Source organism: Buteo buteo, chromosome 27, assembly GCF_964188355.1.
Source record: "Buteo buteo chromosome 27, bButBut1.hap1.1, whole genome shotgun sequence".
NCBI classification, from domain to species: domain Eukaryota; kingdom Metazoa; phylum Chordata; class Aves; order Accipitriformes; family Accipitridae; genus Buteo; species Buteo buteo.
Window position 1 is genome coordinate 13208707 of NC_134197.1, and position 144179 is coordinate 13352885.

A 144179-nucleotide genomic window follows, 5' to 3' on the forward strand; every position below is an offset into this window, starting at 1 on the left:
CGATACAATTACAATTTTTTCACTATTCTGATCACAAATTGATATTAATTGCCTGATTTTGACTGAAGTTCACATTCACAATTATGTGAAAAGAGTTCATGTAATATGACTGTGAACTTTACAAAAAACGTTTAATCAAAACTCCTTTCATAAACTATTTTTCTAACAAAGTGTTTACGAAGGGAAAGTATTTACTTTTAGTACATTCCTTGTGTTGTCAGACTTCTGTAATGGTGACACAGGCCATTTTGCACAAGAACGTTGTTCATTGCCAGGGAAGATGACAAGGACTGCTCTTGGTTAAAAATCTGTATTTACTAGTTAGAAAGGTCACACCTGGAAATGTCCATGTGCATTGTTTTTTGCCCTCAAAGACTTCATCCTCAGTTGCCTTATTGGAGAAGTTCCTTGTGATCCATGAAGGACCAAGGTGTACGTATTGTTTGAAAGAATTACTCCACTACATTAGTAGCCCTAAACCATATATATAAATGGGGTAGAGTGAAAGAAAGAATTACTCCACTACATTAGCAGCCATAAACCATATATAGAAATGGGGTAGAGTGAAAGAATATGATGGAAATAATCTATTTAATTTACTGTAAATGATTTTACTTATTTTTACTGTGATTTAGCATAATCACAAGTAAAAACTGGGATAAGATAAGCGCTGGAGAAGAAAACTGAAGTGATAGACTTTGCGTTACAATATTTCTTTATGTTCAGTTAGGAAGCTACAGCAAACTTGGATTCATGGCATTGTCTCTAGATATCCAATTTCGCTTGTAATAATAAATCAATAACTAAACCATTAAATGCTGACATTGAGCAGATTTTCTGTGTGCTGGGTTTCTTTAGCTGCAAGTGTCCCCAGATGAAAGGCTTGTTTGTTTATTTTTATGTATACAGTGCAGGTCATCAGGAAATAGCTCCTAGAAGCATTCAGCGATCAAACCTTCCTAATTCAATTCTTCTCCCAAATATGTTTTATAACATCTGTAACCCCAAAACACTAGAAATCTGGCACTGGCATTCAGAATGCTGTTTCTGAGGTACCAAAGAAGCCATGGCAGATGACTTCATTACCACCAGTAGTGTGTATTTTGTACCTTCAATATCAGTCTTCATGGTCTCAGACAAGCTGTAAGGCTTTTATTGCTGTCAAGCTATATAAAATCCTGGTGTCAGGTTCTTAACACTTGGAAAGTAATAACACTCCTTATCTTCTATTAAAAAAATATAGACACTCAGTTTGCTCTAAATAGATTTCCATAGATAAAATGCAGAACTTGTAGAGCTGAGGTACTGTTCTCACTAATAGTTGTATGTTTAACACCACCTTGCCATGAAACCTAAGTCAATTAATCTGTTTCTGTTCCCCGCAAGTGTAAAATAAGATAGCAGTTCACAACCCCATTCATAAAACTCTTCAGATTAAAAGCACCATGTGTATCTTTCCTGTAAAGGCTACATAAGAAATCTTCAATGGTTAATATCTTATTTTTAAATCATAAGCTTTTATTTCAGCAGGAGTTCATGCTTTCTGTATCTGAAAACGATGCACATAAGTTGCCACTACCAGTCAGGAATGTATACTGAAGTAAAATGAAAATAGTTATACAGCTTCCTGTGTATAGTTTTGGTACTCTAATAATTGTGGTGTATATAAATCTAGAATGTAAAATTAAAAAATAAATGTAGACCTTACAGCATCTTGGTAATAATAGACCAATTAAAATGTTCATAGAATCCTAGAATCATTTAGGTTGGAAAAGACCTTCAAGATCATCGAGTCCAACCTTCACCCATGCCCACTAAACCATGTTCTGGAGTACCTTGTCTACTCGCTTTTTGAATACCTCCAGGGATGGTGACTCAACCACTTCCCTGGGCAGCCTATTCATAAAGGTAGTGCCAATAAAATATATTATTGTGTTGCCTATTTCTGATAGATGTTGTTAAAATAAGAGGCACCTGCCCTTATGCTGTATAAAATGCTGTGAATACTGTAAAAGCCTAAGACAAATATTAGAAATAAGTCTCCTAGCAAACTGACAGCACAGCTGTCTCAGGCAATCCAGCTACCAGCTACAGACCATGAGGCCATTGTTTGAATTTACTCCCATTTAAGTCCACTAATGAGGACGCTGGCAGCTTGCCGGTTGTCCCTGGAGTCCCATCCTGTTAATTCTACCTCAGGCATCAATGGGCCGTGTGCTGTGAATGGAGCATGATCAGCAGTGAGCCCACAAACAGTAGTGAACTCAGTACCTGGGGATGACAAATCTACTTCTGCAGAGTTTGACAGCTTCCACCAAGTCCAGTGAACCTGTGGAAAGGACGTATCCCTCAGACATTAGGTCTGGAAGTACAGAACGTCTTCATATATATACAGCATGTGCATTGCAATTTATTTCCATTGTAACTAAAAGTTGGTATGAATTTATTGGGTCTCATTCATAATAAGTTGATGAATTGAAAGCTACCTGCTGGAGATGAGTTGTTTAATAGTGGGTGGTTGTCTCTGGGGACCTTCCTCAGTAAGTACTGATTTGAGCTGTTGTCTTCAAACCATCAAGCATCAGAAATTTCCTACGTAAATATCTGCTTGTCAAGTTTTGGCAGATATTTTAATTAGCTGTGGTACTTACAATCTTACTTATTGCTTGCTTATTAATGATAAGAATACGATAAGGCACAGAAAGTTATCTGAATGCGATTGAAGTTTGGTAGCCATGGTGGACCAAAGAAATAATTAGAGAGTCTATTCTCTTCAGACATGTACAAAATTAGTAATCTGTCACTGTGTTTGGTATTCTAGGATGTGATGTCCACGTTCTTCCAGTTTGGGGCTTCCATCCAGCAAGAAGCCATTGTCATGCTGAAGATCATGCAGGATTATGACTGGCACGTGTTCTCTCTGGTGACCACCACCTTCCCTGGATATCGAGACTTCATCAATGTCATTAAGACCACAGTAGAAAATAGTTTTGTGGGCTGGGACATGCAGAACGTCATCATACTTGATACTGCCTTTGGAGATGCCAAGACCCAAATTCAGCTGAAGAAAATTCATTCATCCGTCATCCTGCTATATTGTTCCAAGGATGAAGCTGTCTACATACTGGATGAGGCTCGTTCCCTGGGTCTTACTGGCTATGATTTCTTTTGGATAGTTCCCAGCCTGGTTAGTGGTAACACAGAAATCACTCCCAAGGAGTTTCCTTCAGGACTTATTTCAGCATCTTATGATGAATGGGACTACAGTTTAGAAGCTCGGGTACGGGATGGCCTTGGGATTATTGCCACTGCTGCATCAGCCATGCTGGAAAAATATTCCTTCATTCCTGAAGCGAAAACTAGCTGCTATGGACAGCTGGAAAAAAATGACCGGCCATCTCACACCTTGCACAAGTAAGGCTTATTGGTTTAAGTTTTTTTCCCTACATAACGTTGGTAATTTTCCATTCTATTGCCATTATGTTCCTTAAAGGAGAATATTGGTTTTTGTTAATCCCATCATGCCCTTTATAAAGCAATGATTTCAGATGTTCCAAGGGAACATGCAATAGGACTTGCTGCACTCCTAACTGTGCGTGTGGTAATGATGTTACGTGCTGTGGAGAATAAACACTGCTCTGGATCTGATGTAGAAGATGACAGAAATTGGTCTTAGAGGGTATGAAGCTGAGTTAATAAAATCATGCTGTTGTGTACTTTAACTATGAGGTAAAATTGCCAAAATGCTCTGGAGGCTGTGCCTGAATCACTTGCATCAGCAGGAACCTGGTAACATTTTAGAAGACAAGAGATGTGCGGTGTTAAAGAGGTGTCCCTGGAAATTATAGAAGTATTAGATTAGTTAGGCAGCTTTTATCACCTAATAACTGAAATCTGTCACTTCTGCTTCTGAGGATTTCATTTTTGTCACCTGTACTAGAATAACTGTAAAAATTAATCTGCATTAATCCAAGTTGATATGGATGTTTTCTCAAAACAGTTTGTCATATGGGAACTGCCAAGGTTTAAATCAGGATTCTTTGCTTCCTTTTTTTCTTTTTTCCTTTTAATTATCCCTTTTAGATGTGGAACTTATGATTACTTCTACCCAAAATGTTGCATAATACATGAATACGTGTCACACAGTAATATATTTCTTTATCTGGTTTGTGAGAGGAAGTAAAGAGAATCTTGCATATTTTTTAATAGCTCTTTACAATATCTCCTATGGAAGCTACTAAGCAGTATTTATGAAATTTATTCAGACCAAATATTGCAGATGAAGCTCTTTCTACAGAAAAGCAGTATGGAATTGGCACAAGAAGGAAAGTCAGTGCTGATTTCTTACAGGAGATTGTGGAACATTTTTAATCTTCTGAGATATACATGCATGTTTAGATTAGGAGTTGATTGCCATATGATGTCCTGGAACAGTTATTGTTTTCCATGAAAAGGGCATCTTTGTGCACAGCAGCTCTCTTAAAAGCCAAATACTGCCAAATAAAGGGAGTTTAACATTTCATACATGTATTTTATAAACAGTGTGACCAAAGTTCAGAAACTTGCACAGTTCTCCTTAGAGAGGACTTGCCTTCAGTGAGACACTTCCACTTTTCTTTGGTCTCCCCTTTCCTATTTCTAAGCTTCTGCCTCTAAAATTATACCAATTCACCAGAGGCATTACAGAAAATCAGCGATTCTTTTCCTGCTGCCCCAGTTGCCCCTGGGGAGGAACAGGAGGCAGCACTGGGGTGGCTCTCTGGTCCACCATGGCTCTGGGAAAGCCATTGCACACACTAGTGTCAGGGCAGAGCAGCTGGGAGGCACCGCTGGGATGACTGGTCTACCCGCACCCAGTGTGTGAGCCTCATATGGTTCTTCTTAATGCATGTACTGACAATGCCAGATAAAAGCAAAAGCTAATGGCATCCCATTAACCAAATTCTGTGCCTTAACAGTGGGTTCTGTACAAACAAAGAACTTCACTATTAATATTTGAACTCCAGTTTCTGTGAAAGTTAAATTGTATTCTGTCATCAGAAGTGTTGGTGTTTAAAATACGGTGGTTCAGTTGGAAGGGCCAGAAGAACTTGAACCTGTTTAGAAAAAGACTTCTACCCCATTGTTTTGGTAATACCCTAGTGTAGACTTGAATTAGATATTCAGTATTCAGCATAAGTTGTCTTTCTTCAAACAATCATTTTTTTCTCATTAAATCTGTATGACTACAAGCATAGGGTTTGTGAGTGTTAGGGCAGTGAGATTAGACTTCACCAGGAGATTCTGCAGTGTGCAGTGCATGATGCACACAGAAATTATTAATAGGAGAAGTTGTAACACAGTGCACTGTGGTTAATAAAGTCACTTCCCGATGTGAAACACTGAGCTATGAAGTGAGAATATAATTTCTGTACCGGAGATTCTTTGAGCTTCTCCAACACCACAAGAACAAGAAGCAGTCTGTTTTTAATTTAGAAATGTCAGAATTACACTAAAATGAATAAACTTTAAATAGTCCTTCTTATGTAATAAATCCCCAAGACTATTCTTGTCACATATAATCTGCAAGAAAAGCATGTGTATACAAGCATTTAGCAGTGCTAAGTAATCTCTGGGAGTTGACCAGTCTCTCCGTGCCAAGGTGAATTATGTAAATTCATTGTGCTTTCTTATCCTCATCACTAAATTGTAGGTTTCTTCCTGCTGTGGTTTAACCCCAGCCAGCAACTAAGCCCCACACAGCCACTGGCTCACTCCCCCCATGGTGGGATGGGGGAGAGAATCAGAAGGGTAAAGGTTAGAAAACTCGTGGGTTGAGACAAAGACAGTTTAATAGGTAAAGCAAAAGCCATGCATGCAAGGAAAGCAAAACAATTCATTCACTCCTTCCCATGGGCAGGCAGGTGTTCAGCCATCTCCAGGAAAGCCGGGCTCCATCACACCTAATGGTGACTTGGGAAGACAAACACCATCACTCTGAACGTCCCCACAGCTTCCTTCTTCTTCCCCAGCTTTATATGCTGAGCATGACGTCCTATGGTCTGGAATATCCCTTGGGTCAGTTGGGGTCAGCTGTCCCGGCTGTGTCCCCTCCAACTCCTTGTGCCCCCCCAGCCTCCTCGCTGGTGGGGTTTGGGGAGAAGCAGAAAAGGCCTTGGCTCTGTGTGAGCACTGCTCAGCAATAGCTAAAACATCCCTGTGTTATCAACACTGTTTTCAGCACAAATCCAAAACATAGCCCTATACTAGCTACTATGAAGATAATTGACTCTATCCCAGCCAAAACCAGCACACTTCCTTATATGACAAATCAATGTCTAAATTGGGGGGTTATTCTGAAATGTAATCTTCACAGTTTCAGGTCACAGATAGTGCTGCTTTGTATTTTAAACTACAAGATATATGTATTAAGGAGCTAACGTGAACAAAGGATTTTGGAGCACCCTCACAATGAAAAGGGCTGAAGTAGCTGTAAACACCTAATGGACCTGGGATCTGCTGTACTGTGCCTCCCTGTTCATGCTGGAAATCAATGCTGGAGAAGTAGGGTTGCACAAAGCAACACTGCTTGCGAGCTCAGGAGCAGAGAATTTAGTGGGCAGCAGGGAATAGGCTCTGTAAGGTGATGCTTGAGCAAAGCCAAGCTCAAGAATGGAGCAAAACCCCAGGATTTTTAGACTCCATCTATTATACAGACAGTCTATTTCAGCTTTAAACCCAGAATAGTATTCTAAGGCTGTGCCATAATATCTAATTTGCTTGTAAATGGAGGTTGGTAATGCTTTATGTGCAACTTCCCACATCTAGATAGCGATTTTCATCTCCATTTATAAAGAAATTCTATGTAAAGTAAGCCATGAAGTGAAAGCTCCTCCTCCCTCTTTCTCAAATCCTTTGAGTATTCAATTGGTTTGAAGATATATATGTTTGGAAACACACAATTTATCCTTCCCCTGTCACTGCAATTCTAAGATGCTTTTATTTGCTTTCTAGACCCAGAAAAAAAATCAGGTTTGCTTTAGTTTTTGGAATTATTTGATCAATGTTCATTTCTGATACACATGGGAAAACCAGTTTTTCCCTATGAATAAAGGATTTAAAATAAAATACAGGGATCATTTTCAATGCATTATATATATGTATTGATTCAGATAATCTTTTCCCATCTCTGTAAGACCCAGATTCTCCCAAGGCAGAAAAGTACTATTGTGTGAAATACTGGCACTAGGACAGCCGGGTAAATAGAATTAGCAGCTCATTACTGCAATGTGAGTTGAACAAATGCTTGCGCTCTCTCAAAAAAGGAAAACATGTAAGCAAACAAGCAGCAAAACAAAATAACCTTGCCAGTCATGGAAAATACTGCTGCTTTGTGAATAGAAATGCTTCTGCTTTGTCTAGAAGAGTACTCATGTTGCGTATAAAAGTCATAACCCTGGGAGATACATTTCACAACAACAACATTTCCAAGCACTCTGATCTGTACAGGGATGGATGGGGATGACAAAGCTGTTACTCTGTTGTCATTATCCTGAAAAGCAAAAAGACATGTCTATCCACAGGTAGTCAGGCATTTACCACATGGTGTTTACATTTAGTTACATTCAGTTTCCAAATACAACCAGATAATATGCAGGATTTAGACGCTCATCTTACTTTTGGTAGTGAAGGTGTAGGACTAGAAAGCTGTCCGAACTGCTCTGGGCAGTCATTTCATACCCTTCCCAAGCCCAGTTTCCTTTATTTGTCATCACCGAGCCAGGGAGCAGGAGCAATGTGAGGGCAAAGGGCCAGGTACAAATGCATTAGTTGGTCCTGCCCTCAGTCACCCTACTTTAAAAATTTGGGGACTCGGTGGGAACAGTATTTTGAAATGTGGTACCCAATGTTGCTGTCTTTCCATGGACAACTGCACAGTTCATTTTCTTGTCGCTGCTGTTCACTTACAGCATGGCTACAGGACAGAGTCTTCTTCAGAGGGTATATTGTCTTTCTAGTCCTGATAGCCATTCATCAAGTTTAATATTTTGATTCCAGCTTTTAGCAACAACAGATAATTTTTCCTCTTTTGAGCAAAATCAGGGATTAAATGGACACAATGGTTTGATGAATAATCCAGCAAATCTGTTTAATCTTTTCCTGCATACAGATCAACAGCCAATTTACAGAGGATTTGTTCATTTAAGTTCTGCCAAAAAACTTGGGAAAAATAAGTATCATTTGCTTTATTGTATGATTGGGGATGTATCATTATTTAACTAATTATATATGAAGCAAAGTGCTTTTTCACTAGTAGCATACTTGCTGTACAGAAAAACAAATGTTATTGACTTTCACCTAGGACTCTCCAGGTTATTTTGTTTGTCTTTCCAATTTCGTGATCCCACTGTGGTTTTACTGGAGCCACTGCGTGCTCAGAGGAGTGCACTGCATGCAGGGTGAAGATCTGAGACTGTAAACCAAGTTTCAGTAGTCACATACATTGCTTACTTGTTGTGGAGGAAAGCAGCTAATTTGAGTATATTTTCAATATTCAGTTTTTGGTAACTTTAAAGCTTGAAGAAGTTTCAGCTTCTGCATGCTGCTAGATTTGCTTATTCTTCTTCACTACTGTGAATGCTGCTCTACGGAAACAAATCCAAATGAGGATGATGCACCTAAATGGCTGAAGACACGAACAAAGCTGCAAGCCTTCATGGGGGGCTGAGGCCCCAGGGCTCCGCGGAGCAGCAGATTTCCAGGGAGGACAGAATATTTAGGCAAGCATCTGCAAATGAGGACCAAGCTGACAGTTCTAGATTTAATGTTAACTCCACCCAAAAGATCCCAGTGTGGTGCTGGTTTACTGATGAAGTGATTCAAGAAATTATAGAAAATCTGTATCAGAATTTTCTCCCAGGTTAGATCGGTTTAGGAAGCAGAAAGTACCAAACAGTTACCACGTTAGGGGCTTTTAGAACATTTTCCCCGTTTTTGTGATAATCAAAAAAATCTTAAAACAGGAGAACAAGCATGGCCTCTGTTCTGGAGCTGAGCAGAGCCAGCCTTCAGGGCTGAAAGCGGGCCCTGAAATTCAAAATGTAAGTGAAGGTTCTTGGAGACGGAGCTGCTGCAGACACCATCCCCTTGCAGGAAGCCAGACAGGCTTCACGGGCAAGAGTTTGGGATGCTTCTCAGGTGATGCAGCAAAATGTTAACTATATTAGTGCTTTTTATGAAATGTTATTGCTAATAATATTAACTCACCAAACCTTCCGGTGTTTCGTTACACTAACTTGTGGCACCCTCCCAGGGAGCGGGGCCCTTTCTAATTTTGCTCCCTCCCCTTGCCCCCCTTTCAGAAGGGCTCCCCAAGAGTTTTGTCGCTTGTCTGGCAGAATTGGGGCAAAGTGACTTTTCCAGACCTAGTGGCAACTAATGCTTTAAGGAGCAGCTGGCAGGAGGTACAAGTAGTTGGCATGCCATTCCTTTTTCACAGTCACTGAGCATATTGTTCCCAAAATTGTATTCATCCGTGCTGGCTCAAGGCCTAGGGAGATACAGCTCCAAAGCAGGGTATCGTCGCAGAGTTATATTCGGGAGAGCGAGGGCTGGGGGAAGTGGAGGAGGAGGACACACGAAGAGGAAGAAGAGGCTCTTTGCGTCACTGCAAAGGACTTGAATTTAGAAAAAAAAAATCCTACATAGCCTAAGATACAAAATTGTATTTTAAAAAAGCTTCACTAATTGAAAAATGCATTGCTACCTTGTTTAATAGTGATCTATTTCAGACCTATTTCTATATGTATTTCAGGCCACACATTATATATTCTACATTCAGCGTTTCCTGACTTAATTTTATAGATGTTTTTAGGAAATCTGTTTCTTAATGATAAACAATTTGTCTTGGGGTTTCTATTGATAAGTATCTTTCAAATTTCACAGTAGAATCATAGTAAGGAAGTTCAGCAGTTCAGAGCCTGAACAAGATAAAGAAGGAAAGACAAAATTTGGATTCACTCCTGCTTTTTTAGGTATGATGCTGGGTGAATGCCAAGCCCAGACAGGCTGGCTGTCTAGATTATTGAAATGGTTGGTTCATACTATTTGGAGGAAAGAGAAATATCACCAGACGACACCTTGGTTGTGAGGCATTTCATCCGCTTAAAATCTCAGTTTGGAAATTCCTTCTTTGGGAGAGGAGGGGAAGAGTTTCTTTTATGAAACCTCTATTTCCCTGAGTGTCTGCTGTTTCTCTTCATTGCCTGTGTTGTCACTGATTTTAAACACTGCCCCATGGTGAAGAAGGCACTAAATAAAAAATGATAGTCCCCAGTGATAGAACCTGAGGAATTTATCAAGTTTGATTATCTGGTCTGGGCTGCAGGATGAGGGCAGGAAACGTGGGTCTGAACTTGTGGCAGCGAGGAGTCCCATGGGCTTTCTGCTCCCTGCAGCTATCGGGCCGCGTGCTTTATTTTACAGATCTAGTAACTAAGTTATCTTCTTTGGAGGTAGCTTAGGAGTCGTATGTTTTCATTAATGCCTCTGCCTTACCCCTTATATTTTTCCCACCCAGTGATCTGTTTGGGAGCTGCATACTAGGTGAATTTCACACTAATTATAAACCAGCCTGTTATCACAGAGCTGAGTCTGTTCCTGAGCCCAACAAGTCTTGAATTTCTACTTTTAAAAGTCTGAATCTGTATAAAATTATAAAACAAAAAAGGAAGGAGCAAATATCAGAGCAACCAAAAGAAAGGGCATCTGAGACAGCCTGCACTTCCCGTCTCTGAACTTGCTTTTAAAACCATGGGACGTTGGCTGAGGGTGTTTGCACGACCCGTTTGGTTTCTAAAGGTGTAATTCCCGTATGGTGTGCAGCCCCCCCGGCCGGCTCTCCCCTGCACCCCGCTGCCCCTCCAGGGTGCCACTGGTGCTTTGCTGGGCTGGAGCTTGGAGCAGTTTCTCCCGTCATCAACCTCGCACGTGCCAGAGTGAAGGTTTTAAAGGTAACCCTGGGAATTCAACATGTCCGTCCCCCCCCCCCAAATCTTGCAATTTATTTATTGCTAGATGCTGTAATGTTATGAAAAGAGTTTAGTGAAGAAGAAGGCTTAAACCTTGGCAGGGGAGAAACCAAAAGACTTTTCTGTAGGAAAAGTAGCTGTTGTTACTAATTGTGTTCAGTTACACAACTTGATCCTAGCGCAGACAGTTTCACATTCATATTTCAGTGGATAGATGGAAAGAAAATAAATGTGAAATAGCGCAAAATGGAGAAAATGTCAAAAGAAAGTTTGGAGGGGAGAAGAGGGAATTTTTTTGCAGTATTAGCTTTGGTGAGAGCTTTTTTTCGTCATATGTATAATAATTATCACAACTACATTGTATGCATTTATTTTTAAGGGATCAATTAATTAAAAAATTTTCATTTATTACATTGCTCCAAGGACTTCCTGGGTCAGTGTATGTACACGCACGCGATTGCTAGCTTTTAAAATCCAGGTCTTTTCTAGAAGCCCTGAATTTTTACACATTTGTAAAAGTATTTTCTTATGCATGACATGTTTTTAATGCTGTGATCCTTCCATCTTTCTAGAAAAATATTTCAGTTTTAATTTAAGCATAAGTAGACCTGCCTGGCCTCAGGAAGCGCAGAGTGCTGCTGCTTCGATGCGTAGACTAGTTTTATCCTGTCTCTACAGCAGTGCTGCTTCCTGGCTGTGCGATGCTTTTGAGGGATGGTTCCAGATTGTATTCCTTATTTTTGACTTATTTCTAGCCCATGTATCTCAAAAATCCGCATTTCCCTTGCCTTCTGGCTAGGGGTTTCCCTCAGCTTGGCATACCCCTGGAGAGACCATTTGATTCAGGGACCAGTTCATACGCTGTTGCCCATGGCAAAAGTTAACCTGAGGAGAAACAAGGTGCTAAGTCTCTTGGCTCACTACTTTTAATGGGTGACCAGAAGTAAGCTCAGCTTTCTCTAAGGGAGAAATAAATTGTAAAGTAGTGCTGCAGGGTCTTCTGGGACACATGTAGGTGGGCATGAAAGTGCCCATCCTGAGGACATGAATATTTGGGAGGATGCTCCCTGTCTGGCATCCCAGAGATACAGCGTGTGGAGGGTGCTGCTGGGTGAGGACCTCCCTGAGCACCATCGCTGGTGAGGTTCCAGAGTCGACATCGCACCTACTTCGGTTTCGCAGGATTGCTCTCCTGTGCAGTGTTGCGCTTTCATTCTGTCGCTGTTTGTTTTCTCACTTCCCCCAAAGAAGTTTATGAAGCTGGGGCTAGGATTGATCTTTGTTTGAGACAAGGTGATCTCTATAATTTACATAGGTTTTTTTCCTTAAAATAATGCCCACCATAGAATCCACTAAACCTTCTTGCTTTTGCTCTCAAATCCTTGCATCTATTACAGGAACACCTGTGTATCTTGCATATATGTATATACATATATATGGTAAACATCAAAAGAAATCCCATAGCTTACAAACATGTTTCCTGTTGTATAACACAGAAGCAGAAAGTCTCAAAGATTCTGCTCCAGGAGTGGTCACGGCTTTGCTGGAGTTTCAGCTGTTTTCACACAGTATAGGAAATCCTTACCAAACACCTTATGGGCAAAGAAGCTCCATGTCTTCTGTAAGGACACTGGCCAGAAAGGTGCCTCTGTTTCAGCAATATTGTACCCTAGCAAATGGTCTTCTAAAAACTGAGGTCTGATCCTTTTGGCAAAATCTTCCCCATTTGTTAATGGAAATTAGAGTCAATGAAGTTGTTGATATAATATTTACAGCATAGGAAAACCCACTTTATTCAAATCTGTTCTGTCTTTCTGGGTAGAGTCAGAATTTTGACATGGGTAAATATTGCACAGTTTTGGCACTAATCTGAAGCTTTATCTGAATTACTTGATCTTTCTGAGTCTATAAAAATTAAGTTGGAAACCTTGGGAGTAGTTTGTAACCTTGGTGCTTCAAAGGCTTGCTGTAAATACAACAGGAACAGAGTTCTGCTGTGGTGTTTCAACACTTCTCTTTTCAGTTTTGTTGGGGAAGGTGACAAGCAAAAAAGAATTGTATAAATTGTATAATTGTATAGAAAGTGTTTTGAAATATATAGTACAGGCTTGGTTCTTTGCATGATAAAAACCTGTTTTGGATTCAGTGTGAGAATAGGTTAACTTGTTAACTTCTGCCCCCCCCCCCCCCCCCCATTTTTCATACACATATCACTTGGGGAATCTTAGTCACAAACTTAAGTTTGCAAAAGTTAATTAAGACTTTAGTGTCATAATACCATTACAAGGCCTCCTGCTATCATGTCTTTGCAAAGGTTATGGTGTTAATGAAGTATGAAAGCAGATTAACTACTAATCCAAGGTGTATGCTGCAAGCTCAAATAATCAACACCTCATTTACTTAAGAACAGGAATATGCAATTCCAAACCTACTTCAGAAATATATTTTGACCAATTCAGAAGCCAAAGACATGTTGCACAGAATTAATCTTGGGCAAACTTAAAACTCTGTAAGAATAAAATATAATATAAATATTTCTTTTCCTCACTCTTCTTCACCAGGAACAGAAAAGCACATGGTTGTTTTTTGTAGAGACAAGCAGTTTAGGATCTTGGCCAGTAAAAGCAGAGCAGGACTTCTGTCCTTTGTGGAAGAAAAATGACAATTCAAAAAGGAATGTAGATCGTAGGCATTGGTTTCTGAAGAACACAGGCAGCTGATGAATTCCATACAGAAGAGTGTGCTTGGGAAAACAAGAATCTCTTTGAAGTTCTTTTTTATTGCTGCAGTTTGAGAAACTGGGGTAGTTCAAACTGCGTCACTCACTGATACCTTTGTATATGAGTCAGACAATACAATTTTAAGAGAATTTACAGCTTAGGGACTTTTTTTTAACTTGCAAAATGTGTTTCACTACTAAATGGCTGGTAAATTCACGCAGTTTAAAGATACATACTGAGTTCAGTTTTTCAGTTTAGATTTGTAGTTCATCTTTCTTTCTGGAACACTTGAGCATCACTGCAGCTACAGTACTGCATCCTGTGATGGCCCTTGACTAGCTTCTGGGCTAGGGCGTTTACATATTAATTCCAAAATATGATGAGTGGTGTTTGAAATCTGGGGTAGTGATGCTACCAAACTACATAAAAGAAGGGTTCAACTGAAGTCGAGTCACCAACAGCTACATAATTAAAAACTCAACTGGGCACAAAAGCCTGATGTAGTACCCCATGCTTTATTTGTGGTCCAGCCCTTAAGAGGAGACAAAAAGCTTAGCTTTCAGTTTTATTGAAATGAGGTGATTTCTGCCCTGCCCCATAAGACGATGTGTTCATTGTGGGGGGCATTATTTCACGTGTATGAATTGAGAGGCAACCTTTGAAGGAGGGTGCAGAAATACGAATACAAGTAGTGCATGTTTTCACAGTATGTCATTGTTTTCCCCTTGCGGTGACTTCCTGGGTATTTTATTCCTTGGGTCACAATGCATTTGATTTTCAGCAGTGAGCGAACGTTATGCTGGTTTCTTACATGTATGCAAAAGCAAATTCTGTTTGGTGGTTTGCCACCTCCTCTCAAGGTGGCAAACAAGCTTTTTATTCCCAAGCAAGCTCTTTCAGTGCTGGATGAAAAATGTAATATACGAGAAATTAGTTCGACTAAAAAGCAAAGTTCTGCCAAGGGGAAAATTTTCATGCCGAAAGTCTGTCACAAAATATGAGTTATTACAATGGGTGAATTTACAAATTGCTGTCAAACTGGTGCTGAATGATGTTAATATGACTGTTTAGGGCAGTGCACATTTAATTATTAACAGTTATGATACAATGCCATTATTTCTTCTGGGTCTATATACTTTTATTTAGTGTGCTTCTGCTATTGAGATTTTCATGCAGTTATGTCAATACAAAGCCTTGTCCTTTGAGTATGAAGTAAAGAATTTTGTCTATGTCAGATTCACTGGGTGACCATGCCATTACTACTGCTACAAACCACCCCTCTTCACCCCCCCCCCCCAAAAAAAAACCCCAACCTCCCAAACAAACTTATAAACCGTTACCAGTTTCTTGTGGGTAAAACATTATAAAGCAATGTATGAAGAATAGTTAAAGTAACTTTAACACACTTCAAAACACATCTTCTGTGGGATGGAATGATATTGGTGTTGAGTTGAATTCCAGAAGAAGAGCACTTAGGTGAAAGGTTGGACTGAATTTCTTTCAATGAAATGCACTGAGATTCAGTGCAACTCAATGCAATTAACTTCAGACCATGGATATGGGGTGGAGGGCACATTATCTCCTGGAAGTGCCATGGGATCTCCAAGATTTTGAATTGCAGTTTTACCTCTCACCTGCGGGATAGCCCTGTCAGGCTCACGTTGACAGTCTGGAGTTTTGATTTTTTCAACATGACCAAAGAACACCAATGCCAATACAAGCCTTTTACTCTCTTCCTTTTCATCCCTGATTTTCTTAGGTGACGGAATTTCAGATAATGTATAAAATGATAGATTTTTTCAATATCATAGTCCAGGGAGCTTGACCTGTATACTGTGGTAGTTCAGACTCTTGGCAGTAAGTTCCCTGTATTTGCACTTTAAATAAAAACTGCAGTTTCTCATCACTCTTTCTGACCCTGGAGTAGTGGAAACAATCTGTTCTCACTGAGAAACACTGAAGCTATGTGTAACTGGAGCAAATATAAATATGGATTTATGTTATAAATCTGTGGAAAATTTTGAGAGAAAATTGTTTTTGAGTTGAGTTGAAAGTCAAGTTTGTTAGATGACCAGAATACCGTCATTTCTAAATCAACAAAAGGACAATGCTTTGGAAAAGAGGGTTCAACAGTGAATGGAAAGCAACAGTTAGAAATTAAAAACTATGTATACTAATTAGGAAATGGAAAAAGTAGGTAGACTATATTAGAATTGGTATAAACACAATAAGGAATTTAAGACCTTCGGGGCAGATCTATGGCTAGAAAAGCTATAGGACTCCGTAAAATTGAAGGATGTCTCTGAGGTGAATGAACAGAGCACCAAGATCCCTACCCCAGGGTAGATCAGGTCCACTGCAGTGTCTGGTTGCTGAGCACTTCAGGCGCATGGCTGGTGTTCACGGAGCCCCCTGCAGTGTTATTCACTGGAGTTCATAAATGTTCCTCAGTGGCACAGCCCAGGTCAGAGCAATGACTCGGTAGAGATGATGTAATCGTTGCTAATGACAGGATTGCTTATAAGATAGTAGTATTCTGTCCTTAGAACATGCAGGTTAGTGTGGCAAAACAGGAGAATGGAGAAAGCAAGCAGCAGTACTGTGGCACATCTTAGGAGAGGTACCTCTCGTAGCACTGAGTAATGTCCTTCTGTTGACATAAATTCATACAAATTCCTTTGTAGCTGAACAAAGACCCTGTGGTAAATAAACAATTTTATTGATTCAATGCCTGAACTGGTAAGTCTAAAGGCAGGAAATTTAGGATTGAACCAACATTTCCAACAGAATTTTAAAAATCCTTCTTCCTCCTGTATATTTTATTCTGATTCCCTCTAATTCTTTTTTCCATTTAAAGTGCTAATTAGCTTATGTAACTTTTGAACACCACTGAAAATTAATCTAAATACAAAAAAGTTTAAAACTTTTGAAATTACCGAACTGAAATATTATCAATCCCTTCAAAGTTTTCATGTCTGGTTTTGACTGAAGGCATTAGTGGAATTTATCCAAGTGTCACAGAGACACTGTGTATAGCTACAGTGTTGGGAAGGGCTGACAGGACTCTTGGAGGTCTAAACAGGTGAAGCCAGAGTAGATGCACTTACCTCTCAGTATCACTCTAGTGAGACAACAGTATAGTTTTACATACAGAGCTGTTGTAGACATGTTTAAAATGGTCCTGAAAACCTGGTCAGGTTGTGCAAAGTGCCAGAAAGATTATTCATGGAGTGTACATCTCATACATAATGGGGAAGCTGCTTTAAAGATCATGTCTGCATTTTAAAACTCTTATGTAAACAATATTTTGCTTTGTCTTCTGCTGTGGACTGCCTTGAAATGCTCAGAGTCCCCATGCTGCAAATGTAGCCTTTTTACAGCTTTAGCAGGATTTGGTGTATGTATTTCATCAGTGGTTCTGATGACTGAACTAGCTTGCTCATTAACTGCTGGACAGCTCATTAATTTTACAATGAACTTTTTTTTCCTTGCCTTCTAGGTTTATGATGAATGTGACTTGGGAAGGTAAAGATTTGTCCTTCACAGCAGATGGTTATCAGGCACACCCCAGGCTGGTGGTGATAGTACTGAACAACGATCGCGAATGGGAAAAGGTGAGCATTACCTCTGGGTAAAAGCCACGAGAGGAGGTAGGAGAGACTTGGTAGAACCCTATTAATGACAAGTAGACAGATAACGTCATGGATGTCAATGATGATATTCTGCTGTAGCTGGTTTGTCACAACAGTTCAGAAAAGATAATTTTACCGAGCAACATATCAGTGAAGATAAGCCACGTGGATTTCAGAAGATCTCTGTGAAACACGCCTTGCATTGCTGCTTACAATTTAGTAAAATAAAGTGGATAACTGAAAGATCTCCAGAAACTTGGGCCTTAACTACCTAAATTTGTATGGATTTGTATATCTTGACAACTCCAGTCCTTTTATTTGCTTCTGTTTTTATTCTTTGACAGATTTTAAAGTAAAAGTAAACTCTTTTATTTATTTATTTATTTAAAACTCTGAAATTCCTGTTGAATTGGAGGACAATCCCTATAACATTTTCCTAAAAAATTCAGACTCTTGACTTGTGTTCTCCTGGTAGGCAAGTGATCTCCATAAACCTCTATACAGACTAGAAGGAAAAGTGTCTTAATAACAGGGCTAATCATATATGCAAGTAATAAAAGAAAAAGTTTATCGTGAGTGTTTTTTCCTTAAACCTCCCACCTCAGGTCCCACCTCAGCCTGTGATTGTTTTGGCTCTGAGTTTTGCAGGTTATCTGTGGTCCCATGTTTCAAAACCAGGGGACCTTAGAAACTGTTTGCAATGTGAGACAAGGAAAAAATACACCTGTACCATCCACCAGTTTTATTTTAAATTCATAAAACATGATCCTGCATTATCTAAATTGCTGCTGTAATCTATGAACTCCTTTTCTTATAGTTTTAGGATCCCATAAAATCAACTTGAAACTCCAATTTGCAAGACTGCAAGACTCTTCGTTATGTTGAATAATAATGACAAAATAAGAATTACTGAAGGACATCTCAGTAAATATGCTAGTCATGCAAAACCACAGAGAGTAGTCCTAGATTATGCTATGTATTTATGTTCATTTGATGCAAATTTAATTCTCTGGATAAAGTTAATCCTATCCAAATGTGTCAATCTGAATCTTTGGAGGAATCTTTTGCTCAGTAACCATTATGAAAATTTCTTACCCTATTTTAAAATTCTTCAACAGTCTGCATGTCATATATAATATTCTGGAAGAAAATATTATACTACTTGGGGAATATTAGTATGGTGCACCAAAGGGACAAAATGGTTGAAGAGGCAGCCAACAATGCTTATGGTATAATAATTTCCTACACTTTGTACCTTGACACTTCTCTAAAGAGACCATTCAAAGGACAAGGGGAGACAGGTTTGATGTTTTTTAAAAATAAGCTAACAGCAGCAAAGAAATGCTAGATATATGAACTGATATTATTTCCAAGAAATAACTTGAGTCTGTTTTGACCTTCGTGTGACTCCCCTGTCAGAGAATGGAAGATTTGGTGCAGGTTTTGCTGTATCTAACTGCGCACGTTGTATGGCAGCAGTGCACGCTCCACCTGCTGCGCTGGGCTACAAGACTCTCTGTAAGCTGATGCTTACGTTGTCGGTGCACAATTTTCCATCTGATAAATCCCTTCCTGCTCATTGTTGTGTTTGAGGGGCTTCTAGGAGGAAGAAAAGAGTGCCTGAAGGGAGGCTCCTGCCCAGAAAAAAATTTATGCATCTGCTCCTAGCTGCCCCTTTGCTTTAGAGCCCTTTTGGTAGCCGGCCAGACGGGTCACTTCGGTAGAGACAGCCTGCCCCTAGCTGCAGCTTTCCTTTCTGCTTCCCTATCATAGGACTATGGGAAGGGAGCCAGGTTTAATTATGTCAGAGGGGAGAAGTGAAAGGCGGCCAAGAACGGGCTGTCACCACCAGAATTATTCTTCTGACCACAAGCTGATCCCTGCCTCTGTGGATGAAGACAAATAAACTGACTAATCAATTGTCCTGGCAAGCTGGATGTAGCTCTCAACTATCTCGGAGCACCCCGCATTTATATCAGCAGAGCGTCACGGAAATAATAGCATGGTTCCTCTGACTTAGAGACATGAGAAGGCCCTTGCCCACCCCCTGGTTTATTCAAACATCTCTCTAGTGTCGTCTTGACGTTCTTTCCAAGTTGCATTTCTCACCCCATATCTCTTAGCCGATTTCTTTCTCCTTGTTCCTTTCTCCTTGCACTGTTTTCCTCAGTTTCAAAACTGTCAAATTTACTCATCTGAGATCTAACATTTCCTGCTCTGAGTTTCCAGACAGGCGCATGCTTTTACTTCCAGTTACAGCATTGCAATGAGTATCACAGAACTGTTTTACTGAGTCTTATTAAATATCCTCAATCCTATGTGGAAAACATCAAGTCTTAGATTCTAATTAAATTATTTACTCATGAAAACCTGACAATTCAACAGCCTGCTAATCCTTGTAATGTAACTAAGGTACATAGAAATTGCGAGTAGCTACTTTATTATTTATGTAAGAAAGAGTAATTGTGATTTATGTGAAGATTTTTTTACCCAGTATTCTCCTGAAAATACAAGACTTAATATTAAACCTCAGTTTTCTTTGGTTTTAGTATAATAATAATCTGCTTTTACTTAAACACAGTTTTTCCTTGGTCTCAAAATTTATATACTTGACTCGAGGCTTGAGGTTATAGAAAATCCATTCAACCATAGCTGAAGACCATACGTCTTACCCCTAGGAAAATAAGTTCCTTTTCCTTTACAAATGACTCAGTATCAAAACTTTGAAGTGGTAACTTCACATGTAAATGGGGTTGAGTGAGGGATTTGTCAGATTATCAGATTCTGAAAAAAGCTGGTTGGATGGTAATAGTTTGAAGACTGAAAATCACTTTTGGGCATGTTCAGCAGGCATCCAGCAAGATATTTTGACAGATCCTAAAGCAGCTACTCAAACTTCTGACATCAACATTCATATTCTTGCTGCTAATCTTGACAGGCAAAGGGACTGCTGTTCTCAGGCAAGAGATTTTTAAGAAGACAAGCTTAATGTGCTTGTTTCAGTGAAACTTGGTAAATTTGCCAGAGTTAACAGTGTTGCCCAAATATCACCGAAGCGCTGCAGGAGCACTGTGCTAGTGCTAAAAAATCCTCAGAGGTCCAGCAGTACCAGCTGCAACTCCCCCATTAAGCTTATCTCAGTGGTGTGTGACCTGGGTGTCCCACGCAGCCCATTTACCTTCACTGAGTTGCAAACGTCACAGTCTGTTAGTTTTTCTTTTTTTTTTTTTTTAATGTAGAAATAAAACCAATCAATCCAGTATTAAAATCATATACTAGAATATAATTAGCAGGGCAAAATTAGGTGGTTTAATTAGCTGTGCATATCACATATGTTAAGTAAGGTAGGGAGGTCTGTTATAGCATTTAAAGACGAGTGTATTCCATGTGTAAAGGTGAGTTCCAGGATAAAAAAAATTTTACTGGTGCTCCCAGATAGATACAGATAAAATTACCATGGTGGTCTGTGTTCTGGGTGAATTTGTGAGATATAAGTGTCCTACACATTTGTGGCCAATGAATTTTCACAAGAAGCAAGAATAACAGGTACTACATGGAACATTGCTAGTTAAATGCCATTGCAAGAACCGTTACTTACATCCAGGTTTATTCTAAACATAACCAATCATCTTTAATTTTCTATTAATGCAGGATTTAATGTAGAACTTAACTTAATTTTGCTCTGATTAACTAGCATATGCCAGGTTTACAGGCTCCGTGTGAGGTTGTACACATTTGTATCTAAGTAGGAATGAGTGGGCAGAGGGTGCGTGATTCCTGCCTGGAATAAATGAACCAAGGTCTTCACAGAGAGCTCCATCTGGCTACTAACATCTACCGTCATGTAGCCGAGAAAAGACAGCTATCATATCTAATAGTATAGCTGAAACTTCACTGGACAAGAACTGAAAAACCTAACACTCAGTCAGATTTCTGACAGTTTTTTGTCAGAGTACTGTGATAATAACAAGTAACCAAGATAGTATAGGGTAGTTTCTTGAGAAATCTCAGTTGATTTCAGAGAAGGGGTAATGACAGCTGAAGGATCCTGATGCCTCATGGTAGACATTCCCTAAAAGTTGTGAAGAAATGCAGATATTTTAACTAGAAATTGCATGATCTAATAATCCATTTGCTGGTGTATCTTTTGTCAGTAGCTCTGTGGCCTAACATGATATATTATCTTGGCCCATAGCAGAAACAGCACGCTTTTTTAACATCTGTTGGGTTGTCACTTTCCTTGTTCCATCCTTCTTGCTTAGCTTATTTAGTTGTCCTGTAAATATGCCTATCCTGACACTGTCGAGCGAAAATTGCATATTGTTTCTGTATCAGTGAGCTTTTACTTAGCCTAAAGGCCTTTCCTTTGACCTTTACTGTACTGAATTGTTTGAATTGCACCAATTATTATGTAGCATTTCTTAAAACCCTTATTCCCAAGGAGGATGGTTCTCTCCTCTCTGCTGCTGTAAAGGAATCACAGCTAGCATGGAAAGTGGTGGTAAAATGTGCTTTGCTCCTGGTCTTTACAGCTAGTACTAGAGAGGAGATTAAAGGGTAGGAAGACTTTAGGGCAGCTCTTCCTCTCTAGAGCTAAAGGTATGGCTGTCTGAACATTTCTGGAGAGCTGAAGGATCTTCACTGAGTGCAGAGGAGACGAAAGGTCTTCCCTCACTGGGAGGTGGAGGAAGGGGCTGTCAATTTGTTTAGCTCTTTTCCTTTCTAATGACATAATCAACTCATAAAATGGCTTCTCTGGCATGAGTTTGAACTCTTGTGCTACATAGAGTTATTTGGGACATTTCCCAGTACCAAAACTATACCAACCACTGAGGATTTGGTGAGTGCTAATTACTAATTCTGTATTGAAAAATGAGGCTACAGGAGGTGGTAGCTTTTCTTTCTCCTCCTGTTTGTTTATAATCTGTCTGGGTACTGTGTTTTTCCTTTGAGCCCTGCTGGTTGCAGTATTGGTGCCTTCCTGTCAGCATAAGGAGCAGCCATGAGGGAAGAGTGGTACATTTGCATACCCCATATGGGATTTTGCAGCAAATTCTGAAAACTTCAAAGTCTTTAAATGGATGTCTTCAAACTACCCAGGACTGTAAAACACTCCCTATTAATAAGACATGAAAGCGCTCGTGTTGCATTTTGTCATTTAAATTTAGAGTGTCATTGTGAAATATGGACCTTCAGAAACACAAAGCGACACAAAGGTTAGCAGCAGAAGGTATACAACAGATGCTGTTTCTGGAGGAAGGATTTTGGTCTTGTGCTATGCTCTGCAGCAACCTGTTATAGCTAACCAACAAACTCAATTTATGCTTTCTAGTTATTGACTTAAAGCTTGCCAGAGTAGCTCTTCCTTGTAAGTGGAAAAGTGTGATGAAATAAAAGTAATAAATAGTTTTCTATAAAGCAAGATGAGTTAGCTTTTGCATTTGCTCAGCATTATTTTCTTCACTGAAGTGAGACAGCTTAAAAAGTATGTTTGCAGTATCATAGAATCATAAAATGGTTTGGGTTGGAAGGGACCTTAAAGATCATTTGGTTCCAACCCCCCTGCCATGGGCAGGGACACCTTCCACTAGACCAGGTTGCTCAGAGCCCCATCCAACCTGGCCTTGAACAATTCCAGGGGTATATGTGTGTGTTTAATGTAGAAAGAACAACCCTGAAAATTCTTGTCTTTTCAAAGGTCTAGTCAGGTAGTCCTGGCCATGCATTTAGTATCCATGTTGTCGTGTAACATTTTTTCTTACAAAAGGATGATGACTGTGTATTGCGTACAGTTCCCATCTGCTGGGAAGAGGGTGATAGGACTGAGTTATTTGTTTGTTTTCTGTGAGAAATGCCGGTGTGACAGACTTTCTTTTCGTGCCAGCATTGGCACTCAAGGGAGAACATACTCTGCTCTTTCCTCTCTCTGCTCAGGATCTGGCCTTGCTCTTTTTCTCTGATTCGATGGTCTCTGTGAGGGTGTGTGATTAGGATTATGTCAATCATCCTCATATTATTTAGAGACTGCTTTAGGGTGCAGCGGGAGGGGGATCTCCATGAGGTACAGCAGTGTGTAACTTTGCAACTTGTCTGTCTGTCTTAGGCTAGCTGTGTTTATCTAGCTGTTACACAGAAACACACCAAATACTTCTTTATCACCCTCCTTGGGTGCAATCTTCAAAAGAAAAATAGGCATGCATGAGGCAGTCAAACCATGTGTGTAATGCAGTGAACTTATCAGGTGCTTTAGACAACAGTGGATGAGACGAGGACCCTAAGATTGCTAATTCAGTCTGACATCAAACAAGCTCTTCTGTGCTCTCAGCTATTGCCTGCTTTCCTTCCTGTATCCCGTAGAGATTAAACCAAATCCTATAGCGGTTAAACCAAAGGGAGTATTCCAGACTGCATATGAAGATGGAGAAAACAGGAAAGAATATACCAGTTCAAAAGAAATACAATGGTGTATGTACCATTGCAAGTCTGTACTTGAAGCTGAGTTTTGCACCTACAATAGTGAATCAAGGGTTTGATTTGCTATTGAAATTTTATTTTTTATGAGTCCCAGCCTTTTGGCCATAAATGAGGATTTTTATAATTCGGGCCAGGATCTTTCCCCCAAATTATTCTGTTGCCCTTTTTTCAAGTGAGGGCCATCTTCTGTATTTCTCTGGGATCAAGGCCACATCATTATCAAACTAGGAATGAAAGAAATTTATCATAAATCTCTGGATATTTTGTGGCATTTCCACACGGTAGAGTAAAAGTATTTGCATGCAGTTTTTGACAGTTCCGAAATGGAGCTTGTCTGCAGTTTTTGAGTATTATCCTCAGCTTGAATTTTCTTTTTAAAAAAATGTTTATTTTACAAATACACACTACAGGATTTATTCCTTTAAAATCTTTCTTAACGCAGTTTCACCTTCCCCCTCCATTTTTGAATCTAGCAACACAGATATTCAATTCTCTGTTGAGAATAAGCTCATTTTCACTTTTAATTTCTCTAGTAATATTATTTGGATTCTTAGGAGGTCCAAGCAGGAGAGCTCTCTTTCTAGACACACTTTTCTGCTCTTTGCACTCTAAGCATGCTATTCTCTTCTCCATTGCTCAACTTGCTATAGACTGTAACTAAATGTAGTTAATTGGGTTTAAGGTTGGAGCATAAATCAAATTTTCAGACCTCTTTTTGAACTATTCAGTAGTTCATCTTTCAGGTTGCATAATCCAGAAGTCCAAACATTCCTCCTGTACTTTATTTAATGGTCTATTAAATGGCTGTCATTCTAAAAAAGTCATGTTACCTAAATGAAAAAGAGATTTTACAGCACACATTTTTCAAAAATAGCTATATTTTTCCCGTGTTCTGTGTGTGCCTAGAGGTGCTGAGGAAATGATTCCTCAGCACATGAGATTTTGAAACAGCAAATGGTTGCAGGTGAAGATGACTTCGTGTTACACCAAAATGGGAATTGATAGGGATCTTAAATATTCTTAATCTTCCAGGAAAGAGGAAAGGAATAGGTGAGGAAAGGAATGCAGGCAAGACTGAGCAAACTGCCCTGATTTATCTACAGCTACATTTCCTGTCATTAGGGATTGGCTACACCAAGTGTAAATGTTTTAGCTTATATTGCCTTGATTTTAAATTCAGGATGGCTGGGCCTGCCACACCATCTCAAATACGTGAGATTCTTCTTGATGCAGTTGGAATGTGTCTCTGGCTGCCTGCTATTAATGAGCTGTGCTTTCAGCTAAGTTCTCTGGGGCAGCAGTCTTGCTTCCATGAGCTAGGGGAAATGATTATCCTGACCAACACAAAGTTTTGAAATCTTAAAAATGTTTTCATTCTGTTTCAGAGAAAAAAAATTAAAATTTCAAATTCTATGAATCAGTAACCCAAACAAAACAATACAATAGATTGGAGTAGTTGAAATTCTTTCACCTCAAATTTATCTCTACATATTCTGATAAATTAGCATGTATTTCTAGCTAGCATATCCAGAACTATAAGTGCAATGTCTTTATTAAAACATCTTTATTTCTGTTTACAAGCTATTTCAAATGGTGCGTTTATGTTTTGAAGAGTAAAAAGCCCACTTTCTGAACTGTTTTCTTCCAAGAAATTAGGACAACAGAAATTACCTTCAGAAAAGTTCTCTTCTACCGATCTCCCACCCTATCAAAATGTAATTTTGGCAATCTGGCAGGCCTGTGCATTATTTTATCTCCCTGTTGTCCTCTGGGTGCCCTTTTCCAAGCAGTGATGGCTTGAAGACTGAGGAGGTAAGAAAAAGCTTCTGAATGGCAAAGAGTTCCCCTGAGATTGATCATGTATAAGGAGGAAGGTTTAGGCTGCAGAACGAAAAAATAAGGTAGTAAGTCTTCACTGCAGTGATAACATTTCCACAGCAGAGGCAGTGAGTTTCTATCCTACATGTGAGTTTACCACTATTTTATTTTTGTGGACCTGTTCGTCTTTGATAGACTGGCTATGAAAATTGTTTATGGTCTCTGCTAAGAGTATGTAAAGTTAGTTCACTGATGTTCCCTATTGGAGGTTTGTAGTTTCACCTGAAAATTAATGTGTTCTAGTGTTCAAATAATTTGTCATTAAAATTAAAAAATGTTTCATAAAGAATATCTGTATGAGGGATACCAGTATTAGTAGGTAAACATGCTAATTTAAACACAGACCCCTTCTACCTCAAATCTAGATGCTTGGACTTGGTCAGAGGATGCCACGTTTAGTTCATTTCATCTGTAGCTATAATGATCACAAAGCACACTGAAAATGAGTGCTGCAAAACACTGGAGGCAATTGAATTTTGAAGCTGTCCAGGTTGGTAAACTATTTCACTGTAAAATGGTTTGTTCAAATATCACCGTTGACTCCTACTGAGAGCAGCAACTGAACTTTTCATATTCTACTTTTCATATTTTATGTATGAACTTTTTCCTATTCTACAGCATTTATAATGACCTTCACAGGTGAAACCAGGACTTGGCATGCTTTTTTTAACTCAGACATTTTGCTTTGTTGTCATAGGTAAGCCACTTTAACAGTCAGTGTTGAATAAGGACTTAACATTTGGGTTTGCACGCAAATTCTTACACTTTATAAGCAGACCTCTCTATAATGTTCTGAAATACGATGAGCATGTGTAGTTGTTATAACCTGTTGGTTTTTTTCCCCAAAGCATTTGAAGGTTTTAAAGGCATTCGAAACAGATATTGACTGGATCTAATACTAGATCTGACTTTGATAAGTGACATAAATGCTGATCCTGCAGGACACCTACATATGGATGCAATTTCATAAATTCTCTTTATTTGACAGCTTTTCTGTGTCATTTCAACCCTTCACCCTGTAAAAAAGGGATGCTATCAATTGCACAAGGATGTTAAAAGAATTAAATAATATATGAAGATACAAAACATTGTGTAAATAATTAATACCATTCATATTCTTAATAATGATCTTATAATTAGTTCTGCACAAACTAAAAGGCTTCTAATACAAATATAAAAATCCTCCATATTTTGACTACGTTTTAATTGTATAAAACTAAATTCTTATCCTCCACTTAAATGAAAAAGTGTTTTGATCATTCAAAACTGTAGCAGAATGATAGAAGTGTAACATGTAATTCTCAACAGTATAGCTATTTTAAAATCAAAATACCAGATAAAAATCGAAACAGCTCACTTGTGAGGCCAGCATCAGCAGCAGAGCAAATCCTGTGCCTGTGCTAACCATTTATTAATTAGAACAAACGAATCCAACAGAAACATTTCCCAAACAAAAGGACTGGCCTACAGGCTCTTTCTAATTATTACCCTTCCTCATTTGCCATTGTTAGCCCCCCAGCAAGGATTTTCAGAACTTTTCTGCCTTTTGCTTTTCTACTGTTCTTCATGACATTGATATCTTTCTCTTGTACTTTTTTTTCATTGTGCTTTCTGACACTGTGGGTTACTCATTGTACTGGCGGTAGCAGGGTGACCTGCATTGGACATGCTATTTGTGCACCATATAAAGACCAGATGAAGTCACTGTGACACCCTGGGACTGCAGCAGTACACCTCTTTGGACAGAGAAGTAGGGATGCCCCTAAGGCCCAAGGCAAGGTCTTAACTGTTAATTATTTTTTAAAAATAAGGTTACAAGGAGTGAATATTGAGATAAATCCATGGAATGCAACAGATAAAAAGTTTTGGAACTAACTTTAGAGATTCGCTCAACACATATCCCTGCCATACAGATACAACTGTCAAAAGAAATTAGCATTTCCCCAAATTCAGCTGTTTCAAAATATGTGCTTCAGGATTAGGCAGATCTGCCTTCTCCCAGAATCCTGTATCGAGTGATTTAGAAAGGCAGGTGCTGTCACTGCTATAGTCCTGACCACACAAATGCAACTGAGCCTCAGCCATGTTTCGTTTCTTCTTGCTGGTTGGAATAGGCAGAAGGTCAGGCACATTTTCCACTTCTGAAATTCATCGTATAACTTGGCACGTTTCCTGTTTGACTGAACTACTGAGCTGGCTGGAAATCTCCCCATTCCAGATGGCCAACTTCATGGCGTACGTAGGACATAGATATGAACGACACCGTGTAAGCTAACATAAACCAGCACAGGCTCTGCTGTGAATGCAATTATACACCATAACTTGACAATTAAACTATTTTTGCAATATAGCTGCCTCATACAGAGCTGAATAGATTTATTTCCCTGTATATGAAATAGTTTGTCTCACAAAGGCTTCATCCAGTGTGTTTTGGTTAAATTTCATACTAGAACTGTACGTATATATCCTGTGCCCAGTTCCCATTGATTTAGGCGTGAATTCTTAATTCCTTAAGATATTTCAAATTTCCTAATTTAAGTGTATAGAGATTTGGCATTTCTGCCTCCTACATTAAAGTTCAGCAAAACATCTTGACTTATAAACAGGATGGAAAGGAAACTGCAAAGGGCATGTGCTTATAGGCTTCCCTAAATAGGAATGGATATAAATCTTGTTCTTTGGGAGTTTTTGTGATTCATTTTAAAGTCTTTAGAAGACAGAAAGTAGGTGACAAGTTTTTTGCAGTTCTTTTTAGGACCCGAGTGTCTCATTGTACTGTTAATTCCCACCATTTTCCTTGCAAAACAAATATTCTAGCAGTCTCATGATTATGTTATAATTTGTTTAGCTTAAGCGACTGAAGAATTATTAAAATTCATTAGGTTATAAATTTTGTGGATTGCTAGCTCATTTATATTATCTGTCATCGCTACTCGGATAACAGATGCAATTAGATTTATGGATACAAAGTAGTTAAACACAACCTGAGGAAGAAAATGCTAGAGTTTTCAAAATATTTAAATCATATGCCTGTTTCTGGTGTTCTGGAGGTAGAAAGAAATGTAGCTTAATTTAGAAGGGATATTTTATAATAGTAAATAAATAGACAATTTTAATGTAAAGTGGGGTATGCTTTCTTAAACTGCCCCAACAGTTGGCATTAACTAAAGCAGAATAAAATACATTATTTCTAATAAGAGCTAAATCATGCACAATTGAACATGTGTTTGCTAAAAACATGGTTTGGCCTCACCCAGGTGCGATAGAACCCTAGGTAAAGGCTTTCACAATGGCTTTTCAAACTATAACAATAGGAGAGTCTTCTCTTTTGAGAAGATACTGAAATGATATTATTTTTGTTATCAGTCTGATGTGTATGTGTGGGTTAGTTTTCTTTTGCTTTTTTTTTTCACGAACTGTTTTCTTATTACTGCAGATTGGTCCTGATAGCAAATCTGGTTGCTGTTCTGGCTCAAATGGAAATGATGAATGTCAAATGTCACTGCAGCTGTAGCCAGGTGGTAGATAGTGTTAACTGATGTCATCCAGTCTTTATAAAAACTGTTATCTCTTAAAATAACGTTACCTCGTTTGTCTTTACCACAGTGCATTCTCTCACTTCATGCAATTACTAAAAAGTTCTAAAGTAACTTTGATAACAAAAACCCAAGACAGCTGTCTTTGCGATGTAATTAATTTCCTGTACCTGTATCCCAGCACATTTAATATTAGATGTCATTTGTCAGAAACAAGCAAGCATATATCAGCAGCCTGTGTGTCTTGGCATTTCAGGTGGGGAAATGGGAGAACAACTCACTGAGCCTGAAGTACTCTGTCTGGCCGAGGTACAGCTCTTTTGCAGACAGTGACCCAGATGATAATCATTTGAGTATTGTCACCCTGGAGGAGGCTCCCTTTGTCGTTGTTGAGGATGTGGATCCTTTGATGGAAAGTTGCCAAAAAAACACTGTGCCATGTCGTAAATTTGTCAAAATTAAGTAAGTAAATACACAGCATTCCTTTCTTTTTTTCTTTTTATTGAGTGCAAAATATATTCTCCTATTTTCTCATTCTTTCCTTTTTTTTCTTTCATTGTATAATTGTTTTCAGATACTTTGCTGTTCTTTTCCTCTTGCTTCCTGTCTCTGCCTTTCCTTCTGTATTTCATTTCCTCTTTATTTTTACCTTTCCCACATAGTATGCTCTTGTTTGCACATCTTCCTTTTTAGTAAGTTGAAAGGTTCTGGTTATATATATGTAAGTCACATTGAATTAACAACAAGGTAGTAAGCTTATAGTAAATTCAGTCAACTAGAATTAGCCGTTTGCAGTCACATGAAAGAAGATTGCATTCTAAAATAAGATTGTTTTAATGAGTTCTCTTTGAATTGTTTCCAGTTATGTTGAAATATGCCTGTTTAAATTAGTCTTTAACAATTTGAGAATGTCTTCTATTGAAAATGTATGTTTGTGCTGAAATTTGGTACAGCATAAACTACTCCAGCAAAAAATACCATTGTGACATACCATCTAGAGAAAAGCCCTCTACTTTGATTGCTCTATAACTTTGGAGCAGTTGTTAGAAATCAGTGGAAAATTTCTCATTGTGCATTTATCAGTGCTGTTTCATTCTGTGCTTCAGTCTACATATTTATGAACTGAATATAACAACAACATTTTTTTACTGAGCAGATGTTAGGGAATGTAATGCATGTTTCTGAAGATTTCCAGAGACTGCTAAATGGTTGTGCACATGCTTCCTGAAGTCCAGAGAAACATGGTTTTTGACATAACTGTACTTAGTCAAGTTCCAAACTAGTTTTATTTTAATTTTTAATTCTTTCAAAGGCTGTAAAATATTGCCTTGGCTTCTGAAGATGCTTATACTAAAAAGTTCTAGAGGTCATGCAATGAACATTTCAGAAAAAAAAAAAAAAAAGGAAAGCCCTCATCTTTGCACTGAAAGGGGGCCTGAAATTCACCTTCTCAAAGTGCAGAAAAAGGTGCGGCATCCATTTTCAGTATGGTGAACTGCTGTGCCTTTGTATACCTTACGTGTTGGGAAGTTCTCTAATAACTAAATGACATGTAGTCTTATGTCTTGAGAGTAAAAGTAATAAATGTTTAATCTAAGCCTAAAAGAAAGATTAGTAAGAGGAGCCTGTATGTCTTGATGGAGAAGTGAAGTGCAGTAGGCTGGATACTGCAGCAGAAAGCATGTCATACAAGGTCTACCATTATCTTCTATTTATCTCTCATCAAGCAACTGCATTATGATTAGTAAGAGCTACAAACATCATATAAAGCATACTGTGGATTATTTCTCCATCAATTCAGAAAAACATGGTCACTCACAAGTATGACAAGATGTTGTTTCACAGTATGCTGAATCTTGCTGTTGTGGTTCTTCTGTTTTTTCCAGTAGAAATGTTTATGTCTGTCTTCTCTGTTGACAGCAACACAACTAATGAGGGAACTAACGTAAAGAAGTGCTGCAAAGGATTCTGCATTGATATCCTGAAGAAGTTGTCTAAAACCGTCAAGTTCACATATGACCTGTATTTGGTGACTAATGGGAAACATGGCAAAAAAGTCAATAATGTGTGGAATGGAATGATTGGTGAAGTAAGTTCTGTTAGGTAAAAGAGCTCTTAAGTAAGAACTTAGCAATGTTTGGTTTTAATTCTTTTGGAGAATTGAGGTATTCTCTACTGAGTAATATTGGTGGTGTCTTCTCTTTGTGGATCAGGTGGTATATCATCGTGCAGTTATGGCTGTGGGGTCTCTCACTATTAATGAAGAGCGCTCTGAAGTGGTTGACTTTTCAGTGCCATTTGTTGAGACTGGGATTAGTGTCATGGTGTCACGGAGCAATGGCACAGTTTCACCATCTGCTTTTCTAGGTATGATTCTCCAATCCATCCAGATCATTTAATTGCATTTCTGTAGAGTTGGGTAGGTTTCGCTGTTCATTAAGCTATATAGTGCATTGACGTGCTTCTCTCAAGTTTTGAATTTTACATTAGGAAGTTTGTGCCATGTTGATGTGCCGATTAACATGGTTATTAGCACATGAAGATAGTGCTGTTGGTTTCAGATGCAGTGAGTGAAAACCAATGATAGTGATTTCAGTATGAAAAAGAATCCCCTCAAATCTTCAGTTCAGAAAATTACTTCCTCAAAAATGCTTCTTTACAAAGTAATTTATGCTTGTTTAGCCCATTATAAATGATTTCATATCTTTTAAACATTCACATTCACAAAATAATTAAAAAACCCTTGTAGAATAGCTAAGAAAAAGAGACTTCCTTATGCTTAGAAGAGATCTGACAGCTAATTTGATAACAGTTACCTCTGGCTTCTGAACACCATTCTACTGCACTAGAGAGCTTCTGAGTGTTTTCTCCATTCATGCAATTGAACAGTGGAGTTGTGATGATGCAGTTGAACAGTGGAGATATAGCAAAGAAATGAAAGGCTGGGCAGAAAGGAGCTGGGTTATAAAGAAACAGACTTTGGTCTTCTTTCCTTGTGTGCTTCTTGTTTCAATTATTCATTTCTCCTTTCATTATTTCCCTCTCCTTCTTTTTTAGTAGTTATTGTTTACTTCTGTATTGGGTGGTTAGCCTGGATTTACCTGAAGCTGAAAAGAGAATGAGCCATGAGTTGGATCAAAAGTGCCCAGAATGCTGTTATGTTCCTCATAGTGTATTCGGGCCCAGTATTTTTTAAAGACATTTTGCACAGGAAAATAGTGCAAGGGACACCAAAATCATTTCAACAAACAAACAAACAAACAATCATTATTTTCCAGGTATTTTACAGAACAGTTTAGTATGTTCAAGTCCATTGGGTGATCAGTGATGCCATTTTTGCATCACTGATTGTATGGTTTCTTTTTAGATTGCTAAAAAGTGTAAGTTCTTCACTTCCACTGAAATTGCTTGTAGCTAACGAGTAGTAGATTGTTGTTGTAGTATCAGCTACAAGTGGGCAAATAATTGGGTTTTCTTGCTCAAGAATCATCATTTAGACACAGCTTATTTCTCGTACCTGTTCCATAAAGGCATATTACAGAGATGATGCAAATAAATATAACACAGTAAGTAATCAAATAACTTCCCAAACACAGTGGTACCTAAGCATATTTTGTTGGTGGTTAATATTTTTGTTTAATGAATGAAAGACTTTTTAATGAAATTATAAGAGGCTGTACTTTTAATGAAATATTCAGATAGCGTCTTTTAATTTTTATAAGTCATTGACTTGTAAAGTTAATTCATTTTTAAAACTGCAGTTGCAGCATGTTGAAAGTATCATTTGAAATGTAAGTATTGGAGTGTTTTCTAAATGTGCTGCAAGTGCAGTTGATTTTTACTATGGACTCTACTTACCTCTTAAAAACCTGCTTACAGCTACCATCAAAAGAGAGGCTGGTTTTGCATTTTGCGCAATAACATAGTTATTAGATTTCTAAAATGCATTTAATTTTATTGGTTTGGTTGGACATATATATAATTCAAAAAGCAAAAATAACCTCTTCTTATAAAGCTCTATAGAATAGCATTCCTTTTGAAGAAATCTGATTTACTGCACCAATAAATCAAGTCTGCGCTCTCAGAACTATGTTCTGGTTTTTTAGATGCAGATGAAACTGCCACTTTACTGGAATTGACTGTGTATTTCAATAAGGTGTGCATAGTAGTAAAATGCTTTGCCATGTAAAGTACCGTCAGGCAGATAACTGAATTTATTCACAGACTGATGTTTCAGTTAAACTGAATGTCTAAGAATAAAGTCATCTTACATAATTTTTTGAAAAGACTTTTAAAAAAATCTGTCAAATACAATATTATTTTTTAAAACAGCACTTGATTACAGTTTATGAAATATCTGCTTTTGTGATTTGTTACTTGAATGTAGACAAGTACAGGATTTTGCCTAAGCTAGATTTTCCATTCAGTGGTTGTGTCCAGTAGATCTAAGTAACTGATGGGCTGACAGCCTCTTCCTCATTATCTGCTGTGTTCTGATTCTGATGTGTGTGTCTCCTTCAAATGAGAATTTTGTCCACATTAAAACACTATCATATCATACTAAAATTAAATTTATATATGCTAGATCCACAAATAGATTTTTTTAAAGATTCTGTGAAGAATTGATTCAACTTTATTTAAACAAACAGAATAAGGGAAACCTCAAATCCAAATTTCTATATTTTTAAGAGTGAAAAAGTTCATAGGTGAGGTCAGTTTTCTTTTCTAGAGGCATTGATGCAATAGGAAATCTATGCCCCTATTTATTTTATGTATTGTTTAAGTATTGGTTTTGGTGGTGGGAGGTAAAACTCCAAGTTAGTGGAGTAAGACATCTTTTTCATTGCTCAATATTCTCCATTGCCAGTCATTTGAAACATACACTGGCAAGTCATATATTAATATTTTTCTGCCATATCACAGCTTTACTGAAAATTCTTATAAAACCTGCTGCTTGCCTGAGGGAAGTTCTCTTTCTGTCCTTTGAGAATAAAGAACAGTGCTGAATGTGTAATTTGATCTCTAATATGACAGGAAGATTGACTTTGTTATTCAATTGATTTTGTACTTGTTCAATCTTACCGCTTGCTATTCTAAATAGCTTTTTAGTTTCCTATTGCTTCTTTTAATCCTCCACCTCATTACCAGACTACTTAAATTATTAAAGAGCATTCTGCTTAAACTATTGTTTATAGCTCACTTTTTCACATCAGCTTGTTTTGCCCTTTGCCTTATTTAGATTTTGTCAAATTACCATTGCTATTTCTACACTGTTGCTTTTGATGAGAGCTTTATCAGCCTTGCTTTCTTCTATGAGAATGCTGTCAAAATTGTATGTTAGTTTTATGTGAATTCCAATTTAATTCAGTTAATATGTGAATTCATAGAATATTTGTTATTAACTGTATTTGGCCACATTAATGTCCTTCACCTGCCTGCACCAGAACAAATCTTTCTCTGCCTTTTAAGAATTCTGTTATTTTGCTAACTTACGATTCTCGTCCAAACAAGTAATTATAGTAATTGAGACAACTTCATAACCTCTCTTAAAAATGAAATAATTAAAAAAAATAAAATACTGTTCCTTAACCTTATCTTAAAATCAGAAAGAGAACAGTTTGGCTTACAATTTCCCTGCCTTACCTTTTTAGTTCACATCCAAAATCACCAGTGGGGCTATTTGGAATTTGGTCTTTTTTTGGTTCCAAATTTCTGAAAAAAATGTAGCAAAGGCAAATGATCTCATGAGATTTCCATGCTTGGGCTGAAATGATTACATTTCATTCTAGTTCTGGGTGAATCGTTCCTGCTAACTCAGGCAAGGTTCAGATTGGGCTATTGGGCTCAGCACACCTCAACTCTCACTCATAGTCATTTCATGCAATAATGGAAGAATTTTCAGTGGTTCAAATTTTAATTTAAATTCAAAGAATGAAAAAGTTAGGATGGAGGAACCTCTTGGGCTTTCAAAAAAAGGCAAAGCATTGAAACACACTAATTTCTTGTCATTTCAAGTGCTTCTTGATTCTGTCTTAATTTGAAATAGTATACTAAGGTTTTTTTCTCACACTTCAGAGCATACTCACACTTGCATTATCTACCAAAATTAGGATACAAAATGTCCCCGAATAAGCTGACCTGATAAAGAGATATTACTTTGCTATACAAAACCTTTCTTACATATATCCTTATACCATGACAGCTACTACATGGACTCCTGAAATGATAGAGAATTTGTGATTGGGCAAGATGATATGTAAGAATTTTTTTTGTTATCACATACTATTACCATATCCAATCCTTTCAAAAAGTTGGTGCTTAGTCTGGTATTTGAAACTGCTTCTAGTTTTCTGTTCCAACCTACTTCTTTTACTTAATCACAGTTTTTCTGTCTTTCAAACTGACATTCAGTTTTCCATAAAAACCTTTTGATTTCAGAAATTTGCTCCCAGATGAGAATGAGACTTTCAAAAGGATGTGTTTGCAATTGGTAAAAACAACATCTTCATTGCAGACAGATGAAAGTAAACACAGAGAGAAAAAAATTCCGAAACAAAAAAATTTAGTTTGAATGCAAGTATTTAGCTTTTTTCCCTAACACTTTTTGTTGGATAGAAAAAGAGAGAGAAGTCTACTTCACTGAATTACCAAATGTATTAAACATATGCTTAATTGCTTTTGCTCTGCAGAAACACAGTCATAATGGTTGGACCATTCTGTTGATAAATGCATATAACATAGGATAAATAGAAATGGGCTACCTGATTGTAGACTGAATAAGCAGCGAGTCAAACCAATTATTTGCCACTCAGTGTCAGTGAAGGCTTTGTTGAAGAAAAGTGTGCAGCCTTTGGTTTCGAATTGTGACTTACATTTAAGATTTTGACTTAGGAATTTTGCATATATAAACTAACAGCAGTTCTTTATATATTGCTACTTAGTTACTTGCTAGCACTTTGGTTGGTAAATGCTAATCTAAAGAAAACTGCTGGGCTTGACTAGCTGAAGACATTAGAATTCTTGTGCTCAAATTGGATTAATGAACTGTGTTTCTGTTTCTCTTGTCTGTTTTGCTGCAGAGCCTTTTAGTGCTTCTGTCTGGGTGATGATGTTTGTGATGCTACTCATTGTGTCTGCCATGGCTGTCTTTATATTTGAGTACTTTAGTCCTGTAGGATATAACAGGAACTTAGCACAAGGAAGAGGTAAGCTTTGCATTTTACACAACCCTAAAGCTATAAAAAAATAATGTATTTCCCATCCCTTGCCCTCCATCTTTGAAAATAAATTTAACATAGGAATAAAACAGTAAAAGCAGCTATGAAACTATGTTTGCTCTTCATTTAAAATATGATTTCTTGAGGGCTTATATGTTCATGTTTGTATTCTAATTCATTGGAATAAAGACATATAGAAAGGTAAGTGATATCAGAGAGTTGTATTCAGGCAGTGTTTGGTTAGTATGCTGCATCATTTGTAGAGTGTCAGCTTAAAAAAGCATTGGAATAACTTCTACAGACTCCTGACTCCTATGAATTCACAGTTAGTTCAGAGAAAATGATCTAAACTGGTGTGGTTTGGTGGATAATCTGGAAAAATAGCACTTTACATTGTATGTAGTTTTATATAGTCCCTATAAAAAGTCTGATGAACTCAGCCTTGAAATAAGGCCAGTGGCAGAAGGGCATTGCTTCTTTCTGTGTAGCATCCACGGTTATAGAAACTTCATTTTCAAAATATACCAGCACAACAAATGTAATACCGAGTTTGCCTTTCTCAGTGAAAGCTGCAGTTTGTATATTATTAGCACTTTGACCTGAGAATGAGCATTCCATGTATTGTGGTGCCCTCATCCTTCCCTTTCTTTACTTACAGTTGAGAGTGTAGCCTGTTTTTAATTTCTAAATCATACTTGCCTCATTTTATTACAAGAGATCTTCCAGCTTGGTGAACACAGTTCTGGAGACTATTACAAACTAATGGTTTCTTTTAGATTATGAATGGCTTGGTCCCTGAAAAAGGGGATTATTGTAATGTTCAGATGATGTTATCATTTCAATGAGATGGTTAATGTGTAACCTCTGTCCAAAATAAGCACTGTGATTAGGAAGGGGATATCAAAGGTGAATATAGACACTGGGGATCTAGGGACTAGGCTGTTCTTTTCTGTGCCACCTTGTGTGCTGGAATTGATTATTTAGCATACTTACGGCTAGAAAGGCATATTATGGCACTAGACCATCCTAACTTAGCTCTAGAGCCTTGCCATGAATCCAGCTGCTGTTCATTTGAAACATGGGAAGCTTAAAATAATCAGGAATCTTTTATGTAGATTACTCCTTTCCCTAGGCCTTTTTGGCAGGATGAAGCTCAATGGTAATACAATCTCCAGTAGCATAAACAGAACTTTAGATTGCTTTCTTGGCATATACTTTCCTTATCATTGTTCCTCAGAAAATACATATTATCTGTGTACCAGCTCAATCTTAAATGGCTCTAGAAGGTAGTTTCATAAACCAAAAGTCAGCTCCATTGTGTTTATTTTACTGCACTCTATCCTCTTAGCATTGGTGCAGAATAGAAAGAGGATAAACTAATGTTGTGCTTGATTGCATTGTGAAAAATATGTACTGTATCAGAGAGCATTTCTACTGAAATGAGAACATGCACTGAGTATACCCAATTTGGGTTTTATTCTTTTAATAATAAATTATTATTAAAATAAATTATAATTAAATTAATAACTAAATCTGAGTTTGTAATGTGCATCCCCTTGGATAAAGGGACAGGGCAGGGAAGGAGGTAATATGACAGATGTCTGCATCAGAGCTTATTGTCTGAATTGCTATTTAATTGAAAAATAGATGCTTACAAAAAAGTCAAATAAGTCACAGTCAGGGGAGGCCTGTTTCTCTCCATTGAGGATAAAGGGCATCTAGATGACGAGCAGTATGTGATGACTGCACTCTACTTACCTAGAGCTGGGTAAGAGCAAACTTCCCTTTATTCTCATAGGGCTCTACAAATAAGGCCTTTGAAGTGGATAATAGCATTGCTAATCCACTTCTGCCGCTCTGAGGGCATGAGGGCATCACGCTGACCACTTCTATTTGAAGCCAGAGAACTGGCTCTGAACACGTGAGGTAGCCATACTGTGGTTTGCTCTAAGTTACGTATCTATACAGGTAGCTCTTTTGTGTTGACTTACTGATTTATCCTCTGAGTGCAAAGTTGCTTAAAAGTAGGTGACATATTCCCACATTTTGATCTTCAATATGCTTACATAAAGTTAAAAAAGCATAATGTTGGAAGACTGGAGATGATAACAAATAATTTGGGTGACAAAAGTACTGGAAGTGAATCATTAAGACTTAAACCCACAGTTTTCCATTTTACATGTTTGCTGGCACAAAAGACCGAAAGGGGCAATACTGTGCACATACCTTACTGCAAAAGACATATCAGTTTGCTTCTCCTTGAAATCTATGTTTTCCATTTTCATCTTAAAACTTTTGAACTAAATGCCATATAGAAAATGTCGAATTATTTTTTACAAATATGGAAATTAATGTCATTACAATAGAGAGTACCTATGGTAAATCCTGTCATTCCATTAGGAGTGCAGTGAATATGTATTGAAATAATTTTTAACTGTGTCTTTGTGAGTGATCTGTTGTTATTAGGTAGGGTATCTTGGCAAGGTTTAATTTAACTGCAACTAAAATAGCTGCTCTTTGCAATTACAGATCCCCATGGACCGTCCTTTACGATTGGAAAGGCAGTGTGGTTGCTCTGGGGCTTGGTATTCAACAACTCTGTGCCTGTGCAAAACCCCAAAGGGACGACAAGTAAAATTATGGTGTCGGTTTGGGCTTTCTTTGCTGTCATTTTCCTGGCTAGTTATACTGCCAATCTAGCTGCATTTATGATTCAAGAGGAATTTGTTGACCAAGTGACTGGACTGAGTGATAAAAAGGTAGGTCTTCAGCTCAAAAGATGCCAATGTCCCTTCTTCATAATCCTTCTACAAATTTGTGCTTTGTGCTACAAAAACTCTAAGCAAGATAATAAGCCAAAACTGGATTATTTCATTCTGAGTGTAACCCTTTACTAACAAACCTAAGACCCAAAGAATGAAAATATCAGACTGTTTTCAAAGTCTTTGAGTTACCTTTGCAAAAGTAACTGCATTAATTGAAAAATACCTTTATTTTGTGATAGAAATCAATTCCTGTTTGATTAAAAGGAATGCCTCACCAATATACAAAAGCTTGAAAAATGAAAAAGTCAGTTTGAATGCAGGGAAGGCATATTTAAAATTGTTTGAACATCTCTGTGTGGAATATTAATTATATATTAACTGACAAAATATTCATAAACCCAGCAAATATCCAGTAATTATCGGAAGCTTGTTAATGCTCCTGAAAAAATGTCTTTTTGCTTTCTATGTAGCGTGCAAGGAATTTGTAGAAAAAGTTCAGATTTAAAGTGGTGCCAGCACAAGTAAGCAAAGAGAAATGATAAAAAGTGATACATACTGTCTGTGGATGTTTGAATGTTTTCCTTGTATGAAATGGCAAGAGTAAATAGGAAAAAGAAACAAATAAGAAAATTGGGGGGTTTGTGTTATCACACTGAACTGAGATGTAAATTACATAGGATAAGGCACAGAATTTTGATATGTTTGTGGAAGATGCTTTCCTAATTCAAGAACTTTTGTGAGGATTTCACTTTGAACAGTAGTCTCTGATAGTTCACTTAAACCCTACTTGTTTCACACAAATTGACAAATAATAAATATGCTTATTTTCCATATTGTTCTAGCTTGACTGTTCATCTTTCTTCTACTGAAAGTATACTTCCCAAATCTTAGTACTTTTGAATTTTAATCAATAGTCTTATAAATCAGAAACCTAGCAATTACTTCTTTTTTATTTCATTTGTGTGACTGCTTTGCAATAGTGGTAATGCATGGAGGGATTGAAGTGCATTTGCAAAATTATTGTTGTGATGGATATGCCCAAAATACATGAAGGGCATGATGTTTTCAAGTTTGTGCCCAGTTGTTTTAAAATGAAACTAAATATTGACATTAAGAAATAATATTTAAATGGAGCATAGCACAGGGGAGAACTTCACAAGGGAATTTTCTCAAAGGACAGAAAATAAAGGAAATTGTTATTCAAAAGAAGGCAGCAGCTCAGATAGCCTTGTGTCTGTTTTTTGGTTTAACTGCTTTTTATGACCAGCCTTTGATTGATTGTCTGACGTATCAAACCATGAATTGCAAGCATGCCTAGAGGAAAGACAGATAAAAAGAAACAAAAAATGATTCTAGTTTTGTTTTCATTAAGTTGTGTTCTCGCAAAACCCTTGAAAGACTATGAAGACTGTTAAATATACCTCTAATTTAAGATAATATTCTTAGTAAGAGACAGATAAAAAGTATTCTTCTCTTGAGGATTAAAAAAAAAAGGATTTGAGAAATATCTTTCTCCTGTTTGTGAGAAAGTACAGAACATTTTCCTGGGAAGTCTCAGTTTTGGCAGAATTTGGCTTGCACCTGGCACAGCACTCGCATTCAGGTCTGCCAGTGCACCCTTATCTTCCTCTCTTTGCTGGCTGTTTGCTTCTTTCACCTATGGGCTGGGAAAATGTCAGTATTTGTTCCGTGGCTTTTGGCTAATAACTTCCTTATTTTTCTCATTTTTCTATTCTTTCTGCTAAGTAGGGTATTATTTCCACAAAAAGCAAAATAAAAATAGAAAAATACCATCTGTTTATGTGTGGACTGCTGATCATTTATTTGATCTGCCACCTTTGTTTCTATTTTACAGTTCTTCAAATTTTGCCTGAGGTGTATAAAGATAAATCAGGGGACCCATGCCTTTTCTTATTAAACTAAACAAGCCGGAACTCCAGAAAAGCAATGATCTATTTCAAAACGTTCTTCTTGTCATACACAGGTTTTGCCTCCTCCACAATCCTGAGGTTTATCGGATTTTAAAAATTCAAATAATTAAGGATAATTTATGGGAATATAATCTGATTCATGTTAAATTATTTTTCTCCCCTCTTTGCCTTGTTGCTGCAATGTTGTTAGTAGGACAACAATTCAGGAATTTGCAACAATTTTGCTGTTGTTCAGTAGAGAGCTCTGACCCTTGGTGCAAGCAAAGCGGTAATAGGCAAAGGCCAGTGAGAAGGGACAGAAGTATGGGTAAAATTAATTTTAAATAAATAATATCTAGAAGTTCAATAAATTTTTGAAAAAGCTTCTGGGCTGGTAAATCAGTTTACTATTCTTTCCCTCTCCCCTTTTTCCTGCTGCCACAACTGAAGAGTCAAGCTCTTTTGTCAATGCTGTATTGTCAATGCAATCAAGTATTCCCAGTTAGAGATACTGGGGTTTCTCAGCCAGCTCCACATGTGATAGACTATAGAGAAGAGAAGCCAGGACAAAACTCCTCTCTCTGAGCAGTCATCCCTCACTCTCCGCATTCAGTATCTTCCCATTCAGGAAATGTGTTATGCTCTAGCATCTGGTTCACCAGGTTTGCTAAACACATGACGACGTGCTATTGACCCTTCCTTGCTTTAAGATCTCTTGATAGTTTCCTCAACCTTCGTAAAGTTGCTAATGAATCTCTGAATGCCGTGTCATCCATGTGTCACCCTGAAATACATGGCACAGCATGTACTGGAGTTATTAGGGGTGGGTGTTCATAAACTCAAATGATTCACAAAATGAAAGGAAAATTATATTTTGACATTCTTGTGTATGTAAAAGATGTTTAAAAGCTTTGTGTTCACAAAAAGGTGCAGAAAATGAGTCCAAAAGTATCCAGCAAAGCTGGCATTTGTAGCACCTGTTACTTTTGAGACCATTTATGCCTTTTTCGTGTAGTGAAAGAGAAAATATTACTGAGGGAGAGTAGGTAGCAGTGGACAGAATTGTCTTATAAAGTGTTTGTCTGCTGTGATTCCTCCATACAGTCACATTTTAGGAAAAGTCCCATGTGTATGTGGTCTAGGGGATTCTCTTCAACATTAATAGGAAGCCCTAATTATGCCATTTACAGGTTACTTATTTTTGCAAGATTCACAGTATGTTGTAACCTTGGCTTTATATTTTTGTGCAACAAGATGTCACAAGGTCTATAGTTACTCAGAGATATGTCTGTGTGAAAACAGAGCAGGCTGAGGTCAAAGACAGCGTGGATGATGGGGTAGTTAGGGTGACCCTCTTACCCCAATCCATCTCTCCACTTCAATATTAGACCTTTACAGTGCTTTTTGAGGGTTGCCAGGCATAGATATTGACTGCATTTCAGTAACTGATGATTATAATAATAGTCTTGGAATTACTAATAGCTATATTTTTCAAAGATCAGAAATCAGATTGTCTGTGTTTTCCATCTGGTGAGAGAAGAAAGGAGAGAGTTCAAATATGGGTGTTTTTGTATCACTCGAAACCAGCCATAATTCCTTTAAAATCTGTGTTAGCAGAGGGAGAATATTTACTATTTTCTACTATTATTTCAGTAATGTTTACCACAGTTCCTTAAAATACTCCGGAACAATAACAAACAACTGCTCTGAATACCAGGCTTTTCAGGCAAGCATGCAAATCTTCAGATTAAGTCAGTATTTAATGTTTGTGAAAGATCACTTTACTAACTTCATGAAATTGTCAGTTTTATTAAGGTATATAGGTAAAACAAAATAAGAGCAAAAGATTGGAGTTTTTGTTGCCACGTGCCCCAGTTTTAGCAACTGGCAGAGCATGGGGAAACAAGAACAAATTGGTTAGTCTTCTGAATAACAGTAGATCTATCCACAGTTATGGTTCAAACAGGGGGCTTGTTCATTCAATTTAAGGATTTTATTAATGGTTAAAAAAAAATCAGCATTTCAGAAAATGTCTAGGAAGAAAATTGCTTCCTAGCAGACATGATATATTTTATTTCCCATCATGGGGCTTCAGGGAAAATGAGTACATGTAAAGACTTGATCCTTTTTTCTTTCTTGTCTCATGCCTGCCACATAGATCTTTGCTGCAGTCATAGAGCCTATATGCTTCTCCAGGACACGTCAGTTCACAGAATATAAGTTTAAAATTATTGATGAGAACTTTATACATCTTAAATATGAATGCACTGTTAGTAAAAAGATTTTAAACCCTTCCTTTCTTCTTTACAAGTAGTCTGTGAGCAGGCAGTAGCAGCAGACAATCAATTAAAAAAAAATTATCTCCTTGTGACTGTTAAAATTCATTGGTTGGGTGTCTTGTGCCAAGAAATTCCAGTCTGTGGATGGTGTTTGGAACTATTCACCTGCTTGTTATCCCTGTGAACTCTGAATGAACTAGTACGTTTTATTAATCTCTGCTCTCCTGCAGAAATGTTTTTGTGTTCCATGAATGTTCAGTTTGGGACAGATACCTCAATTCCTTCAACTACTCCTATGGGAGGAAACTCCTCCCAACATCTTCAACTCATATGAATGTTGTTGAAAAGTGAGAATATTCGGAACCAAACTCCATTTCTAAATTACTAGGATACTCCTCCATGATCTCCCTGTTCCCCCAAATCCCCTGCCATACCCCAGGATTAGGAATTGAGCTTGGAGAATGCTCATTACAGCCGAGTTTCCAAAATATTTCAGCTGTATGAACAGCAGCAATTTTTACAGGTCTTGAAATTGATGTTGTTTCTTTAATTATTTTTTTCCAGTTCTATTGACTGGCAAATTTGATACAGGTATTAGGAGATATTGGAAGCCATCTCACTACTTCAGGGATTCATTATCAGTAGATTTAAATGAAGTTAATAGCAAGCTACATCTGTATCAGTAGAATCTCTGGACATATATTTAAGAGCAGGGTTTGTTTCAGTGCTGCATAATAAACTCAAAAAAGGAGACAGCAAATATAGACTAGGAACCATGACTAGTATATAGTGTAATTTTAGTGCATGGGTCAATTAGTATGTGTAAAGTAGTAGCAAAGTAATAATTTAAACAGTAAAGCTGTGAAAAGGGAAAATGAGAAAAGTAAGACATCTGTTAGCTAAACGAATAGAGAAAAATAGAATTCATTCCTTTATGCTTTGTCAAAACATGCTTAATTAAAATGAAGCATTTAATTGTAGTTCTGTAACATGAAAATATTGTTGCAGCAATAATTTCATAGTCAAGGTTTGATGGAATTGAAAATACTCCCAGTTTTTGTATAAGCCTATTTGTATTCTCTTTGCAAATTGGCACTGGATCCTGGGAATTCTTGATCCCCTGAGACCAAACTTTAAAAAGAGAAATATTACATATGTAGCCCAAAGGAAGCAGCAGCTGTATAAATATTAGCTGTCTCTTGCAGCACAGGGTATGTAGATTGCTCTTCTAACTTCAACAGTAAAAACAGAGTGCATTTTACTGTGGAATTCATGGGTGACTGCTTTTATCAATGCTCAATTGAATTTCCTTGTTAGCCAATAGTTCCTCTAATTTGAGGGGTCTTTTCATATATTTCTTAAAGACACATTTTAACTTAATACTAAAGTGTCACTTGGTATTTAAAGGGAGATCTTGAAAAGGTGCATAAGAAGTTTTCAGGTCTGTTAGCAAAACTTTATGTGAGATTATCTGAATGATTTCCAAATCTGAAACCTGAGTGTGCTCTGAGCTATTGCTATTCCTTTGCAGATATGCCCTGGCTTGTTTGTCTGTGCTGATGCAATAGTGATATAGAGGGTAAAATTGTAGAATAAACCTATGTGACCTCAAGCAGACTGTTTGTAGTTTTAAATTGTAGGAATAAATAGGGACTAGGATTATGGGTGTGAGAGCTCCAGAAGCTGTTTTCATGTCAAGTGACATAGCTGCTGAGCCCCGGGGGAAGGTGCAAGAACTTTTACCCCCCTGGAATCATGTTGGTGGAAGGAAAGCCAGCCCTCACCCTGTCCCTCCCTGCCCACAAGCTTCCCGCGGTCACCCGCACCCCTGCGGGAGCAGTGCGTTAGGCTCCCTGTCAAGTAGTGCAAATGGTCCTTTCGGCTTCTTTGTGTGGGGACCCACAATGTCACAACTGAGATGGAAGTGTGAAATAACTATCAACAAAATACCGTTTTCTTTTGATTGCTATTTACCAGTGTGTCTGCTTGTAGTTTGGGTTCACTAGGGAAGATGTTGGCAGATGAGGAACATCTGCCAGTATCTCGCTGCTCCATATTACAATGCAGGGGAGAAAGTCACATTAGAGTGGCAAAATTGAGCTGTTTTTACTTTGGATGTAGATGATTCTGTAAGTTTGGTCAGTGGGAAGACAGTTTCTGCTACAATAGAGCTGAATTAACCCACAGCATTTGCCTAGAAGAAACGTGAGCCAGCTTCTGGTTTTTTCAACCTGGAATTGCCCTTCTTCACATTTTGAATGCCTGAAACACTTTGCTTTTCCCTTTTCTCTTTAGTTTCAAAGGCCATATGACTATTCACCTCCTTTTCGATTTGGAACCGTCCCAAATGGAAGCACAGAGAGAAATATCAGAAACAACTACCCTGATATGCACCTTTACATGACGAAGTATAATCAGAAAGGAGTTGAAGATGCCTTGGTCAGCTTGAAAACTGGGTAAGCTTTTTTCCATGGATTTTAAAAAACACTGTAGACTTTGCAGAAACTGAGAAATATTGATCTGTGCTTACTGTGATACTGAACAGACTGATGTCAGGCATGCTGTGTAGTACATAGCTCTTTTTTTTATTTTTCAACTGCATTTTACAGATATCAGAAAGGAAAACAATTGCCTGTGATTTGTATGACTTTTAAAATTACATGGAAGACTGATGCCCTATGTAAATTACATTCAAAGGGCAGAATTAGTATTTCTCAAATTTAGAGAGAGATGATACAGATGGACCTGGAGTTGAGTGGGGACTCAACACAGAACATGGTGTTTTGTGCAGTCTCTCATTATCTTTGCAGAACTTGCTCTGAAAGGTGCTTTTGCAGGGTGAATTTCTGACAAAGCTTGTTTGTCTGGCCAGTGTGCAACTACTTGTTATTTCTTTTCAACTTCCCATCCCTTTCGTATGCTTTTAGGTCCACTCTTACATTTTCGTCCCTCCTCTAATTAGCATGGCCCTGTACATTTACTGTCACATCTGAAGTATTGACTTTGATCTTCGTAAAATCTGTTGAAATGAGATAGTCTCAAATGTACTATCTAATACTGCTTCTGGCAATCTTGGTAAATATTCTGGCAAATATTATTGTCCTTCTTCCTTAAGATCTGAGATTTAGACTTCAGTGCCATCTATCCTTTTGTCTCTCTGAAGTAGCCCATTCTGCCTGGTTGGACAAAGAGATTGAATTTTCATTCTTAATCCTCAAAAGGTGTAAGAGTGACTCACTACTTGTGTCAGTATTCATCTGCGTGACAGGAATGTGTTAGCTCTAGTAATCTTTTCTAAACATTGGCTTGATAATAGCATGTGTATTTTTGTTAATAATACTGGATTACAATAATCATAATTTTTCAATATAGTTTGTTTAGGTTTGTTTTGAAGTTGTTTTGTTTGGTTTTAGTTTGTTTTGAAGTTTGAGAAAGCTAAGTTACCCAGAGGGGATTTCAGTACATCTACTCTAGTGACTGTTTCAAGGCACATCTCACCTGCAATTATTTATGGTGAACACAGGACACGTTTCTCCCTATACTATATTAGGCTATTACTTTTGGTCCTCTTTTGGGAACTGCTTGTCCTATTAATTTTTACTCTCCTCCCAAACATATAGGGGATTGTAACATACCTCTTATGCAAAAAAACCTGAAGTCCCCAAATCTTTCCTTAGACTGCAGGTTCCATTCGTTAAAAAGTTATCCTTCCTACTGGTTCCTTCTCTGCTCTCTCCATGTTGCTGTCTGGACTCCCTCTGCCGTTGTTTCTCAAGGCATTCTCAACTGGCGCTTCTCAAGCATGGTTTGTCGTATCATAGGATAGACATGTGACATAACGTGAGATGAACCTCGCCCAAGGTCTTCCAAACTGGAGGCAGAGCCCCCGCTCTGACCGAGCCTGTGCAAGTGAGATTTCCTGGGTGACAGCTAAATTATGCATTATAGATAGTCAGCTGAATGCTACCATTCCCGCTATGAAATTTTAAGGAAGAAGCTATCCTTAATTTCAGCCATTGCTAGGGCTTGTTCAGTTGGATGGATAGTTTATTTAGGGGATGTATATTCCTTGTACTTTTCACCAACCATTTGTGCTACTGAAAGCCCTTGAAAAAATGCTGTTAGCTTTAAAATCAGGCCACCTGTCAGATACTTGAGCATGAAAAGGGGAGGGCTACCCAACTGCAGTGTGGTTCAGGACAATCACTAAAACTCAGGCTGGCTGCTCTTGTGCCAGCTGCTGCTCTTCCTCAAAAGCTTTAGTCCTTTTGACAGTATAAGCTATTCATTTTTTATAGATTCCTCCCCCCCCCCCCCCCCAGCCCCGTGCTGGAGTTTCTTTCCTCTTCTAAGTGATTTCTCAGTGTGGACACCCCCAGGTGTCTACCTTGCTCCCCTTGACTGACATTTCTGTAGCAGATGGTGCAAATAAGCTGCCATGTGCAGTGTTTTCCGGATCAATATAAGTAACTGCTACATACAGCTGCGCTCCTTAGTATTTTGTCTGACGGCACCTACAGAAGGATTAAACAGCATGCCATCGGCTGCTGAAGTTTCCCACAATAGAAGTGTCACTTTGCGTTTGCTTATATCACAGGTTTGGACATTCCAGCAGCAGAATAGTGTCAAGTGGGCTCACATGTTTTTCTGCCTTCAGTTTCTGTGCAGCAAGAACTGTGCAAAGACCCAATCAATGTGGTAATTGCGGGCAGTAAACTCGGTTACAGATCAAGCAGCATGATCGTACCTTCTTTTTGCCTCAGAGTGGTTTCTCTCTGGAAAGATGATTTCATTTAGGTGACCAAAGCGATCAGGCTCTGTCATCCTCACCTGTCACCTGCACCTTGAGCGCACCCAGGTTTTCCTTTTTGCTAAGACGTTTGTGAAGATGTGATGCAGCTCCTGTGGCTGACACCTCAGGGATCTCTGGAGCTAAAAGTGTCCTGAATGAAAGACATGAGACTGTATAATATGGGACTGTAATAACTTGCATTCTCTGTAGGGAGGAGAACAGAAAAGCCTGAATAGGTATTTGGTAATATATTACAGTTGCCTGCCTCTTCTTTTTCTCCAGACTCATATTCTTCAAAAACATCATTTTTCACTTTTTCTACCAAATTTTCTGTTCTGTTCCTCAGTATACTCTTCATTTTTTATATACCTGCACTGTATCTTCTTCCTTTCTCCCTTGTGAAGTATTTGAGCAGATTGTTTCTCTCTTCCATGTGTTTGCCCTTCCATCCTTATCTAGATGTGATGAAGCTTTCACCTTCCCTACTTCACTTGATCCCATGATTGTTAATACATCTTGCCCCATAGAGCCTATGTTGCTACTGCTCTTCTGAGGATGACCTGTCGCTTCTTCCTCAAACTGCTTCTGCTTCCAAGCAAATATATAATATCTATTTTCCTCTTCAGGATGTATGTGTTCTGCTTACCTTATTACAACTATTTTGTCTGTTTTCATCTTTATCTCTTGTCAAAGCTATTCCTGCACTTTTATCTTTTTTTCTTTTTTCATCCTCATCATTGGTAGCATACAACAAGCAATTTTTCTTACATATGGTAAAGCTTGCTGCTTCTGCACATCTTTTTGAAGATGAACGACCTGGTAATTATAGAGTCATAGACTACAGACCCGGGAATGACTTGCAAAGATTGTCTGGTTGATAACTGCTGCTGTGAGTCAAAATAAATAGTACCTGTGTTATTCCTGAAGAATGTTTGTATAACCTGTATGTATTTCCAATCTCACTTTTGAAACTACTTTTGCTTAATTGAAGACATAAGATTTAGTCCCATTTAATTCCCTATATGTAGTGTTTGATTCTAATTTTATGGTGGAGCAAAAAATACCAGCAATCAGGCAATACTTAATGACTGAATACTGCTACACATGTGGCATCTGATCTAAACAGAATCAAACTATCAAGTAGTTGCTTGTCACAATTCAATCTGGCTTTGCTGTATCTCAAACTCCTAAGCCTTTCGATCAGCTTTAATTAGCGTTAACCCCTTGAGATGTATCAGGAATATCTTGATCTTTGAGACCATCATGTTTAATACATGTTACTGAGTTGAACTGGAAGGAGAAAGCAGGAAGGAGACAAAAACAAAGCTTCAGATGCACAGATTTATCTAATTTCTTTTTTGTTGAAGACATGCTCATGTCCCTTTCCTCATTCTGAAAACAAATTAAAAAACAAACTGGTCTTTTTATCTTGCTTTCTCCCAAGAAGTGAAAAATCAGCTGCTTTAGTCCAGTCGCTAACGTGGCTGGGAAAAACCTCAAGGGCAGAAATATGGATAGAAATGTGTATAAAATAAATTACGTTCCTGCCTTTATTTCCTGGTCTTATATGGAGGTTAGATAGGTCTTGTGTCAGAGTATTGCTGTACATGCAGAGATGAGTGTGCACACATCCGTGTCTGGGAAGCCTTGAACGAAATACCCAGCCCCTTTCTGTTTTCATCTTTGAGAGGTGAAGCTAATAGTGTTTCAAAAATTAACTTACAAGGAAAGTATCTGCATTTGTTTTTTTTTAATTAGAACAAACAACTTCACTACATGGGCAATAGCCTTGGACCTATCTTGTTCAATTAGCATCAAAAATGTTTAAGATCATTCTAGAAAGGAATCAACTGGGAAATGCTGCAAATCAAAATGGAAATGAGATTTTTACTTTAGACTGACATTGACATTATACTTACTCCTTCAGGTGAATCCCCTTGGGGAGGGTTCATTGCAGTTTACTCATGAAGGCTTGTTGCTATCAATGGTGAAGGCAAATTTATCAGCTATATTGGTTTTACCCTTTTTGTTTGATAAAAAATCAAGCTTTGTTTCTGAAAATACAAAAAAAAAATCTGTAAAGTCTCAGTAATATCTACCTCTTGTCAATAGTGTCTTATTTCTGAGACTCACAGATACAGGTCTCAGAAAGCTGCTGAAACACCATTTGAACAACAGCAGAACTTTCTGTATTTGTTAATTAAAGGTATCAGTTTGCAACCAGGCCTGTTAAAAAGGAGGAAAATTCATGCACCTTGTTAGTGAAGTACTACATAATATTTTTCAAAATGGCAAAATATTGTCCCTCCTTCAATGCAATTTAGTACTGAAAGTAATCACAATCTTACAAGCTTGTCAAAAAATGTACTGGCATTTTTCTCTAAATGTCATGCATATAAGGGATCAGCCGAACCACACGTGCTGTGCTACCTGCAGAGCTTCAGATTGCTCTTTAGGCAGGACTGAGCAGCTCAGGAATTCTCCAGAGTTTTTTGTTCCATTTCCTTAATGAAAACAGAAATGGTAGTTATTTTCCTGAGCATCATTCAGAACAGTAAAGTCTGTAAGATATTAGCTAATGTATTCTTGGTGGGTGAAGTCCAGCTCTGTTAGAGCCATGGTGGCTCCTCTGTGTTCTTTAGATGTTTATCGATCACATAAAGTTCTAAAAATGCATCTCAAGCATTTCTGTCTATGCTGCATTTAATTAATCTACATTTCTAGAACCCTCTGTACCAGAGACACAGATCCTATTGATTTTGCTTCTTGAAGAGAGAATAGGTCTTCAAATAGGAAGTAGTTAATTATTGTTTTATGTTTACAGTGGCTGTTTGGGTTTGTTTGCTTCTGTTTGCTTTGCTATATTTTTCCACAACAACAAGGTTATAGTTAGAGAATGCTATCTTTTTGCAAGCAAAACAACCTTACCTGTTGTAATTCTTTGGTGTGGGTTGTATCAGCTCATAGCTGTTGAGTTTGCATGTAGTGTTCCTCTGTGTATGAGTGTTCTGCTGCTGTAAAACTGTCAAGAGGAGAAAATGCAATGGCAATAAACTGGAAATGCATTTCATGTTCTCACCTTTGCCCCAACACACCTACACTGGAATATTGTGTGGGATTTAACTGCTAATAGCTGAAATTAGAAAATTTAATTGGGAGAGTCTCTTCTCACTAGTGAGATAAAACGGCAAACTTTCCCTTGCCTATTGCCTGTCACTGATGCATCCATCTAATTTTTTTCTTCACTTCCTTAATTTTCCTGGATGTGAGGACTGCAGCTGAGTATGGTGCAGTGTATATCTTGTTTCAAGAAAAGAGATGGTCTAACTGATGCTGTGTTATGGGAGCATATTGATGTGAGGACTTTATTTCAGTTTCATTGCAAAAAGCTGAGAATATAACTTGTTTCAAGGAAACTGCAGTAATGAATCCCTTGTGTTCCGCAGGCAAGCAGCCCCATGTTGTAAGCTGCAGACCCCCTTACTGTCATGAGTGGTTTTCAGTTTTTATTTACAGCCACAGCTGTGACTATATATTCAGGGATTTGATGCTAAAGTTTACTTGGGAATCCATCTGCCTTCCTGTTAAAGATTGCTATGCTTGGTAGTTTATACACGTCAAGTTTAATACCTTATTCCCTGGTTGTCTGTGGCATACTGGTGGAAATACGAAGCCGCTTGGAAAGAATGCTGTGGCAATAGCATTTCTGCATGGCCATTTCTACATCGGCAGGTATGGCCTCAGATGCAGTGGATTATCAAATTTGAGCTGTCGCCCGAGAAGATGCTATTGGCCTGCAGGCGTGCCCTGAGCTGCCAGTCGCTTTGATAGGAACAAGTGATGATTCTATTCCTCAGCATTTTTTAATGACAAATGATACTGCTAGAAGAAACACCTGAAAGTATCTAACTGAACAGTGTGAATGCCATGAGAAATCATTTCCCCCCCCCAAGCACACTCTCCCATGTGAAAACAACGATATGATTATTAACCTTTTTTTTTAGAATCCAACGGTACTAAGCAGAGAAAGTGCAAGAGAAGACCCTAGAAGGCTCTGATGCCCTTTTAAACTCTCAGTCTCTGAATTCACTGGCCCGAATTAGATTTTTGTTGTGCTTACAGTGCTTATAAATTTTATTCAATTCACAGCTTTGCACACTCTGTTATTTGCTGAACAGATACGACCTGGTCAGAGACCGTGCTGGCAGCTTCTGCAGCATGGCACAGGCGTAACCAGGAGGCAAACGTCTCCATTTCTGTCAGCTGGAACACAATTCAGATTGTGCCCAGCAGGTCCTTCTGTTAATTAGGTCTGTCAATTAAAGTGGTGGTGTGCCTAAAGTAAAAAACAAAACAAACTTCTCTTTTAGGCAGCCAGCTGACATCTCCACTTGGATGCAAAACCAATTTCGGTATTTTTTGCAGTATTTTCAATTTATTTTTACAGAAAAATTGTCATCAAAATTTTCATGAAAGGAAAAAATTTCTAGTTTTTATTGTTTCTGTGGTTCATACCTTTTTACCTGAAAAGAGGCGGGAAAGCTATGAGAGAAATTACCTGTTTGAGAGAAAAATTATATATTCTAAGTTTTCATAAAAAGCACAAGTTCTTCATCATTCTCGTGGGCAGATAATAACAGCTTGCAATGGGAACTTAAAGAAATGTTCAGCAGACATAAATTTCTAAACTTTTAATCTAGTGGCTCAATATTTTTTACTATTTCTGATTGACAACACCATACAGTATTTAGAATTGAGAATTTTTACTCTTTTCTTGGACTTTTAATGTTATAGTACATAAAGAATTCATTTACCAAATTTTTAAGAAATTGCCACAGATGGTTGACTCTCAAGTGTGTTTGAGGGAGGAAGGGAAAGGTCAGTGGGCAGCATGAGGTATCTGTAATCTGTAATAATTTATTGCTTGCAACCCTCCTGGATGCCTGTTATGATACATGAAGAGGGAAACTGCTGGAGACAGCTTTAGCACAAGCACTACTTTATGCAACTGAATTTTAAAATAATGTATCAAATCCTTAAAATCCAGCTATCATTCTAAGAACATGATGTTTTCCTGCTTTCTCATGGCCTACTCATCAAAGCTCTCTATTCTGAGCCTGCTTGGGTTTTGTGTTTTTCACAGGCTTCAAAAACAGGATTAAAAATTAAATACAGCAACTGAAATAACCAGTTTTTAAATGGGTGATCCTTGCTCCAGTCACATTTTTAAGATGTCACCGAAACAGCAGCCTGTAGTTGAAGTATGTACTGATCTTAATGAAGAGGCAATGTTCTCCTCTTTCAAAGTGTCTTTCAAAGTACGAAAGCCTTGGAGATCTTCTTGGGACACTCAGAATTCACCAGTTTAAACTACCAAATCTGAAACTTGTTTATTCACATGTGATTGAAAAAATATTTTCCCGAGTCTGCATTTGCTGTTACTACAACAAAACTTGTAATCTAAGATAGGAATTAATCTTTTTTTTTTTAAAGGAGAGTACTGAGTGATGAATCCAATTGATATCTCTAAATGTTGTTTTGTTAAGGAGAAATGTTTAAGAAAATTACTGTCCATATTTTCATCAGATCTATAGGATATTAATTTAAAATATTTGTGTCAGACCCTGAAAATTATTGTGCCAGGTGATCATTCCTTTTTAAGGGGGTGATAAAACCAAAATATGAATGTGTGACATAAGATGAGAAATTAATATTTCAGATAATTCACTGTCAATGGTACTTATAACTAACAGGCAGGAATACAAAATAGCTTAGAGGACTGATTTAACTAGCTCCTGGATTGCTCTACTTCTGTACAAAGGCACCCACTGGACCATTTTTCTGGATATAGCTTTTGGACATTTTTGGAGGCTGATGCTTAGAATCATCCATTTCTGTAGCTGGTCTGAAAGACAAAGTAAAAAATTCAATAGAGCTGTGAGACAGAACCATGGGAACTCCTTAGAAAAAAGCTGAACTGAACTTTAATTTTCTCAGTCAAATGAAATCTGAAACTGAGCTAGACCACATCTGAAGCACTGATGATTTCAGGCAACTTTTGCCGTAAATCATATATGGAGTATCATATTTTATGCCTGCATACTTTCTGGCTCATAGCTGGAGTAGAAATAGAGATGTAAAATACTTTCAGAACTTGTTGTTCTCTTCAGTGCTGACAAGTTGAAATAATCACAACTGTAGACCACTTAAGACTTTTTTGTTGTTGTTTAAATAAAAGTGAACATCAGTCGGTCTGTCCTCTCTGCTTTCTCTTCTCTCTCTTAGCATCTCTCTGTCTTTTCCCTGTTTGGCACCAGATCTTTGTAAAGTCCAGTAGTGATTGATAGAATATTGCATTTGTGGAGTTAAGTTGGCATAGTTACACTCTGGAGATGAGGTGTTGTGAATACCAAAATTAAAACAAGCCCAGAAAGAAACTGAAGGACTTGGTGGAAGGTGAATAATTTGGCAGCTGTTAAACATGATGGGGCTTAATACAGTCTGTAACTCATGAAATATCTGTTCATCTGAAGCCAAGAAGATATGTTCAGGGACAATAGCATTCATACATGCCTTGTTTCTTTTATTCCTCATGAAGCATCTATTGTTTGCTAGTGTTATAGATTATTGGGACCTAAGTCTAAGCCAGTAAGGATCTACTGCCCATGTGTGGGTGTTAACCATATATACCTTTGGGGAAACTTGTAAGTCAAACAGCACTGAACAAAGATCCAAAACTAACTGGGAGAAGATGATGTTTGCCATGCTCCAGAAAGTCTATTTATCCCTATCAATTTTGACAGTAAGTACTAAATTATTGTACAGATACAAATATACTTTCCTTAAAACCATCTGAACGAGCTAATAGTGTGAGTAACAGTTTTTTTCCTAACATTCTATAAAAAAGAAATCTCTGCTAAACAGTTTGACCCATTCGGTATTTTCTCTCCTGGTTGACTAGGTACCTTAGTGCTCTTCTGATTTTTTTGAAAAAAGGTTAGCTCCCGTGTCTGTCTATATTACCATTTTTTAAGTAATGCAGTTATCTATCCAATGTCTTTAAATATTACAAAGTACCTGGAAATAAAATGAGCAGGTGAAAGTAACTATAGCCCATCTAACCCCTCTTCTTTTGAGAAGAAGCTATTCTAAGTTTTAGTATTCATTGGATTTGGGGATGAGATCAGGTGCTTGGTGAAATATGCTGAATTTATCCTTCATTATGCTATTGTAACTGGGACAAAACCTTTAATCTAAAAATATATTCTCCCTACTCGACTTTTCAAATTTTGTGTTTTGATAAACTGACGCTTTGCAAGTACTTCGTTGCTTGGCTTCTGAGACTTGAAGTAGGACACTATTCCACTGTATAAATTAATCATAAAGGCACACTAAATTTTCCATTATTTTGTTGCTAAGGGAAATGTTATAGGGACTGGGAAGGTGGGTGGACAGAGGGGTAGTGAATGGGAGCTCCTGTGAGTGAGGACCGTGAATATGCCGGTTCAGGTAACCACAGCCAAGTGATGCAGGAAGGTTCACGGCAGCCTTTCTGGCAGCCTGAGGTTGCCCTGACAGGTGAGGTGAAGCCTCCAAAATCTCTCACAATGGTGTTAATGTCTGTCAGAGCTTGGTCGTTCGAATTTTGTGTCTACGTTTTCTGCGTGAAGATTGAAGTGAGGACAGTTTGAGCTGGGAGAAAAGTTGAAAGGTCATTCCCTGCTAATGAGTTCATCATATAACTGGGTTAAACTTTGCTAACCTGCATTGTTGCAGGGGGGTGGTTGTTAAATTTTCCCCTCATGAATTGTCAATGTCAAGATGTCAAGAAATCCATCCAGTGTATGTGAACTTAAGATCTGCATGGAGCTGTTTGAGTATGTGCTAAAAGATAAAGTCACTGCTGGTGATGAAGTGCCATCAGACAACCTGAAATGCATTTTAGTCAAAGCTGGGTAAAAGAAATCATCAGTCCTTCATGCTAAAGGTTAAATATCTGCTTCTCTTGCTCCAGCAACATCAAAGTGCACTTTGAGAGCACTTTGACTTTAGAGCACTTTCATTGAAGCCTTGTATTCAAAGCAGCCTTCTTTCCCTTTGATTGCTGCATCATTCCATAGTGACTTTTTGGCATTAGGTCCCCTGGACATAGTTTTAGAGATGCACATATGAAGTTGTATCTCTCATTGTGCACTCTTGACATACTTTTATCCCTTCAGTGGATAAAGAAGGGATAAAATATAAATTAATCAATTTGTAGTACATCTGTAAATCTATAATGTAAACCCATCATATTATAAAACCAGTATTTTTGCACTTGCTGCCTTCCCAACAATGGTATTGATGGTCTCTCAAATATATGCTTACGTTTAATCCAGCCTTAAGTGGATACGAGTTTTTTTGCCTAATATCAAATTATAAATGCTACTTTAAGGGTCATATAAGCCATTTATTCTGCAGACTGTGCAATTTATTTTTAAAAGCAAAAAAAAGCTGAAAAGGTGGTTTTTTTTGCAGAATGTTTTGAAAATGAGCTGTCTCTCTCCAATATTATGTTTAGGAGACAAAGCTTTAATAGGTAAAAGCATTCTTGATGGTGGGGGCGGGGGTAAAGAGGGGAGGCCAAAGGTGGTATTAAAAGTGTTTGAGGACTCACTGACTTGCAGTCTGGTATTTGTAATAAGACAGTGATTTCAAATATTGTGCTTTCAAAAGACACGAGTGGAGCCTTAGTAAACAGGTATGACACTTGCTATGTAATAATCTTTGTAGTCACTTTTGCATTTATTTACAACCAAATTTGAGCAATAACCGCTTATTTTTTTAAGTCACCTAGGCAAACTTCAAAAATAGATCTGATTCCATTAACTGTCTTTCCTCAGAATAAAATTTATATAATTTATAATGAATAATTATTCTTAAATATGTAACTGACCTTTAATTTTTCAGAACAAGCCCCAGAATGTGCATATTTGAGTTAAAAGGTACTCTTCATCAAAAAAAAATGTAGAAAAGTCATTGAGATACAGCTATTTACAGCAAAATGCAGTGCAATCAAATTGCTATGATGAGGCACTTCATATATTACATGCATTCTGGTTTTGTCTAAGTCAAATCTGTGTTAGTAATAATACACAGCTTTTGTCTGGCCATGAAAAGAACATATTTGGGGTGTTAAAAAACATAAAGAAATGAGAGTGAGAAAAATTGATTCTGAAGTTAATGTCCTGGATCTGACAGATGAACATTTTGCCAAATGGTACCCACTTTAGCAAGAAATTAATTCTGTTGTAGGTATTGTATGTTTGGATTTACTGCGGTAGTTGAAAACTGGAAAGTGGCTTCAGTTGTGCTCCAGTTTCTCTGATCCTCAATGGAAACACAATATTATTTGTTCCATAAACTCCAGTGCTTGACAGTAAAATAGAAGAATGTGAATAAACAGGACTGCATTAAAGCATCCCTCTCATTTTCTGAATACTATGACACAGGTCATAGCAGGACACAAAGTAACTGAAAGAGATTGATTTCTAGCATGCTGGATTACTGTTTGTGTCTCCAGAACTTCTGAGCAGATTGCCATTTTAGATATTTCCCTCTTGTTCCATCAAGAAAACAAAATTGCTGAACGATCATGTAGTTGGTCAAGGAAGCAAAGTAACATTTTCCAAGTAAGCTATACTTCTGTTGTTGAGCAAGAAGCTATGACTAATAAAGGAGCATTTTCCTAATCCTGCTTCTCAATTTTCTTCGTAGGAATTTGATGAAAAGTATGTGCCAATAATAAAGATGGGGAAAATTATAGGGAAGTGTTTTCAGCTTTTCTGAAATTACTTTTCTGTACCTTTTCCTCTAACTTTAATTTTCTTTACAGAGGCATTTTTGGATGTGTACAGCAACACTTTAGAGAATGGGTTTTTGCAATAGCTAATCTGATTTTTCAGCTCTCATACTTCTTGGTGACTCATAAATGTTTAGGTACAAGACTGTCCACATTTGTTTTTCATAGATCTCCCACTCCAAATTATTACATTCAGTAATGCTCTTTTGGGGTTTTTTAGAACTATTCCAATTCATAATTTCATAACACCTGATGTTCTCCTATGCTGTGTAAGTTAAAATTCTCCCCACCCCCTTTCCTCTTTGTGCTTGCTAGGTAATGAAGGATGTTTTCCTTTGTAGTCTCTCTTATATAAATATTCCAGAAATGTTTATTTTCTCCTACCCAGGATTATTGCAGTAGTTCCAAGGCAGTTTACAAACCTGCCAGTTGCTCAGTGAGTCATAACACTGTAGTCCTGTTCCTCTGCATTCATTGAAGATGCCTGGTGTATTTGGCTAGATCAGGGCAGTTATAAATCTTGTTTCTTGCTGCATTCCAGTTTCTATAGTTCTCTTTCATCTTTTTAATAATTTTTAGCAGTTTATTTAAACCTACACAATGTGACAAAGCTTATTGCCCCCTGAAGTGGCTGCACTGAAATGACAAGTTAATTGATTCATTTTTACATGACTCCGGTTTGCAAGAGGCTTTGAGCCTTTCTTGATGTGGGGTGCTGTACTTGGTTCGTGTAAGCTGTTTTACAGTGAATATGTAACTTAAATAGCAGAGGGATCAGCACTCGGACCAATACAAAGCTGCTCAGCTGTGTAGCACAGTTGAATTTTGCTGCCACAAGAACAAAGATCCTGGGGCTTGCCAGTCCATCTGTAGACAAAAAGAAAGAAGAAAAGGGTGAACTGGAGCACAGATCCAGGCTTGCCACTCCTGCCTTGAGAGTGACAAGACAAGGATGGGCTACTGCCTTCAGCAGTTGCTGCCGTGCACGCAGCCTGGCTCTTCCATCAGTGCCAAGCAAAACAGCAGATGTGGCTTTCCCCACATAGACGTAGCAGGAAGGAAAGTCCTCTGCAGCTCCAGCAGCCTGCTGTCCCACGCAAATGCCTGCTTTGTCTTCTTCTGGAGCTTATGCCCACTGCCATCTTTGCAAACAACTCAGGGTCAAATTTTCAGACTTGCCCAGATTTTGCTGTCTCAGTTGTTGGAAACTCTTATTGAGGAATGCTTAAAGTTGTCTGAAAGCTCTTAAAAATTCAGAGTGTCAGGAAATTCACCTCCTAGTGCTGAAAGAGTTGGGTGCCCTAACATCTGAGAGCTTCAGTTGTGGCTTATTACTCCCTGCCCATGCTGCAGGGGTACATCGTGTTCTGGAGCTTTGCTTTGTAAGGAATAGTACTTCTGTAATCAGCACATGATGAAGAGATAATTAAGCCTTGAGAGGTTATAAGATTTCTGTTGGAGAAAATATATTCTGAATATGAGTTTGTGTTTGTAGACAGCAAGACTTTTTCAGGGCAATCAACTTTTTTATTTACAGTTCAGACATGGGGCAGCAACTGATAGCAGAACCTTTCAGCACTCAGCATCTGTCAGGAAAGTACCTCATGTTTTTAAATTGATTTGTGTAACGAGAATTATTGTGACCTTGAAGTAGTTGTCCTGGTTTCAGCTGGGATAGAGTTAATTGTCTTCCTAGTAGCTGGTACAGTGCTGGTTTTGAGTTAGGTATGAGAAGAATGTTGATAACACTGATGTTTTCAGGTGTTGCTCAGTAGTGTTTAGTCTCAAGTCAAGGATTTTTCAGCTTCTCGTGCCCAGCCAGCGAGAAAGCTGGAGGGGCACAAGAAGTTGGGAGGGGACACAGCCAGGACAGCTGACCCAAAGTGGCCAATGGGGTATTCCATAGCATGGGACGTCATGTCCTGTATGTAAACTGGGGGGAGTGGGGGTGGGGGCATCACTGCTTGGGGACTAACTGGGCGTCTATCAGCAGGTGGTGAGCAATTGCACTGCACATCATTTGTATGTTCCAATCCTTTTATTATTACTGTTGTCATTTTATCAGTATTATCATTATTAGTTTCTTCTTTTCTGTTCTATTAAACCGTTCTTATCTCAACCCACGAGTTTTACTTCTTTTCCTGATTCTCTCCCTCATCCCACTGGATGGGGGGGGAAGTGAGTGAGCGGCTGCGTGGTGCTTAGTTGCTGGCTGGGGTTAAACCACGACAGTAGTACAGAGAAAATCCTCAAAAGTAAAGCCTTCTGCATCTTCAGAACCTGCTTTCCTTGTGTGTACCCACTGCAGCTGATGCCAGACTCTCTGGGAAGCTGGGGAGGTGGGTCCACAGTGAGTGAAACCGTGATTGTGCCTTGTCTTTCTCTCCCAAGGTTTTACTGCACTGCTCAATAACTAAGGAGGCAAGCTGCATATGAAGAGTGTGATTTCTGAGGTAGCACAAGGCTTTTGTCCTGGAGTCTTTAGCAAAGATATATTTTTCCTCTGTATTTCTGACTGAGTCTGTTTTGACAGAAGAATAGCTGACTCTCTATATTTTCTCTGTGTTTACCAGCATGTGTTTTATATGCTTACATTGCAAAACCATAAATCCCAGAATAAACAGATCACAAATTCTAGAGTGTATTTTAACTTAGGTCGGCTGGTTGCAGCAGTACCCACAGAGAGGAGCATTACCTTCCAATCCCTTGCCTGAGCCAAAGGCATCCACTGAGAGGAGAAGTATCCTTCCTTCCCCACAGATAACTGTGGAGGTCTAAAAGCATGAGATTGGATTGTATTGATTATGGTAACTGTCTGCCATAGATTAGAAATGATACAAGCATCTTGAGGGTATGGCAAGCAGTTTTCTTTTTTTCCCTTGTGCGCCTACCCAAAGGGCATGGATTTTTATTCTTTCTCTCTACAGAAGCCAAAGATTGTCTCCGAAGTGCTGAATCAAAGCACATCATTTAGAAAACTGTCTGGTCTTGTGTCGAAGACTGCAGACTTGGGCAGTACCCCAGCACTCTCTTGGCTATTTCCAGTTTAGTTACCCTTAGTGCTAGGTAGGCATCCATACCTTATTTCTGGATTGAATTTGTGACACATTGCCTACCAGATGTTTAGCAGTTGTTTTCTCTGTGTTAAGTTACCCATTTAAAGGAAGGAGAAAGTCAGACTTTTAGCAGTGATGGAGCTAAACTGACTTTTAAGCTGAGGATTGCACCAACGGAGTTTTAGGGAAGAGTGGAAAAACAAAGGAAATGATGGCCCAGCTATTTCTTTTAATGGTTGTGTGAGCCACCTGTACTTTCTCTAAATTAATTACTTCACTAAATTCCAATCTGATGACTTGAATGGTGACTGTTGGGGTAAGTACCCTTAAAGGGAAGCAATAAAGTACAGTAAGTAGTGACAAGAACTTCACTCTTCACTTCTTCGTGACAGCAGACAAAATCCAACAACCTCACTCTCTCCTGCTATTTCTCTTGGTTTAACGTGAGATGGATAGGGGTATTTTTTAGTGCTACATCTTTGCTCTCTGATCTAGAATTCAACAAAAGTTAGGGTTCTGTCTGAATCTCTTGATTAATTATTTAAGAGCAAACATTGAATTATGTTGTGCGTGAAAGGTGTTGTCTGTTGGTTTTTTTTCTGTCAGTAGCCAAAATCTGATATGCCTAGGTCTTGCTCTGTTCTGTGGATATAAATTAAAGGCTTTATCAACATAAACTGATTTAAGCTAGTGGCAAGTGTGATTCCAAAACTGCAACAGCAACAGAATTCACAACTGGTACATACTGATATAATATGATTGAAGTTGATGCTCTTGTACCTGTTTGTGCCACAGTTAATTTATTTTTATAATTCCCTTTCCATGAAGACAGGTCCCAATTGTTTATGAGCAGTATTTTGCCAGCCTCTGTCATTTGCATGTTGTTAGAAAATTTTAGCAGTGCTCCACAGGAACGCATTGTGGCTCTTCAAAGGCACAGCAGGCAGTGCCTGGCCGCTGCAGTGCCAGTGAGGGTGGCAGGGTGAAGGCTCCTCCTACACCAACCTGTCAAGCCGATTGTGTAGCTGTGTCTGCCCCATTCCTCTGACTCCTATGGGATGGGCAAAGATGTTGAAAAGGGAGAGTGTGTTGCTGGGGGACCTAATAACTTTGGTTTAGTGTGTCATGTAGGTGGGGTTTGGGCTGAGATGATAGTTCTTTCCTATTGCCTCTGTATTCCGCTAGCCTTGTGCAACTGGTAGAAATCTTTAAGGTTTTGGCTGCAGATGAGGGCAGCAATACAAAACAAACTTAAGTTTTTGCTTTTTCCTTTTGAAGATTGCATATGAATTTCTGTAGGTATAAGAATGTCTTTTCTTTGATTGAGGTCTACTGCTGGCAAGTGATTGTCCTTCCAAATGGCCTCCTCTTCTTGTATATTCACTTTTATTGGCTTAATTTGTGAAATATCCATGCACCTGTCTTTTCTAACGCTTGCTTTACAGTGCTTCTTAAAAATTATCCGTGAAGGACACTGCCTTTTTTCCTTTCCTTACTGATTTTGTTTTCCTCTGTTCTGTTGTGTTCCCTGTATACCTTAGAGAATGGGATCATCCCATTCTTACATTTTTAGGTGGCTGGGCTGAAAGGCTCGAACTTTTCCACAAGCTCCTTTATTCCTGCTGTGCTCCAGGTACACAAATAATACATTTGGAACTGCGAATCATAAGGAAATACTTTCTATAATTTTAAAGCAAGATTTAGATAGCTACATCAGATATGCTTCAATACTTCCTTTGTCTTAGCAAGGACTTAACCTCCACCTTCATTGTTTATTTTTGGAAAGAGACATGAAATAAGAGTGTGTGTGGAAAACTGGTGAAGTCATGTTTTCAGTCTCAGTGTTTTAAATAAGCTAATTGATTACTGTTGTTTCAATTCTGAATTCTCTGTTGTCATTTGTGTTGGTTTTGGAGATCATTTTCCATCTCAAGATATTTATTATCCATTCTGAGAGCAAAGATACAAAGATAACAGGGCAAGACATTTTATAGCTTGGTTTCTCCTGCTCAGTATTTTTTAACAGCATCCCTTAAAATAGAAATGCAAAACTCTGTGTCCTACTTTCCCCTCACTAAAATAGATGCCTTTTGTTAATTTTAGATACAGCAGAGCAGGATATGTATTAATGATATCAAAGAATCCATGTGATGTTCAACAGGGTCCTAACATCAAGGACAAAAGAAGTCTGACAACAGCTGTCCCTGATGATTTGGTTTGTAAAATGTTTTCTTTTATTTCAGGAAGTTAGATGCTTTCATCTATGATGCAGCGGTGCTGAATTACAAGGCTGGAAGAGATGAAGGCTGCAAACTTGTCACAATAGGGAGTGGATACATCTTTGCCACTACCGGCTACGGAATAGCACTTCAGAAAGGATCACCTTGGAAGAGACAAATTGATCTAGCCCTCCTTCAGTTTGTTGGAGATGGTAGGGACCAACGTTTTCCCCTTTCTTTTCTTTCTTTATGTATGCACAGTTAATTCAGATTTAGTAGCTCTGAGCTTTTTACTACTGTTCTCTTACAGTCTTTAGAAAAACCAAACAAATGCAAACCAAATGAGTAAAATTATTTCTCAGTGCTGAGACAGGAATTCTCTTCCACTCTGTTCTAACTCACCTCACCTCCAAGGACGTTTGCATCTATTTTCAGAAAGTGTTTTCATATACATCACAAAGTAACACTGGCCTCAATGTTAGAGAGCATTTCTAAATTTATTTATTTTCTTTTTTTATTTTTGCCTTTGAGTGGTTCCTGAGGAGTTATCTTTCAGCATGACTGTTTTGCTATTTAAAAGTGTTTAGCTCAGTTCTGAACTGGTGTGAGTGATCCCTAATCTAGGATAAATTAATTTAAAATTCTGATTAAAGAATGTTTATGGAATTGATGTAGGGTGACTGGTTTTGTTGGATTTCAAACAGCTATTTTTCATTCTAACACAACAGTAGAATAATTACAGGTCCTCTTGGCACTTTGGCCCTGCAGAAGAAGAGAACTTACTGCACATCTTCGATCTATTTGTAGACAGTAATAATGACTCGTTCTCCACATAGGGCTTGAACTACATTTTGATTGTAGAAATGTTCCTTTGCCACAGTGAAACTTCAAGCCTTTCACATGTGCATGCAAATAAAAATATGGTGGTTAAAAAAATTTTAGGTGTTATGACTGACTAAAATCCTCCATCAGAGTGGAATATGGTGTGTGTTACCTAATCATTTTGATTTTTTTTACATAGATTCATGTGTAACTTTGCATTTCTTTGTCAGTGAAAAGAGGGCTTTATTGAAAAATAAATATACACTTAAGGTCACCAATAGCATGCCATTGAGACTAAGAATGGTAAATTTCTCTATAATAGGACAGTTTAATGGCAAAGTGCAGGACCTTAGCATAGTGACCTCCTGTTCCGTAAAAAACAAGACATGAATTTTCATACTGGAGATAGCGAGTGTGTTAGTCTTCCAGCACATGGATTTTATTCCTATTAGAATACTGAATGACTGGAAGAGATGTAATCGTCATGACTGATGCATTTTGTCTGGTGTACTTATATAGAGATACTAGTGTCGTCATTATTGATCTGTTGGATTTAGAGAGGCTTATGGAAGAAACATGGCTTATTTCTGCTGAGGAATGAATATATGACCCATAATAGCTAAGTTTCAAGCAATTATATATTCTTGTATTAAACAGTTGCAATTACTTGGCTAAAATCTTTGCTTTATTTTTCTATTTGTGAATATTTTGTGAATAGAATATTTTTCTATTTGTATAATACTATTAAGAAGTGTTAGGTGCTATAATTCTGACCCATTTTTAGGTGGAGAAGTTGAATTAGAGAAGTTGAATTTTTTTGTCCCATACTAAAGAAGAAAATGCTTCTGTAGCCTAAAGGAGGATCTGAGGTGTCTTTCTCAGTTGTGGGCTAACCCCTCTAGATGTTGCAAAGCATTGCTGAGGTTTTCATTCTTTTAACCTTGCATTTTCTTCATGCTTACGCCTTCATCATTTTTGATACTTCTCATTCAACAAAAAGAAATGAAATCACAGGGAAAAAAAATAAATGAAATAGAAGGAAAAATATTTGAAACTATTAAAGAAAAATCTCATCAAAATACCAAAGGTACTGCATTTTTATGCATCAATTTGTCTCTGAATATCAGGGAGAAAACAAAATGGATGGGAGGAAAGAGGGGAAAATCTTATCATGTATTTACACTTTGACCTGTGGATTTACATAGCATATGAATGCTTACATCTTTAACTCATTTTTAGTAGTTGAAATTAATACTAATGAATTAGCTACAAAACTCAGTATTAAAACTTCCATATGAATAATTCATAGAATTGCAATAGATACATATGGCACCCAGGTGAATGAAACCTTGTCATGAAATGTCTGCTCCCATGTTCATCTTGCTCAGATGTTACTTCAGAAGATAAGCAAAAGTTTTGAATGCACAATGCACAAACCATGGGGATTGTGATTGTATCTATGGTATTTTTCAGTAGCTTTAGAAGGTACTCTGAACAACCCATGAAGGCTAAAATGTTCATTTTCTCTTGTAAAGGATCCCTAAATTTGTTCAGAAAATTGTGTGGGCACTATTAAAGAGAATAGCAGTTGGACATATGTGATGTGTAGGAATTACTGTAGGTATGTTTCCTTTAGTCCTAGAAATGTTTGCTACCATGTCTCACTTCATTGTGTCACAGGTCTAGATGATAATTTTCAGAAAAAAAAACCCAACCAACCAAACGGGAGAAAAAAAGAAAAAGAAAAAAAACACCAACCAAAAACCCCCTAAGAATGATATTGAGGTTGAAATTTCTTCTGCTGATTTATAAAGTACATTGCGGGTGAACTGGAACAAAACACCAAGAAATTAAATGAAAAGAGTGATTGCCTGGAACTAGCATGACCTGATTTTGTAATCTATGGCTAAGTTCAGTATTTCGATGAGTAATCTTTTTAGCTATGAACTTATATAACTCTTGTTTTGGTGAATTAGAAGGGATGAACCCAGAGTTCAGACCAACTTCACTTTGCTGTATCACTAAAAATCTCTTTGAAGTTATCTAGACTAAAAGCAAGTATGGTTGGGGGGGAAGTTTCATGTTAAGATAATACTCCCAGGAAAGCCTCGGTGGAGTCTGAATGAGGTTGTTTAAGTAAATAGGCAAACACAAATGAACGCAGAAATACTTCCCTCACATGTATAGCCTCCACAGAATTTATTATTTCTAAGATTAAGCCTATAAAACAGCAAAGTGCCTAGTAGTCTTGAATTATTATTCAGTATATGTAATAGAACATTCATCACAGTATGGAATAATTTCAGTGAATGATTATAAATCTAATGAGTTTCATAACTGTAAGAAAAAAAAATCCTAATGAGTTGAACAAACACAATTTCTTGATATGAATGTTATGTTAATAAGAGGAGATAACCTTTTGGATGATACTAGATATTTAGATAAGACCAAGTAGTTTGTTTGAAAGTACATCTGATTGTACCTACAAAACCCTATGATCTCATCTGTCTTTTGCATTTACACAGTACTGAGATAGCCTTTTGAAATGTGTTTTAGAGCTTTCAATTTCCTCTGCATGTGTCTTTCTCCTGTGATTTTTCTAATTTGATTTTTCCTTGCTTCTTTCATATCATTTTCTTATCTAAGCCAGTTCACTTTCACATTTAAATAAAATTTTTGCACAGTGGATAGGAACCCTTTTGCTCTTCCTTGCTGATGTAAAACATCCAAGTAAAGTATTACTGACTTGTTCATGCAGGAGCATCTTTTCATACTTTCCAAAGCATGATGCTTTTTCTGTGTTAAAGTCAATGGCTTGGAACCCTCTTTTTTATCTTGTTGGCACTGGAAAAAAATAATTAAGGTAAATATAGTTTGTGTTAGGGATAACTTTAAGCTTAGACTGGGTGGTTCATATGTATCTACGTGAGTAGTGTTCTGATCCTGAAGATAGTTCTACTGGGTGGGCAAATTATACCAACAATTAACAATTACACTGTGAAAGTGACTCTGAAGTCTCAGCGGAAGGAAGCAGGCTACAAGATGGCAAATTTGTTACTCTAACAAAGAGGAAAAGGGACAAAGGGAAGGAAAATGGGAAGAAGTTGCTGAGGAATTTAAAGGATAGCTACTTAGTTGTCTCAAAAATAGAATTATCCCCCAAATGTTTCATCACTTGGTCTGTGCAAATTAATATACGTAGCCCAGTTCATAGGAAGCAGAGATGAATATGCATTTGTTAATATAAGATTAATTGCTTTTAATATAAAGACTCAGGAGTTGCTTTTTTCATGTAGAAAGGATATGAGTGAAGTGTATTACTAGTGAATTGCTGGCTTTGTACATCTTCCTATCTGTACATCACATCTCATTATCTGCAAAAACTTCCAGCTGATGATTAGCATCTGCAGTTTTGTTTAAAATAGTTGATCATCAGGATAATTCCCTAAAGCGCAGTGGTTGTTGTGCTTTTTTTTTTGTCTTGCTGTGGTCATAAGATGAAACTTTCATTGTTTTTTAACAGAGAAATAAAAATTTTTCTACTGAGACACAGAAGACTATTTCTCAAGCTTCTGTTGAGAAATAGAAGCACCCAGGAGTTCAAAAGCAACTAAAATGATACGGCTGCAAAGAAGCAGCACCATCATTTTGTTTGGATCTTCCGCCCACAGCCTCAGGAATGTGTCAGAACAGAAATCTTGTGCACTGAAGAATCGCATGATACGTGCTTTGATTTCTTTTATAAACCTCTGTAAAGAGCAGCTGGGCAGGCTAACACACCCAGAATCCAGCATGTTACCCTAGCAGCTGTCAACTGCTTTTTTTGTGCTAGCTTGCCATTTGATAAGTGCAGTAAAGGCTCAGGCAGAAAGCCTGCGTAATTTAGCAAGTCTATAACTGCTGGGCTGCACCATTTGTGAAGGCATCCATGTTCCTTCAGGCTTCAGTAGTAGGAACTCTTGGCCAGCTGTCTGAAGGTCCAGGTATTGCGCATACTCCTCTCCCTTGGGCTACATGGTGCCATTTAAAGCAGAGTGGCACTTTTCTAAATATATCCTGTAAAGTAGTTTGAAAGACATTGCTTCTGAAACCTATAGCATCATGTCTTTGGGATTTGGAGCAGAATCACTGGTGCCTAGTAGGTGAGGAGAATCTCTTTCTCTTTCTCTTCCTCTTCCTCTTCCCCTTTCTTTCTCTTTCTCTCTTTCTGTCTCTCTGTCTTTCTGTCTTTCTCTTTAAGTTTTTTTTCATTTGTGAGCAAATTAGATTATTGAAGTGCAAATGACGTTATTGAACTGCAAATGACAAAGCTGCTTTGGGATTAAGAGAGTAAGAGGGCTTCAGAGTGTGCATGGGATGGAGATGAAGACAGCAAGGAGCCTTTAGCTACGGGGGTTGCAGCAGAAATAGAAGGATAAAAGACAGGTGACAGCAGAAATGGGTGGAAACAAGGAATAGAAAAATGCTGGGTAAAGAAAGCAAGTCTGGGGAGGAGAGGGAGAACATCAGCCAGCTGGCCAGGTTAAGCATCTACTCATGTGAGGTATTTGTAGTGTGTTGTGCTACCTGCAGGTTCTAACGAAGGTCTGGGAAGAGATCTCCAGGAAAAGAGGGGCAGATGGTATAGCTGTATTAAGCTCTTAACCCTTAAAGCTGCAACCTTTAAAGCAATTAGAGACACAGAGATGTAAAGAAGAAAACTGGGTTTGGTTTGTGTTTCCACAGAGTCTGTTATTCCCTTCCTAATAACTTTCCATTCTGGTTGATCTTTATGTGCTTTTAGGATGGCTTAGCACACTAAAAATTCTTTTCCTGGGTGGATAATTGCTTCCCACTCTTTAGGGCTAATAGGTAACTGTGGAAATGAGATTTGCCCCCTTAGATCTGGAAGAGGAAAGCTCTTTGCTATTTTTTTTTCATATTTTAGCATAAGCCTTCCAAATCGCTGTCTAGATTATAAGGAAGTGTAGCAGTGTGACTCCCACTGGCTGTTAAAGACCAAGAAGGAAATACATATGTGATTATCAGGACATATTTTCAGTGCGTGCTGCTCAGGCGGAATACACCCACAATCCCAGTGATTTTCTGTTTATATATTTAGTGTCCTCCTTAAGCAGTGGGTGGAACAAATGTGACTGGAGAGTGTGAGTGTATAAGAGGAGGGTGTTTGTGTAGCTGAACAAGAGTTAGAGGGATTGTAATATTGAAAGTTGTGCTTAGCAGTTCTGTTAATTCATCCTTAACTAATGGGAGCATACAGAGTGCAGTCATTAGCTTACAATAAGTTTATTGCTGTCAGTCATCTGTGTTCCTCTTGCTATTTTTACAGGGGGAAATAACTCAGAAAGTAAGAGTAAGAGAGATTGTTTTGGGGGATCCAGACTGAATTCAAAAAGTTGCTGTGCTTTTATATAATCTCTTTTATGAAACATGCTGTATGGATCATATAAGTAGGTCAAATCAAAATTGATGAGCTTATTGAACCAAATATACATCAACCCATTTGGCTTCTAACTCCTCTATTCAGGGTAAAGACCCTCTTATGTTAGCGTCTCCAAGTGATGGGGTGCTACCTTCCTCCTCCATCACTTAGTGGGAGTTCTCACCAGCATAAGTGTGAAACAGTCTGTCCCCAAATTTGAAAACTACCGTTTGTCCAGTCTGAATAAGCAGACGATTCTGCTAGCGCAGCCACAGGCTTTTGAAGATGATGCCCTACATCTGACCAGTGTGAAAGTATATATTTAACCCTTTTATTCAAGATCTATAATTGGTGTATGTCAGTTTTCTTTACTTGCATGCTGGCTCCTCAGGCTGAACCTCAGGTTAGCACTTTGTGCAAGAGTCACCACCCTTTATATCAACAATACCAGCCTGTTTCTTTTTGCACCTTCTGCTCTGTGACATGCACTGTGATCTCCTGCTGGAGTGGCCTCCTCCTGCCCTGCACCTTATACAAGTCATGGGGATGTGCTGACACGAGAGGTCTGTGGTACTTAACCAGTAAAACAACAAAGACATCGGGCTTCAGCTTGGCTTTTTCCACTTGGACAGAGCATCCTTTCCTTGCTTGCCCTAGGCATGCTCCTGCAGAATATGCAGACTACGCTTAGACAGCGATAGTTGCAGTATGCGAAGCAACACAATATAGGGGAGAATAAATTTTGTCAGACAACTCTCATTCATACAAGGCAATGTTTTCTGGAGTCAGAGGAGAGTGGCTTTCCCTGCAGTTGCAGTTGCCTGGTACGCCTGCTGCAGGACCTGGCGTTGCTGCGGGTGTATCTGGCACTGGGGGTTTCCACAGCTCAGGTGGTTGCAAGTGCCTTTGTGCAATGGATCTCACTGTGTAAACCCAATCTCTCACCCACGCTCAAGAGAGCAGTAGCCCATTTTAGAAATGCTACTGCCAGAGAAACCCTGTTAGATTATTTTTTTCCTCAGTTTGTTTTAGGTTTGCTGTTTCTTATGCTGTGCTGGGACCTCAGTGCCAGGTTTTGGTTTGCAGTAAGGTGAAGGTACAGGCTGGCACTCTGAACCATCCTGATTTGCGAACAGCACATAAAGTGTTAAAAATCTTTTTCTGGGTCCAGAGGGGACATATAAAATGGATTTCTTCTCCCTTTATGTGTGAGAATAATTAAATAGGTTAAAATTAAGGTAAGAACTTGATGAAAATATCCCTCCAGAATACTTAAGGAAGTAGTTGAGGCAGCCTGTGAACCATCAGTGATTACCTCCAGAAACCTATGGCTTTAACCCACATGGTTGAAGTAGAGCAGAAAAACACTGTCTTTTAAAGAAGAAAAATAAGAACTCGATGAATTATAAGCTTCAGTGCTTATAAAAATATTAAACCAAATTATTTAACAATTTGATCATTTGAAGGATAATAAGGGAATCAAAATTTAAAAGTCAAAATTCACAAGGACCATTTCTGTTTCCTTTTCCACCTAGTCAATGCTTTGACTGTAATCACTATTTATATTTTGCTGCTTCTTCTTCCCTCATTTAACTTCTATTTAATGGCTTCTTGACAAGCATTTCTTATGCAAATTCCAAAGTCATATCTCCGTCTGTTATTATCTCTTTAATTTCCCTCCATCAAACACTCTGTACAAACTTCTGCTGGTGTTGTTTCCCCCTGGGGCTGGCTGAATGCAGCACACCTTTTAAAACCAAACGGTGTCTCAGACTTCTGACTGCTATTTTGGACTGTCGTGAGTCTGTGCTTAATCTGACTGTGTTCCCAAATCACACTGAAACCCAGCCCAGGCTTGGCTCACTTCCCAAGAGTGAAGATCAAAGGAGGTAAATCATGGGCTTTGTTTTTGGGGCTGGTTTTCTACCAGGATGAAGCTTGACCCACAGCTGTACTGGCCGGGACTGTGTCCTTTGGTGCTTGTCAGCAGCTGTGGGGAGGAGATGGATAAAAGCCCTGGGGCTGTGGACTTGGAGAAGGGGGGTGGAGGCACTAACAGGCATGTAGCACTTCTGATGCTTGTTACTTACTGACTATCGATGTACGCTCTTGGTTTTGCCATCAGGAGGATACAGGGTTAGATCCTCCATCTCCGTCACTTATCCTCAGGGAGAGGGGTTGAAGATGCTTAGGTGCCACTCAAGCTTCAGAGGTCTTGCTTTCTTTCCTGGAATGGAGCAGCAAGTTGATTTTGTTATTTGCTTTTTAAATAAGCAGCAAAGAAGGTTATCCTAGTCTGTTTGTTCTCCTTTTGGATGTGATTATAAAACTTTGTGCTTGTTTATTTCTGGCAATTTTGTGACTAGGGACACACTTGGGTAATAATTAAAGTTTTAATTTTTTTTACTAATCATGAAGAAGGCATCAGGCAAGTATTGAAAAAATTATTCCCTCTCAAAAAAAAACCCAACCCAAAAACTTACTCCAAACTGCTTTTCTAGAAGTACCCATGGAGAATGATGGATTATGTGGGTTTGGGGTTTCTCTTTTTTTATAAATAACATGTAATTTTCAGTATGCGTGCATCTTCCTGGATGCATGTGTAGATGTAGCGGAAAAAAACACTCAGAAAACAAAATAACATCCGAGAAATGACCCATAAATTAGACAGCTTTAACCATCAGTATCTCATGGCTAGCCCATCACTTCGGAATACACTGCCTCTTTCGGGAAGGTGGTTTAATGAGTAAAGCTGAGAACGAAGGGAGGATGCCAGACCCTTACAAGGTGCTGGGCCTGGGAAATGAAGGGAATCTGGGGATACCAGCAACCTACCTAAAAGAAGCCTGAGAGCTCACATACCTCCAAGAGACAATGACAGAGACTGCAAAAGGGCAGCATGATTTTCAGCTCCAAAAGGATGGTGGCAGGGATAGATGACAACACAGCCTGCAAAAACTGCTGAGGGCTATGATGAGGAAAAGCATGTAATTCTACCCTTTGATCTATATCTTTTCTCTGTCTGGATAATGATGTTTTTATTGTGAAGAAATCATTCAGGGAACACACTGGACAGTTTATCACTCCTTCCTGGAATGATGAAGTGTGAAATACGCTAGAGGTGTTGCACTAAAATGTAAAAAGAAAGGCACTTCTGGGATATTCAGTCAGAATGGCCAACTGACATGTGTCTGTGCAAATAAGCAATCAGAGCAGAGAGCTCCATAGTCACCGGAGCAAACCCAAGAGAAATACAAAGGGCTCTGAATACTGTTTGCACTGTAACCTAAAAACATTGTAAATAGTCTTGAATTACCTCTGAGAGAGCTAGAATTTTGCAATTTGTTAGAGAAGATCATACTGTGTTTTGAGTGAGTAGTGCAGAGGCTCAACGCTGCTTGAAATATGGATCTTTAAAATACTTGCTTATACTGATTCTTACACTAAAAATGAGGCAGACATTTTATGATATAGCGCTACAGAAATTTTAAAAAATATCTTAATGTGGGCATCATGCAGTTATTTGTGAATTTTGCAGGTTAAATATACTGTGAACATATTAAACAGGAACTAAACAATTCTTTTTTTTTGTCAAATATATTGGAACTCTTCATTTTCTAATCTTGTGCTAGTACTTTGATGATGTACTTTGTTGCTGAAATCTGCAACTATTCATTTAATTGTTATTCTAGTCCACACATGGACAGAGGTAGGAAATGATTGTAGCATTACATTCCTTTTAGTAAGTACCTGAAGTGAAAATAAAAAGCCTTAAAATAAGCCTGATTAATATTTATAAGTAACTTGAGACCCCCCTTTTAGATGCAGACTTGAACTCCATTAACACTTGGTTCATTAAGGCCTGGCATTTATATACATTGAGGTTGCTGACTTAGATTTCCAAGGTCTGTCTTATGGAATATTTGGAGCTCTTACTTGCTAATAAGAATTATGCACACATGGAGACGACTGAACTCTCCAATACCTGGTAATCACAAATTACTGGCCTTTCAGTTGCCAAGAGTAGTATATTACTAGAGGTGTCATCACCTTACACGGTCACCTCACAAGTTAGACTACCCAAAAGGATTTGAAAGATGACATTCCTCCAAAAGGACATGATTCTTTTAAATATTTTTTTTCCTGAACCAAAGTTTAACTAGCCTCCAAGTTCAATGTTTTGAATTCTAACTCCAGGCCAAGGTTGGAAGTGTCTGATTTTTATAAGGAATGAATTCTCACCCCAGTTAAAAAATTCTTCATACCTGAGGATTTTGTAATAAAAATTTTATGCCTTCTGTAAGTATCTTGGGTAAAATGTAATGGGCAGGAAGAGCAAAAAACAGATTGGGCATTTTTGCCAGTTTTATAGGGTCAGCTATGCTGAAGTGTTATTACAGTTAAATTAGTAACTCTTTTATCTGTGTGTCTGTGTTTCTGTGTGTATACACACACACGTGTATATAAATATATACTGTAAATGGTAACTGATTTATACATATAGACCAGATTTACCAGCCTAATCTGTCTATTCCCAGATAATATCATTTCATATATATGACAATCCAGCGATTCACAGTGCCTTGCCATCTATAAAATTGTGGGTTACTTTTGGGTATTAATTAATAGTGATTTTGGTCATTGTCAGATATAATGGAAGGAATATTGCAACAGCAGGATCTGTGAGAGTCTGGGATGCTTTGTTCTTTGTAGCTTGCCAGGACACTGCCATTTATCTGGAGTCAAAACAAGCTTGGTTGGTTTCTGTAGTGACATTTTTGGAAAGGTTAGTGGATTATCAATAGTTACTTTAGATGTACATGCCAAAGGGAAAGAAACTCAGCGGAAACAGTAATAAAAAAGAGGTTTGAATTCCTTCGTGAATTTTGTTATGAATTGTAAAAGGGCACAGCAGTCAAATCAAATTGATGTTTGACAATCTTGGGAGATGTGAATTTTCCTGTGGGAAGTAATGAGGGCTGATTGTCAGAGCTTCAGCTACTAATGCACAAACCAGAAATATTGTGCTCTCTTTGGACTTGGGTTCTTTTCTCTTCTATAGCCTCTGTAAGTTTTATTCATAGACCTTAGGGAGGACTTGAAAGAGAGATGAGGGGAACAGTCCACTGAGGTTTAGCAGAACAAAAGAAATCCAAATGTTCTAAGATATGGAAATGCAATAATGAACCCCAATTATCTATGTAGCAACAGTGTGCAATATCTATACTGTTACAATTAATAATTTATTGTCCCTATGTCCTGGATTAGAACACTTTTAAAGATTCATTAGGATTGACTTTCTTCTTTGGGGATGCTCTTAGGTATTTTGAACATTGAGCATTGTAATTTGGGAGAAGATACACTGCCTTTTTCAGATGTAGAGGTTCAATTCATGCTTCAAGCACAAAACTAAACTCAGAATTAACTAGGAACCGAATAATCTCTCTTACAAATTTGTGAAATGCCTTTGCTAAAGTGCCTTGGTACTTGTCCTGTCCTTTCTACTTCAATTCTTCCTTCACGTTCTATGAGAAGCAATTTCTCTATCACAGTCTTGTGTTCCACTTCCAACTCATGCATCCAAATTACTTGTGGGCTGCAGCTTTCCTAGTACCTTGGCACTCTATCCTGCAAAGTGCTCTTGCACAGCAGGTCATTGATCTTCTAGTCTAGCTTGAAGATAGCTGAAATGTCAATAAAGCTTCTAACCATTTTTTCCTGATCTTTACTGCAATGATGTATGGATTACAATACTGAAAACATATTCCCTAATCACTGGGTAAGGATTAGGGATCTGTAGCATGGCAATTCTTCCCCCGGATTGAAGCCATATCCCAAAGTGGGAAACATACCAAGCCAGCTAATACTGTACTTTCTGGCCCTCTGTATTGCCTGCTGTTTTTTCTAGAAACAGTGAAGTTTATGTCATTAAAGATAATAATAGAATTATTATTATCAGCTGACTATAACCCCAAGAGAGTAAAAAGGCATGTATGCACATGCAATGCTTCAGTAAGAACAACACTAAACATTTGAAAATTAATACATCATGCAATATAAAAAACAACCTTGGCAGGAACAATTAGTTTCTTGCACCTCTGTCCATGTTGGCAGTAGCAATCACTGCTAAGTGATAGTGTCCTTCATCTGAGGCCAAATCTCACCGGTGAAATACGGATTCTAAGTCTTAGAATATGCAACAGAGGGAGAGAGCAGATCTGCTTCCTTAGCCTTAAGTAAATGAAGTGTTTTAATGGCAGTAAGGATGTGGCATAGCCAGAACCAGAAACCAGGAATGCTCTGTTTCAGGCACGTGATGATACCATTTATTTTTCTGCTGCTGCCCAGGAGGCAAGCAGCGGCAGCAGCAAAAGGCCAGAGGAGACTGTAAGAAGAAAGGCCGGGTGATCCAGAGAGCCAGGAGGGAGCAGAGGGAGGTGTCCAGGGCACCACGAGAGAGAAGGCTGAGGGTATGTGATGTGGGAAGAGTTTGCAGTTACTGCATCACCCAGGTCTCGGGGGGGAAAACAGAAAATTAAGAGAGACAGAAAGCCAGGAGAAGAACTCTATTTGAAAGACACTGCTAGTTACAATAAAAATTTAAAAAAAGAAACTTAAACAAGAAAAGGGGCATACTGTATTCCTGCAAGTATCCAGGCATTAAGTGACAGTTATTTTCTATAGAGAAGCAGATGGTATATGAAACACAATAGACTTTGTTAATACTGTATCATATACAACTATTTTTCCTCACTTGCTGCATGTGCCGTATGGGTAAAGCTAGTTAAGATTTCCATTTCCAATATAACTGTAACCTTCAGACATAATGCTTTGAGTAATTTTATACCCAGTGTTGGTGATTGTCATTGCTTTGCCATAAATAAAAGTATTATGCGGAAGAAGAATAGAAAGTTTTGATAAGAATGTCTTTTCTTTCTAAAGTGCTTGTAGATCAGAAAGTGGTTTAGAACTGCATCTCTGAATCGGTTCACCTATTACTGAAATGCAGCCAACTATGAGAGGAAATGTGACTAATGACTACAGCAGTGATGGCCCAGTGCAGCATCTAGGGGCAGCCAACTGCTGGACCTGGTTGCTACTGCTCATGCTGAATTTTTAAGCTTGCCATTTAATCTTTGCCGTTTGGATGGTCTGTCTTTTAACATTCAAAACCATCTTCTTGGCTTGGGAGGCTAGAGTAAAAATATGGAAGGGATATGTGGATGCAAAGGCTATGTAGATACCTGGATCGTAGTGTTACCTGTTTAGTGGCTGTTCAACATTAAAAAAAAGAGATACAAGAACACTAATAAATCAAATCCCCAGATACCCAAACCCTAGGGAACAAGAGATACCAGAAATGATAGCAGAGACCAGACATGCTGGGAGAGGTTCAGCCAGAACGTTGCAACTTATACGAAAAGGGGAAATAAGTTTATCATGGATCTCACAGGAAAGAACAAACTTATGGCATGTTTTAAAGGGATTGTGAGAACATGTGAAATTTATTTTGCCATGTTTAAGGGAAGGGCCAGAGGGAGGGGTCAGAGTAGATCAGGTAGGAAAAGGGAGAGGAGGGGGCATAAAAGTCTGATTGTGTGTCAGGATGGTTGTCTGACTGAGCTCTGTGACTGATCACTACAGTGTGTCCCATCTCTTCGCTAAACTCAGTTCTTAGCTGGTTGTGATGTGATTTTTCTGTTTGATGTTTATGAGTGTGGGGTCAGATGTGATTTGTTAGGGGACTTCTGGAAAGACCCAAGGTCCAACCCAGTGCCTGGGTAAGGAGTGTATAGGGTCTGGGCCCAGATATTACACAGACTTAGCCCATGCCAATGTTTGTGGGGTCTGTAAGTACTGATGTGTTTGTGAATCACACGAGAGATGGCGTGTGCATGTTTCACTAGCAAACTTCGGTCCTCATCAGCTGGGCAGGAGGAGGAGAATGAGGCCATCTTTATTTGTGTTTGTGAGTGCCATGTGGGTGCTGCTAACGACATGGCTGTCTGTGAGGGTCCGTGTGTGTATCAGCACCTCTGGACCACACACACGGGCTTGCTGCCGGCTGGACCTGCAGAAGGGAGCAGCACTGGTGGCACCTATTAGGCTGGAACACTCCAGTTCCACTCTCTCTAACAAGTGATACTAGTTATAGCAAGCAGAAGAAAGTTTTACCCAAATCACAGATGCTGCTCTCTAGAGCAGCCAGCAGCTTCCCACATAATTTATGAAATCTGAGGACATCTGAAAGTAGGGTGCTGCGATTTGAAATCTGCTATATTTGCAAATCCTTAGTAGATAAGACTAAAGTGCTCCACGAATGAAGCATTAAATGGTGCTGTATTTTTAAACTTGCAAATACTTTTGAATACTGTGAGCAGTAATTTTTGCATTCTAACTGGTTTGACTCCTTGCTCTCCCTAGGGGAAATGGAAGAGTTAGAAACCCTGTGGCTGACTGGTATTTGCCACAATGAGAAGAATGAAGTCATGAGCAGCCAGCTGGACATTGACAACATGGCAGGAGTGTTTTACATGCTTGCAGCAGCCATGGCACTCAGTTTAATAACCTTCGTCTGGGAGCACTTATTTTACTGGAAACTTAGATTCTGCTTCACTGGAGTCTGTTCAGATAGGCCGGGACTGTTGTTCTCAATCAGCAGGGTTGGTATTATTTTCCTTTTCCCTCTTCGGGCAACAGACAGAATAAACACTACCTCTCTAAAACATTATCTTTCCTTTTATCCCCACTTGGACATTTGAAATTCATGTTAGACCATCAGTGTGATGCTCTGGAGTAAGTAGTCAAGGGGCTTAGGATGTACTTGCACTCCATGGAAGTCTTTTCTCCATTGGATCGTTCTAGGGTATGAATTATCATATGCCAGGATAATCAGTAATCAAATGCTGAAAACAAATACATTTGGGGAAATTTTGGTGAAAAGATGGTAGAACTGCTCAGATGTAGGAAATGGATTAATTTCCACAAAAAAAAAAAAAAGAAACAAATACTAAATTGATGACAGACATTGTCTCTCAGTTTTGTGTTTTTTAAACAAGTGGATTTTAGGTGATAAAAATATACTGGAATATTTTTATAAGCTTTTCTTGATAGCAAACTTGAATAAACTGTATGAGAAAAGGTCAAACATGTCATTGATGTTTGGTTAGACACTAAGACAGATTTTAATGATAACTTTACCAAACCCAAAGTGGATTTACATATCCAAATAACTGATACTTGTCATAAAGTAAGGGAAGTATGTGCTTGTTCTTATATTTTTGACAAATTAGTTGCTTTTTGTCTTCTTTTTTTTTTTTTTTTAAACACATAGTACTTTCGTTAGGTAATTGATTTTGCTGCATCTTTTATATAGCTGAGGAGAATTGAAAATGATACTAAAATTCCTAGTTGCTTTAAAATGTGCTGAAATTACCCCATTGAGTAAATTGGACTGTATTGGAACTGCATTAAAAATACTCTGCCCTACTCTGTTGGGGATTGTCTAGAAAAGCATATATACTTTAACCTCCACATTTTACAGTTGAACTTTATACTTCTGGCCTTTTACATGTGAAATTCTCCTAACCAATGCAGGGGAAAAAAAGGACTCATTTCAAAGGCAAATTTCTGAGAATTACAAGTTCACAGGGTCAGAAATGGCAATTGAGCTCACAGGAGTGACCAAAGAGGTTGGAGTTAAAAGATGGGCTCCAGCCTTTTTCTCAAAATGAACTCAAATTCAGGCTTTAGAAAGAGCTGGGATTTTTTCATAGGTACTAGGATAGGAAACAGAAAAGCTAGAATACAATGACTAGAAGCCTTTATGTTTCAGTGAAAGTGAAAAGTACCATAACTTCGAAGAAATAGGCTGACTGCAGGCTTATTTAGAGGGTAACTTAATCACTGGTTTAAAATAACAGAGTTTCCATTACCGAAGGTTATTTACATTTTGTGACCAGACTAGGGATCCTTTTGGGGTCCCTTCTAATCTTGTTTTCTGGAATAAGCAGGGGAGGCCAACATGGACCACTAGTTTGTAAAATACTGGCAATTTTTCTCCTCTACAGTTTCAACATATGGCAGAACTTATTCTTCCATAGATAGATAGCTATATCCTTTTAATCTTTCCAGTCATTAGATAAGCAATGTTTAATTTTTCTTTATTGCTAATTAAAAATAGAATGGAAGTATTTAAAATTTACACCTAGTGATTTAATTTGTTTTGTATTACTTATATTACAGGGTATTTACAGCTGCATTCATGGGGTACATATTGAAGAAAAAAAGAAGTCTCCTGACTTTACTTTGACCAATTCCCAAACCAACATGTTAAAACTACTGCGAACTGCGAAAAATATGACCAATCTCAATCCTTCAAGAATTAACTCCCCCAAAAGAACAGCTGATTTTATTCATAGGGGTTCCTTGATTATGGACATGGTCATGGATAAGGGAAACTTGATATTTTCTGATAACAGATCCTTTCAGACAAAGGACAACTTTTTTAGTGACAACATGAGTGAACTGCAGACACTTCCTGGCAATCGACACAAGGACAATCTTAACAACTACGTTTTCCAAGGTCAGCATCCTCTCACGCTGAATGAGTCCAATCCAAATACAGTAGAGGTTGCAGTAACAGCAGAAGCAAAAGTGAACTCCAGGCCCAGGCAGCTTTGGAGGAAATCTGTTGAATCTTTACGTCAAGAATCTGTACGTCAGAGCCAAGGTTCCCAGAGAGAAGACGGGTCAGATGAAAACAGGCAGCTTTCAGTGAAAAGCCAAAGATACCTTCCTGAAGAGATTGTCCATTCAGATGTATCAGAGACATCAAGCCGAGCTACTTGCCATATGGAACCTGAAAACAACAACAAGCACCACAAAACCAAGGACAATTTTAAAAAAAGGACAGTAGCATCAAAATACCCAAAAGACTGTAGTGAAGTGGAACTGACATATCTGAAAACGAAACAGAGCTCTCCACGGGATAAAATCTACACGATTGATGCTGACAAGGAGCCAGGATTCCGCTTGGACACACCTCAGTACATTGAAAACATTGTCGTTCCAGAAACTATAGAGTTTCCTGACGTTTATCAAGATCACAATGACAACTACAGGAAAGCAGAACATGCTAACAGGACTCCCTTGCATAATGAAGACAGTCTTCCAAATAATGACCAGTATAAACTTTATGCAAAGCACTATACTTTAAAAGATAAAAATGCTTCCCTAGTTGACATGAATGATAGATACAGACAGAATTCCACCCACTGCAGGAGCTGTCTTTCCAATTTGCCCACTTATGCGGGACACTATTCGAGCAGATCTCCCTATAAATGCGACGCATGCTTGCGGATGGGGAACCTCTATGATATTGAAGAAGATCAGATGCTTCAGGATACAACGAACTTATCACTTCCTGAAGAAATATATGAGCATAGTTGGTCACAAAATAATGCTCTGCAATATCATAAAAAAAATAAGTTGAGGATTAGCAGGCAACATTCTTTTGATAATATTGCTGATAAATCCAGGGAAATTGATATTGGAAGACCTTCTCGTAGTATAAGCTTGAAAGAAAGAGAGAAATTTCTACAAAGTAGTCCATATGCAAGCATGTTTAGTGTTCCCTCAAGCAAACTGTTGAGCAACAAGGCCTCACATTTAACTCATGCTCTAGAGGACAGTAAGCGGAGCAAGTCCCTGTATCCTGTTCACTCAGATGATAATCCCTTTCTGCACTCGTATCGTGATGACCAGCACTTATCTCTTAGGCGAAGTCCGGCTGATCTTTATAAACATTCATTACCAACAAGAGGAAGAAATGATAATTATTTAAGGTCATCCATAAAGTCTACAACATCATACTGTTCCAGGGATGGTCGGATCCATAATGACATGTACATTTCAGAGCATGTTTTGCCTTACGTTGCAAATAGGAATAGCTTGTACTCAACTCCAAGGGTTTTAAATTCCTGTAGCAATAGACGTGTGTATAAGAAAATGCCTAGCATTGAATCAGATGTTTAAATTTTCCATGAACACTTTATCTGTAGGGAAAAAATAGTTGCCACCATCTTAGAGGGAGAATTTATCCTTTAACAGTATCCTGCTATGGTAAATGATACGTAAACCTCTCCCTTTCCCAATGTACTTTTGTACATGAATAGGTAAACTGGTATGCTCTTAACTATCCTTTTAAAATGTCTTGTTGAAAAGGATAAAAAATAGCCATTTATGTATGCTTTATATATAAATGGCAAGCTGTACTGAAATAGCCCCAATATATGTTGGCAACTATGCTGATTTGTATCTAATTATTTTACTATTTCGGTTATTCTAATTTATGTTGCTAAGTATCATTCAATGTACTTTGTCCTTAGAAATGTTTAATGATTTTCTAGCACTGGATAAGCAATATGGTATGCATGTAGTATGACACAGAAAAAAAAAGAATTAGGAATGCATTTGCACAGTTTCAAAAGTAAGACTTTAAAAGAGAACAGAAAGCTAGACTTTCAAAGATATATTTTAGCTTCATAATCATTTTCAAAGCCAAACAGTAATAATAAAAAAAAACCCCAAACCTTGGGACCTTAATAAGTAAAATACAGTGTGTTAGCACAAAATTAGTATGTTCATTCTAGACTGACAGAAAATAAATGGGAAGGCTGTAGGCCCAAACATGTGAACTGCTGTGTACCAAAAGGAAGCCCCATGAATATTGGTTAATGTTAATGTACAAATGCTTTTCTTATATTTCACATGCACTTACCATTACAAACTAAGTTCATTGAAAAGTCTGCAGTCATCTTGTCAGAAATTTCACAGCTGCCTAATCCAGAGTATATATTTTTAGATATCACTATATGGCACTTACTATGGAGCTGTGGACTTTATTAGTAACCTTGAGGCCTAATGTGTACGTAAGTTTGCATTTGCCCCTTACTGGTGATTACTCAGGGCTGTATAGTATTTCTTTTATTCCTTCACCTCCCAAACGAAACCCCAACCCACTGTAGTTCTTTGTTCATAGTGTATTAATGGCATCTAATTAATTGTATGTTAATAGTGTTAAAGCTGTTAATACAGTTTCAAACACCGACAGCCATACGTTCAGTGTAATCAGTGAGGAGTGCAATACCGTTTATTTGCATATGCAGTGAAGGATTACCACCTTTTGAGGGACTTCTTCCTTCCAGAATGTTGTGCATATTTGTTGAACATCAGACCATTTTTTTTCAACCTCTCCAATCAAGTCTGTTATATAAATTGAATATATGCACACATAACTAAGGAACAGTAACTTTATTATCACTTATTGGTATACAAACATATTCACATAACAGGGATGCATTGTTATATGACTTTTACCTCTAGTAAAGATTAATCAGATTATTTTGCAAATAAAATGTCTGCTACACATCCCTTCTCACCCCCACTGGAAAGAAAAACCCACTAGATTTTAACCGTAAGGGAGTGTGGAAGGGAAGAAAGGAAGCCTTTCATGAGTAGAGTGAGTGTACAGGTGTAAATTTAATTTAAACTAAAGAAGTAAATATAATTGCTAATATATTTAAATACTGAAAGCATTCAACAGGTGGTGCTCTCCCATTCTCCTGCTACTCTTGAGAATTGCTTTAGGTTTTTTGTGTAGAGGAAGTTGAGATTATTCAAGCACTATTCTCTACATTTCACAGAAGAACAGAGAGCAGGGAAACCATTACCACTGTGAATTGGAAAATGTGAATGTTACCCTATTTTTTCTCTAAACTGAAACTCTTTTCAATAGAATCATGCCTGTCAGCTGTAATTCTAGTATCTGCATGCCAGAGGTACAGTATGCAAGTTGTTTAATTTGGAATAGCATACTGCAGAGCAGAGTTGCAAGTGAGAGATAATATAAATGACGTATAGGGATAGACAAAATATAGCTTCTTGAATTTTGTTTGCAATTTTTTTATTAAACAGAGTTAGGCTGACTTTAACTACGAAACAGTCCAGAATGAGTTCTGGGTATTTACAAATGTATTTATATGTTCACCATGATGGCGGAGGATGAGATTTTTGAAAGAACGAAATGTAATGAGATTTGGGCTTCCGAGTCCCTTTCCAGCTTCCAAAAATCTCAGTATACTTTATTATAAGTATGTTTGGAAAGCATATCTGTGGATATCTGTACACTGTCCAGAGCAAATATGTTTTGAGTATTCTTTATTCAACATTTGGCCGCAATTATTGGCCCTGATTCATGTGGTATGCTTTCTGATTCCTCACTGGATGTAGTTTTTATGAACAGCGGATCCTTACCTGCCCTTAGAGAGATTCACATGTCTTAGGAATAGCTGTATGAGGTAAGCAGGGCTAGGGTGTTTATGGGATGAACACTACCTTTCATGAACCAAAACCTTTTCCCAAAGACATAGGTATACTATTTATCTTAGATCTACAGGAAGGCAAATGCACTAAAGGCATAAATATTGTTGTAATGAATTAAAAAAAAATATTTCAGGCAAATTTTAATTTCCAATCCAAATCACAGTATACTAAGTAAAATCTTAAGTATTTTGAACTATCTGGTGTGCTTCAGCAGATACAGTATTTGCTGATATCATACCAAAAACTGCCATGCAAGTCGCTGAGACTTTTACCAAGTGATTCATAAAACTCAGTGGTGGCTTTTGTCTTTTGCATCATTTTAAAGCTCTCAAAATATTTGCTGATTGCTCCAAGTCATTTGTATCATCTTCTCTATCTAACTAGACACACATAATTCAATATATACACAAGTACTGTATGTGAAGTTCTGGGAAAGAAAAATTCCCATTTACAACATTTTCTAAGTAAACTGTTGAGATCCAAGTGTAAACATCTTAAACCCAGGTGGATTTCTCCTCCTGTGAAATGTACAAGCAAATTAGCTTTAAAGAAATACATTGCAGTGTTTGCTTTTTTCGGATTTGAGCAGATTTCTGGTGACTGTAGAGATTTATTATTATTAGCCGCAAATATGCAATACAACCACCTCCCCTAAAGCAAAACAAATTAAAGAGGCAGAGGGAAGACTTGGTAATGTTGCACAGCAGTTGTTCACATGGAAATAAAAGATGCTGCCTTAAAGGAGAAAAAAACATATGAGATACTGAAAGTAGAGGGAATAAGAATCTGCATGCATTTGTTGTTTTGAACTTGGCATATAATATCAGTGAATAAAGGGGGAAGAAAAGGCTAACGTGTAGGGTTGTAGGCGAGTAGCTGGTGTGGTTGCAGATGTATACATGTAAAGAAGAAGAGGCTGAGAAGTTGAAGAAAAATCTTCAACAGTAGAGCCACAAGCCACAGCTTGTGAGGCTCAGCTGTAGAGTGCGTGAAATTCTGAATATTGCCTGAGCTTTGTTGATATATTTGCACTGACTTTCAATTCAACTGAGATCAAGACTTTCTGTATTTCCCTCTCTCTCACTCTAGCTGCTGCTATTCTTGAAGAGGAGAAAAGAATCTTCCTGCATAAGTGGCCATCCTTTCTGTACCTTTCTGGATGGTGCTGGTGACTTGTTACATTTTCCTGATTACAGCTCTAGCAGTTTGTTGGTCATTCCTATCACCAAGATTTCCCGTGACTCCAGCTGGAACTGAATCAGGCTGTAAATGATATGAGCCATTCTTGGTAGCATGTCCTGTAGTGTTACACTGCTCCTGGACGACAACTTTTATGGAGGCAGGATATTGAATTGCTGAGGAATGGAGTAGGTACATGGAGGTAAAAACAGCTACATAGACATACCTGCCTCTTGCTTTTTTCCTTTTTTAAAGACATTGTAGAATTTCTTCATGTTTTTGTCTTTCCCTTTTCACCACAGCAAATTTTCCTTTTTCCTTTCAAATGGATTTTGTGTTCTGCTTGTGTTTCTTAGAGCAGTGTAGCCACCCACTAACTTAAACGCATGGAAATAAGGTATTTTAATATATAAGATAAAATTAAGGAAAAATAAGAGGTTTTGTATTTCTGGAAAATTTCATTTAATGTTTTTGCAGCTTTTGCTCAGAATTCATTATTCTGCTGTCTAAGAAGCTTGGTTAGGAGAAAGAGTGCTGTGGACAAACAGAAACCAAATCACCACCAGCTCACCGTGTTTTGGCAGCATCTCATAAATACATGTCTCTTTCTCTATGATCTTTCAGGAACACTTAGGAGGTGAAATAAGGCTCACAAGGGAAATCAGGAGTGTTCTGGGTTTTTTTCCCTGGTGAAAAGAAATCTTTTTACATAGTTTTAAAGGAAGCAAAACCTAGAGCTGTGTGTGTAGCTTTGGGTTTCTGTGCTGGAAGGCTATACTCTTTCTGTTGCCAGTGGGGAGACAGAGGAAGCTCCCTCCGGGTGGTAGTTCAGAGTACTGAAGGCTTGGGAGCAGTTATGTGTGTGATGTGTCCTGAAAGATTTTACCTTGCTCTGTTGACTTTTTAGAAAGTATAGGCTCCTATCTTAGCCGTCTCAGTTAGGTGAACTTAGAAAAGTAATGGCCTATTTATCCCCAGCCTCAAAAATCTGCTCATTAAATCTGCAAGTAAGCACCGAGTTAAACTTTGCAGGTGCATATAGGTTCCTGTGCTTATGCAAGTAGTTACTACGGTGGCACCTGGCGTTTGTGGGTTTTGCAGTACTCCCAGCCTAGTCAGCATCATCGTTTTCTTTATACCATGTTACTATCCAGCATGAAATAAAAGTGTCAGACTCTATTCCTTGTAGAATAGCTTGCTATTTTCACATTTCTCCAGTGCAGCATATGCATCTTAGTGATGGGGAAGATTTTGGTACTATTCTTTCCCTTGCTGGTTTCATCGATGTATAACAGGAATTGTGGTATGAATCTGAGGGTCTAAGAGTCAGCTTGGATTTAGGAAGAATTCAAGTTGTGAATCTTTTTGTTGTTTTACATTGCATTTAAGATGTCTGATATATAAAACCTACTGAAAACAGATCTTTTATGGCAAAATCCTCCGTTAGTTAATATGGAACAGTAGCTGTCCTGTGGTTTGCCTAGATTGTGTTAAGTGTTAATCATCACATCATGTGCTTCTTTCAAGATGGAGTGTCATACGTTCCCTTGCTAAACTTTCCCTTTCCGAGCTCTAGTCCCATCTTAGCTCAAGAGTCCTTTTAAAATAGATATCATTCCTGTATAGGGCAATCTGGTTTTCAAAGTAGAAAGAGTTTTCCAGTGATACACTTAAATTTTTTGTTTTACTGACATTATTTTCTTAATCTAATCTTCCTTCCTATTGAGAGCTGAGCCTTCAAAGTATAACAGTGCTGAAGGAACTTCTGAAAGAGCATAAAGGCCTTTTAAAGTATGACTTATGATATGAGCCATTTCCCTGCCCAAGCTCACCTGTACTGTCTTATTTAAATATATTAGCAACATGTTAGTATTTACTATCACTAGGAAGGAGCACTGTTTTATCACAGCTGTGTATTTATTTGTGGATGTAAATGTGAGTGCAGACAGGTATATGGTAAGATAGAGGAAAGGCTCAACGTGCTCTGGCTGGAGTCACCCGTGAAGCTGTGGTTAAGTGGGAGTAGCCTCAAGACCGTCACGTCTCTTGCATCGCTCTGATCATGCAGACTTTTCTGTCTGATGTGTGCATACTGTACGTAGTGTATAACTCTTGTTGGTGCTCAGCTTTCATTGTGGAATTAATCCCATGTTCACCTTCATTAGAGTGTCACAGCAATGTTTGTGGGACGGAGAGGTGGTTGTTTGTGCTCTCTGCTGTCTGTTGCCCTGTTAAACAGGAGCAGAAATCCTGCCTTGCTTCTCTCTGCTCTGCTGGGGAGGGTTACTGCGCACTTTGTAAATAAGCTCCTCATTTATTTCACCTCAGTCAAGCTTTTAATTTTTTTTTTCCCTGCTTCTCTCAACCTGTGTACAGAGTATGCTCTCTAAAAATATGTGCTCTTCCAATGTCCTGCAACTTTGGAAGTCAGGATTACAAGTGTGCATCGCCCTGCTGTGCAGTGAAAATGCATTTAGTTCTTCTCGCAGGTTCCTGGGCTTTTTTGTTACATACTGCAGAATATATCTGCTGTGGTTGAAACTGTTCTTTTTAAATGAATGCGAGTCTAACAGCTGTATGAATCCACTGGTGATTTTGTGATGATTTTGTCATATCTATAATTTAAGAACCAGAAATAATATAAGTAAAATTAAGTTACCTCACTATTTACCAGGTTTTTGTTGTTTTGCACTTAAATGACACTTTTTACTCCTTTTGCTTAGTTCTTTACCTGTATTGAAAACAACGCTAAATTAGTAGAAAATATAACCATGCTGTAACATTGTCATGCAATACCTTTATTAGTAGATAACCACACTAAATATAGTATTACATATTTAAAAGAGAGATGGTTTTGACTCTCCAACTCTTAAAAAGTAGTGGTGATAAGCAGTTATACTCCTAGATGTTTTGTCCTTTCCCTTTTGTATTAGTATTTGTTTTCACTAATATATTTCAAAAATTATATTTCTATGTGCACGTTAGAAAACTGTGAAAATAAATACCAATAAATATTGTGATACTTATTCAGTGCACTGTAAAGTTCCAAGTGAGATGATACTTTGCTTGGGAATTGATGAAGGTTTCCTCACTTCTCATAAATGATACTAAGCTTTAATGTGGGCAAATGGTAATATTTACAGTGACATGAAATTTTACTGGAGAATGTCTTGTTTTGCACTTCTAGTACTATTAGAAGAAATTATATGTTTTTCTCAGCAAATGCATTATGAGGATACTTTTTCTTAATTTGTTTTGTGCATTGCAGTACATAAGAATAGCTGTTTTGAAGAGATTTGTGTTACATCATTACTACAGGATTCTTTAGTCTGATAATTTTTTATTGAGCCCATTTAATAATGGTGTTTAATGGCAAAAACCTTTTGAAAGTACATTTTGGCTTCTGTTTCACATTGCAAACCCTGTATTTGGGCTCACAGTGATGCAGTCGAAGGCTGTCATGAGGTTGCTGTGCCTTCCCATGCTACTGAGGAAGGAGACCTTTCTTGTTCACTGTTGGGACAAGATTAGAGGAGTCGAGAAAAATTTTGGAGGATGTGTTGTGCAACATTTGAAGTGTAGATGATCTTCAAAAGTGAAAAAAAAATTAAATTGGAGGTTCACAGTTATCCACACTAGTGGGTGGTCTGTGACAGGCTGTGGGGTGTGTGGTTTCTTGAGGAAATGATAATTTTTAACTGAAGTGATTTGAATTCTATTTAAGTTTCTGAAAGTCACTGAAAAAATGGGAATTTTCTTTTTTTTTAAAGCCAAAGTCTTTATGTTGTCATACAAGGTTTCACAGGAAAATGGGCCAAAGAATACAATTAAATATGCAAAAGGTTAATCCTATGGAAAAGGGTATCCTGTCATCTTGATATGCATAAGCATATTAATGGTAATAGGAACAATGTGTGTAATTTTCCTGTATATTGCTATGTAGGTTGCACTATTTTGAATGATACGAGCCTGATATTTTAATTACCAAATACCATAAGAATTTGTTTATTAATAGTTTAAACTTGTTAACCTAAATATATATACAGTATACACACGCGTGCGTGCATACACTTTCCAACCTGGTCATGTGTGAGTAATCTCCCGAAGCCATGGGACACATTTCAGCAGTGCTTTATTTTAAGCGATTCTCTTCTCTCTTTTCCAAACCTCCTAGATCCACAAAGCCTCTAGCACCATTTATTGTAGTGTTTGATACCTATTACAGAAGAGGCTAAAGGACTTGTTGGGATCAGGATTGCATTGTGCCAGGACACATGAAAACGGGTCAGAGGGGAGCTCCTGTCTGAAAGAGCTGGAAATGATACTCACTATCAGTAACAAAGCCATAGGGAAAGGATGTCTTCTTGTACTATTTTGGAAACTCGTGGCCAGAGGGGGTCTGTTGGTCTGGTGACTGACTTTAAAATTCTGTGTCAGCTGACGCGATCCACATCTGGTCATTAAACATGTTACTTAAGGTAGATGAGGAAGGATACCTAAAATCCAAACATTCCCAGGAAAGATCAGCTGGTGTGTGCACCAGTGGCTGCCCATGTATTCTTCCATGCAGACTGGACAGTTTTCAAAGTCGGTTTTGCACACAGAGGCAGTATTTAGCAGTGGTGTTCAAGTCAGAAAAACTTTCTGCAACGCACAGGCTTTTGAGCTTGCTATTACTGATCTTGTGGAGATTTTAACCAAGAAATGATTGTGGTATTCGGCTTCTTTTCTAAATTTACAGTGCTCTAACCAAAACTTATGACAAAAAAATACCTTGGAATCATTTGTTTGAAGTAATTCCTGAGCTTTTTTTTCAAAGGGAGAGTTGGATAGTTATTAATTTTTCCACCTTAACCCAGAAACAGAAAATTCTGTAGGGTCAAATTTTGTCTATGGTTCATTGCAAGTGTATCTTGGAGAAGAGCTTGGTTCCAAGTCCTTCATGTGCAAGAAGAAAATTTTTGGTTAGCTTGTTTTTACCTGGCCTAGGTCTGGATTCCAAACCTAGGCAAAACACCTTTTGACTTCAATAGGGACCTGTGAGTGAGTGATGGGAGAGAAGATCCTTAGTGCAGTTCATGCTCAGAATTAAAAAAACCAAAACCAAACCTCATGTTGTAAAGGTATGGAAGTTGCATCATGTAAAATTGTGTCCAGCTAGGAAGGAAACTAGTGCAATTTTTAATAAGAACTTTTTACAGTTTACACTTGATATCAGCTATAAGATTTTGAAATAGTCTTATTCACTTCAGAATGTCCATTTTGCACTGATGAAGAACAGCTTGATCTCTCTGTCTTCACACCTCACACCCACATGCACATGCACAGTATATCTTGTGTCTTCCCTGTTGAAACCAGAAGGTACAAACAGAATTCATTAATGTTTCAGGCAAACTCCTACCTGATTCTTAACTAAGTATGCTATTTTTATGCAAAATTTGCATCCATACATTTCAGGTTCTCTCAGAAGTGCTTCACCTGTGAGTTAATAATGTTAATTTTAATTTATCAGATTCAAATTTACACTGAACCTGAAGGGCATTTCAAGCTTCCTTTCATCCTGTTTAATGATTGTTGCTGGCTTAGATAAAACACTAATATTTCTGTGCTGCTAAACAAAAAACACCAGAAATATTTTAAAAACTCAAATTACACTTTTAAAAACATTTTTACCTGTTTACTTGAATAATGTAAATTTAATGTGTTGTCCTGATTAGTCTTTGTATATGTACATGTATATATAAAAGCTATATATAAGCTTTATATATATGTATATGTATAATGTTTTGGGGGAGAATGAGGGGCAAGACAAAAATTCAGCATTGTGACAAAGATTCTACAACCATTTATTAACAGTTTCAAGTAATGTATTACTATTTGGGTTTTGACTGGAACTTATTTGCAGTTGAACTCTGAAAAATGAGATGTAACTGAAAATTAGTATTGGATCTTCAGTCATCATCCTAAGACCAGTTTAGTTTCATTTGTATCTTAGAAGATAAGAATTCACAATATTAACTAAGGTTTTTGCTCAGAAAATTACTTATTAGTACAGTTGGAAAAGTATTCTTGTTCTGATGGGGGAAAAAACTCCAAGTGTACTAATTTGTACTGGTTACATGGAGCACTAATCTACATTGCAGTAGAAGAAATTTGCATTCCATAAATAACATCTTACCAGAAATCTTGGAACCATTTGATTCCATACACAGTAAATTAAAAAGCCTATCACTTCTGTTATTTACTAGTGCAATTTACTGTAACACTCTCAAGAGTGTAATACTTCAAACCAAAGGGTAAGTCATAAATTTCCAATTGCTAGCAAAGAATAGTAGAGATTTGAAGACCTCTTAACACCTGGGGAAATAAATCAGGATGTTAGAGTAGAAATAAAAGAATATTGGTGAAATGGAATCAAGCATAAAATAATTCACTTTTAAAAGAATCCAGAATTTCATTATAAAATTCATAGTCTAATGGATTCTTCACAAGAAGGGGTTTGGGAAAAAAGAGAATAACTGAAAACTAGTTTTGACATTCCAATTACGGCCTGTTTTATCAGACAGGTATAGCAAACTGAAATGAGTTTTAACACACAAGTATCTGTACACACCCAGTTTTAACTGTCGTGTTGCAGAGATTCACATATACCTGGCTACCCCTGCACCCATCTGTCCCTGCCTTTGAAATCCTGGTGGTAGTTGGATCCACCCAACAGCATGCCTTGCAGCTTGAAGGAGCAGGGAGTCACACACTTCTCTCCCACGTTATGCATACTGTCTCACAGCACTTCACCCCGGCCATATTTTAACCCAGTGCATGACTGAGTGCTAATACTGTATAAATATTTTGAGACATATCTAAAAATAATGTTTGCTTCAAACTTTTTACGATAGAGAAATATATAATTATTATGGTTGTCTTACAAATTGTATTGTGTTCTTCATTTTTGTTAAATATGTAGAAAAACATTAAGGGAATGGGGGACTCGAATGTCTGTGTGTACCGAAATGTATATAACTATTTGGGGAAAACACACGTGCCAAGTATAACATGATGTAAAAATTGTAAATATATGAAAAATTCATTTTTCTAATAAAGATAATTTCTGCCAATTGATATGAAAATGAACAATGGTATCATTCGTGTCTGTCTTCCTTGTTAAATGGTACAAGATGAAGCGTCATCTATGAAGAAGGCTTACCTTTGTTTTTTCCTTAGTAGTTGATTTGATTTGAAAGGTGTTAACAGCCACATGTTTTGAGCCATCCTTCGCTGTAAGAAATTATCTAAAGGTGAAGACACCTGAAGCTAAAGCTGACAGTATATGCTTGATGTTCCCAGTTTAATTGAATTCATTAAAAGGATGGCAACAATTAACTTATGAAAAATTCATTCAGTGTGAGAAGTCTTCTTCGAATGCTGCTCCCTCAGCAGAGGGAGCAGTCGGAGCTACGTTAAGGACGTCCCGTTAACCCGTGGCACCGTTTTCCCGTATTCTGAAATACATCAGGTGCGCAAACCACGGTGGGCCCGCGTGGAGAGATGGTCTTGGCTGCAGAAATGCGGGAGCTCTTTGGGTGATGGTAGAGGCAGCACCCAGCCCAAGGAGGAGGAGGTGTCCCACCAAGGCTGATGCCTGGGAAGAGCCGGAGAGCCGGGGCTGTGGAGCGCTCCTGGTGTGGCAGCGCTCTTGGACGGCCGTCAGCTGAGGACGGGGGGGGGTGGAAAAAAGGCAGCGATGTCGCACGTCTTATGTGACTTTGATATCAGCAAGCTTGTTTAATGTTCTGGTTAATCAAGACTTAGATCAAAATAGAGGGTTTAGTGGCGCAATTAAAATCTTTTCTAAGATTTTACCATATGCCTGGCCAGGGGAGCTAAAGGAGCCGAGTTCATGTGCTGCTCCTAAGTGGTTCTGTAGGACCCCATTTTCCAGGATGGTCTTATCAGCTAATGAAAGCCTTCCTTTATTCCACAAAATGGGCATAAACAAACCCTCGGCTATTAGAATAATGTTCTTCAAGGCAGTGGGATGAAAGACATTATATAAATCCAAACCATCATTTTCATATATGTGCTTCGGCTTGAATGTAAGAATAACTACAGGAGGTGAAAGGTTGCTCACAGATGTCTCGCAGCAGAACAGTCCAATCTATTTGTTCCCAAGATAAACATGATTGCACAGATAATATGAGAGACATAAAATGGGAATTCTGTCCTTAATGAGGTTTTTAATGAGTAAAGACTGCTGGGCTTATTGCCCTCTGCTAGAAAGCTGTTTTAAAGGGACCCTACTCTATTTTTGTCTAAACTTCCCCATTTCATGAAATAAAATGAAGTGTGCCCAGGTTATTGAATCTTTATGTGATCTTGAATCTTTATTTTTATGCAATGGACAGGCTAATCTGTTCTGCACAATAGCGCACGGTGTTCTGAATGGCTTTGGTTCACCTGCAGCGATGTCCACCAAAGGCCCAATTCAAGTCCTTCAGTCATGTAAGGACATTTCTTTATAGTAAATGGCTGATGCAGGACACAGCCTGTGCGACTTGAGCTGGAAACACCGTTGTGAACAGCTGGGCTGGTGTTTGCATCCAGGCTGCTCCTCCCAGCTCTACCTGCCAGCGTGGCTGATTTCTCCCTGTGCGTCTGTGAGCCATCTCAGCTTCAGCTTTGATTCCCTTTGGGATCTGCTTCAAAGTTAGTCATGTTCTCCCAGATCATTCTTTTGAGTCTTTGCTGATGTGTCTATGGCAACTATCAGTCCTCTAAGACTTTGCTTACTAAAAAAAAATAAAATTTAAGTGGTGACTGGGAAATTGAAGCTTTTTAAGTCTGACATATTGTGCAGAGCACTGCCAGCAGCATTCATATTGAACTGAGCAATTCACCTGGTATGAACACAAGTGTCTTCCTGTAATTTGGATGCAAAACCACCTGTTTTAAGGCCAACTGCTGAAATTTGCTTGTGTCTATATACAGAAACATCATCCACCCCACTTGCCATGGTGAGTTTTCCCACTGATCACACTAGCCACTTGTCTCTGCTTCTTCCAAGAGTTTACAAACAGCATTAGCTTCCCCTTGCAGATTTGTTGCAGTACAAAACCCAAACCACGGCTTCCACAAATTGCATTACTGATCTATCGTGTGATCCTCTGCCACAGCTATTCTTCTCCCACTTGGCGGTCTACTTCAGCAGGCATCTCCCCAGGTACAGCACAGCTCGTAACTGGGTCCTTCTCTCCACTGAAGAAAGGAAGTTCCACAGACTGAAGGTCTCTGCCTTGATTTCCATATTTTCTTTCCAGAAGTTCCCCCCAAATATTTCTGTGGGGGTAACTTAGTGTCTATTTATTTACTTATTTATTTGCCACTAGTTAGCTTACACAGAACGATCATTACAGAGGTTGACTGCATTCTGTTCAAATCAGTATGCTCAAATCTTACTTATTAAAAATAATCTATGTTTACAATGTAAGCAACGATTGTTCCTTAACTATGGCAATAACGATTTTAATGCACTGAAGTTTCTTATCATTGCAGTAGGCAACAGGGGATGGTAATATAAAGGATAATAATGATTAACATTGTTTACACAAGGTTACTGCAAGGTCAAAGACATTTTCCGGTGGTATCCTTGCAGCTCCAGGTGTAATTTAACAGCAATAACCCGCTTTATGCTGCAAAAGCACAAGATCTGGTGGTTTCTTTCTCTCTTTTTAGAGTGGATCGCACTTAGCCTGCTAGTTAGATGTGACATGTCTAGTGAGATCATTGAACCTTTTCAAAGACCACATATCCAGCATACTGTGGTGAGGCCGGTAACATTTCACACTGTATGTAAAGAGCTATGAAAGATACAAAGAGCAGAAAATCTGAGCGCAGGACTCTAGAGAGAAAAAATACAATATTAACCAGGGTTGAATGTCTAAGACACTCTCATTATAGAAGTCTGTAGTTCCACTAATTGTTTCGGGGACTGATGATGTTTGACACTTCGGAGGCTTGGTTATGAGCAGCAATCTCCCCATCCTGCACAGGGAAAAGCAAATCAGGTAGGAACTGTAACAGGCATTTATCTATGCTCAAGGGAAGACACAGACCTTGGACAGGTTTTACTCCCAATTTCCAAGATGGTATTAAGCTTTATCAGTTGACAGGTTTGCCAAATGAAGAAAAAGCTTCTGTGGTGGTATCACAATATCATGATGCTGATTTTACCCTCCTCTTTCCCAGCAAGAGAAATATGGCATATTGTATAATTCTCCTGCTAGCTGAAATGCCTCCAAGTTCCTTTACTGCAGTTATAAGAGAAGAACTATTTGTGTACCTTGGAGAGGATAAAAGTAGTAGGAATGAGGATGACTAGAATAACTGATTTTCCTCTAAGAACAAAACTGCTGTTGCATTGATTTGGCCACAGTGAGTGTTTCCTAATATGGGCTTTGAAAACTGCAGTGGACGTTAATTTTTGCTACCCTTTTTATTTTATACATAAATGTATGTGAAGGGCTTATGTTTAAAAATAAGGGTGGGGATGATGCTGAGGGTTTTTGCTATGGGAGAAACTTTCAAATAGGACTAGACCACTCTAAGCATGCTGCAAAAAATGGCACAAATCTGTTTGAACATGCCTTTCACCTACAAGAACAGCTTGCAGTAGGTCTTAACCAACCAAGAAAATAATTTATTTTTAATGAAAAATCAAACCTCAAATTGTTACTCCATTTAGATTTTTACCCTAAATAGAAATGCTGGAATGATAATCAGGTCCTATTTTGCTCAGCTTTAAATCCACTGCTGTTCCTTTCCATGGATGCACTATTCTCTTAGCAAATGGAAACACCCAACATGACCTTAACTATATTTTTACTTCTGTTTGCCTTCACATATCTCTTCTCTGAACTAAACAGCTCTGATTTTACCACTTTCTTTCTTATTTCCCATTCCCTCTGTCTACTCCTAACAGTTTTCTCCATTTCTGTCCCTGCTAGAACATCACGGAAGTGCGAGCTGCACCTTGAACCGCACCTGCATGGTCAGCACATTTCTGTGTGTTAGTTAAAAGCATTGTAATCTCCATGTTCTTTTCTATTTCTGTCTCTATAAAGACTAACATTTCATTTATTCCTGCACTGCCACTCTGCAATGAGAAGATGATTTCAGCATTCAGGCATAATGACATCCATAACCTTTTTTTTTCAGATGCTATTTTTGCACTCAAAACATTTGGATAACTTAAATTATTTCTCCTTGTGTGTATTTATTTTCTTGCATTTCCAAACACTAGCATGTTTTTTCCTTAATATTTCAGTCTGATAGGTTATTTTAGATCTCTTTCAAATCAATCTAGCTTGGAATATAACAGAAATGATAGGTCATCTACAGACCAGGGCTAGGAGTTGTGTGTTTTAAGGGATGTTGGGTAGATTTACATACTCCTGTGGCCTGAATGCCTACGTGTTGTGGTATTGCATTCCATGTGATGAGAACTTTCTGAGTTCATGTTCAGCATAAAAAAGAAGCTTGATTATGTAAAGTGATGTAGTGTGTTAGACCACTAAATGCTTTGAAGTCAGAGAATGAGTTTAGGTTATCAAGAAAGGTATTAAATATTGATGCCTTGAGAAAATGGCTCACGTCTTCATTTCTTTCACACTGCGGTCTAAAAAAAAGCACAAGTTTACTTCTTTGGGGAGCTGTATGCAGGTGGCAGAACCAGTCTTATAGGGAGAAATCGAGTCAACAGTGAAAGTAGCCCTATTTGATTGTGGTATTTTTACATGTATCTCAGAGCAGTGGGTGGGTAGATTGGAGTGTATATGAACCAGAGTTGCCAGCTCATGGCTCACATCAGTGTATTCCCCAGCTGGCTCTGCATGCTTCTGTGGAAACATTTCTTCTTCCTCAGACTGAGCGAGAAAGTAGGATGTGAGGTTATCTGCAGTGTGATGCTTGTACCCTCTTGCTGTCTGTGGGCTACTGCTTCAGATTGCAAAGCTGTACCATATTTGCCTTGATGCTGAAAGAACAAAATCCCATGGTTTTAAATAGGAAGTTGAGATCTAGTTATTTACACTTGCCAACCCATGATGAATTAAATACAAATCAACGCAGAGCGAACTGCAGGCTATTACCCCAGTGAGCATGCAGAGTAACTCTGGCTCGGCAGCCTGTGCATGGATGGCCTCGCTGATGTGCACAAAGACCAATTACAACCTGGGAACGCTTTGATCCTCCTAATTACAAAGCGTTCCCACTGGCTTCATCATGCTGGTGTAACCCGGGGAAAACTTGGTCCCGGATTCTTAGTCTTTACCAGGCACTGCAGGGCTTGAGTAGTCTAGAAATGTGACTGTTACTGAGACTAAGTCAGGGCTGCTGATATTTTAGTGGCTCTGTGTGTGTGAGCACACTTGTATGTGTGCATATTTTAAAGAAACAGCTTCTCAAATCCTCTCTAATGTGAATGCAATGCTCCCAATACAGACCCTTAATTGCTGATTTTAGCAGCAATCATATGAATGATTTTTAGGGGGACAGATGGCTCAGTAAGGCCAGAAGAACATTGTCTGTGTGTGCCAAAGAGGCCCTGATAGCACCAGGTGCCAAGGATAGCTGGCTAGTTTGTATGCTGCTGGTATGTCCTGCATGAAGATATAAAATCTTGCGCCTTCCTGACAGTAGGATTTTATCAAAGTCCTGCTTAATTTTTGGTTGGGAACAAACCAGACTGCTGGACTGGGAATCTCAAAGACTGGTTTCTAACGCTGGCCCTGGCATTACCATGTCATGGGATCTTGTGAGTCTCTTCACCTCTTTGGTTTCTCTCTAGCTCCTCTTCAGTTTGTACGTAAGGTCTTTGCTGGAGTTAATGTCTCTTCCCATTTTCTCATATGGAGCAGACACTAAAGTCTTGGCAAAGGACAACTGGTTTTACAGAAATAAAATAGTTAAAAATACTCAATTAGTAATTTTTCTCCTACCTTGAAGGCTATTGGCATAACTTCACCATATCTGACCATTTGTCAGCAGAAGCCTAATGTACAGAGAGGCGTAACGAAGCAGAGCGCATTTAGAATGAACTATAACAACGAAGATAAGCCTCCAAATTGGTCTTATTCCACAACCTGCTGCAAGACAAACTGCAAATCCTTGACAGGACTGACACCATGTTGCTTTTCATACTGAGGAGACATGTTTGCAGTGTGAGCACACAGAGGAAGTACTGTTTTTAAAGCTGCGGACCTGAAATTAACAGCAAAACTTGGAGAACACTAGTCTTTTTGACCTTTGTTGGACTGTTTGTCCTGATACAGAAACCTCATTTTCTTTTAACCTGGTATAAGTTATGTTGTTAGATCACTTTTGTTTAAAGGCTTTTCCACGTGATATTTTCAGTGGACCGCGCTTGTGACATTTGCTGAACATTAGACCCCTGTGAACTCGTTGAAGTGTCCTCAGGAACCCATGAATATGAAAGTGTTTCCTTTTTTGTCTTCATTTTTTACTGGTTTTGCTGGGTGGCTGGTTGTGTACAGTGCAAAGCAGCTGTCCTGAACTTTATCGCTCTGTCCTCCTTACGAGAGCGCAAAGGAAAAGCCCTTTGGAGGAAACAATTTTGTTTCCCCTTAAGAGCTTCAGCATGAGAAAAGGGATTGTAAAAGAGCACTTAATGAGAGAATTTTAGCCAACTATAACAAGAGGGATCCAAATATTTTTTTAATGAGATAGGTTATAAAAAGAAAAGTCCTATAATAATGGTTTCAAGATTTAATCAGAAGAGTTGATTCATATTCCAAAAACTATCTTTGTGCCAGAGTTACATCTTCATTAAGGGCCTGCATTTTAATGGTCCACCAATCAAACTAAAGATCTCTTTGTGGATATAAGATGCTGACAGTCCTATTTTAATATTGTGATGTCTTTTAATTGCCTCCCCTGCACAGCCTGTGCCAAAACCCCCAATGCATCTTTTCATGGAGCCCTTTGTTGAACTGGGAGGTGAGAGGCAGGAGCAGGAGGACCGAGTGTCACTGGGTAGCTCAATAGGTTGACACAAGCTGTCCATCCACTGGCAGAAAATAAAGTTATGAGTGGCTGTTTCAAAGAAAAAAAAAAAATCCCTAGCAGAAACTCTGAATCAGGAGTACTGAAACTGTGAGTAAGAAGTTGTATTTGCTACTGAGACTTGTTTCCCAGTGCAGAAAGAGGAGCGGTCAAAGCGTGACAGTGTTGGGGACGGAATGGAGCTGCTACTAGTGTAGCATCCAACCTGGCAGTGCCCCACTCAAATTTCTCCATTAAATAAGTAAAATAGTCAGTATTCAGCCCATGCAGCTAGCAGAAGAAAGCCCTCCTTACGCTGATAAATACTTCCAACTGCTGAATAAAAATATCGTATTTTGAGTAAGACATGCTGCAGAACATGTTATACAACAGCAATATTGATTTAGGGTCTGAATACTGGGAAGTAGTAGTGCTGTCCTGCCATACACCATCTAATTCAATAGTGTTGCCATCTGATCCAGATGAATCTCCTGAGTGTGAGCTCGCTCGCTTTACGATCCCTGATGTGCCAGTGTACTTACCCCTGTTCCATCTCCCCAAAGTGATATAATCCCCCCAAATATTTGGAAGATTTATTTGAATTATTGTATTTATTTACAGTTTGATTGCTACAGATGGAATAAATTCTCTACTTTGAAGATTTATTACACTAATGAAGCTGGTTTAGTGCAGCCTAACTCATTTGGGAAATTCTCTTCAACCTTTCCAGCTCTGTGAAAGATAATTTCATGTAAAATATGATGAAGCCAAGTAAGTTGTTTCAACACATGGCACCCTGCTGTCCTCAGATGTATAGAGAGGAAGAAAAAGACATACGTGGCAAATTTCTTAGTCAGCAAGAACTTTAGCTCTCAACAAAATTAAGTGCTTTTCTTTTGAAGAACCAAGTTGGTAGAATAAAGAACACTTAATTTTTATTTCAGTTCTTTTTTTTTCATTTTCCCCAGTACCCTTTCTCCTGTGGTACCTTACCTCCTCCTGGGAATACGCACTGTGATGTATCCTGACAGACAGAGACAGCATCATAAGTTTTTAGGAGCTGTATGTACGCAGTGGACTCTGGCAGCATTGTCTTCAGGTATGTCATGGCCCTGTAAATGATTTGAAAACATTGGCACCCATCTTCAAATACATGTTTCTTCTATGTTAAATCTCCAACGACAACTAGTGAAATGAGGACCTGGTGAAAACCGGTGGGTGGGGGTGACAGGACCACCTTGGGGCTTGTCCACAGGTGTCGTGACACTAAATTTCAGCCTCGTGTGAGGGGACGCATGCTCTCACCTGTGGTTGCCTTGTTGGCATCAGGTTTGTCCTAGTTGCTGTGGAGCCTCAGAAGGATCAGTTTCTATTCAACCATCCTTGATGTTATGTCCTTTCATACCTATGAGAGAAACTGTCTATGCAGGTGCCGGTGCAGAAATACATCAGTCAAGCTGTGAACAATGAACTACTTTCTTTCTTCTAACACTAAATTCAGATCCTGAAAAAAAAAATAGGACAGGTTGCACAGGGAACAAAAACTTTCAGTTCAGATGGTGCCAGGGTAGGTTGTAAGTGGTGGGTACGAAAGGCCGTGTCAGATTTTATGTTCCGCTGGTGTGTGCAGTGTAAGGAAAAAGCTAAAGTGTGTGTATTACACAGGCAGGTACCAAGGATACCGTTGATTCCGTTGACTTCTGTGTCAGGCTGAAAAACTTTAAAAATCTGTTTTCCCCAGTGTGGATGTCTTATCTGTTGAGTGTACCATATAGTAGATGTTTTAAAATCCTTGTATTTTCCCACATGATTACTTTTGGAATAAAGTGCAGTTGCAAATGCATTTACACTCTCTAATTTCCTTCCCTTGCAATGTGGCAACTTGAAGCTTGGCAAATACAGTTTTTATAACCTATGAAAAATGTGCTCATAACCTTGTATTTTTAAATGAGCTGCTCACTATGCTTACCTTAATCTGAAAAACCTGATAATAAACATGCAGACAGAGAAAACTATTGAGACTACTGACTGGTTGTTATACTAAGTCTGATTCAGTACCTTGAATGACTAAAATGAAATTGAACTTGTTAACATCAGTTTTGCACAGCCTGTATTTTCTACCAGCTTTTAATCATTTTTCATAGCAACTCTCCATTAACATCCCATCCTGGAAATGCATTCCTCCATTGTTCTCTGGCATTATGGACTCCTTTTTTGCTTTTCTAAATAAAGTTTCTTGCAGTCATTCATCTGTGCTCCCTGCATATCACCAGGTAGATTTGATGGATTTCTCATATTGAAATTTGTCCATTCAGTTATTTTAGATAACATAAATCCACCCACCAAAATGCAAGTTGATAGAAATTCCCACTTAACTGAAGCACTCATTTTTATCCTTCTTTCCAATATTTGCCCTACGGCCAGGCCTACTCAGCTGAAACCTTCCAGACATGCTGGGACTCAAAACGCATCTTTGGAGTTGTCCAGTTGGCCGTGACACGAACTGGTGGGACCAGCTTGGGGAGGCTGTCCTGAGTGCACGGGAACAAATGGATGAAGTATGCAAAGAGGGAAGGAGTCATATACCCCTGTAGTAGGACATCGTGTCCAAAACAGAAGATATGGGAGAAACTTGGAGGATAGCATTCAGAGAAAGTGAAGAAACTAGGGTAGCCAATGTGTGGTTAGACCCTGGGGAACTGCAGCGTGGGTTCAGGTGACCCTGACGAGGAGCAGCAGCATGAGAAGAGGCTCCCCTGTGATCCAGGGAAGTTCACCTCCTGCTCTTCTGGCACAAACACTTGTGCGGGCCATCAGAGAACTGGGTATGCAGGTGATAGGCTTCACAAAGGAAATAAAAACTAAATAAACTGGCTTATTTCTTTTAGCCAGGCTTTTCCCTGCCCTGGTTCGCCCTGCACTTGCAAGGTGGAGAGGTCTTTGTGCAAAGGGCCATGCCTGGGTCTGTGGCCCATTATCTGGGCTGCCGGATGGAAAATGCATCTGCCACGAGACCTCAAGTTGTGGGAAAAACCTGAAGGACTGCAAGACATTCCATCAAGTTTGTAAGAGCAACATAGTGGGTCTGTCGCACTCATGACTGAACAGCTGTATTTCTGCCGTCTTTTGACTGGGGAGATTTTCTGTTTGACCTGCCCATGTGCAGAAGCACTCTGGCATGAACCAGATGGGCCGTACTCAGGCTAAAAAGGAAGTATTTCTCAATGCAGTCAGTTATAGTTGCTCAGGTCACTGCTCAGCAGCACACATGTGTGTGCCAGAGCAGCCCAAGCAGTGGGTCGGGCAAGGGAGGTTCTTGGGCATGGTGATGCGTGTCCCTGGCAGGTGGCCATGGGGAGGCACAGCCATAAGCACCGGGTCCTTGGTTTTTTTCAGCCTGGAAGACACTGTGATATTACACAGAGCCCAAATGCTGGTGACTGCACCCAGCTGCATGAAAAAGTGTCTCCAGAATTTGTGGCTTCTAAAACATGTAAGCTGTGGTATGTGTAACTTTCACCACCTCCCACAATGGGAGAGGTGGGATTTCTCACTCAGAGGGATGCATGTTGTACTGACTTTGTAGAGTGGATATGTGCCTCCAAGTGGAATTTCACAACCCAGTCCTCCTCCTCAGAGCTCTTGGGACTTCTGGTTTCCTTTGGCAGGAGGTATGCCACAGAAAAAGTCACTCCCAGAGGGAGTGAATGTTACCTGGGCTAGTTACCTTGCATTGTTTACAGTCCTGGAAGCATCTAGGTTGATCTGCTGAGTGCAAAAAGGGGAAAGTGGCTACAATCTGTAATGTAACTTAATGCAAACTAATGAAATTTTAAATAAAAAGAAGTAAACAAGTCCCTAATGAGCTACCTGAGCCATAGTTCCATAAAATTTAATTAATCTTTCCTTGGTATTAAAGATTATGACCCAGGGAAGAATCTGTGTCAATGGCAGCAGTGGCTAATTTCATAGCAAGGAGTGAACTTTTGCGTGCCTGGAAGAAGGTACAGAGGAACAACAACTGAGGACCTCAGGTACAGAGGTGGCAGAAACCAGCTGCTGGATGGGGCAGGTCATGAGCTGATATCAGGTAAATATAGGCAGGAGGTGTTTGGTTTTTTGAGTCAAGAAGTAAAGGAAAATACTTTTAGTGTACGTTTGAAATGCATCCACATGCTACTGATAGTTTGTCATTCATTTAGGTAGTTTGTCATTCATTTAGGCTGTGGTCTAATTCACTGGTAAAGCTTGGTTCTACATAGCACTGGCCACAAACTTGCAACCCTTTGAAAACACCTGGCTAAATGCCTCAGCAACACCAGGTGTATAGAGTTAAAGCTGCATATCTCACACTTTACCAAAATAAACCCTTCCGGAGGTTTAACACAACCATTTGGAGGGCAAGAATACCTATTACATGCTCGCAACACTCAGAAGTTCCTCCTGAAGTAGCCCCTACACACAGCTGCTGGTTTATATCTAACTGCGACATGGAAGCAATTACTGTTGAGGTAAATATTTGTTTGCTCAGTAGATTCATGCTGATGTCTGGGAACAGGCTGAAGGTCTGCATTTCCCTCAGCCCTGATCCTATTTACTACCCCACTTTCAGATGTCCTGCCCTGGTGTTAGAGATAGCAAATATGCCTGGGATTCACTGAATTGCTGCTTTACGTACCTCTGCCTCAGGAATCGGCTTGCTGTGCTGGCAGAAGTCATCTTCACAAGAAGAGGCAGCTCCTCAGTCCTGAGAAGAGAGACTTTGGTCTGAGAGGGGAGCAGACAGGGGATGCTGGCAGCCGCACCAGCTACTGCTGCGGGTTTTCTCCGTATGATTTCCTTCTGGCAGCAGCCGATGCTCTCTGCATCTTGTCTACAAAAAAAATTAACTTCCCATTGCTGAATGAATGGATTCCCTGTCCTGGAAAAAGAAAGCAGATCAAGAAAATAACAGTCCTACCTATAGTGCAGGCATTTTGGTGGGAGTTTGGAGGGCTGGAGGGTGATGCCTCTGCCTTGGCCATAGTCCCACTGCAGTCAGGTCACTGTCTGGTGCGAGGCAGCCCCAGCAAGCAGGGAGGAAGGTCTCCTGCCTCCCAGGGTGGCCTGGTTTGAAGGGCTCCATCTCACGCGCTTTGACAGTACTGGGAGACAAGCAGTTTACTAAACCCAGACCCTCTCCACTGAGTTTCCCTCTGATACCTAATTTAATGTGCCATTTATAACCTTAACTGCTTTTGGTTATACCAATAGTGTCCCTCCCCCAAACATGTTCCAGAGATCACAAAATATTCAGCTGGTGGTGGAGACCGTGTCTCCAAAACCCAGTGGTCAGCCAGGAGAACTGGGTTTGCACTCCTGCTCCAGGGAGTCATTATTTACACAGCTAAAGACCCAAAATGAGAATTAAGAAATGACGTGGCACGCGTCCTGACAAAAATGCTGTCTGAACTTCTCTGACCAGTTTACTTTGCCACTCTCTGACGAGGTACCAACTTGACAAAAAGCAGGTGGCTGATGAAGTGTCATTTGGTGAGCAGAGTCCTGCAGAGATGATTCATCTCACAGCTGCAAGGGGTGCAAGGGCCGGCTGTCAGCTCCGTGATGCTGCATGACAGCAGCCGCAGACCACCGCGGGGGAGGATGCTGTGACAGGGAGAAGGAGCCGTGTTTCATCCTGTGCATGTCTTGCATGTAATTTGTTGCACTTGCTGATGGCACTGTGAGAGATGAGCGATTCATCACTCCTCAAGTCTCTCCCTTGCCTTTACCCTAGTGTATGGTGTGTATTCCTGACCGCTTCAATGCCAGGAAATCTCTTGCTATAGAATTTTGTTGGAGTTTAGTTTTTTCACATGTTTTGTTGAGAATATGGTTTCACAAGAAATGCAACATTGCTGCAAATCTTTTGGTACCTGTTGGTGCATGAGAAGTTAGAATATTTGCAAAGAAATCTGAAAATATTAACGTAGGAAAATAAACAAAAGTCTTAGTGAATTAATCCAGAGAAAAATACTTGGTTTTTTTTTAAGTGGGGATGGAGGAGCAGAAGAGCTGTCAATATTATTTTCTGCTAAGTAGTGATAACAGGGTCAGTCTTTTGTTAACACCCTGTTTCTTCTGTTTGACTTGAACTTGACTTATTGAAGCCAAAGACCTGCATTATTTCATAAGTGCATTGGGCACAAATGCATTGTAAATGCACTGATGTGGGAGAAGCTAATTAGAATGAAGAGGGAAGCTGCATTCCAGGTGCAAGAGCCATTAGTATTCTTCTGCTCTAGTTCCCTGAACCACTGCATCTATTAACCTTTAGCCAGATCAGAGCCAATTTCTCCTGTTTCTTACATAATGTTGGAATTATAATTGACAGTACTGATGAAAGGGAGAAGTCTCTCTACAACTCAAATTTTTCTTGCTTTCATGTAGAGGGTTTTAGAACAAGAGTCTTATCAGCTGTGAATAATTGCATCTCATTAACTGCATACTGGAGATATATGTATATGCATATTAGTTGGAGTGGCATATATATTTGGCTGGAAAATGTTATGGCATGCTTCAAGCAGCATCAGTGATGTGAAAATCAGTGTGCACGGCATGTTTATGTAACCGGAGTGACACGGCTGAAGAGGTAGGAGAAGATGATAGTTGTACATTTGGGTGCAGTTATGGAGGACTTCTTGCTAGCAGGCAGGCTTCAAAAAAAAAGCTTTCATCCTTGTGGTTAATTGGACAGTTTATCAACATTTAGTACTCTGTTAGTGAAAACAGAAGTGTTTTTTTAAGGCTGCCACTGCTCCCCTCACTCCACTTGCTGCTTTGAGGGTGCAATGTTTCCTGTGGGACTCAAGAGTTTCCTGCCTCGTCACTGAGAACGTTTGCAACGGTTTTTGCTGGTACCTCAATAGGTTTTGCTCTTCCAGAAAAAGTTAGTTTTGTGCTGGTCTTGTAAATCCCAATTCACAGCAGATTTCTGAGTCTCTAATAGACAGAAAAATCTGCCAAAAAGTCATTTGTATGACAGTGGTAAGTTACCTTAGCCCTTAAATCCTTTTGAACATTAGGAAAATCAAATAATCCATTTACAGTCTCCTGTTTGCACCCTTTATTTCTATGTTTTTTCCATATGGTTAGAAACATGGCTCTTTTTAATAAAATTAGGTAGTGTATTTCCAAGAGGGCAGGTCTCCACTCCTTAAAGTGACTAAGCAGTTACCCCAGAGATGACTTTCCTTGGTGCAGAAGCTGCAGCTGCCACGTGGCTGTGCAGTAGGGGCTTCTGCCCATGAGATTAACCTGGCTGTAGTGCAATAATTAATTGCTTTCTGGCACAAGGAGTATCTTGTTATTGCTTGTAGTTCAGAGACAATTCAACTCACACATGCATATGCTGGCATGAAGAAAATGCCAACTGCTCTTATTTCCAGCAAAACAGTGATATAATTGTCAAGCTGATGAAAAACAAAAGCTTCCTGCTAATTTATTTGTTATTAAATGAAGAAATAAAAAAAAATCTGCTGTTTAACTAAGGAACACTTTTCACACTTTGCAGCAAAACCAGCTAACACTTCACACTGGGACAATTCATGATGAAGTTGTTGAAATATCACTGTCAGATGAATCCTCATGCTTTCTTTCCCAAATGCAAACTGCTCCTATTGGGTTAGAGCCATTTAACCTAAGCAGAGCTTTTATGTATGGTTCATTTTATCTTAGTATTTTGCCAAAATTACAGTCACTTTATGTAAAGCATCACACCAAATTATAGGAATATTTCCTACTTGAGGCTACTTTATACTTTCCTTTAAAGAGGAAAATAAAATACCACCATTTTTTTCTTAGGATGACTTACGTTTGCCAGCTTCATCTTTGATTTAACCTGAGGATTTTAGCACCTGATCAGAAGGTGGTGGGGATCAAACACTCGGCAAGGGGAATGGCAAGTGCTGTACAGTGTAGTGCACAGCAAGCAGCTGAAGAGAGCAGAAAGCACATTTCCACTGGTTTTGTCGAGATGAACACTTGAAGGATAGTGCTGCTACTGACTGCAAATAGTGGACCCTGCAGGACTGTTTCCAGAAACAAACTAACTGAAAAATGTTCAACGATATATTAATTACCAGTTACAAAAGAATATTGGTAGTGTTGCTGTAGTGATTAATTGTTTAGCTTATTAACTTACTTTCCTAGCATATGATTTTTTTCAGAGAGATAAATTACTTTGAGTATTATAGCTTGTGCTTATGTGAGAAAAAAAATAAGGTATTTTCTAAGCTAGTAGAATTATTTTCTCCTGTATTTTTATGGAAAGTAATAGTGAGGATTCATCAACACTTGTGAAGTGCCTGGAAGAAAATAGATAATCATGGACTTCATTATGCTTTCAAACAGGCATGTAAAATTTTGAACCAGACCCTTACAATCACAGAAGTGTGCAAACGTAGTGACAAATTTTGGGAGGAGCACCAATTTTCTGATCAATCAACAAAATGCAATAAAAAAACAGGATTATGTTGTCTTTGAGAAAAGATGGAAGGGGCTTAGTGGTTTTATTAAAGCAGAGATGGAAGTCCATGTATGAAACCTTCCAAACCATCAGTCATGACCAAACTCCAAGCTGGACATCATACCAAGAAGTCATATAAAACTGAGGCACAAAGATGAATGAAGAAGTGAAACAAAACTGCATAAAATTGCAGTTAATCCAAAGATTGGCTTCTAAACAATGTAAGCCCTTTCTCCCCCATTTTGTAACACTGTTGCTAGCATGGGGCAACCTATCCAAACTGCCTACTTGGTCAGTAGATACTAGCATTCAAACATGCAAGTGGATATTCAGATGCTTCTTAGTTTTCTTCTAATGTTTGTTGGAAATTTCATTATATATTAAAGGTTCATCTTACCTGTGAAGACCAATGAGATTAATGCTTGCTCATTAATCAGGACATAAGACTCTCCTGGTGAAGCGGGTTATATTATGAGCAGTTAGCTTTTCATTAAGGAAATTTCAATATAGCCTGTCCTTTCAACTTTATAATTTAGCAGGAGGAATATATTAAATCCAACAACTTGCCACCTCCAAATGTTATCACTTATAAATACAGTCCTACCACAGGGGGACATACTGCATCTTTGCAAAGCCCAGATTACTGATTATTGTTATTTCACTGAGCTAGGTAATGTGACCTATGCTGTTCCCAGGCCATAGTGACTTGGAGACGTGCCTATACTTGACCCAGGTGCAAGTATGGGTCCTGGCCATGCAAGTTGACTCCTTAATCCTCTGCAGCTGTATTTTCCCTTCATTATGTGTTGAGGAATAGTGACTCCCTTTTCAAGATGTGCTAAGAAATGGCCATAATTTGGCAGAGGAGACCTATAAAACATAATAATGTTCAGGCTTGCTGAGCTGGTCAGCAAGAGCTCACCATTACTGCAGCTTCACTTCTCTGGCCAAGCACCCAAACAGACTCAGAAGAATGAGTCACTGCCCATGCTGGGTGTTAAAGCATTAAAGAGTGCTGCTTAAGCAACTCCTACTGATGTGGAGGACATAGGCAATACAACAGGGTTGATTCAGTGCTAGATTCAGCACACAACAGCTCTGTGGCAGTGCACTCTTTTTTAATAGCCTTTACCTGTTTTATTATCCTGCTGAGGTGTGGTATTGGAAACATTAGTCCATGCTTGCACTGTTTTCCTGTCACTGTGCTGAAAAGTGGAATATTACCTTTGTGTCCCAATGGGGATAGCAAATTAGACAAACTCTTCTGCTGGGATCCCTCCATTTGCTCACCTGCCCATGGGTGGAAATGCTATAGGAGCCTGTTCTTCATCCAATTATATCATGTACTGATTGGTCGAAGATAGGCCAAACAAAAAAGCATCTAAAATAAGTGTGTTCACACAGGTCGTGATACTTGTATAATTATACCTGTTAATTTGATTGTAGATTTGCCCATGTAAACAAGTTTAGAGCAACAGGCCCTATTCAATGATTAACTTAGATGACAGCTTAAGTGATGAGATTTATGCCTTCTTTAAATACATGTCTGAAACAGGTATGTTGTACCTCTTTCAATCCTCTTTAGTGCTGCCTATAATCATGCCACTATTAAAATGACACTTTTAGGGACTATTTATTTGATAGACTCTCAAGTATTCATTACCTTAATTACCCAGTATAATTTACCCAGGATACTCTATCCTTGTTTGGCTCTAAAGTAATTACTTGTTATTATTCAGGTGCTAATCACCAAATCTTAATCCTTTGCTATTTTATTATGGATTTTCAGAGGAAAAATTAAAGGAGACTCTTAAATGTCTGTTCCCTAGTTTGTTTAATAACAACAGTGCATCCATTCTGCCTCTGGAGAACTCCACAGATTGTGTCAGGCTGCAGAGAGAGGTAATTGTCTGCACGTGGTGCTGGGAGGTGACAGGACGGGTGTCCCCCTGGCAGTGGGACGCTGTGTGTTCCAGCTCTTTGAGAGCTGTGCATGAGCATTGTTCGATCTGTTCTGATGGGATTTCTTGTTGGCGCTTTTTATACAATTGCTTGGGTTGTTCTCCAGTGATGCCCAGTGCTTGCCAGAGCAGATGAAGTCAGCTCCTGATGATGTACTGCCTCTGATACAGAGCAAGGCCTCGAGGTGGACCATATGCCCGCTGTTTGCCTTTCCTTGACGCTCTGTAACTGGTGAAGCTGCTGGGTGTTACTGGTGCTTTTAATGTGGGCATGTGAAAGTGGATCTGTGATTGTATTTGCCCATATGCTTTCTACTGAGGTAAGACTTGAAATCTGTGAGGTTGAGCTGTATTGCACAGGTTTGGTTCACAAGGGTTTTGCACTGGCGTAAAGGGAGTACCCACCCCACAGTAATGCTGGCTTTGCGCCGCACAGGAGATGGTGGCTTTGATGGGTGCCCTCTGGCATGCCAGCTGGCTGTGGCATTGTAGGAGAGGTGTTGCCCATCTCTGATGGTGAATGAGGGTTAGCCTGTGGACAGACAATCTTTTACAGCCTGGCTGGGGTCGGTGGCTGAGAGCCAGGTCTGCAGAGGGAGCATCCGGAGCCCAAGCCTGCCAAGTCTGTGAATCTCGGAGGTCTGCATGCAGGAAAGTGAACACCCCGAAGCCAAAAGCTTTTCTTCAGGCTATTTTCCCTGTGCTCCCAGAATATGAGAACATGTCTGTGCAGAGTAGGAAAATGGTACATTTATAAATTGGAGGAGCACCTTATTCTTGCTTAGATTTTCTTTGGAGACTCTGCAAGCATAGTTACAGCATCCCGTGAACCAGATGGGACAACAGAGACTATTCCCACTCTGCCTCTAGTCAGAGGGTCACACTTGGTTATGCTGTACTTTGACAGCATGCCGTCCTGGCACTACAAAATCTGCCCATTGCTGATGCCAAGTATCCCTCACAATGGTAATTTTTGAGCACTTCTCAGTCAGTCGATCTCAAAGTCATTTATAACAGAGGTATTATCCCTGTGTCCATGTTGCAAACTGATTGTAAAGACTTTTTGTAAGGTCACCTATCAAGAGCATCAAAGAGCAGAAATTAGACTGTATTTTAAGTCCTGGTCCTATGCTGCATTCACTAGGCTGCACACAAAACATACAATGAACCATGTCCTAAAGATATGGTGACTGAAATCCTAAACATATGGTGAAGCTCTAGCTTGTAAGAATAGTGTTTTAGGAGGTTGTAGTATCTGTAGACCGTTCACTGTAATCTAACGGCTTGGCACATGCCAGGAGAAGCCCACAGCATTTTATCTCATTAGTGTCATCACTGGAATTATTTATGAATGTTCTTGATTTATCTTGCTGTATCTACTTTCTGTCCTACTCTATCAGAAGAGTGATTTTTTAAAAATCAAATTTAAGATATTTTTACCAGTGCTATTTCCAGCTGATGTGATTTTTCATGGCAATTAGGTGAGCAAACAATTACACAGTATGATGTTGAGGGTGTGAAAAATTTAATATAAGCCATCTTGTCTATAATAATCAAAGTAATCCTGATCAAAAGATGGTGTGAATTGTGTGTGAATTAATATTATTATACAAATGTCTTTAAGTGTTGATACTCTTTGATGTGGCCATGCAGAAAAGCCTTAGGAATCAGTGAAGATTAGGGGAAAAGTGGCTATTTCTGATAACAAATTCTACCAGCTCATAGTAGTACAGACAGATTGGCTGCGCTGAATCACTTTACTGGACTCTTTAGTGTCTTTTTTTTTCTTTTTTTTTTCCAAACTTGTTTTTTTATGTTTGGCTATCAAGATGTTGGGAGGAAGGAGGAAAGAGTGTTGTCTTCAAGGTTAATATAGGTTTTATTATTACTATATGTAAACAGCACCTGACGTTGCACTCAGATTTGAATTTCCTTCTTCCAGAAATGCTGAAGAATTTTTTAACTCACTGGGTAAAATGAAAGAAAGGTTTACATGACGGTTCATTTGGGCTTTACCCCTGTAAGAGTCTCAAACTGTTGACTTCCACATGCCTGACACCTCCAAGGAGCCTCTGCCTCTGTAGGTCTGTGCATTTTTCTCTCCAGAACATACTGCATCCTCTCACAGCCTCTAGCTTCCCTGGGATACTAGTTGTACAAGCATGCAGTTTTCCAAGTGCACCATACCTCTAGTCTGCTTTTTCTCCCTGCAACCAATTCCAGTTTCCTCTTTGTTTCTAACAACCTTCTGGACATATCATACCTGTCAGTAAGGCTTGGCACTAAGCCTGTTGTAAATTGAATAATATATGTTTGGTTATATGCCATGTTTATAAACTTTAAAAGAAATTAGTTTGAAATGCTTCCATTTGAACACAAAATCCCCAGTTTGTCACTGAAAAATGGAACTGATTTCAAGTTAAAACTGAAATATATGATGATAAAATACTGATCATTCTAAATGCTCAGGTACGTATCTGATTAACATCATAACCTGATTTTTATGACACCCTGGCTGAATGCAAAGGTAAATGAATATGGTATGAGAAGACAGGCCTTTGTCTGAATTTCATTGTTTGCCAAATGTGGCAGGACAAATCTGAAAAATTAGTGAAAAAGCAAGTAACTTTTTGCTCTGTTGGATACATTTGCAAATGCCTTTTAATGATATGTGAGAATATACTGTGACAAATTCACTGATGAACTCTATTGATTCAATGAGCTGTATCTGTTAATTTGATTCCCTTATGAACCTCACATGCAATAGTGCTCTGCACTTCAAAACATGCCTTTTCTTTTTAGTTGAAGCTTTTGCTTTTTACAGGTTTTGAAGCTGTTTTGAAGCTTTTGAACCAGCACACCTGTTCTTAATGCTGCACTATTAACTTCTCTGCAGTACTCAGTCATTTCCTGATATTTGTCAATATCTGCATTCAAAATTAGTAGTGCTAGTGTTTAAATATGAATACTATTTAAATTACATTTTAACTAGCAAGCTGTTGGATTGTCTGTTACCAATAACTGCCAGGAAAAATAATTTCAAACTATAAACTTAATTCAGAATTCACGATGTGCCAAGAATTACTTATACCTGTCAGGGCTCCCCAACAAAAGACTCAGCAATGAAACAGGTATTGTTTAAAGTTTAAACTGTCTTCGAACGTTTCCAGACAGATATCTTGTTTGCTCACTGTCTGGCAAGAAGTAAAACTTTTTATCAATTCATATATAAAATCCTGCAAAATGGAAATGCTACTGATTACTCCATGGTATGTTGAACCATGATGGAAGATTTGGATAGCAAGGTTTTATTGGATTTGGCCTCCATTCCTATAATAAATTTCCTTTATTCTAGGAAGAGAAACTTCTCATAGAGAGCACTTGTTTCTGGCAAATTAAATTAAATGGAGTTGTTTTCCTTGGCACCAGCACTTGTGACTGCTGAGGCCTGCAGTAAGAGCAGAAGTGTCCTACACCACACCTGAGCTGCATGTAAGATATTTGTGGTGGGGCTCTTGTACACTCGCCAAGGCCTAAGAGAGATTGAATACGACTGAAGTTGATGGATGCCTGCCAATAGCTGTGCATTTGTATTTTATAAAGCATCCCCCATATTGTGGTCAGGCCCAGAAAATAGACTGAATTCTTATAAACTGCCTAATATGTCATGGCTTTATTAAAATAAATACCAGACACTGTGAATGAAGCACTCGAAGCTGCAAGTGCATCGAGGTCTGTTTGTGGTCACTGCTGAAGACAGGAGACTGAGCTAAATGGACCCTCGATCTGAACAAGTGCAACATCCTTATATGCCTCTTAGTTTTTGACTGTGTAGCTTGCTTAAACATCTTGGTGTTCACCACTTAGTTGGTCTTCTCAGGTGGAGCTGTTTGCTAGATTTCTGTAAACCTCAAAAAGGCTGTAATGTGTGTGGAGCATATGCAGTGTGTTCAGTTACGGATGGTGTTGCCTAGTGGTTATATGAATGATTATAAGAGATCAGAAGAAAAAGTGGAAAGCTCATCGATTTTGGTTATAGTCATTATATAAAAACATGGCACTGGATTACTCTATGTGAGTAGACACAGCAGGAGAAAAAAAATACGTGCTGTTCACATTTCTAGTCATTCCTACAGTGCTTTTGTGTGTGCCTACTTGTACGCTCGTATACTGTATGGGGGTAGTGTGTGCAGGGTCTTAGCTCAATCTTTTACTAGTAGCTAATGCTAAGACATTATTATACTAGGGAAAAAGAGGTTTTGCTTTCTTGTTTTCTAAGTATTTCTTCAAAATAAAAAGGAAAAACAGTGAAACTCTATGTGTTGTACTCTCAGAGGGAAAAGAAAAATAACATTAGAAAATATATGTGAATGTATATCAGTGTTCCCATATTATCTGAGCAACATGCAACTTGGCACCTAATTGTTTTGCAAATGTTATGCAGCTTAGATAGGATTTAGAAGGCAAAGCTTCTAAAAGGAGTTTGCTAGCCCTAGGTGCAAGGCTAGTGAGATGAAGGTACATTTGAGGCCACACAGCTAAGAATGCAAGGTTAATTTGCTAAAGAAAGAGTGTTAAGAAATGAGAAGGTGCATCCTGAGGCTTCTTAGTCCCAGCTTCTGGCTCTGGTTCCTAGCGCTAAGTATTTTCTGTGAATACATCATTGCATAATGTGCACAGTCACTACTTCTTTGCAGCTGTCAACATTTCTCTAGTTTCAAACACAAAGAAATTCCCTTAGATGACCTATTCATGTCATCTAGCTTCATTCCTTCGGGGCATACTTCCATAGAGTTATTAAAGATTTTTATTATCCTTTCATGAGTGCATAACATTTGAGCCTTAAAATGTGCTCTGGAATTCAGTTCTGCTGGAAAGAAACGTTTTTCCTTTGTCCTTTAATTCTGTTGCTGTAGCAAAGCAGAAAATACTGCAGACAGAGCCATAAAATTTAAATAGTTAATGTAAAAATCTTTTCCCAACTGTGACAGGGTAATATCAAAATGTTCTGAATTGTTTATCTGTTTCCTAATGAGAAATAAGGAGTATTATAGATATTAAGAGATTCCCTAGGGCTAATGTGCTTGAGGTCCATGTACTGAAAGTTTCTAACATTTAATAAATTATAAACTAGCAATATAGGATGATTTTAAAGAGTTTAAAAAATATTTTTATTTGTGGGCTTGGGTCTTTTTTTTCCAGATTTCCGTTGGATAATGAATATAAATACATTGCACCTTTGCAATTCATGTCTCTTCCCATACGAAATTCACGTTCACATAGAGAGGCCAGTGCACATTTGGGAAATGTACTTGCACGCAGGCAGCTAGGTTCGTTGTCCTCTTGTGTCTGCAGAAAGCAATGAGGAAAACATCTGTGCTTAGCTAGAGCTGATTTAATGGATTGGGTTCGAATGTTGGCAGAAGGCACACACTCCAAGAGCCGCCAGAAGATGGTTAATTGGCTGTCAGCTTTGGAGTCTGACCATTAGCTGGGAGACACAATACTTATTTACAGAGAGTCGCAGTCCTTATTTACAAGGCAAGCAGAAAGCAGTGGGAGTCTGTATGGCTGGGAGGAAGGGGAATGAAAAGCGACAGGGTAAGTGGCACTGAAATGCTAGCGTCTTCTTTGCCAAAGGGCGTAATCAGAATAGTGCCATCAGCTACAGCACTTATTCCTTGTCCAGTTAAAAGTAAACAAAACCAAAAACAAATTTAAAAAAGGGTAAAAGACCCTACAGTCATTTGGTGAGGGAGCTTTCTTCTGAAGTTTGTAGCACTAGTTGTTGCACTTCAAGAGTAGGGATTGTGCCAGATTTACTGAAATTGTGCTGCTAAGTGGCTAAATTATCAACTTTTCTTACTACAGGAGTGTGTGTGGCTGCCTTAAAGGGAGTTCAGCTGCACTTAAAAATAAATTAATAAATAAAAAAATTGGCAGCATCTGGGTTTACTGCTCCTTTAGAGTCCTGTCACACCTCTTCCTGGGGGAGAAGATAATGCTCCCTTCTTCATTTTTCTCTTGTCCTTGACACAAGACTGACCATGAAACCAAATGCTTGATGGGGTGAGTTACGAGTGCAAGTTTGTCTTCTCAATATGCTAGGACTTGATTGTTTGGCAGTTCCTCCTCTCTTTATATGGTATTCTTGAGCTTCTGTAAAACATTTCTAATAAAAAAGAGGCTAGAAAAGTGGAGGATTTCCCCCCCACACATTTGAGGAGAATAAGTATTCTCAAACTGCTTGTAGCTTTTAAAGTGACGTATGAAAATGGAAGTAGGGTGTTTTGTAGCTGAAGACACAGGTGCGTTTCAACTTTCTGGAGGCATGGACTCCTCTGTTTTGGAAAAAGCATGGCTGCTGCCTGGATGGACTGACCTTGAAACAGGTTATTGGAAAACAGTCCTGTGCTGTGCCTTTGAATAAAAAAAGCCTCATAACAACTGTTACTGTGGCATCTTCTGACTCCTGTTGCCTCACGCTTGCACAGTCATCAGCTTTTTGACCCCCTTCCCCATTGTTATGTTGTAGCTCGGTTCCTGAAGGGAAGGAGGGTTATGGGCTTTTGTTCCATCTGCCCAGTGGCCCTTTGTGTTGCTGCAAGTTCAAACTGCTGGCCAGTTTGAACGACAGTTAGCAAAGGATGTTAAGTTTTGTTGAAATGTGGCTGGGTGGAGCAGGAAAACCCTATGGTTGCCTACAGAGTGCATTTGACTCTTAGTTCAATGCCTATTAGACATAATAAAATCCACTCAGATGTTGACCTGTCAGACCTAGTCTAATACTTTAAGTAAATGTTAATTTATTTACTACAGTTGCTTTAAAGACAATGAAAACAAACCACCACATCAGAACACACACACAAAAGCCCCACTAATCAGATTTAAAGCATGAGAGCAAATAACTTTAAAATACATTGAGATGGCTTATTTTGGACAGACACACAAGTGCTTTATTATGCCAATTTTTGAACAACATACTTTTTAATGTGTGGAGTCCTAATAGGCTGCAGTTCTTAGGCTTTTGTTTCTGTACTGTTAGACAGTCGCAACAGAAGTTGGAAATGCTCGAATGAGGTATGCTTTTTTTCACAAGCAAGAAGCAATAAAACTCCTGGGACTTGAAAATAACAGTTCTCCTTCAGTTTGACAGAACAATATCTGCACTAAACTGATAAGTTAATTGAGTCTGGCAGCCTCCATTTAATTGTGACTCATTGCAAATGATCGAGTTAGCTCCTCAGCTGCAGTTGTTTTTGTAGTGAGAATAAAAGAAAATAGGTAGCACATATAGTTTTACTTTTTTTTTCTCCTAAAAAGCTCTGCAATTTTGAATATTTAAAGATTTGTGATTTTTCCTGGTTTTTTTTTGTCAATCCATTTCACACATTTTTGACCACAATAATTTTAGAATTTACGTATGAAATTCAGTCTCACAATTTATTAGCTGTTATCACAACTGTTGCAGATTTAAATGCATATGGGAAACAATTAAGCACAACTAAACTTATTTGGCATAGTTAAGCTACAACAATAATGCCAGTGAATTTCAATACTGGCTAGTAAAAAGAACAATGTCTGTGACAATGAGGAGCCCCAGCACCTGGAACCGAATTAATCCTGCTGTACCTCACGTGATGCTGTTGTTGAGCTGGAACAAAAACAAGTGCTATGACTTCCTTCAACAAAGTAAGGAAGACACTACTGTGGATCAACCTCATGAGAAATATCCACCCTCTAAATCTTTTTAGTCTAAAGAATGGTGGTGGAAAATGGAGAAATAGTGCAGATTGAACTCGCCTTACCTGCATGTAGAAAGTAATCAGTCAGTTTTATCTTCTGATTTGTTTTATCCTTACTATTAAGAAAACTGAAGTTGTGATGAAGTCTTATTTTGCTAGGAGTCAAGCACTCAGTTTAATTGTACCTATATCAGAATGGCTTTTAGTCCAAGCTAACTGTCTTAAGTTGAGAAAAGAGAAGGTGGAAGGGAAAAGAGGGACAAATGAATAATGATGCTTGCAAGATCTTTGCAGAACTAGAATAGACTGTCGGGACCAGTGCTAAATCCATTTGGTTCCTACCAATTACTTGCAGCCCTAAAGACATGTTCTCCATCCAATTTGCCAATGCAGTCTGGTTTATAAATGTTACGATATGCAATGGCTTGATTAAATCCTCCAAGAGTATTTAAGCTTTAGAAGTTTCTTCCTGACTTTTGTAAACCAGAATTGTAATGCACCTGTGAAATTCTGACCATTGTCTAGCAACTCTTCTAACTACATAATAATATCCTGTGCTTTTAAAATGCTTTCCAAGCAGAGGATAGAGCCAATTATTTTTAAAGTAAAATTTGCAAAAGATGGAGGAAAGAGCCTTAACTTAAAAAGGAACATGGGAGAAAATGGTGTCTCAGATGTCAGTTCACAGAAATCTGCATTGGTGCAATTCTAAACTCTTGGACGGAAGGACCTGCTAGGGCTTCTGCTATAATGGTCAGTGTTTGCATTATTCCCAAAGCTCTTCCCAGTGACCAGAATGTTTGGAATTGCTATTTTGTGTGTGTTCATATATTAACATATTATAAAAATATATAAATAAAAAATAATCCAGGATTCAGAAAAAAGAACTTAGTCTCAGAACAGCTTTAAAAATTACAATAATAATTGATATTGATGTGCAATACTGGCTAATTAAATGCCTACTACTCCCACATAAATAAGAAAAAAATCGTGAATTATCTTCATCTATGTAATATCTTATCTCAGAAATATAGGTTAGTAGGACTGGTTCCTGATTTCTTATCTGAGATTAAAGAAAATTCTTAAATTCTGACATCATACGGAGAGGCTGAAGCTTCCCTTTTTTCTGGGGTAAGATGTCATTAAAAGCTATGTGTTTATATAAAAAGGAGCTGTGTATAACTTACATACTTCCAATGATTAATGTTGTAGTTATTTCTCTTGTATTAATGCATAATGTTTCTTGCATTTGCTTTTGTAGGACAAACCTACATCCATCAGTGGAGCGTTATCTTGCCAGCTTCTCCACTATTTTTATTTAGCTAATTCAAACATTGCATTACCTAAAAGGATCTAATTAATCATTATGTTCTTAATCTTGGCTTTTATTGAGACCACAGTTAATTAAGTTTACAAATTGACATGGCAAAGTTTGATCCAGACAAATTACCTCAGGGGAGGATTTGTATCAATGAAAATCTCTGGACCAATATATTGTTGGCTTATGCAGCTGGTGATAAAGATCTATCCAGGTAGTCCTGAGTCCGGGATGGCTCATAAATGCAGTCATGTGATGCGTGCCAGCTTGCTGGAACTACTTCAGCAGATCAGAAGTTGGGGAATGTCATGAGCTCTTCTAAACGGTTTTGCAGTGGAAGAAGCTGGTCTTGCGAGGCGTTCAGTACCCCAGCTCCTGCCTAAATCAATGGCTTCTCCAAGACTATTATGGCACTGCTGAACTCAATGGGAACCAGAAGGGCCCTTCCTCATGTCTCGTTGGGAATTGTCCAGCACCAGCAGGACAGCCACCGCAGCACATCGGCGGCCTTGGCCCGCAGGTGCTGAGGGGCTGCGGCTGGCAGGGGCTGCACGGGCTGGGGCGGGCCTGGGGGGCAACCTGGCCTGTGGGGACCTGTGCTGGGTCAGGAGCTGAGGGAGCAGGCTGGGCGGCAGCCAGGGGGGATAGAGACTGACAGGATCTTTGTGGAAACCCTGGGGAGAGGGTGCCTGAACCCCCGTCACTGCTCAGGAAGGCGCACGGCTGCGCTTGGTGCAGGGAGCCCTGAAATGGGGGAGGCCAGGCCCTTGTGAAACGCAGCTCCTTCCCCTGCGGATCTGCAGCTGCGGGAGAGGCTCCGTGCCCTGGAAGCCGCTGAGGGGTGAAATCGGTCCGTGGAGGCCTCGGAGCCAGTCACGCCCCAACAGTACACCTGCAGCGAGGGGTGGTGGCAGCAGGGTCCCCCCTGAGGGGCACAGGGCCCCGACCTGCTCCCCTGGGGGCTGTGGGTGCTTGTTGGGGGCCCCGGACGCTGCGGAGAGGCTGCTGGGGCTTGTCAGCTCCAGGGCTGTTACACCTGCTGCTCACCCCCGTGAGCGGCAAAGGCAGGGCCGGGGGGCCCAGGTGGGGTCTCCTCCTGATGGGATCCCCCTGGAAAAGGGGGGGCAAGGGCACCTTTGCTAGCTGGCTGCCAGCCTGCTGAGGAGAGCTTGAGACGAGGAGCGGCGAGAGGGAGGTTACGGGCCGCAGTGAGGTGAGGCGGCGGTGGACAGGATTAAAAACAAGCAGTGCAGGGTGACAGGAGCAGGGGAAGCCTCGGGAATGGTAAAACAGGGCAGAGAGCCAATCTCAAGTGTTCGTGCACAAATGCACGAGGCATCCTTGGAGTCACTGAGACCTGGCAGGCCAGCTTGTGTGACTGGAGTGCTGCTACAGAAAAACAGGCAGGGAAGGTGGGGAGAGGGGGGACATGCGAAGGAGCAGCTTGAACCTACACGGAGCCAGGAAGTGTGCCAGGCTGGGGGAGAGCCTGCGGGGCAGGGCCAGAGGGGAGGCCTGGTGGGTTGGGGTTTGTTAGCCCTCTCCCCAAACAATGCAGTACTTGTGTTTCTAGAGTCACAGGTAAAAGGGGTACTTCAGGGGTTTTGTGTGAGTTAATTGGTAATACAACGTTAGAACACTGGGCATTTGCTCTCAAAAAATAAACCTGTGTATGAATGTTTTGCTTTACTGGATCTCTTATTTCTTCCTCAAAGGATCAATGGTGAATATATTTAGCAGCGTTTTTCCCTCAGTATCTGCAGGCTGTGCCAGTTAGATACAATAATTCATTTAAAGAGTCTGTTGTCCTTTGCAGAGGCTAGACGAAGCACTGCAGGTTTTTTGTGTGTTTACTACGATACTATTTGTTTCATTCCCTTTCTTGTCTTAATTTGAAGCATTTATTCATATTCATTCCCCACCTTGCCGCCTGCTGTTGCAGTCTGAGCTCAGCAGATGACTCTAACCTCTGCTTTAAGTGTACTAAGGATCCTGAGCTAACTTTAAACTGCACTGATGTTCCTGTGGCTGCAGTATAAATGGATGTGTGACAGATAGATAGCTATCTCTGTTCCTGTTCAGTGCAGTGCTAAATAGCCTTGGATACTATTAGACCGAAGCTGTAAAGGGCAGGACGCTTGGTTCAGCTGAACCAGAACTACATCTTTCGGGCACAGTTGAACATTTTAGTACAGAATGACTGAAGTTAGGCCTAAGTGGTTTGCTGAATGACAGCACAACGATTCTGAAGCAATTAATGAGGCGGTTCCTTTGAAAGGGAGACATAGGGGGTGAATGAGGAAGAAATCCATGCAATGGCCACTGAAATGTCATACAGTTTTGCTGATCTTTGGCAGTATTCATGAAAGAGTGGGGGGAAGAACAAGCAAACTGAAGTGTTTTGTTTTTTTAGAGAATCTTAAGAGAAAGATTGTATCCCTTGCTGTATTGATTGTCCTTTTAATGACAAAAGTCTCCTAAGTATTTTGATTCATAGTTTTTACATATTTTGGTCTCCTTCCTTAATTAAATGTTGAAGGAAATTGATGGGAAGCAACTTACTGTTTTATTCTGGGTCAAGTGCTGTTTAAATGAGGTTGATCCAAACCAAACTGTTTTTCCGTTTTATTGTTTTCTAGCTGTCCAGCAAACTAGAATATTGCTGATTTGCCCAGCTTTTCTTTTCACCTCTGTGCCAGGAATATTTACATGGGTAAGTCTCTTTTTAAAAAAAATTCCTTGAAGCTTAGATATTTTTGCCCTTACTATGAAAATATTTTGGAAAAAAAAATCTGAATTTAGATATATTGTTACGTTTTGCTAATTCTGAAAACATTAACAGGTGAAAATAAGGTTGCTTTATAACATTAGTTATTGTGATACTTAAGTACAGAGAGACATCCCTGCAGTTGTATTTTTCAGAGTAATGTGCTACTACTGGAACTAAATTATTCATATAAAAAGGATGATTGATCAAACACGAGCTACTATAATGTGAGGGCTAGAACAAGGTCAAACTTATTTTACAGGTATATGGAAACTAATAAAATCAGTAAATTGCACATGCAGACAGATATTTCCACTCATGAATATAATTTTCATTGTTATATTTTATAGCCTGTTTTCCACTTCTGACTTTCTCATAGACTGCAACATGCATTTATTCATCCTGGCCTGTAAGCACTTTACAAAATATTTATTAATGGCAATATTAAACCCAGGTCCTCAGTTACATATACACTCCTATATCATAGAAGAATTGGTATAAACCTCTTGCAATATCTTGACATGTCAAGTAAATATTATACTGATTCAGTGATCTCTCTCCCAAGTACAAACAATCTGTTCTCAGAGGTACATAATTCACAAAAAATTTAGAGCCAACAGAATAATAATCATCAGTAGTTTATCTGGTGAATTTCCCAATCAGTTGTGGTATAAATAATTTATGTATGGATTTCAACATTGCATGCATTACCATTCCTAAACAGTGATTACATCTTGTCGGAGAATCTGGGAACCCCAACTGTATAAAGCAAGTACAATTTAGGACAGGTCAGTCAGCAGCTTTATTAACTATTATCATGGTGAGAGAACAGTCGGACAGCATCTCTCCCCTGGTGCCCTGTTCTCTGTCAAGTGATTGCAGACCCAACCTATATGTACTGTGTCGGAGAAAGAAGAGGTGAGGAAAAACAATAATTTCAATGTTAAAAAAGCCAGGTATCCATCCCTGGGCAACGGACTCCTTAAGTACCTTGCTAACTGCCACTATTCTAAGGAATCAAACAGTACATAACATGACAATGTGGAGCGATGACTTTTGGTGGAGCCTGGAGTGGCACACCTGGTATTATCCTACCTTAGAAGCGGGGAGTTGGAGGCAATCACGGACTGATAGCTTTTAGGTGAAGGGAATCTTCCTTTAGTAAAGATAACTTCTTAGCCAGACCTCTTGATCACAAATATTAATAATTTTACCACCACAGTCTGAAACCCTATCACACATGCAGCAAGGAAAAAAAAAAAAAGTGCTGCAATAAGTGGATTGAAATGATGCCATGCAACTTCCCTGACCAGTCACAGAGACAACACTGCTTGAGGAGTTAAGATGAAGAATTTAATAATTTGCACTATAATGAACACCGAAGAACAGAAAATATGAAAGTGAGTGTCCTGAGTTTTATACCAGGTTAGATGGCAATGTAGACTGCTTCCTGATGCTCTGTTTAGTAGAGACACTCTCTGTTCTGGCTACATTATGCTGGCAGATTCTGCTTTGCATGTGCTAGAAAAATACAATTGTACACAGGTATATGGAGAATACATGCACTTACAGGGGATATTTGCTAATGCATCAAAGAAACCCACGTCAATTTGTTAATCAGAGCAGGGACATTACAGGTCCCTAAACTGGCACAAAAACATTTTGTGATTTGGGGGGTGGAAGGGGAGCAGGCGGTAGCGGAGTAGCATTCTAGTCCTCTTATCTTTGTCACTGTCACAAGCAGACTCGATTACCTGAATTCTCTTAACGCTAATCATCTGCTTGGATCTGACCCCTTGAAACAGGGCCAATACAATGTATCACTACTCCTTAACTCAGCTTATTGCTGTGACCTTTGCAACAGATCGTTAATCGATTGCTTGCAATTGCAAATCAATAGCACGCGTAGAAGTTCTTCCCCATATGTCTGGGATTTCTTCGTACTGTCTAAAATCCGAGAAAAATGGGGAAAGAGTAATTTGAGAGATCAGGGCAGATCAGTTGTGGACTGTGTTCAGCAACCACTGAGAAGCTGTCTAGAAGCAACCAAGAAGTGATTTATTTAGTTTTATTGCAATGATGTTTTATGATTTTTTTCCCCAACTATTTCTATGGCCGGAGTTCCTATCAATTGTCTTTGCACTGTTGACTCTTCCTAGTTCTCCTTTGTTCTGGGCACACTTCTAGAGACAGGAGATGCATGTCCTGGGTTGGCTTCTACTGGACACACAGATTGGTTATGCATGTGCATTGATTAGGTATCTAACAGCTGGACCAAAGTTTAGCAATTTGCATACAGAGTAGATGAACAGGTGCACTGAAGCTTGTTATTCAACATTAATTTTAGAGGGTTGTGTCTTCTGTACTTGGATATTTATTCCTCGATTTTAGCGTGATATACTACTGTGGCTACAGTATGGGACTTGAGTTTTTCCTGTTGATTGCTTTTTCTTTTAATCTTCAAAAATATTAAGAAATTTTTTATTGCCATTTTTAAACTTTTGCAACCTGGTCTCTAGTCAGCTGCTGCTACAGCTTAGATTTTACCAGGAATTTCTTTAAAATTGATTGCTGTAATGACTGTGTTGAAGGCTGCTTATTTTCTATTATCTGAGACATGGTTGAGAATCTTGGTTACTTGATTAACATTTTTTTGCCAATATTTTTATCTATCTCCCATAGTTTTAGTCACATAATAGGTTACCTACATTATTAAGAATTTAAATCAGTGTTTTAATTTTACATTTTAAGCTTTGCATTCCTCATCGTCTCCTTGTTTTATTTATTTTTAGATCTTTGCATGAATGTACAGAGGCCTGCTACAATTTTTAAATCATTTGGCAATAAGCATAAAAATTAAGTAAATTCATAAAACTAATTCATAACATGATTATTAAACTAAATAAAGGCTAGCAAATGGTGAAGATCTACAAAACTGAATTATGTTCTCTATTTTGCATTTCTGAAAAAAAAAAAAAAGAACTCTTTCAGCCTATTCAGTGTTCATTCATTGATTAGTCTAGTGAAGCCTCATGGATATGATTATCTTATGGCAGTCTCCAGTATTGGATGTTGGAGAAAGAATTCACATCCAAAAAATTAAGGTACAATATAACCATCTTATACTAGTCGTGAATGTTATTTTGTGCAACATGTAAGCAGATCTAAATTAGCTGTAAAAAGTGAATATAATTGTTTATATTGTCCCAGCTGTAAGTAACACCATCCTAAATTGGCTGTATTTGGATGGCAGAGAGCTTCACACTATCAAGTTTAAAACGATACTATTTTACACCCCTTTTACTTGAAATAGCAGTTGGATATTCTGAACACCTCTGTGAGAGAAGTAATGACATGAAAGTTAATTTGTTTGCAACACAGGTACCTTCTCTGAGCGATCTCTCTGAACAACTCCAAAAACCAATTTCATCTGGTTTGTTTCTTTGGAGCTGTTATTGAATAAGGTTCCTGTAGCCGTGTTCAATATTTCATGATTTGAGCCCCAGATAAAATATACTTCGTCACATAGTTTCACTGCTCACATTTTTTATGTATTTAAATAGAACTGAACAGGATGTTTTAGAAGAACATACTTCATCTAGAAATGCCAATTTGTCAAAACCGGAATTGTGTGGGAAATGGCTGATTTGATCCATTTTTTCTGTGGAAAAAGCTTTAAGAAACAGATTTCAACTGCTGAGAGCATCTCATTTCAACATTTTCAACATGCAAGTGGCAGTTTTCTTGGCTTGGAAAAATATTTAAATTATAATTAAATGCAATAAGAATAAAAGAATGCAGAGAATTTTAAGAGAATGAAATAATTCCAGTAAAGTAAATCAGACTTTAAGTACTTAAGACTTTAATTAGGCTTTATGGCTCTGCATCCACACTGTTTTCAGCACTCCTGTGCTCAGATGCAGCTAGCTCATGTTTCTTAATTTTGCCTGACATACCCTTGGCCTAATGCTACTCCCGTTCAACCTGGTAGTAAAATAATGCTACTTCCATTCAAACTGATAGTAAACCTGCTTTGGGGTTAGGTCAGTGCTGAACACTTGAAAAGCCTATCTTTCCTCCTATGGCAGTATGAACAATTCAGGAGATGGCTACTGACTCAAGAGCTGCATTGCAATGTGCTATCAATCCTACTTTATAAGAAAACCAGAAATAAAACTACCACTGGAAAGGCAATTTCACTGAGAAGATTTGAATGCATTACAATATCATTTTCTGTAATCTTTCTGTGATGTTTGAGAATGTGTGGATTACTGTCTGATAAATGCGATTTTTTTTTTTTTTTTTTTTTTGCATCATTACTTATGAGAAGAGTGGGTGTAAAAAAAGTTACCATCCCATATTGGAAAGTCCCTTGGAATCGCATTATGAGGGATAAACCTAACAGGATTCAGTAGAAACTACCCTGAAATTAGTACATTATTAGGAATTTCTTTGATTTTCATTTAACAAAGAATGTTCTTTCTGCACATTAAAAAAACCCCAAAACCCTAACACCTCTCCCTCCCCCCCAAACTATCCTATGTAATTATTTGGTGGAGTTATATTCCCTGTTTTTGTGTTACTAAAAACAATTAGATCAACCTATTGAAAAATCACTGGTTTTTGTTAAATTGTACAGCACTTACAGGCTTGAGAATATTCATTAAATATTATTGGTATAATTTGGTTAAAAGAGAGCTCAGGTAATATAGTATTGTGTTTTTCCAAGTTGTGATTGACTGAACTTATTTTCTTTTTGGCCAGTTAAATATTGACAGAATGGATGTTGTAATGTAAAACACTGCTTTGCCAGACTTTAAAGGTTATTCTGTGGCCCTGTAGAGAAGATAGCTATGGAAGGTTATTTGCTCTTCTATGCCACGATCAACCTTTTCCGTATTCCAGAGTAACTGTAAGAAGGGAAGGGTTATTTAAGACAATCAATGGCCCTTTGTCATTAATTGAATTACAAGTTTTCTAATTATAATGTAAATCTTACAATACTGAGTTACTGGGTTATAAAACCTTGGGCTAAATGCAGACTTAATGCATGGTAGAAGAATAACAATACATCAATGCCCACATAATGATGAGGTGTACTCACAGGGAGAAAGATCTTGAATTATTGGTAATTGTCTGAAAAACATCAGTCCTGAGCTTCTTGGTAGTCAAAACCTAAATACAGTCTTAGAAATTATTGTGTAAAGTTGAACAACACAAAAAGTTGCACTGTCTCTTATGAATCATTCACATTTACACTCACGTATGTTCACATGCGGAATACAGCACATTATTCTGATTCTCATCACATCATAAAACAGAAGTAGAAAAGAGGGGAGGGATATCTGGGATGAGAGAGATGGAGTGGCTTCCATATGTGGGTAAAATAAAGGTATTCTGAATAAAATAACTGGGCTTTGAAAAGACTATGTGTATGTGTGTAAATCATAGTTGGCTCTAAAACCAAGAATGGTGACTTGAACTGGACAACAAGGTGGCACAAGTTTTATCGCAAAGAGTATTTCTTCATGTAAAGCAAAGCAGAAATTACGGAACTACTTGTTGTAAAGAGCTGTGAAGACAAATATATATATGGATTCACAGTGGATTAGAGAAATTCATGGGGGGTTAAATGTATTGGGAGCTGTTGAATAAGAGGTTTAGAAGCAAGTTGTGGGTAGAAAGCCCTAAGGCAATAGAAAACAGCAACGTCCATCTTCTGGGCTTGTGAGAGGACAGGACCAAATAATTTGAATTATGGGGAAAACACCTAAGGTTATATTGGGTTTAGCATTCGCACGTGTGTGCACGCATACCTACAGTGTTAGACTACATGATAGGATTTTCTATCTTTTGTGTGCATGTGTACAGAAAGAGAGCTCTGTCTTTAGATGGGTATAGCTGGGGGCATACACACATATTTAGTATCTTTGCTTTGCTAGTCACATATTTCTGGGTGTTATTTTCCAGAGGCTACACACTGTTTTATACCTGTCAGTTTTTGTCACTGTAAAACTATAAGGTCTCTTTCTGCTGTGTATTCAATGGAAGATTTTCTTTTGTCTCATTTGGGCTGTCATCTGTTAGAACTTGGCTTTGAAACTCATTTGCTTTGGAGAATAGGATCATACTGTTTAACTACTTGCTCAGATGGGAAGTACAATTCAGACATAACATCTGTGCAGCTGTTGGGACATTCACAGGCACTGCCAGGCCTTTTCTGTGATTACAAGCATGTGAGGATTGCATTCCCTCTGCTCGTTTCCTGTACTCAAATTTGAGAATGGAGAGCTTGGATCCCCTCTTTATTAAAGATCCTTTCTTATTTGATTTGACTTGAGCCTTTGGGGGATTAGGAGTATTAAAAGGGCTGAGCAAGCCTATGGGGGAAAGATTGTCTTCAACTGCTGTCTGTTAGTAATCCCTGTGTGATGCAAAGGAAGCATGTGCAGGCTGCAAGGTAGTTCCCCCCTGACGAACGGAGGGATCACAGTGATGCCAGGCTTTTGATGGGAGTTTGATTATAAAACATTAACTGGCACAGGGAACAGGAGTGGTTCTGCTGCCCCAAAGCAGGCTAAGAAATGTCTGTTTAGCTCTAAACCCAGGCTGTGTTTCAGAATTTGTGATTCTTGGTGCTTTCCAGGATGTCTTGTGTTTGGTTTTATATGGCCTGCTGCAATTTATGTCATAAAAAAGTTGCAAGCTTAGAAAGGCTTTCATGTATGTGTAATGTAACAAAATGTAGGAAGATGGATTTGGAACTTTATGGATTTACCTCTTCATTTAAAAAAAAAAAAAAAAAAAAGAAGAAGCAAAGCTGTTTCACACAGGGTATGATTTTTAAGATGTTTAGGATGTTCTCTCTGGTCAGCTCAGGGGAGGGAAAGTGCACTGAGACAGATACCTAAATGAAGACAAAGCAAAACTGACATTTTTTGGTATTTAAACAAAATTCACCTTTAACTTCGTAGAAATGAGAAACCTTACAATTAGGCAAATTAAAACCATGTTTAAACTTGAAGGGCTTTTAGCAACGAAAGGGTCATTATATGGCCACACCTAGAAAAGACTTTAAGGCTTGCAAACCTGTTAGCCTAGACTCTGTTTATGAAGCCATGTGCCCAAAGGCATACAAAGCACAGGATGCATCTGTACTGCAACTGCAGTTGATTGACCGGTAGAGACTCTACCGTCCTTAACATGGGAAGGGGAACATGGGACAGCGAATTTAGAAGGGCTTATTATTTATTAGGAGCACAGAATGACACCAGTAATGGTATCCTATATGAGAGCCTGCACCGTGAGATTCATAAGGCACCACACTGCTTAGCCTTGTTGCTTGGGTCTGCAATCACACTTGCACCACAGATGTACCCATGACTCAGAAAACTCATGTTTAGGTTTGAATACAGAGAGTCAGACTTAGTCTGCAGTCTGATCACAAATAAAAAGAAAGTGCATGCTGGAAAAACAAACTCTTCATCTGGTCTTGAATTGCAATTATGATGCATTTAGCATAAAATAGTAGTTACGGGAAAAATAGGTTTTCTTTTCCATTTGCAGCAATGTGGTTCCCTGTGAGATTTAATTAATGGCGCTCATTTATTCTTATTTCTTTGTATTCTGTGAGTGCTGAGTATAAAAGAACACATTTAATTTGGCTTCTGGGCCGCAAACAAATTCATTTAATGTTGATATAGAAGTGTCTCTGAATTTTAGAGGGAAAAGAGAGGGAGGGAGATGGAGGGGAAATGTGATTAGTAGCACTGATATCATAGACAGTTTGAATGGTTTTAGCAGTCAGAGTGAATTTTTATGAAAACTGAATTTATACTCCTGCACAACAATTCAGAGAATGGGGAATTATCTCCAATAGCACATTAGATAAATGGAGCCTGGAAGCTATAACCCACTTAATCTGGATGTAACATTTTGTCTTTTGGGGGGATGTAGGAGACGTTAGAAATAAACCTATGCTCTCGTGTATCGGTTTCAATTAAGCAAATCTTCCTGTTGGGTAAGACAGGCTATACTACACATTTCACTAGGATGTTGAAAGGGTCGGAGTAGCCAATCTGCAAAGTTCCTCCTATAAGCATAGAAAGCAGGGAGTGAGGTGGGTATTGATGGATGGATTGAGCAAATCATCTAGAAGGCTGTGTTCCTTAAATTAATGGAAGTTTTGCTACCAACTTACAGTTAATTCAAGATCAAGCCTTCAGGCTTTCATTTCTACCAAGGTTGGTTGCAGACCCACTGGTATCAAGAACTGAAATCCAGGGCTATAAACTTACACCTGCCTCTTTTACATGAAAAAGGCTGCTCTTTAAAGACAGATTAACTTCTTTTGAGGAGTGTGTTGTTTACAGGAGAGGCTGGAACTGAAAGCAGCAGCCTATTGTTTCATGTAGCAATTGTTTAGTGCCTGTGTTTGGTTCATAAGGCCTAGAAAGAAGATCAATGTTGAAAAAGTTTTGCTTCTGTCTTCTGATACTCAAGCTAGCAAAAGAGAGAATGAAAATAATAAAAGAGAAATGGAAGCATAATTTAGGGGTAAAAATTGCTCAGGATCCATTGCAAAGAGCCTCAGTAGGCAACAGTGAATCCTGAGGATTTCATAGCACCAAAAGCAGAAAGAGCAGTAACATTTCAGTTTCCTGATGACTGTACACAACATGATGTTTTGAATCCTGCTCAGTCTTGTCTAACATCATCTGCTCTCATTCCTGTGAATCAGCCAATGTGGAAGCACAGGTATCTCTGCTTTTGATGACATGACTAATTTATTTGTTAAAAAAGATTTCAAGTGGGGAATAGGGATTTATATTTTGGCTGCTGTATTTGCATCATTCATCAACTCTTTCTTTGCCTTTGGCAATGGACATATTCTCCTCTGGCACAGTACTAATTTTAGTTCATTTAGGCTCTCAGTTTAACTTTTTTCATATTTGTTGCAGCTTAAAGACACTCTGGCAATTTATGTATGCCATAAACTTGGGCTGTTTATTCCCTCCCCTCCCTGCTCCCTTTTTAAAATTCTTTTTGAGTATATTTTTTTAATAGTTTTGAAACCAAATGGTATTAGCAGGAATGACTGGCTGAGCTGAGTAGCTGAAGGCCATTTGGTCTTTATGCAAATCTCTTTGCCCTGTAATGCTATGCAGTTTCCACTACTGATTCTTCTCACCAAGTGTCCTCTGTGGTCTGCCTTTCAGCCCTGGGGAAATACACAGTAGCAGCATACTTGCTCACCAGGTGTTCCTCTTTCTGATCTTAAGAATAGCTTATAATACTTGACTCCTATATCACCATTATGTGATTTTTCCAGTGTCTTGGGTCTTGCGAGCTCTTCTGTGCTGGTAGGGGTAATACCAAGTATGAAAGGAATCGGGTTTTTTTCAGGCACAAATTTTGAATGAATTTGGGGCATGACACAGGAGAGGATTTGACCTGCATTCTGTGAGGTGAAAGACAATGACTGCTGGTTTTGACTTCTGAGTGGATATGTAGCTTCACAAATAAAATCTTTAAAGAAAGCAACATTCTGTGTCCCCTAGTGTACTACTGTGCTCATTTCTGTTACAAGAAAAAAGCAAGAAAAAAAAAATTAGAGTGAGAATAAGCAGCTCTTTGTACACATTTATCTGTTGGATTCATGAGGCACCTCACCTTGGCAAGCAGTTTGGATAGAAGACTGCAGATGTGCTTTATTCACTGTACTTTATGAACTGCATTTGGAGAGGATTATTCAGGATCAGAGAAGTTCTTTTTTTTATTCCTGACATAGTTCTCAATTTTATTCTCAATTAGTTGAGATATCTGACCTGGTACAATATTTTTTTTCCAAGAGAAAAACCATGGAGTTGATATGATTTGTGTTGGCTTTCAGATTCATTTGGCTTATTACTAGAAAATGCCTAATACAAAATCAAAGAAACAGATGCTACTTTCTGAATTTCTCTACTGCTCACAGACCTTCAAGCTCTTACTGTAAACTTGCTATAGGGGCTGCTGTTGGCTGTCTTCCTGTTCTTTAAAGTCACTGTCCCTTGGCAATACATAGATCACAGTGAAACAAGATGATGTTCTCTGCAAGCTATATGCATTTTTTTTTTCCACAGTCTGCTGTGCATTTTAGGCAGACTGTGAGCTAATGATAAGATTGCTAAGGTGAATTCCCAGATCACCATGTTTTCCACCAGAGATGAAAGGCCACATAAATACACTTTTCTGGCTCCTTTGTCAGATGTACTTTCCCTGTTTTCTCTTTTGCCTCTGCACCCTGCTGGCAGTATGGAATCATAATATCTCTGTTTACCTACATGGCCTTCTTTGCAGTGTTATCAGAATGCAGTTATTAATTAATCATTACATATTTTTCCCAAAATACCAATTTATAGTTAAAATTTTGCTCCAATTTGCACTTGTGTTTAAATTTGTGCAAAGTACTTAGGAATGTTATAAAAAAATTAGCTTCCAAAAGTGTTAAGTAATGCCTCTTCCAGCAGAAAAATATCTATTTTGGAGGGACTAAGTCAGATGTTTTGGAATGTGCTATATTCTGTACCCAGCAAGGGCATCCAAACTAACCTTAAAAATAAAAAAGGGAAAAGTACTGAGAACTCTATTTTGAGCTGAATCTTCCAAGACTGCCAAGGCTCCTGTTCTACAACTGGAAACCTAGAAGCTTAGGACAGAAACAATTTTATGCTGAATCTCTGCAGTCTCATGCTAGAGCTGCTCTGTGGGATCTAGTGTCATCAGGGAATTTCTGATCATCAGCCCATAATACCTGATCATCTGTCCTGAAAACCCCAGCAGTGTCAGGTTCATCCTTAGGAATCTTACCACTTTGGAGAGTACAAGTACCTAGTAAGTAACGTAAGACTTCTATTGCCAAAAAGTGGGTTGAATTTAAACAATTTCCTTGTTGAATGGGAATATCTAATTGGGCTCTGTGTATGCAGAAGGAAAGAAAATGTTTGTCCATACACTGATTTTAAGGAACAATAAAATTCTTTGACATTCAATTGTAAATGCAAGTTTATGCAAAATCTGCAACACACATCCAAAAGGAAAACTGAGGTCTGGAAATCTGAATCTAATTAAGGTTGTTCTCTAAACATTTTTGTTTGAGTCAAGTTGTGGAAAGAACACTTTAACCCTTCTTAATCCATATGCAGTCAATCAAGTTAATGACGTTCCCATTATTTTGGTAAGTAGTCAGAATATGTGTGACATATATAGAACTATGGCATTCCCTCATGGTAGGTCCTCAGGCACTGAAAGAGCTGATGACATTTTATAAAATGCAGTTATGTAAAGCATCGCTGAAGGCAAGACTGTGAAGCTAAATCTTTACTGTTTCCAACACAGAAAAAAAAAGTTCTGATGTGTTTATCTGGTCTGAATTGTCATTGAAACTAGCCTAGGCTTATTAGTTACAGTTAACAGGACTCTTCAGTTCAGCTACAACTAAAGGTATTTTTTAATTAGTGGAACAGGGACACAAATTATTCTTAGTATTTAAAGTTGGTTATACTCATTCATAGCTTATTGAACTAATTAGAATCCCCAGACAATCTCTTATTTTTATCTAAAAGAATAATGTTCCACATCCCATCACTGATTTAATATTTCTTTTAAAGTGAACTGCTGTGGAATCTAAATTTATAAAGGAACTCTGAACAGGGACAATTTTTGCATAGCTTACAAATGAATTGCTCATGAATCATTCCACGACAGATTTAGATGAGTAGTGTATTTTTGTAATGAGCAGCGTATGCATCTTTGTCAATCTTCAGGTTTAATTGGGAATACACTCAACTCTCTCTAGTGCCACATGTAATACAGTTCTGGGGTCCTGTGTGATTAAAATGGGAATTATAGATGTCAGTGATGTTACACTGATGATAACACTATGAGTTGGAAAAGTGGCATATATAAGCAAGGGAGGAAAGTATCTCTTTGCAGTGATGCCTAGCTAAAGGTGTATTAAATTTCTGCAACTTGAATCATTCCTGTTTAAATTTGGAAAACTTAGTTGAACTTGATCAATAAAGGATAGAAGTAGGTTCTCTTTTTTATTGGTCGTATTGATAACTTTTAAAAAGTTTTCTGTTCCTAATGCTTTTGTTAGTAACTCTGTTAGCTATCTACAGTCAAGCAATTCCCATGAGTGTAGTAAGGTTGAAAGTGCATTTACTTGCTCAAGAATTAGAACTTGGAACATGCTGTTTGAGGATAGACTGTCCCAAACTGACTAAATAGCTTGTTTTAGACAACTGCTCTCTTCTCCATCCCACTCCATAGTACATCGAAAAATAAATGCTAATTTCATCTAGTCACATGACATCATGCTTTTCTCAAATTAAATTTTGCAGTTCTGCATCATTATCCCCCTCTGACATTTGTTTACATAGGATCGCATGTGTTGTAGCTCAGTCCGTGACAGTTGAAGACCTTCATTTTTTTGTTTAAGCCTACTGACCTGTGGCCCAACAGAGAAGGATAGCTCCTCTAGAGAGCCCTAGAAGTGGGCACCTAGGAGGTAAACGCTGCTGTGCCAGTGTCTTGGGGGGGGGAGGGGGGGGGGAGGGGAGGGAAGGGGCTTGTTTGAAAAAATCCAATGGGAAGACCTGGAGTAGTTTTGCTAGGTATCAAATTACCATGTCAGAGCAGTAACCATACAAATTTGTATTCTGACACTTGTGGCTAGCAAGATGGTCTGTTCCCAAATGGCAGAGAGTGGTGGCCAGGGGAGTGGTTAACTTGATCATTGGTAAAAAGGCAAGGCTACTGCAAGCTTGCTACAGGTTTGTTTGGTCTGAGGAAACAGAAAATTCACACAGCTACAGAGTAACAGGTCATTTCTGCAATACTAAAATCCCCACATTGACTAAGAAACCAGTTTAGCAAGGGGAAACAGTTGCATGCAATGCAGAATCATCACTTTGCATGACTGTTTGTAAGCTGCTGTGTGTTTTGTGTAAATGTGTCAAAGGAATGCTTTGATTATGTTGTCTGGAACTGTGCTTTAGAAAACAGCATTTCAATCATACAATTCTGTTCTCTTTTCTCTAGAGGATTCAGAATTAGGCAAACCCAAATGTAAACCAAACTTCTGTTCCAATCTGCAGCTGAGTTAAGTCTTGAAAAGGCTAGAAGAGGCAATAGAGTAAAGCATTGTGCAAACCACAAGGGTATTCTTCCAGTGAAATGCAGGCAGTTATCAATAGGCTCACTTGTGCTTTAAAATGTGGTTTAGATTCTACTATTAGACCTGTGCCAAAAAAAAGCTCTGAAAACTACATATTCATTGAAATTTTTATTCACCAAAAGTGTCTGAAGTTAGTACCCAATTCTGCCAAAGAATCCCTACAGCTTTGCATATAGCCAGAAACATTCTAACACAAGAGGAGGCATATTGCTCACCAGTGGCAGTTGCCAGAGGAGGAAGCTGTATTTCTTTACAGTTTGAGCTAAATATCCAAGGTCCCTAGGTGTGGTTGTTGGGTAGCACCCATCTTCTTCGTGTGGGACAAACACTGGAGGATGGGGGTGTGTGTGTGTAACGTGTGTTTGACTGATGGTTCTAGCTTGCAGATAAGTGAGCATGACTAGACATGGAGTTCATGGCTCTTCAGAGACACAAGTATGCTAATTTGGTGGATGAGTCTAGAATGCTTCTTGCCCTTACGTGGGATTAAAAAATAGAACACAAAAGAGCACTGGCAAAGTTAGCTCTAGGAAGAAGATTCCAGTAAATGCTGTTGACATTTGATGACGTGAATTGTCCTGTCTCCTTTTAATGGCTGGCCTGCTGTTTTCTGTTTGTGTATTTTTTAGGGAAGGATTCTCAATGGCAGGCTTCAGGAAGCCTGGGATTACGTTTTATTCCCTTGCATTGACATATGATAAGGTCGATTTGTATTGACCATAGAGTTTGCGGTGTCTGTGTACCTCAAGGTGTGCAAATACTGTTTGAAAGCTACAGTAGATTCACGCTTGGAAATTATTATAACAGTTAATGGGTGAATAAGACAGCAGAGAAGAAAATTATGAGCCAAACAAAATGGGTTATGATAGGCAGTCTTTGTGTAAATTACTGTACATAACTGCACAGTATTTCCTGCAAATTGTGCTCTACAAGTTGAAGATCTAATTAATGAAGTACTGAAACAGATTAGCATTTGAGTAGTTTTTCTTATTAGTAATCCCCAATGCCAGCTATGATAGTTTTATTACCTTGCCTGGTTTTGGAAGTTTATTTATGGAAGCTGTGGTCACAGACTAGCAGAAGAGTTGGTTTGGGTTTTTTTGTTGTTTTTTTTGTTTGTTTGTTTGTTTTTTTTTGGGGGGGGAATTGGTTTTGGGGGGTTTTTTTTGGTTGTTTTTTTTTTTTTTTTTTCCTGATGTTTCAGTCCAGAGTTATGTGTGATTATTGCTTAGGCTTGCTGTGAAGTAACAACTTTTATTTTCTAGGTCATTCTAGTACTTGGAGATTTCTAGACTAGAAATAACATTTGCTCATACACATATACATATGAAATTCTATTTCCAACAATAGCACTCTGCAAAACCAAACTGGGAAATGGTAGCCTATGAAGTGTTACATAAGCACAAGCACGTTTCATATGGGCACAGCAACCTTGTATTGATCTGGATGAAGAAGCCAGAGATAGAGATTAATGACACAGTGTATAGGAAGATTTCTTCGTATGTGTGTCTCCTTGCAGCCACAAACTGGTTCATGCAGCAAAAGATATGATTTTCTAAGTTGGAGTGGTGGTATTTGGGTACATGAATGTATATGAATGTAATCTTTGCCTAAGTTTAGCTTTAGGTCAAACCTATTATGGATTCTGTAAACATGCGAGCCAATGAGGGTCCCAAAGTTCCCTTTCCACCTAAGTACTACCTACTTTTCCTAGAGCAATCAAGGACCTTAGTCCCAGGAATTCTTCATCCTAAAAGTTCAAACAAATAAAATGAAGTCTTAATCACTTGAATCTATATACCCTTAAATACAATTCCAACAGTCATGAAATGGAGCACTCTGCTGCAGTGTGAGTTTGGTGCTGGATCTCTTAAACATGACACAAACCAGTGGGGTATGATAGCAGTACTGCAGCTGAGCATAGATTGATTTTAACAGGATTTAGTGATTTATTGCATCAGGTATAAAAGCATGGTACGATGTAGCATGCTATGATTAGATTTAAGCAACATAACTCAATGTGATGGTTGAAATGTCAAGAGGGTAAGGCATCCATTTTTCTGGTCAGCCAATATTAATTCCCCTACCTGATGTCCAGCATAATTTTTTTTCAAAGAATCAGAACAGTGGGGGGAAGTTTACAAGGAGATATATATGTAGTTTTTCTGAACAAGCAACATCATGAACAGAATGATTTATAAAGATGGATAACAATCTAAGTTTATATCTAGCTGTTTTAGCTGTAACTAGCAGTTAGATGGAATCATTTAAGACCAAATCATCCTTAATCCCAGTTCAGAGCTTCTGTTCTTACAGCCCATCTGTTGATATGACAAATTTGTCAAATTTCAGAAGACTGCTGCTCTGTAATTTTACCATATCCCAAAGTGGTGATGCATAAATAAATCAAAGTGAAAACTGATGAACTTTGGCCTTGGGATAAAATATTTTGCCCATTATGTCTTTAGAACATTTTTTTTATTCTCTGTTATTTCATGTTGCCTCTGATATATTTATTTTTGTCTCTGGAAAGAAAAAATCCTTAATTTACTAAATTTTTTCTCACCAAATCTTTTTGTTCCAAACCACTTGCATGAGATTTCACCAGTCTGTACCTCCACCCCTAAAAGGTGAGAGACCTGATTCAACTCTGGAAAAAATCAAGCAATTCCTTGGGTGAGATCATGCACACTAAGCCAGTTAAACAGGACAACATTGTATTTAATTTGTTTGGTTTTATTGATGTTTTTGACATGCCAAAGGTGCTGGTACCAGGACAAATGCCAGCAGAAATGCAAGGATTTTTTGTGTAGTAGACAGGTGTGTGATAGGTACTGGGCTAGGCTGGTCTGTGCACCCATATCTGTCTGGGCAAGACATCATCCACATGGGTTTTGCAGCACCAGGTTGAAGTGGAAGCACAGCATATGTATTTTATGGCTCCTGCACCCTGTGGAGCTCTTCTTTGCAGTGCTGCTGGTGGAAACATTAAGATAGAGCTGTAGATACTTTTGCATCTTAATAGCAGCTCTGCATTTCTACATGGCATCCTTCTGTAGCCATTGGCACAACATCAAAGCCACCAATGGCTAAACATTTAGCCAACTTCATGCTGAAATTTCTATGTTTCCAACCTAGCACAGAAATACTTGCAGAAGGACTATGATAGGCTTTGGTTTTCAATGACAGGGATAGATTTTCCCTCCCTGCAGAGATACATGCATATCTTGTGTCCTTAAATTCAATCTGGGGTTAAAGAATGATCCAGGTTCAGCAACCAATCACTCATACTAATGAGCTGTGCCCCAGATTCTTGGCTGTAACTTTGTTCCACATAGGAGTTCTGGGGAAGAACCTCTTAGACCTTCCCACCTTCTTGAGGCACCTGAGAGCTTCCACCACAAGGAAATGTGTAAAGGCTAATGCAAAACTTCTCTTTTTAATGAGAATGTGTGGGAAGAACTTGCACAGCATGGCAAAGATAAAGCTTATTAGCTGAAGACCCAAAAAAAATCTCTTTAATGATTCCTATTTTCTTAATGTTCTCCCTTCTGAATTCATTTTTAGTCTCTCCCCTCATGCCCCCCAGCCAAATAAGGGCTAAGAGGAGTAAGAGCCCTTTAAGAAATACTGGTATCAAAGAAAGTTGTTTGTTTTGTGGCTGAATAAAATACTACATTATCCTGAAATTTGTGGAGCTATCAATACCATAGAATGTATTTTAGGAATTATTAGTTTAAGCTCCTCTAGGATTTCTCCAGGAAGCGGTGTCAGTCACAAAGAGGACAAGTTGGCCAGGGAAGTTGATGTGATGTAGCTGCAAATCCCCGAGGGGTTATTCTGATGCGTCTCATGAGATCCATCTCAATTTTAATCTCTGCCATTGTGGTTGTTCTGCCATCCTGTGAGGGTGTGCAGAGAAGTCTTTAATGAGGAAGAAAGCCTAATCACTGGGATAACAGTCATGTTTTGGTCTCCCTTTTTAAGGCCACCAGGATTTAATATGCAAGTAAGATATAATTAATAATGGGTAGTCAGTTGTTTAGAAGAGAATTTGCTCAGTTAGCCACTGCAGCTTACTACTTCTATTGAGGAAATATTTCTCCATGGAAAGAGAACAGACTGCTTCTGAAAAGAAATAATGAGATGGTACATGGCCATTAACACATGGAAGTGTATTCATAAGGTGTCTGTCATGCCCACTGACACCTGAATGCATTTTCTGGAATCTGTCTTTGCATTTTCTGGGATCTGTCTTGATAAATTGAGCTTGTGAAAATTCTCTGCACCATTTCAAAAATAAATGACTATATGTAGGTTATTTGTCCATGCCACTGAAGTTGTATTACCAGTAATGGATTAGTGTGTCAGGGTGCATCATACATAAATGATTTTTAGAGTGAGCAACCTTCATCTAGAGTGTGTTGAGTACCAGAGTATGTGGGGAATATCTGAACAGGTTGTTCTATGGTCATAGATCCAGTGTTTGAGTACAGAGTTCAGGGAAAGAAGTTCATCAGGTGTGTTACTGGGTGTCTGCTACCGTACATGTAAGAGATCAGAATGTGCTCTCTGTTTTGAAGATCTTGCCTAGACACTCCCCTATCAATCAGCTCTAGATCTGTGGTTGAGATTTAGCACTGGTCCCTTGAAATGCACAGTTCTACTCAAGCACAGTTTGGCTTATTGTCTTGTACGTTGGTTTGTAATCTGAAGTGACTTCTCACTTTGTACGCTAAAAATACCCATAGCCTCAAGGTGTGCAGGTGTTCCAGGTACTGTTTTCATTGTCCCTACCTGCTGGCTGGTAGGATGCTGAAACAGCGTGTGGCTTATGCTATAACCCACATCGCTTGGGTTATAGCTGTCTTGAGGGTTGAGGTATCTCTTCAGCACTGCCAGCATGCAGCTGGGCTTTCTTCTAGCAAAGCTTGCTCTTTACATGTTAACGCAACAGCATGATCTTATAAATCCTGCACCATCATTGAATTTGTAGAAAATCTTCAGTCTGTTACTCTTCTGCCCCTTTTTCCCCTTCCTGCTGACATATGCTTCTGGGCTACACAGTTTCTATTTCTATTTTCCTGTTCCCTTAAAAAAAAGTTCTAATACATAATATTAACAAGAAGGAAACATCCAAGAGCTATTTCTCTGACAACCAGTGAAAAGTAGAAGCAGTGTATGTTAATTGGCTATTGTTTGTTGGAAAAACCTCCAATTAGCTTCTAAAAGTTTGGCTCCAAGGGAGATTTGACTTTTGTGTTTTAGGATGACTCCAGCAGCTAAACCTTGTGACAACATCTCAGTAGTAGTTTAATTTCTACTATTACCATGATGAGATACAATTTCTAGAGAGGAGAATGGGGCACAGTATTTGCCACAGACAATTTTTCTGACTCTGCACCTGAACTGTCTGCCGATAAACTTTGGCACATTCATTAATCACACTAATTTGATAGCAAGCCAATTTCACTTGATAGATTTCATGGGTATTAGTCACTAAGCCACTCTTATTTGAAGATTTTCTGTTCAGATCATGTAAGTGGCTGCCTGGATCAATGGAAAATAATTACTGCTTCTTCATTTAATGTTTAAATAAAACAAAGGTTTAAATAAGGCCACATATGCAGCAGCTTTTAGCTGGCAAAGTGATATTGTTCAGAGGTGCCATGTTGTGCCATTCTGTCAACAGAAGTCCTTAAAAAGGACACACAGTGGCAGAAATGGGCTTTTATAACTAAATTCTCCTGTTTGTGTGTAGTTCACTGGTACATCAATATGAAACAGAACTCTGATAATACAAATACCTAACAGTATTTCGTTGTTATAGGAAATAGTAGTTTTTGTGGTTTTTTTTCCTTCATTTTTCTAGAAACAGTGGGTAAGTGATTTTGAATGGATTTATGACTCTCATTTTTCTTCTGTGGACATTCTTGTGGAGCAATACGGTCTTAGCACAGTGTTAAAATGCCCTTATTGAAAAAAGAAAAATAAATAAAAAAACCCTTGAAAAAGCAGACTCATGGGAAAAAAGTGAAGAATAATCCTGACTTCCATGGGGGGCGAAACCCCAAAAAACTTCATAACAAATACTCCTTTAAAAAAAAAAAAAAAAAAAAGTGCCCCCCCCCCCCCCCCCCGCCTTTTTTCTTCCTTCTCATTTCCTTATTCTTGAGTTTCTTTTTCAGGGGCAAATTTAGACCAAGGAAGAAAAAGAAAGTATTAAAAGAATAAGCCACATGCTTCTAAGATACGTATCTTTTTGTTTTGATAATATTCTTTTTAATTATAATGATTGTTTGTACATTTTAGCTGAAGAATGCATCAACTAATTTGGCTTTTTCATCACACTGGCTGGTATTGACTGTGCATGTAGTAGCTTGGAGAAGTTTATGGCAAAAGATAATCATTAACTTGTCAATGAGGAATGGTCTAGATGTGTAAACTCAACACACTTTTTAGCTCCAGTTTCAAATGCTCCATTGGAATAACATCTCAAAAACTAACAAAACTGTTTGGGCATGCATAAATTCTGATGTATTGATCTTCTATCAATCTGCCTGTGCCTTGCTGAAATGAAGCAATTATTAAAAAATTGTACTATGTGCACAGATTCTTTTATTTGGGAATTTCTTATTGATTTTGCTAAGACTTTCTGTCATCTGGAAGAAACTTGGGCTCTTAATTTGACAAATATGAACACACTATTAAAGGAAAAGAAACCACTCCACTAATGTGGGTACGCTTCCAGTCATCTGCCAACACTGAGAAATTGAGCTAATATTATCAAAACAGCATTCCCCCCTCGTCCCCCAACATGCTCTAAAGCAATTACTGTGAAAACTCTTTTTGGTAATGAGTATTGTCCCTGTTTCAGAGGTGGAGGAAACAAAATTACAGCAAAACCTAACCATAGGCAGAAAACAAATGTCAAAAACGAGGAAAAAAAATGTGGTTATGGAAAATTTGATTCCCTAACCAGAACAGTGCTTGATCACTTTGGACCCCCTTCAATAAAGTAAAATAAGTTTTGAATGAATTCTGTAGTAGTGCCAACCTCTGCTCTTACTTCACTTTCTTAAAAATGAAACTGGTCTCCTACTGTAAACAGTCGGGGGACATGTGAAAGACCTGTGTCCTCTTTGCTGGTGTTAAATTAGGGCTTGATTGGAAGAAGTACACAGCATTTCATAGGGAAGAATGCACGTTTCCAAGTTCCACAGAGTTTAGTAAAATGTGTTATCTCTAAGTGTTAAGCTGTTAATGTCTTCATTCCTGCCTTCATCTTCTTTCTTAAATACTTTGATAGCAATGTAGAGGTCAGAGTTTTCAAGGTGAGCGTCTTGGGAGGAGTTCTTCAGGGATATGGATTCATGTTTGGACTGTTCCTCATCACCAGGGTGATGTTAATTTTCAGGCAGAAGCCTGTCCAGGTATTACTTCTGCCAAGCAGAGAGAAACCAATCATGATATACTGTGAATCAATATGGGGGATGTGATATGTTAATTCAATACACGAGATAACACTATGTCGGTTTCGCCATCTCTTGAAACTGTTGAAAGTGCTGCTTCAGCTGTGCTACCTGCAATTGTTAGGTAGTACATGTTTTAGGATTTTCTCCTAATATTTAAGCATATCTCAGATATCCACATACAGAGAAGTCTGGCATTTATCTAGTCACTGAATTGGAAATGTACCTAGCGTAGGCTAATTGCTCATTGTTTTTACTTCAGCAGTTTCTTAGTACACTGTGCTGTACTTCACAGAAGAGGTTAGATACTCTGTTACGATAGAGAATAAAAAGACAGGCTATGCCCCCAGGAGACTGTAATCTCTGTAGAAATCAACAGAAAACAGGTAGGGAAGGGAGCACAGGAGAGCAAAAGTGTGGTCAGACTGATAGGGAGTGGTCTTGGCATTAGTTGAACTGTTGTCTTTGCGTATTAAGCGACATGATGAGCTGCATGATGTTTATAATGTACAAATGTTTTGGAAAAGAAAGAGGGATCATTAATGCTATCTGGTCTTTGTTTTTCCTTATCTCTGTGGAAATGTTTTCAAAAATATTTTTAATAAGCAAAAGAACCCTTTGGAGCAGACTGCTGCAGATGGTTTTGCTTAACAAACTGTGTCTGTCTAAAGATCACGAGTAAAGAATAGGTTGCCCTTTATTCAGCTGATCTTTTGAGATGGGAGCCCACATATGATAATATTGAGATATGCTAATATTAATAACAGTTGTTATTAATATAAATAGTAAGAATTGTAGTGATGTATTAGAAAGGAAGAAGCATATTTTATTAGCTTACAAGAGGCAATGATATTAGCCAAGGTCCACTGAAGTCAGTGCATTAGGTCAAATCTTGGTGCCTTGCCCCAGGACCTGTCTAAACATACAAAGTGGTGTCAGAGCAAATGTTGGTCCAGCACTGTGGACAGTTTCCGAGTATGGCTGACAGCCAGTGCCCATTTAGAAGAACAGGGCATGTCTAGCATGTCCCTTCCCCTGCTTCCAGCAGAGAGCTGCTGAGGAAATTCCTGAGCTATTTTGCACTGTGCCTGCTACTCACTGTGTTTAACAGTGGTCTGCTCTGTGGAGGTATTTATTCCCTTTTCTGCCTTGGTTTTACTTTTGTTCTCTACACCGCCCCGAGTTTCACAATGTAGTTACCCTATATAGTTGCAATAGAGTTACTATTTCTGTCAGTATAGCACAGTGTTTTTATAACAGTTTTTAGTGACCAAGACACCAAAAATCAGAAGGTATAAAGGAAAAATTCTTTTTTTTTTCTCATTGAATTTCTTTCTAGAATTTAGTAAAACTCTAAGTAGGACTCTGGAATTCAAATGCAAATTACAGAGATTTGTTCTTAGGTCAACATCATTATTTTTAATTTTGCTTGCCTACTCAAGATTGTATTTCATACATAGTCAAATACAGGGTAAAGGTTCAATGATAGCTGCTAAAGGCTGAACATTATAGAAAATCTTTTAATATTTAACAGGGAGGGAAATTCGCCATTGAACCGATTCATTTAAGGACAGCAGTGGATTTTATCACATGCTGCATGTAAATTAGGACTGTAAGGTGATGAAAAGGAAAGTTGTAAGGTTGATGCAGAAATCACTGGTTGAAGTCTTACAGCCTGTTCCTTGTTGTAAGAGGTCAGAGTAGGTTCTGAAATTAGTCACTCCTGGCTTTAAAATTAGTGATTTTAGGTATGCATCAGAGTGGTAAACTTTTGAAAATTTGGTTTCGTGCTTGTTGAGGGCTTTTGAAAATCTATATGCCCTCTAGCATTTCTCCCTTGGGCAGGTCTATTTTAAAAAGTATCTTTAGCCTGTTGACTTATTTTAAAAGCAGAGAGACATAGAAAGGGTCAAGAGAAATAGAAGAAATAGTCCCTTAACTAGGTTCAGCATATTTATATAATAAAAGTGAAACTGAAAAGCCTTTCCAGGCAAGTT

The 144179-nt window shown here is 38.6% G+C and overlaps 1 protein-coding gene across 1 annotated transcript; it reads left to right on the forward strand.

Annotated features, from left to right (window-relative positions):
* Window positions 1-2827: 2827 nt before the first annotated feature.
* On the forward strand, window positions 2828-92262 carry GRIN2A (glutamate ionotropic receptor NMDA type subunit 2A). Its single transcript, XM_075058288.1, has 12 exons — window positions 2828-3414; window positions 17229-17343; window positions 29506-29711; window positions 31170-31338; window positions 31463-31616; window positions 36329-36454; window positions 38996-39225; window positions 45716-45876; window positions 63353-63540; window positions 77997-78235; window positions 79818-81478; window positions 85047-92262. The coding sequence occupies exons 1-12, from the start codon at window positions 2828-2830 to the stop codon at window positions 85060-85062; spliced, it is 3852 nt and encodes a 1283-aa protein (XP_074914389.1). The 3' UTR covers window positions 85063-92262.
* Window positions 92263-144179: the final 51917 nt, after the last annotated feature.

Coding starts and splice junctions, on each gene's coding strand:
- GRIN2A (XM_075058288.1), top strand. CDS start 2,828: ATGTCCACGTTCTTCCAGTTTGGGGCTTCCATCCAGCAAGAAGCCATT. Junction 17,344..29,505: donor ACGATCGCGAATGGGAAAAG/GTGAGCATTACC, acceptor TTGGCATTTCAG/GTGGGGAAATGGGAGAACAA. Junction 31,617..36,328: donor TTCACCATCTGCTTTTCTAG/GTATGATTCTCC, acceptor GTTTTGCTGCAG/AGCCTTTTAGTGCTTCTGTC.